Source organism: Euphorbia lathyris, chromosome 8, assembly GCF_963576675.1.
Source record: "Euphorbia lathyris chromosome 8, ddEupLath1.1, whole genome shotgun sequence".
Lineage (NCBI taxonomy): Eukaryota > Viridiplantae > Streptophyta > Magnoliopsida > Malpighiales > Euphorbiaceae > Euphorbia > Euphorbia lathyris.
In genome coordinates this window covers 78889262-79033440 of record NC_088917.1, presented here as the reverse complement: position 1 = coordinate 79033440, position 144179 = coordinate 78889262, and the positions used below count along the sequence as shown (strand labels likewise).

Below are 144179 nucleotides of genomic sequence, written 5' to 3'. Positions count from 1 at the left end.
TGCCTTTAACAAATCCATTAATTCTAATTCCATGCTGTATCTGCACAAATTCCTCTGTCACAGCCTTTTTGGTCGAGTCAGTAGCAATATTGTGAAAGATACTGATCTTTATGTGTTGGGCGACATTTTCCAACACAACTCAGTTAACTCCTCAAAGATTTTGATGGAGGGGTTAGTTGCTGCTTCCCGTTCGAAGAAACAGAAGATTGGGTTCGCCAATATCATATGTGGAATAATTTTAGGTGCCAAGGGAACCATTTCTGTTCCTTGGACTGATACAGAACCATACCCGATTTTAGACTACGAGTTCTTGGAGAACGAGGGACTTGTCAAACGAGTTTTCCGTTCTGGTCCAACATTCCTTTCTGCACCAGAGAGGCAAGTCTTCGTTCAAACGAAGATTAAAAGGGCCAATGCACGTCGTCTGTCATTTAGTTAGGGATGTATATATTTTATGTGTTTCTGTTTGTTGTTTTTAATATATATATGAGTGCTTGATTGTAACTTATGTTTTTATAATGTTTCTATGTAGATGTATATTATGGTATTGTTTACAAATGATAGATAAAAGTGCATTAATTCTTTAGTTTATTTCTTTTTTCTTAAGGAACAACCTTTGGTTTTCCTTTAATTTAATGTTTTAGTTTTGTTTATCTCAGTTTTAGGGATTAATATTTACATTAATGTCACTTACTTCACGGAGGAATTGGTTTTGAAGTGTTAAAATCATCAAAAACAGTCCCACTTTTACCCAGATTTTTCAAAATCTCAGTTGAGATTTCGAATTCTCAGTTGAGACAGCAGAGGAAAATTTTTTCAGCAAAATTTCGCCCCTTCCCTACTTGCTGTCGCGACTGAGATTTTGAAAATCTCAGTCGCGACCTGCGACATGTAGGTGCGGGATTGGGCGAAATTTTCACCATCTTTTCCTATTCCTACTCTATTTACTACCCTATTCAACTATCCTAATCAATACCTATTACTTACACCTATATATATCACCTATTTTTACACCAATCAATCATCTTTTCTCTTCCCAATAACAAGATTCACTCATCTTCCCCATAAATTTTTACCCTATTCATCTTCTTCCTCAATTCACCACCATTCTCTTTCATTCTAACTTTCATCCTTTCATATTATTTTCACCTATTTTACCCAAATTTCATCTATTTTCACCCAAATTTCACAAACCAAAACAATATGCCTAGACAAAAGACCGTTGCAAACAAAGCCAAAGCCTTTTGATTCACACACGGTTTGGAATTCTTTAACCGGTTTAGATGTTTTTCGTCAAAGAATACATCTAGTAAGCTAATTAAGGATGATTGTATATTCTTCTTTCACAAGTTTTTATCATTCTCCTTATTTGGTCGGGTTGAAAGTTCAAAAGTGCAAGTTCGTGATTTGGTTGTGTTTGATGCTATTTTTAAGGGTTGACAATTGATAGTATTGAGATAATACTTACTAATTTAGTTCGAGCTTCCAAGTCCCGCAATAAGCAAGTGCCTATGGGTAATTTAATTACCGGCATTGTTTTGGGCGCTCGAGGTGAATTAGCGGATTATCAAAATATGCCTCATGTTGGTTTACCATCATTGGATCTCACGGCACTTCAAAGGGCCAATTTATTAAAGAAAATGGGACCGCCTGCCTTTATCTCTTATGCGGATCGCACGAGACGTGTTTTTGCTACGATGAGTAGTGAAGCCTCGGGTTCTCAAGGTTTAGGTGCCCAAGATGATAATGAGGAGGATGAAGAGGAATTTGATGAAGAAAAAGAAGAAGAAGAGGAGAATGTTGATGTTAATGCCACCGAGCAAGCAAATATGGAACCAAATGAAGAAGAACAAGTTGGATGGCAACGTGTTTTGACACAAATGAACGAGCATAACCGTCACATGAATTTGCGGTTAGATGAAGTCGTTGCCAATAATGCCGAAATGAGTTCAAGGATCACTACGTTGAGTCGTGAGCACAAGTCTACTCATCGCCGGATGCTCTTTTTCTTCCGACGCCAAGGAGTTGAGACTACGCCTTCTCCACCACCATCACCTTGATAGGTTTTATCGTTTCTCTCTTTAACTCATTTTCGTTATTATTATTATGTTTTATTCGGTTTGGTACAATATTTTTACTTATGTTTGGTACAATTTTCTTTATTATTAATGTTTGAATGTTATGGTATTCTATATTTTTCATTTCTAATTCGTATGATTTATTTCGTACTATTTTTCGTGTTTTATTGCTTTTTGCACCAATGAGGACATGGTCCAAATTAAGTGTGGGAGGAGGTATTTCATATCCATTTTATTTTTAAGTACGAATGAATGCAACGAATGAGAATGAATGCTATTTATTTTTAAATGCATTCAATTTTAAGTAAAGTATAATATGCAACAATTTTTCAAAAACAAATGCAACATTTTTGCAACACTTTTTCCCATGCAACACTTTTTCACAAATAATAGCAATTTTTCATAAAGGATAAATTTTTGTTAAAAAAAAAAATATATTTCATATGTTTTCAAACACTTTAACTTTCAAAATAATGTTAAGCATATTTTAAGGTTATCATTATTGATAGAAATAATATTTCTATACGGGCTATATTTTTACAAATATTTTTACAAATCTCCGATACGATTTTATCAAAAACGTCTCGAGTAAATGTATATAAGTAAAATTTCTTTAGTTTCAAATCTCTACTTTATATCATGAATTCATGATAGATATAAATCTTATTTTCAATTTTCAATTAGGTTTATAGGCATAAATCGAACTAACAACTTTAGCTTTTTAGCTCGATATTATTTTTCGTCTTACATTAAAAACCAATTGAAGTTTTTAAGGAAACTTTAGCCATAATACATGTTGAATTTCAAGTCAATATAGGATGAATGTGCTATTTTTCTTTCCCAATTTTATTTTCATATTAAATCAAGTAGTCGTATTCTTAACTTTTGGCCACGATTGAGACCAACCTTATCACAATCGAGGTATGAAAGGGAAGAAAATTAAGTATCGTTTACTTTTGGCCACGATTGCGACCACCCTTATCACGGTCGAGGTATGAAAGGAACGTTAAAAAATTAAAGCAAAAATTAAACGTGTTTAAAGTTTTAAGTAACGATTGCGTCCACCCATGGCATGGTCGGTACCTCTTAAACGAACACGAAAGAAAATAAAATGCGTATAAAGTTACGATCGAGACCACCCTTATCTTGGGCGTAACTAAGCAAATATATTAAACCTAAGTCCTTAAATCCATATTTGTAATAGTTTAGGTTTGGGAAAGGAAATTTTGTGCTTAGAAATGCCTTGAGACGAAAGATTCAAAAACATGCGTGCTTACACCGTCCCGAATACTTCAATATAAAAATTGAAATACAAGACGAGTAATATATCTCTTTTACACTAGCTAGTTTGATGCTTTGCGTATAAATATACCGTGAAAAGTTTATCTTTCGGTTTAACTAATTCAAAGAGGAATATATGGGTATATATTCTATTTATAAAGAGATTGATTAAAGAATAAATTCAATGAAATTTTGCTCGGGACTAGCAAAAGCTTAAGTGTGGGAGTTTGTTAAGCCCAAAATATACCTAAAATATCATATATAAATACGTTAAATTTACATTAAAATCATGCTAATTATATTCATTTGGAATACTTTTACGTCTTTTTTTACTTCTTTGATGCAAGGTACCTAAATATTTGGTAAAATCCAAATAGGAGCAAAAACGGAGCTAAAATGGACGAAAAACCTTAAAAACGTACCAAGAATGCATATCAGTCAGAAGAACGCTCGAGGAGGATGAAAAACAGTCGAACGCCAGGGAGAACATCTCTCTGTCGCGACTGAGATTCTCAAAATCTCAGTCGCGACTTACGGAGGCCAGACCGGGGGAAAACAACGTATTCAAGCTCACCCCCTATACCCCCTGTCGCGACTGAGATTTTCAGAATCTCAGTTGCGACAGCAAGTCTTCCTGCACATAAAACACATGTTTAATTCGTAAAAACGTGTCTGTTCATTCAGATAAAAGCAACCCTTCACCAGCAGACACGACCCGTCATTTACAACCCTTCACCAACTATAAATAAGTGATCCATTTCAGAAATCAAGGTTGGTTAAGTTGGAAAAGTTAGAGAAATTAGAGAAGAAAGTTGTTATGTTGAGTTTCTGATTCAGAAAAGAATCAGAAAGTTAGATTTCATTTCTGTAAGCAATCGTGTTGTACACGAATTGTATTTAGATTAGTTATAAACACAGTATTAGTTTAGTTTTCATTCTGATAGTGGACGGGACCAGTCTCTATTCCAAAGATCCAGCGAGAAGAATTGACGGCTGAAGCGCATATGGTTTGACGAGCCTACGAAGTTTGAGAGAAAGATTGACGACCCGGATCTCAAAGTCTTCGTTACAATGCTATCCAAGTTTCTACTTCTCTGTTAACTTCTGAAAATTCACATTTCAATTAATGATATACTTATTTATTCAATATATTCTTACTGATGTTATTTTGATATTGTTCTGACAAAATGATTTTCAAAATGATATATTGGTGTTTTTATTAAAACGTTCTATTCCATCTTATTCTTATAAGAACTTTGTTGAACACTTAACAAATTTAGTTTTTTATGGATGACATGATCGCTGATCGCGGCTTATCAGAAGTAAAACACTAGTTTGATTAAGGTAGGAATTGTCTCTACGCTAGAGGGATTTCTATGGTTCGAAGCCATTTAATTGAGTAAATTATTATATTGTTACATGTCCATAATCTCACAAAGTTAAAGTTGTTTACTTTGCTTTATGAAAATAAGATCTATTTCATTCCGATTACGGAAGTATCTGTTTTGTAATCAAAATTCCAAACGGAATAGTTCTCTAAACTCGATATAATCTTTCTATCTAATCCTAATTTACCAAAACCTATTCCATCAACTAAACGTATTTCTTTTATTAAACCTAAACACGTGATTAAACCGAATTAAATAAAGTTTTAGTTAAAAAGCGTTCCCTGTGGGTTCGATATCTTTTATTACTACAAGCGTATACCGTGCACTTGCGGAAATCGCTCAACATTATCCCGTGTTGAAAGACAAATGATCCCACCGACATTGCTGTGCTCTTCTTCCATGAGGTGGTGAGATTACATGGGGTTCCAAAGAGCATAGTGTCGGATCGGGACACGAAGTTCGTTAGCGACTTTTGGCGAACTCTTTGGGCTATTCTTGGGACCACTTTGAAGTTTAGTACCACGGCTCACCCACAAATGGATGGGCAAATCGAAGTGGTTAACCGGACGTTAGGAAACCTATTGAGGAGCAAGTGCCAGGACAAGTCGAAGATGTGGGATTATGTGATCGCCCAAGCCGAGTTTGCTTACAACTCCACCGTGAGTTCTACTACCAGAAAGGCCCCATTCGAAGTCGTGTACACCAAGGCACCTAACCATTCACTTGAGTTGGGAGAGGTTCCAAAGGGAGAGAAGAGAAGTGCAGTGGCCCAAAACTTAGCAAGTGACTATCATCAGATGCACCAAGAGGTTCGGAATAACATTGGGGAGAAAAATAACAAAATCAAGGCCAAGGTTGATGAGCACCGGAGATATGTTCAGTTTAAAGTTGGGGATGAGGTGATGGTGTACTTGGGCAAGGAGCGGCTCGTGCATGCAACAAGTAGCAAGTTGAGGCCGAGGAAGTATGGCCCCTATAGAGTGGCCAAGAAAATTAGTGCCAATGCTTACCAACTAACCCTTCCTAATTGGCTTGGGAAGATGTCACCTTCTTTTAATGTGCATGATTTGAGCTTGTGGAAACCGGAGGGCATATTGCCAACCAAAACATCTGAGATGGAGTCCAACTCTTTCAAAGAAGAGGAGAATGATGAGGGCATCCCTTCATCTCAACCAACCCCGAAGCCAAGGGACAAGGAGCTCGGTTTCAAAGTGAGCAAGGACCATGGGGACCCGTCCAAGGAGGAAGAAAACAGCAGCAACCAGCAAGACACGCGAAGTGTGCCTACCAGTGCGTGGAGCGTGAAGAACCCAAAATCAGGGGAGAAGTCCAGAAGTTCATCCATGCGGAGCGTGTCCCCCGATGTGCGGAGCGTCAATCAGGCCTTCGGAGAGAGACATATCTAGGAGGTTATATACGCGGAGCGTACTCCTAGAGACACGGAGCGTGAAAGCCACCAGCGAGAGTCTTCAAGTCTAGGAGCGCAACCACGCGGAGCGTGAGAAGGGTTACGCGGAGCGTGAGAAGGGCTACGCGGAGCGTGCCTATCCGAAGAATGCTTCTTCCCCAAGTTCTTACTGCTGGGAATAAATCCTGCCACCCACTAATTACTGTTTTTTCATTACATTTTTATTATAGAAATGCCACTAATATTTACTACCCCTATTGTACCCCTAGTGGTTAAACTACCTATGAAATCCTAGGTTGGCCTTTTAGTCCTTTGTTAGTAAATTTAGGGAAGGTATAAATACTTCCTCTTTTGTAATGAGCCACAACTTTTGATGAATTAAAACTATAGCCTCCATTGGAGCTTTCGATTTCTATCCTTGGGTTTATTCAACCTTCTAGTTTAGCTAGAGAAGATTGTATTCTGTGTGAGTTTAAGATTAAAACTCTCAGTCGACTTTAATCTACATCAGTAGGGATATGTTGTTTGAATGATAATTTAACAGTTTTTTACATTATTAGAAATTGTTTTGTTAGAACGAGTCTTATTTAATATTTGATATTGTTAGTGAGTTCCATGTAAAGAACTCTAAAAATAAGGGAAAATTATAAAATTGGATCAAATGGGAGACCCATTTATATTTTTAACCCACTTATTCAACATACTACATATCTAGACTATGTTTGTGTGACTTTTCCAAAATACTCTCACCCTTTCATCTTCCCCCTTCTCCTTTCTTCTCCTTACGCGAATGGTTGCTCTCCCAGAGTTTTGATCTTCCTCTATTCCTTTAAATTTCGCATAATCTGCACCATTTCTCCACATCACCATGTATTTCTCTTTTTCCTCTCCTCATCTCTTGATTCTTCATCTTCCGAATCATAGAAAACGAAACAATGGTTCTTCATCTTCCTGTTCCTGCTCGTTCCTTGGTTTCTTTCTTCTTGTGACCATCGAAGAAATGGTTATTCTACGTTATTTTCATCGTTTTTCCCAGTTTATCATATTGTTATTGTCGATTTTAAGGGTGAAAGACGCAAAAAATGTAAGTATCTAATGTTTTGTCTGCGTTTTTACAGAAAATCATTTCGCGTAGTTGATGATTTCCCGAAGATCTACGTTGAAAAAGAGCCTGAAACGTGACGATCTATTTTGTGAATCGATGATTTTGCGAAGTGTGCGAGTAGAACAGATCATAGTTTTTCACTCGCAGACTTCGCGAAATCATCGATTCGCGAAGTAGATCGTCACGTTTCAGGCCTTGCAGACTTCGCGAAATCATCGATTCACGAAGTAAAATCATCATCTTCCCTGCATATTTATATTCGCATACTTCGCGAATCCTCATTTCGCGAAGCCAAATCGTCATTTTTTCTGCCTAACATGATTAAATTTTCTGAAGGTGGTTGAATACATAACATCCATTTCTTGAAGGTGGCGTACTGGGGTGCCATGAGAGATATCCATCCCAAAAGACCTGGACTTCCACTTCAAGATTGGTCACATTTACTTTAAAATGATTGGTCAGGAGTTATTGTGACAATCTTGTTGTGTACCATGTGATACGTCCCAAAAGGTCTAGAATTCTATTTATCATTCCAAAAGGTCTGGACTTCTAATACAGGGAGAAATTTCCGTCCAGATTCGTCACGTTCGCTTTAAAATGATTTCTTAAAAGTTTATTGTGGCATGTTATAAATTTTGATAATGTTATAATTTTAATATTGTTAAATCTTGTTGTAAGTTTTGATAATGTTATTATTTTAATGTTGGAATCCATTGTTGTTATGCCTTTTTGTTGTTATATACCACTTCGCAAAACTCGTTCGGACTTCGCATATTGAGAAATCTATGCATCTAATAATCCAAACATTATCTTTGCAGACTACAACGTGAATGTCATACAAACATATTAAGTAAGTAGGAAAAGTCATACAAACATAATCTACATATGTAGCATGTTGAGTAAGTAGGTTAAAAATGTAAATGTGTTTCCCATTTGACCTAATTATGTAATTTTCCTTAAAAATTATCGCTAAAAATAATCAGATAACACTGAAAAAAAATGTGTTGTATGATCAGAAGATAATGTCATACTGAATTTATCGAGAGAATTCTCGAGAGAATTCAATCAGACTCTGTAATCTGAATGCAATCAATTATTGTCATCAATTTGTACTTGTCATGCAATGCATTTTCCCAAACGTCAATTTGTCACTGCATAGTACATACAAGGCATATTTCTCAAAAGAATAAAATAATGTGATGATAAATTAATAAAATAAAATATCAATTTTAAAAGATAACCCTCGAGATTCACAATTTATTTGAATAGTATAGGTAAAAAAAAAAGGTTAAAGTGCAAAAATACCCCTAACGTTTTGGGTCATAAGCAATTTTACTTCTAACTTCTCAAATTGACCCAATTTATTAACGTTAGGGGTAAAATTGCTCTTGACTTCCAACGTTAGGGGTAAAATTACACAATTTTAGACGTTAGGGGTAAAATTGCTCCCGACCCAAAACGTTAGGGGTATTTTTGCACCTTAACCCTAAAAAAAGGTTGTAAAAAAAGTTTAATGACAGTAAGGCCGATAGAGGTTTCGAGAATTAATCTGAAATTAGTTGGGGATTAATTACAAATTAATCGAAGTTATATTTTTTATATATAATAAAAAAATCGTTATAAAGATTCAATAAAAAATATGTATTATACTACTATCTAAAAATAATAATATAAAATAATTTAATATAGAAAAATACATATATTATATTTGTAACATATATATTTAAAATATGTAAACATCAACATTTCAATAATAATGTCACTGAAATAAGTCAAGCAAATAAAATATAATATTTATAAGTAATATAATTCATGAAAAGTTATGAAACAATGTCTTTAAAGTCTTAAATCATATCCTAAAAACAAATAGAGCACATAATTGAACTAAACTATCTGAAAATAATAAACACAATCCACGAATAACTATACAACAATTTTCAACAGTGAATAATAAAGCACAAATAAAAAGTTTGTCCATCGTATCTTAAACGGTGCTTATGTGGTCTAAGTAGCCTCGACCGAGTCCAAGTGAAAATCAGATTCTCGATTTCGAGCGCCTCTATAAGACCTAAAAGGTCCAGACGGCCTTGTTCTTTGGCATTGGTTAAAAAACATAATAAGGCTCTCGATCTTTCATCTTTTTGGTTGAGTAAGTTCTTGATATTTGATTTACATATATTAAGCTTTTGAAATTTTTCATCATATTAAACCTCTGACTATTAAAAATCAGTTTTGAACATAAAACTCGATTAACAGAGTGTTTTTCATTTCACATGCGTTTGAAATTTGAACTTATCACAATCGGAAAACATTTTCTAATATGTGTAATGTGGTTATATGAAAACTGTAAAACCTTAAATTAAACTGTAAAAAATATAATTTCAAACTCATATGAAAGTAATAACGCACTAATTTGATAAGTAAGAGTTTAATGTTACTAAAAATAAAAATAAATAGATAAAAATTTAATATATCTGAATAAAAAATCTAAACTTAATAAAGCAATGCTTTATCATAATTTTTTTTTTACCAATATTATAACATAAAATTGGATATAATAAGAACATAGGGAATCAAATCCCTTAAATAATTGCAACAAAAAATCTCTTTGTCAATGAACACCTTAATAATTTCTATTTTTTGTAAGGAAAACCTAATAATTTATTGTGCAATGATTTTTTGTATGGTTGCAAAGATTCGGTAGGATACGATCTGCCACGTGGATTTTTGAAGGAAAAATTATATAATAAGGGAAACAAAATCCCATCTAGCTAGTTTTCTATTTTCTTAACAAGAAATTATATTATATAGGCTTAACATCATTTGCCGCTTGAACTTGTTCAAAAACCTTGATTGACCTTCTGAATTTTTAAAGTATCCTGATAGTTTCTGAACTTGCATAAAATGTTTAGTTAGTCCATTGAACTTGCGTAAAATATAATCAATTGATCATTCGGTTGCAAAAAAGTAAGTTAAATGCGAAAGATATATTCCACGTGTCTAAAAATGTTATTACATAATTCAAAAATAGAGTAAAAATAAAGTTAGTACTTGCTCAACTATAAACTTTGTATTCTCTAATATTACAACCGCAATGCCCCGATCTTGATTGTTCCAGCATAGCATATTATTTACATACGATGATGAAATTATATACGATCCAATCACATAAAATAGACATGTAATTATAAGGGCAAAGCACGAAAAAAATACTTGTGGTTTGCCTTATTTGCAAATAGAGGTCCGTGGTTTAAAAATTTACAAATAGAGGTATGTGGTTTGCTTTTTTTACAAAACAAAGTATTTAAAATTAAACTTTTAAGTAATTGATGACAATAAGAGCGTTTTCTAATTTTTTTTTCAATTACATTTATATATTGACAAAATATAAATCACAAAATCAAATTTCAACCATGTAAAATGACCTTAAATATCAATTCAGTTCATAAAGTGTCAGATTAGTAAAAAAACGTAAAATTCCACTATATTATTTATTGTTTCGATTTAGCAAGTTTTTTTTTCGGAGCTTGTGTTTTGCTGATAATTAAGAATAATTTTTTAAGAAAAAAATCTATTTAGTCGTAATCAGAACTTAACTGTGTAATTGTAATACTTTGTTTTGTAAATAAAACATACCATAAACTTTTATTTGTAAACTTTTAAACCACATACCTTTGTTTGCAAATTGGGCAAACCACATGCATTTTTTTCATACTTTTCCCTAATTATAATGCCTAAGCTCAGTGCAGTAGGTAGTAGATCGGTTGAAAGTACATTGACATAATTTTTTTAAATTGGGTAAATATTATTTAACACACTGTTTAATTATTGTATTTGTAAAAAAGCATTTTAAGATCCAAGCGTTTGTTAATGTATTATTGTGACTTCAGCGATTGCTTAAAAATAAAATACTTTCCGAAACATTTGTGAGTAATTTCTTTCTATATTGTGACTTGAGCGATTCCTTAAAAATAAAATACTTTCCGAAATACTTGTAAGTAATTTCTTTCTATATTGTGACTTGAGTGATTCCTTAAAAATAAAATACTTCCCAAAACACTTGTGAGTACCGATTTCGAGAGAGTGATGTTGATTTTATTCTCTCTTTCTCTTGCATAATTGGCTGATATATTATTGAGATCTTTCAAGTAGCTCAGTGAATTCTAAATTGCTTATATGTCATAATGAATAAAAATCAGAAAATGGCTTATAAGCCACATTGAATTAAAAAAATATCATCTTAACATCAATACAAACATAAATAATGAATAAAATCTGCCATCTCAATTAATATACTTTGACTTAATTAATTAACAAATATGCCATATGAAGGTTGTCATTCAAGGGTCATCGTGTTGACAGGGGTAATAAATATACCGTCATCGTAATATGCCTACGATGATAAAGACACATGTGAAATTATTTTAATTGACAAAATTCAACTGTCATCTGAAGCATTATCATATGACAGCGAGCTCCTAAATTGTTTTATTTTTGTCGGGACGACGATTTTAACTATCGTCTGAAGGGGTTATCAACGTAGTGGTATACACCACATATGATACAGATCGGTTTTATCTGAATTCGTGACGTGTTAGTTTTAATCGTAAACTAACAAAGATGTTCTTCTCTAGCTAAACTAGAAGGAGTGAATCCCAATTTCATGGGCTAAATCCATAGGAATAATAAAATCCCCATTGTTGAAGGTAGAACCTTAACAAAGCTTCTTGAAGAAGAATTATATTTGATTGATAAAAAGTTAAAGATTACAATAGAAAGAGATGTATTTAAATCATCTCAAAAACCCTAATTGCCAAATTACATAAAGGGCAAATTACATAACTAAGTAAAACATAAAGATAAGGGGTAAATGGGTTAATTATAAAGGGGTGGCATGGATGGTAAATAGGGAGTGGCATGGTTGTAATAAGGGAGTGGCAAAGGTGTAAATAAGGAGTGTCAGGATTGTAAATAAGGAGGAAGCTGGAGTAAGGAGCAAGTTCCTTAAGCTGAAGGCACGCGGGGCGTGCCTAATTATACTCGGGGCGTGCCTTGGCTGATGAGCTCTTTTCTAGATCAGTATTCACTCTACGCGGGGCGTGGGCGTGCCTTGGCTGATGAGCTCCTCTCTGGATCAGTGCTCACTCTACGCGGGGCGTGCCTTGGCTGATGAACTCTTCTCCAGATCATTTCTTCTTATACGCGGAGCGTGTTTTCCCTCTACACGGAGCGTGCCTAATCCAAGCCCTGCGTAGATGACCTCCTGAACTTCTCTTTGGATCAAACTCTCAAGTACGCGGAGCGTGTAATAAGCCACTCGGAGCGTGCCCCACATATTGTGTGGCACAGGTTGACCTCCTTGCTCGCTTGTTGCTCGTGCTAGATTCTTCCTCCGACTTCCCTCGTCTGGACCCGATCCAAGGGAAAGATGCCCCGCATCAACATACATATCTTACCATTTATTGATCAATTCAATTAGCAAATTATGGTTACCAGGTTCGAACCTACATCAAATTCAATCAAAAAGTTAATTTAATCAACAACTTAAACTCGTAGTTAAGAACCAAAAATAACATTTATCATTATCATTGACATTATAAGTGTGAAACTATTGAAATTTCAGCTATGATTTTGATGTTGTCAAAGACCAAGCAATTCGATAAATTCTTTCAAGTTCTAGAGTGTCAAATTTTTATGTTTTCAGATCTATTTGAATTGGAAACAGACCTACAGTCAAAACACATATCTACAGTATGCCCCCCACTACCTTTTCGCCAAATTAATTGGGGGCCTCAATATCGTGATTTAGTGTTATTTCTGAATTAATTTGTATTTTCCTTTTTAGTTTTTCTCGTCTAATTAGGATTCTATTTTTTATGCCTTTTCGGATTCTAATTCAACATTTTAGTTATTTAAAAGCTTGTTATGGTTGTAAGAAGAAAGTTTTATGAATTAATAAAATTGGTATTTTCGAATTACCAAAGTTTTAGAAAATTTTAGAAGTTTCTAGTAGGTATTCATGTGTCAACTCAACTATTAGATAGTAAATGTGTTTTTATTATTCCTATACCTCTGATATTCTTAGAATCAACACATTTATAACACCCTAGTTTTTTGAAATTCAACCAAATCAATAAACTACTAGCAAAACTGATTAATTTTGAGCTTATGTTTGAGACATTCATATGTTTAATTTATATATCAGCAAAACCCTTTAATATTTTAACTTTTTTAATTTGTAATTTTCCTATATCTTTATGAACACATGTTGTGCATTTTCCTATTCAACTATATCTTAATAAACTAATCTCTGTTCACCAAAAAAACAATAAACTAATCTCTCTCCATAAAAAACAATGCTTTTAAACTTTCTATTTGTTTATTTATTTATCAGCACATGGTTTCAGGTTTTTATTTTTTTTTATGCTTTGAGAAATATGCCAAATTGTCATGTAGTGGCCAATTGGTGACTTTCAATTCACATTGTGTTATTCTTTTATTTTTTATGTCTAAGTTCTCATCTATAAATTGATGACAGATGACCCAATCCCATTCTTAAAACCAGATTAATACCCTAAAAAGTAGCAGCAAAAATGGCAGTTCAGACACCAACAACCCCAGACCAAGATATTCTTCGTGGTTGTTTGAAAAACCTTCCACGCAGTTTTTGGGGTCAAACCTTTGCTTCACTTTCCCCACATGATTCGGTATATATCTAAGTTTTTCCACTCTATTTTCAATTAATTACCAGTTATATGTAGTTTCCTTCACATTTACACCTAAGCTTTTAATGATTTCTTAAACATTCCAAATGTTATTTTCAATTTGTTGAACCGCTACTGGCAGTTTCAACAAATTGAGGTAACAGAAATACGGTTTTAAGCAAGTTAAAGTAAAAATAAAAATTGGGTGAAAAAAAATTGTTTAGAAAGTTTGTGGATCATTAGATATTTAAGTACAAATTTGAGAGATTAAGTATGTATTATAACATATATCTAGTGCTTTTTGTTTATGATAATCACATTTATGACCCATAAATTATAGGGCTATTTATAGTGTAAGAATATTCTCATATATAAGTTCTTATATTATATTTTATATCGTGTGACATATGTTGATTTCACAGGAATTAGAATCACACATGAAAGAGGTGGAAATACTGAAAGTTAAAGTGAAGAATATGTTACTTCAGTCTAGAGAAGACTTAACACATAATATTCAGTTCATTAATTTATTATGTCGTCTTGGTGTATCCTATCACTTCGATGATGAAATTGATGAACAACTCAATGACATTTTCACTATGCTCCCTAAACTCTTGGAAGATAATGACTATGATCTCGGTACTTTGGCAAATTTATTTCGAGTCTTAAGGCAATACGGATACAAAATGACATGCGGTAAATACTTATTCATTATAATAACAAGTATAAATATAATAATATTTTTATACGCTTATTAGTGATACATCTATATGGACACACTGATATATATGGAAGGAATACATTTTGACTTAATTATGAACATACAAAATTAGATGTGTTTGAGAAGTTCAAAGATGGAGATGGAGAATTCAAGGAAGGAATTGCTAATGATGTTAAAGGTATTCTCTGCTTGTATGAAGCATGTTTTTTGGCGATTCCTGGGGAAGATATATTAGATGAAGCCCTTGCTTTCACAAGGAAGCATCTTGAAATTTTAGTTGAAAATTCAAGTCCCCATCTTCAGAAATTTATAAGGAATAGTTTGATGTACCCATCCCACCGCACCATGGAAAGAATTGATGCTTTACATTATATATCTTTTTATGATGAAGATGAGTCTGCTGATGAAACTCTTCTCAATTTTTCCAAGTTGGATTATAATGGACTCCAATTACTATACAGAAAAGAGTTAGCTTTAATTTCCAAGTAAGTAGTTATCCTATTTCAAATTTTTCTTTGAGTTTGTTATCAATATTGAAAATGTTATATATTATTTTTGTAGGTGGTGGAATGATTTAAATGTTGTGGAAAACATTCCCTACGCTAGAGATAGACTTGTAGAGACATATACATGGGTTGTCGGATCTGTTTTTGAGCCACAATACAGTATTGCTCGGATATTTGTATACAAGTTCATAGCATTGGTAGCAACAATGGATGATACTTATGATTCATATGGTACCATTGATGAAATTCGAATTCTCACTGATGCACTACAGAGGTAAAAGTGATCTTTGTAAATTATACTTTGATTGGGAACAATTTTCACAATTGCTCTTTATTTTAGATGTTATGAATGGAATGGAATCCGATTTGATTATGCGGAAAGAAAATTATGATCTAACTGAAAATAAAATATTTACATGATTTTGTAACAACTCTCGGATCTTTGCTTCTACATTTCTATATTGATGTTCATATATATATATATATATATATATATATATATATATATATATATATATATATATAGTTTAATATATGGATCTTAAATTTTTGAGTTTGCATCTCTAACTCGACTATCAATATATAATTTATATGTTTTCTTTTTTTAATTTCAGGTTTACTATAGATGCGGTTGATGAACTACCAGAGTATATGAAATTTCTTTACAGAGTTTTATTTGATTTTATTGAGAAGAGTGACACTCAAGAATACTCTTACAAAACTACTTTTGTCAAGGAAATGGTATATATATTATATATTTATAAGTTTAAGGGAAAAACACACAAATAAACTCTATGGTTTGAGCCATTTTTAAACATAAAATATGTGGTTTAAAAGTTTGCAAACAAGTAGTAAAGACAATATAAAAATGTTAACACCGTTAGAAAAAACAAATTTTCAAATTAAAAATAAAAACACAAAATTACCCTTTGACAATTTGACCAAAACATGTCAGGTCTACTCTATATAATGGTGTTAACATTTTTTTTTTCTTCTTTTCCTAATGGAATAAAGTTAGCTGTTTGCTAACTTTTAATAGCTCAAACAAAAAGTTCTATTTTTATACTTTTTCCTAAGTTTAATGTAACGTAAATAATATTTCAAATAATTTTCTATTTGTCACTCTTTGGTCAAGAAATTTATTAAATTAGGGTAAAGGGTGGAGAATCTGCTTAAATTTACTATTCATTTTTAATTGAACATGCTTCTCTTTAATTCACAACTCAATTTTGTTTTTCAATTTCTACATATAAATGATATCATGTATTTAAAGTCATTAATAACCCATTCCAAATAAATAACGTACATTTTGACGAAAATAAGCATTATAAAGTGATAAAAGAGTGTTTTGTTTTTTTTGAGAAATTGCTTGTAATTTCATTAGATGAAAAAAAGAAGTACAACAAGCATAATGTAAGGAATAAAACTTTACACAATTACAGACAAATACAATATCCACGAAGGGATGAAAATGACTACAAAGGGCAAAAAGAACCCATAAAAGGGTGTTAGATATATAGTAGGATCAATTTTTTCTTTTGTTTTTTTAGTGTTATTAATTTTTTTTTTAAATATAAGAACCTATATTTTACGGAATGTACAGGGAATATATATATATATATATATATATATATATATATATATATATATATATATATATATATATATATATATATATCGATTGAAGCTGAGACGATACAGTAGCAATGATCCTAGAATCCCAACTAAGTTGGCACGCCAAGAGCACGCACTGAAAACCTGATATTATTAAAAATAAAATAAAATAATGTAACACAGGGGAAACCGAAAAACAAAGTAACAAAATAAAATAACAATAAAAAGCAAAAAAACAAATAAATCAACGAAATCTAAAGTGACCAACATTACAGATATCATCAAAAAGCAGTGATATACAAGGGTACTACTATATTCTTTTATGATTTGAAGTTTTGTTTCTACCTTTCCCTTTTAATATATTTGGATTCTTGGTAGTTTAAAGTGGTTTATCTCTAATATTAACGTAGTTGGGATTAGTGCTTCACCACAGCTTTTATTACCCGTGTTTATACAAAATATATATTAATGAACTAATTACCAGATACAAGAATTGGCTACAAGCTACCAATTGGAGAGGACATGGAATACAGGTAGAAAAGCACCCTCCTTCGATGAGTATATCAAAACTGGAAAAGTCACAGGCGGTTATGACGGTACTGCAGCAGCATTCCTTTTTGGAATGGAAAATATGGGCATGAATGAAATTTCGTGGATTCGAAATAATCCAGAAATTGATGTTGGTGCCTCATTATATCTTCGTTTAATGAATGACATTGATGGAGTATTAACGGTATGTTAGATTATTATTAGTATAATTTTTAAATTGTTGTCAACAATATTATTGTTAATGATACTAAGAACTATTTTACATAAAACTTTAAATTGATATGTAAAGCACAATGTAGTCCTCTCAAACATAGACCATGAAAATATATTACCCAGTTTGTCAGGATTCGAACGCTCAACTGCTTGGTCCAAAAGACTCTGGTAACATATTATGAAACCAATTGAATTAAACATCCAAGCTAATAGTTAAGGCTGAACAATAGATCTTTCATTAATATCTGACATAAATAACCCTTTATGTCCTATGTGGAAAATAATGGGATACTTAGACAAGTTGACGAGCGTATCACTTTAAGCGAAATGTGAGAGAAAACAAGCTACTGTAAATAACTTTAGGAGGACAATAGATCACTTCAAATAAACTAATACTAATGAAGTCAATTGGTTACTCTAATCAATAATTGGTTGTTTCCAATGTTGGAGGGTGAAATTTCGGCCTTTATGGCAAACTTAAAGGACTAAGTACTAATTAAGACTAATTTTAGTTATTGTGTCACACATATGTATATGAATGAATGAATTTGTAAAATTATGCTTTAATAAAATTTGTATATTTTGATTTAATGAATATAAAATTTATATTTGAAGGATGAGACGAATAGAGGAGAATTTCCTAAAGCTATTGATTGTTATACTATACAATATGGTGTGTCACAAGATGAGGCGATTAAAGCTATTCAAATAATACTTGAATATAAATGGAAGGAAATGAATGAAGATTTGTTGAAACCAACTACGGTGCCAAAGATATTGCTCAAGTACACTTTAAACTATGCTCGCATGAGTATTCTTTTCTACCAAGGGACCGATTTATTTACTTATGGACACAACATGAAAGAACTTGTTCCATCATTGTTCATTAATTCACTTCGAATGTAATATCAACATATTTCTCTTTTAGCTTATTGTGGACAAGTTCATGAAAACAAGTGGTTTGGTTTGTAATGGAACTTTTATTTTCTTTTTTTTGAATAAAATGCTGGGACGCGGCTGAGGATCCAGACATCCCAACTAGGTCGGCACCCCCGGAAGCCTTAGCCAACCCGAATATTATTAAAAAATGAAAGAATTACAGAGGAAGAGTTAAAGAAAGCGAACATGAGCTATATTACACAGATCATCAAAAATAAAAGATTTGCAAAATTGAGGAGGAGCACTCCACCAGGTAATGTCTGCAGATGTTTTGCCGAAGTTTGCTAGGCTATCAGCCGCTTGATTTCCCTCCCTATAGATGTGAGAGATTTTACAGTTCATATTTGTGCTGCGATCAAGGCATTTTAGCCAATCCTGTCTGATTGTCCATGGAACTTGTTTCGACTTACTGGTTAGCAAGGTAGTTGCATAAGAAGAATCTGATTCAATCCATAAATTAGTCCAATCTCGTTCCCACGCAGACTCCACATCAAAAATTATTGCTTTCAGCTCTGCAATGTGAGCATACGAATCCAGAATACTGAACGCGAAGCAGCCCTTAACGAACCCTCTAGAGTTCCGAAAAACTCCCCCTGCACCAGCCAATCCAGGGGCCCCGGCTGCCGCCCCGTCCGTATTAACTTTGACCCAACCCGCGGGAGGAGGAATCCATCTGACGATTAAGAAGTTCGGTTCTGGCGGAGGCCTGTTGCGAAATCTGGTAAGCTGCTCTAACTCACGGATATGATGGAGCAGATTATTTTTTAAGATTTGGATTGAGGGGAGCTCCTCTTCAAATATTGCTCTGTTTCTTATATGCCATATGAACCATACACATGTGACCACAACCCCTTGCCAAAGATTTCTGATCTGTTTACGGATCCGCAGTTCCCGCAATTGTCTGAACAGAACGGTGAAAGTTGTTGCCGGTGCCAACGTCAAGGCGAACATGCTATAGACCAAATCCCACAGGCTCCCTGCTATGCTGCAATTAACGAACAGATGGTCTATAGTTTCAACTTCCGCTTTGCAAAGCTCACAACGGGAAGATAAAACAAAGCCACGTCGCTGGAGATGAATTTGAGTGGCGAGCTTCCGGTTAACAAGCAACCAGCACGTAAAGGATCGTCGTGGAGGTATGGCTGGATTCCAAACAAACTTGCGCCAAGGGACTATTGCAGTAGAGTGTATGGATTCGTAGAAATTACGGGCTGTTAGGGTGCCAGACACCGATTTAGTCCAAATATAGAAATCGATTAAATCCCTGCTCATGTGAACCTGTTGTATATTATGCTGAACCTCTATCGGGAGCCGATCAATGTTGACCCATTCATTACCGCGTCTAAAATTCTGCACCGCTTCATACAAGAGATGTTGATTACGCTGCGGTATATCAATCTGATTAGCAACGGACGGGGTAATCCAGCTATCCGTCCAAAAATTAAGGGTCGAATTTTCACCAAACCACTAGATAACATTTACTTTAATTTCCTTATAGATAGGCCTTGCTGAAACCTAGATAGAAGAGTTAGAAATGTACCTCCTCGAGAGCCCCGAAGGCGCCAGAAACCGCAAACAGAGCAGCTTAGGGATGAGAAGTTTTCCAATTATTAAATCCCAGCAGAACTTGCTAATTAAAGCACAATTGAAGAGCCGAAGATCTTTTATTCCCAAACCGCCACTATCCATAGACAAACAGCATGTAGACCAAGGAACAGACACGAGCTTGCGAGTTTCTCTGTCCCCAGTCCAGAGAAAATTCTGAATCGCCTTGTTAAGCTTGTCCAGCAAAGATGCATGCCACTTATATATCAAGAATGAGTGAACTAGCGCCCCTGTTAGAGCTGATTTGATTAGTGTCAAACGGCCAGCCATGATGAGGGATTGGCCTTTCCAAAGGGTGAATTTTCCAAGGAAACGGTCAGCCAGGGGTTGCAAAAATCGGGCTCGAGGAGCTCCTTGAAAGAGAGGCACCCCTAGATAGTTGAAGGGTAGGCTTGCAATACGGATACCCAACACCCCGGCCAATCTGAGTCTACGATTTGAGGGAATGGAATTACCGAAGAAGGCTTCCAATTTATCCCAATTGACATTCTGACCTGAAATAGAAGCATAGAAATCAAACAGCTCCTTTATACATCTCATGTTGCGCAATGAAGTCTGGCCAAAGAGTAACATGTCATCCGCGTAGAGCAGATGCGACGGAAAGTAGACTTGACCCGTGTAAATCATAGGTTTAAACCTTCCCTCCTAATCAAGATTAGAGAACCATATGCTGAAGAAGTCTTCCGCAATTCCAAATAGAATTGGGGAGAGGCGGTCACCCTGGCGAACGCCACGAGAACAACCAAAATAGCCCTTTGGACTACCGCCAAGCATAATTGAAATCCGAGAGGATCTTAGGATTTCCAGAATCCAATTCCTGAACTGAAGGGAGAATCCAAATGCTTCAAGCACAGCCAAAAGGAAATTCCAGCTAAGCGTGTCAAAGGCTTTCCTGATGTCAATTTTCAAGGCCATATTACCTCCAAAACAGTCTTTCTTCAACATGTTCACCCCCTCTGAAGCCGCTGCAATACAATGATGAATACTTCTGCCCTGGATGAACCCGAATTAATTGTCAAAAACAATTTTCGCAGCAATAGGCGCAAGCCGATCAGATAGTATCTTGGAGATAATCTTGTAACTAAAGTTACCCATTACAATAGGTCTAAATTGGGAAATCACATTGGCACCCTCAATTTTTGGCAATAAAGCCATGATACTGGAATTTAAACTAGGCAACATGTAACCTGAGGAGAAGAAGCTTTGAACCATTTTGCAAACATCGGATCCGATAATATCCCAGAAATCACAATAGAATGAGCCACCGAAACCATCCGGCCCTGGTGAGCTGTCACTACTGAGATTGAAGACTGCGGTTTTGATCTCATCCTTGGAAGGGGACATAGTAAGTGCTGCATTCTCCATATCAGATACGTTTCTTGGTATCACATCAGCAACAGCGTCGAGGCTAACCGGGGAGCTGTTATCAGTGAAAACTTCCGTGAAGTAGTCAATAACATGTAAAGCAATTGTGCCTTCGTCACTCGTCAGTGCGCCATTGATAGAAAGTGACTGTAGGTGGGCCTGAACCTTTTTCACTTTTGCACAACGGTGGAAAAAGGATGAATTTCTGTCCCCAGCAGCTAACCATTTCGCACGGCTTTTATCCCTGAGTAACATCTCTTGCCGGTACAGCTGCAGATCTAAGTCTCTCTGTGCTTCTTCCTCAATCACACGATTACTCTCATCCAGCCCCTGATCAGAAATTTCTTTTTGAATTCTTTCAAGATTGGCCTTGGCGTTTTCAATATTCACCTCCACACGGCCGAAAACTTCTCTATTGCAAATCCGAAGCTTTTGACGCAGCGTTTTGAGTTTGAGGCAAAATAATTGAGCCGGAGGCAGCGAAGCCTGTACGCTGTTCCAGTGATCCGCAATCACAATCCAGAGATTCTCGTGAGTGTTCCACATAGTAAGGTAGCGGAATCTGCATTTTCTTATTAAGCCTGATGTGCAAGAGAGCAGCAGCGGACTGTGGTCTGAGTGGTGGCGAGGGAGAGCCGAGCAACTGAGCACGTCCCAGGAGTCTACAAAAGCTTCATCTACTAACACCCTGTCAAGTCTACTTTCAACGTGCTCCGGATCCAATCTTCCATTAGTCCATGTGTAAAACATACCAGTGGTTTCAATATCAATTAGGCCGTTATTGCTGATAAATCCGCGGAAGTCAGAACAGGACCTATTAGATGGGCATCGGCCTGTTTTTTCATGTGCGCCAGTGATTGCGTTGAAATCACCAATTATGAGTCTCTTAGTTCCCGGAAGCGAAGACAACGATTCCCAAAGTAACCGACGCAGCCCTACAGAAGTGCTGGCATAGACAAAGGATAGCAAATATACATTTCCATTCGAACCAAATTGTATAGAGATATGTTGATCATGAATCAAGCTAATAATGCATAAATTAGAACACCCAACCCTACAGAAAAGCCAAATCGAATCTTGTACATTCCCAGCCACAAACTGCAGACCCAAAGAAGACCAAAAACCAGTTGATATCCGATTAAAAGGGACCAAAGCTTCAGAAATACATACTAGATCAGGTCAATTTACATTGCAGATGAGCTTTAAAGCTCTCTGAGTGCCAGGGTTGTTAATGCCCCTGCAATTCCAGTATAGCATTAACATGAGTATCTGGGGGGGGGGGGGGGGACTCCGCCTCTTAGGTGGGCTGGAGTAGCCATGCTGACCGCTTTGCTCTTAAGTTTCTTTTTTACAGTGGTCCATTCGGCATTCATATCTATTGCAGCAACAATTTCCATCTTTTGGTTTGGTTGCCACAGCTGATGCACCCAGTCTGCCGGCTCGTTAGACATGCTTAAAGGGCGAGGGATCGTAAAGGGTACCTTAATTTGTCCAAGCCCCTCTGTATCTGAAGCTGACCGACTCCCGTCATCGTTGTAGTCACCCAATGGTCGCAGCGTTTCTTTGGGTTTTTCAGAGCTTGGTTCTGGAATGGCGGAGTGGTGCAAGATCATTTGTAAGGTGTTTTCCTCGCTCGACGCCCCATTTTCTGCTGATTCAATTTCATCTGAGACATTATAAGTGTCTGTGTTGGTCATCGGTTCCTTTTGAACTTGGTTCCCTTGCCCGCCCTTACCTATCTTCTCTTTCAGAACTGGTTGCTTGACATCTCTACTTTTGTTCCTTCTACACTGCGCGGAGGTTTGACCAATAGAACAGCACGTTGCGCAAAGGGGCGGGAGATGCTCATATTCTAAATAGACCCATTGTTTATGGTTATCTGTATCCACTCTCAATTGTGTTTGAATTTCCCGAGCTAAATCCACGTCGATTAGGACCCTTGCATAATGGACAAATTCCCCATTAACTGTATTATTATCAAATCGGATTAGTACACCCACCACGCGGGCTATACTGACAATAATCCGGGAGTCCCAAAACTCCTAAGGTAAGTTATAGAAACGAACCTAAACTTGAGCGGATGTGGATTTATGTGCATCAGGGTTGAAACCTGGAGTCCAGGGGATGAATCTCATAATACCAGGTTTGAGCTGAAGTGCGCCCAGGCCCCAGATAGTTTGCAGAGCTTCAGAATCAGGCATAATTATCTGATAAAAACCCTTTCCCAATGAGATTAAATTCCAGTCCATAGATCTTTTCCATACCTGATTTAAACGTTGTTTGAGCTCGGAGTGCTTCCACGGTTTGTCGCCTTTGTTGAGGGCGATGCGACCAATAACAGAGTGTTGGAAGGATTTGACCATCTCCTCATAGATAGATTGTTGTATTTTGATAGATTTGAAACCGCCTTCCTCCAAAACAATTGGCTGTGACGGCGAAGGAATTGTGGTTGGCGCAATTGATTTTCTCAACACCGATGCAAAGGAGAGCGGAGTTTTGGGCGTAGATTTAGGTGGGTCGGATTTCCGATTATGGAAACGGGTGAAGGCGGCTCTGTCAAACAGATGGGCAATCGAATAGGGCGCATCGGAGGCATCTGGAGGTGATGTCGCCATGGCAGGGAGGATGACGGCGGCGTAGGTTAGGTCGTCATTGAAAAACTTAAAACGAGATGGATTTTTTTGAAAATGAACTCTAAATTATATTGCAATCTCTGTAATTATTACAAAACAATTTTATTAAAGATTTAATTGTTAAATTCGAAAATTCATTATTAATTATTCAATAATTAAATCTTAACTCATTGTTTTGTAACTAATAATTGAGATGTAACATATAATTAAAAATCCTATGTGATTTAGGATACCTATGTGCATGAGAAATCTTTCTTGAATTAAAAATCCTATTTGTTTATGCTCCTTCTGGTAAAACCAATGTTTTGAATTTTCTTGCTTGTCCATTTTTTTGCTGTGAGTGAGTACAGACAATCTCTCGAGTTCCAAAACTTAAGTGAAGAGAATAGAAACATACATATGGAGGTTCACTTCTAGTGCCTCGTTCTTGCCTTGGATTTTACTTATTTGTTACATAACATGTCTTGAGAAACTTTTGTGCAGGTTATCACGGGTGGTAAAAGAGTTGATGTTTCAGTATATGATATTGTTGTTGCAAATGATATTCCTCTAAACATCAGTGACCAGATAGCTATTCTTATTTATGATACGATTTTTACAATTTCTACACGTGCTGATAGTCTAAATATATCTTTAAATTATTGCTGAAGAAATTTTAGTTATTGGTCACTATCTTGCCATTGATGAATGTAGCATGACTGGGAAAGCAAGATTGTAAGGGTCCTTTGCATATTCAATTTCGATGCCATAGGGCTACTCATTTTATATGTGCTATTTCTGCAAGTTTACAAGAATTATAGGGAACCATTTCTAACGCCTGGTTCTAAAGTGGCAGATGGTAGTGGTATTGTGGTGGTATAGTTCTTTTTTTTCTTGTGTATAGTACTATCTTATTCCATTCAAGAGAAACTCTTGGCATGTTTGGGTAAGCACAGAGCTACGAAACTCACTTCAATAGCAGCTAGATTTAATTAGGTGATTCCCAGAAAGTGTCGGAGCATCAAGAGTGCTATTCACGGTTGTTGAATGATTATTAGTTCTTTTGCTCTTCATTAATGGCAATATTCGCATACTCAATCACTAATCTTGCTTGTTACTGTGAACTACAAACACCATGTGCACTTTGCTCACAGCTTGATCAGATTTTGTGGAAATGCAATTCACAACTCCCTTCCATCCAAAATTTTATTTATTTAATTATTTACAATTTTAATTCAAATAATATCATTAATGAGGAGAAATATCATTATAAAAACTTGAACACTTTAATGAGAAGATTTTTAATCATTTTAAACATTTCTTGAGATGATTTTTTTTATCATTATAAACATTTTAATGAGAAGATTTTAAATCATTATAAATACTTTGATGAGAATATTTGATTAGTATTAAAAAATATTTTAATAAGGATAAAATTATTATCATTGTATGTTTATAACAAGTATACCACTTTATCCTCGTTAATACTTTTAGTAAGGGATCCCAGTAATGAGAAGTTCCATTAGAGTAATTATTCTCGTTAAAAACGTTTTAGTGAGGATATTTAGACTTTTAATGAGAATATTTTCCTTTGTAAAAAGCCTTTTTTTGTAGTGACCTTCAACTTAGGCTTGTTTCATAACTCACATAATCACTTAAATTAAAATATTAAGTACTAATTTAATTTAAGTGTGATTTATAACGGTTATTTTTCTACCACTTAAATTAGTTAATTAACTTAAAAATCACTTATTTTGATAAGTCAAAATATTTAACTTAAACATTATCAACTAATATTTTTATAGCACTTATATCATTTAATATTTTTAGCACTTGTAATATTCAACACTTAATATTGAGTACTTATTTTTTTCAGCACTTAATTTTCAGTTTTATCAAACAACACGTAAATGTAAATAGACTACGATGCTTTAGTACATGTTACAAATTTTGTATGTATACGTGGTTGATAATTAATGAAAAATATAACATAAATTATTATCTTGACATAATATTAGAGGTTTAAAAAGATTAAACACCAAAAGAAAGAAAGATGTCAACTCAAGGATTCAAAAGTGACTCATCACCACATTGTGTGAATACAGATATTTCATTTTTCATGTGAAAAACCTTGGAAGATGGAAAATATTTTGTGAAACAGGTTTTGAGAATTAGATCCCAAGTTGCGATAGATTGGGATTGCAAAAAATTGAGCCAACTCTTTGTTTTGTCCCTCAAAGAGAATGAGAACGGCTTCAACCTGATCACATCATCAAAAAAAACTCTTTTTAGTTTTCAAAGTACTACTAATTGTCATATGAATTGGCTTCTTAACTATTATATTAAGATTTTATAACAATAGTTGAAAATTTATCTTTGGCGGTGCCTTATTGGCAGTATTTGTTTAAAAAATCGATGCCAATGGTCTTTAAGGTCTATTGTTTGAAAACCGATGACGACCATATTTTAAGCTGTGGGGTCTTCGACATGGGTTTAAAAACTTCGTTGCTATTAGTATTATCATTGAGGTCAATTTTATGAAACAACGATTTTATGAAACAACCAATCCCTCTGATTTATCACTTTATTAGTGTATATATATAATTGTAACTGATATCATTTAATTGATATCAAGGGTAGTATTGACCTTTTACTCTTTTGTATTTCTACTGCTATATAAAGCAGAGTTTTCCTCTTTTCATAAATAAGAGATTCTATTTTCTCCATTGTTCTTTACATCATAATATGGTATCAAAACTTGATGGTTAAGATCATCATGCTTCATCAATGGTAAAAACCAGTTATCTGAGTGCTTTGCAAAGAGGAATTGAAGAACAATTAAAGATTGAAGAATCTACCGAATAAACTGATTCATCGAACGAATCGAACGATTCATCTTCAAAATCATCGATTAATTCAATTAATTCATAAAAAATGAACATGAATCGCAACAATGAAAACAAAGATAGTGAAAAGGATGGATCGGCATCTTCAAGGCTCGACAGGTATGGATCTGCTCACCATACTGATAATCCAAGCCTGGTGTTAGTTCCCGTTCTTCTCACTAGAGAAAATTACATTTCATGGTGTAATATCATAACGAGAGCATTACGAGCCAAGCAGAAGCTCGATTACATACTCAAAGGTAATTTTGAGCCTGAGAAGGACACACAAGAGCATGATCGTTGGGAGGAGGTAGATAGTTTGGTCTATTCTTGGATTATTAACAGCATTTCGAAGGAATATGCCGAAGGATTTCTATATGCAACAACTACTCGTGGTTTATGGATCCAGATCAAACAACGGTTCGGCGAGAATGACGGAATCATGTTCTTCCACTTGAAGCAAGAAGTCAATTCAACTGTTCAAGGTAATCTCTCTGTTACTGCTTATTATACAAAACAGAGAAATATCCGGGATGAGATGTCAACACTTAGGCCTTTGCCTTCGTGTACCTGTGGAGAAGCTAGAACTGTGATTCAATAATTTTGTGATGAAGATCAATTGCTACTTTTCTTAGCTGGTTTGAGCGAAGAATACGAACATGTTAGGAACTAGATTTTGTTGATTGATCCATATCCACCGCTTAATAAAGATTTTTCTATGATTTTGCGAGTGGAAAAGCAAAAATCGAATTTGCTTATAGATCCTGCACAGGATTTAATCCATTCTGTTGTGAATGCTATTTTTACTCATCCTAATGCTCGTGGTGATATGAAGAAAAAGTCAGTAATGGCAAAAGAGGATAAATATTGTGTACACTGTAGACGCAGTGGTCACATAAAGGAGGAATGCTTTAAGATAGTAGGTTATCCGGATTGGCTTAAAGGAAAGAAGAAGAAGAAACAAGTTGCTGGTGCTGCTCTTGAGATAGATTCTCCTTATGATTCTACTGATTCACTAGAGAAAGGAGTTCAGGAAATGGTGCAGAAGGAAATGTAGAAGTACCTAGCAAGGGGCAAAGCTATTGGAGAAGACTTTACTGCTTTTGCACATGAAGATAGCAGTGGTAATTCTTATGCTCTTTCTTCTCTTGTTTCTGTTAATGCTTTGTGGATAGTGGATTCTGGAGCTAGTACACATATGTGTAAGGATGTTCATCTATTCAGTAAAATGGAGAAGCTGAAGATACCTAGAAGTGTCCATTTACCAGATGGTTCTGTTCAAACTGTATATCATACAGGCACAGTTAACATATGTGCTACATATTCCTGCATTTCAGTTTAATCTCTTATCAGCGGGGAGGTTACTTGATACAAGAAGATTTGGTGTTCAGTTTTTAGCTGAGACTTGTATCTTGCAGGACTTGGTTTTTAGAAGAAAAATTGCAGAAGGAAAGTTGGTAGCAGGCTTATATCAACTGTAGCAAGATATGGTGCATAATAATACTAGTAAAAAGTCTATACTCAATAATGAAGTTGTTGTTTTAAATGCTGTTGTTGACAATTCTGTTATAGCTATGTGGCATCATAGATTAGGTCACATTTCTGACCATAAAGTTGCGCATATAAAGAATCTGCCATGTAATCTTTTGAATCACCATTGTGCAACATGTCACAAGGCAAAGCAGCATAGGTTGCCATTTGGTAATAGCGAAATTAGAACTGTAAAATCGTTTGAGTTGCTTCATATGGATGTGTGGGATCCATATAAGCAAACTTCCCTTACAGGTTCTAAATATATGTTAACTGTTGTTGATGATTACACAAGGCTCACATGGACTTTCTTATTCAAATCTAAGGACAGAGTTCCTATCCTACTTCAGCATTTCTTCCAAACACTCAAAACGCAGTTTGATGCTGTTATACTGAAAGTTAGGACTGACAATGGTACTGAGTTCATGGGAAGTCAAACTCAGGCACTATTTCAAAAATATGGTGTTATTCACCAAAGATCTTGCATCCACACACCACAGCATAATGGTGTAGTGGAAAGAAAACATCGTTTTCTAGCTGAAACTGCAAGAGCACTACTCTTTCAATCTGGTCTCTCAAATAAATTTTGGGGTGAAGCTATGCTCTATGCTACTCATCTAATCAATCTATTGCCAACAAAAACCCTTGATTGGCAGAGTCCATATTTTAGGTTCTACAAGCAGGAAGCTAATTACAAAGAGTTAAAGAGCTTTGGCTGTCTATGTTATGCAACAGATACACAGGCTCATAAAGATAAATTTAAGCCTCGAGCCCATCAAGGAATCTATTTAGGCTTATCTCCTGGCCAAAAGGGATACAAAGTGTATCTTCTTGAGAAACAACAGTTGGTTGTTTCAAGAGATGTTAGATTCTATGAAACACAATTTCCTGGTGATCTAATGCCTGAAAACAATATATCAGATTGTCCATTGCCATATTTCTCTGTCATGCCTATACCAAATATAACTGACATTCCTTCTACCTCACAAACCACAAATCTTCATACTTCCGCAACTACTTTACCACCCAAATCACCAACTACCTCAGTGTCCCAAACACCAATTCCCTCACTATCTCATACTTCGATTGCTATTCCTGCATCCACAGGTTCAAACACTTCTTCTCAAACTTCTATTATACCTCAACACCTTACTTTCACACCTACTGTTACTTCCCAAACCTCTTCAAATTCGTCCCACTCCAATGCCTCACAACCTGAACCTATACCACCCAAAAGAGTTATCAAACCACCTCAGTGGCTCAATGACTTTGTGGTCAATTATGCTGACAGTTCTCTTACCTGTACAACAACACATGATACTTATCTGGCCCATATTGGGAAGGTAAAAGAGCCAAACACTTACAATGAGGCATGTACCCAACTTGAATGGCAAGAAGCCATGGTCAAAGAACTTCAAGCCTTGGAGGAGAATGAGACATGGATTCTAGTTGAATTGCCAGCAGGGAAGAAACTGATTTCATCTAAGTGGGTGTATAGGATAAAATATAATGTTGATGAAAGTGTGGACATATATAAAGCTAGATTGGTAGCTAGGGGGTATGATCAGAAATATGGTGTGAATTATACAAAGAGTTTTTCTCCTGTCACCAAAACTGTCACAGTAAGGCTATTTTTGACAGTTGCAGTAACCAAAGCTTGGCCTATTCATCAAGTGGATGTGAATAATGCTTATTTGCATGGGTATGTAGATGAGGAGATATACATGTGGCCACCAGCAGGTTATACAAAGTCAAAAAAGGGTCAGGTATGTAAACTGACTAAGTCCTTATATGGACTTAAACATGCAGGGCGTCAGCGGTATAAAGAATTCACTTCTACCTTGCAACAACTTGGTTTTCACAAATCTATGCATGATTATTGTTTACTGACTAGACAGTTAAATGGGCATTTTACTGCAATTGTGATCTATGTCGATGACATGCTCATTACTGGTTCTTCTGAAGAGCAAATTGCAGAGATCAAAAGTGAATTACATAAGACCTTTACTATAAAGGATCTTGGTTATGCTAAATATTTTCTTGGGGTTGAATTACATAGATCATCTGCTGGAATTATTTTGTCACAAGGGAAATATATTGCTGATTTCACTACAAGAAATTCGCAAATTACCAGCGGAAATTACCAGCGGACTAATTTCCATTGCTGATCACCGATGGAATAGCAGCGGAAATTACCAGCTGCAAATTACCGGCGGAACAGTAGCAGAATTGAATTTTCATCGGTGAATTCTAATCTCACCAGCGCAACCACTGGTAAAAATTTCCGCCAGTGAACTCACCAGCGAAAAGTTTATCATATTGAGGGAATTCCGCGCTATGATAGGTTTTATTTTTGGAAGAAGCGGGGAAACAAATTTTGGCTCCCCCTCTTTTATTCTACTTTCATTTCTATTCTCCCGCCTTTGTCCATCATCTAGCAGCTCTTGAACCACTTTAGCTAGAAATCTTTCTCGCACCTCTTCTCTTTGGTCATCCCTCTCTCTCATCTTTCTCTCTCATACCAATTTCTCAGTACTAGAATCCCTCTCCTCTTTTTCTCTAAAACTCAAAGCCATCAAGTGGGTATGCTTTATGTTGGTGAGTTCGATTTACTCAGCAGCTGAAATCGAACTTCTCTCTGCCATCAAGATGGATTTTGCGAACTTTCCTTCAATTTAGGTTAGTTAAGTTCTTAATTTTGAATGGATTTGGTTTATTTTGAATGGGTTTGCTTAAATTTTGAATTGATTTAGAGATTTTCCCCTTAATCTGGGATTTAGGGTTTATTTTAATACTGCTTCAATGGATTTTCTCCTCTCTTAAAAAGCTCAAGACCTCCGCCGTTCACTGTAACTCTTTATTCTCTATTTGGATTTCAATTTTAATTTTGCATTTTCTTGTTTATTTTCCCAGTATTAGCATTGCATGGTGTTATTTTCCTCTTACCAACATCAGACAATTCCATACGTGTCTAAAATTCCATTCACTCGCCACTACAAACAGAAATTTCTCATTTAATGAACTTGTTTTTATTGTTATTCTGATTCATGCTTCTCAATTAACTATGAAATTGCATAAAAATGTATTTAGTGGTACTGGTGTCTGGTACTGGTACTTGTTTTTATTGTTATTCTGATTCATGCTTCTCATACAGTGAAGGAGGTCGTGAAAACTGAAATGTCAAGAATTTTGTGTTCTGGCCAAGTATAGTTAAAACTGAAACCCTCTTCTTACTTCACCTCATATCCACGTCAACATTTGCTCACACATCCAATTAGATGATCTGTTCTTATCTATGTTGCAGGGGAAGTTTGAATTTAAAGTGCTTCGAGTTTAGGAAACCAAATTCTATTGTGAACCTCAAATTTTTATAAAATAGTTGTAAATTCTACAATTAATTTGGATTTCCTTAAGGTGTGTGTTTTCCATTTTTAGGTTATTTTTTGGAGGGGCATCTTATTGTGGATCGTGAGCCACCACAGCCTCAATGGCTTGTGCAGTCAAATCTCATGAATTCTATAGCTTCTAGTTTGACTGATGAACCTTCTATAGTTCCAGCAGAGGATGGTAATAACAGAATGGAAAATGCTTCTGATATTCTTCAATAGCTAATAGCTACAACCTTGAGGTATAATTTAGAAGCTTAAGCTCATTATGGTCAATTAACTTGAATTGCTTTTACTTGTTTACCGAACCCAAGTTTATAATTAGTTTTGCTCTTTAAGGTAGAGTCTGAAGTAGGAAATGGAAAAGTAGAAAGAAAAGGCTTTCTTACAATTTAGTTTTTGATTGTCTAAGGTTTATAAATTCAACCTAGTTTTTGATTCTTAGAAAATTCAACTCCCTAAATTTTTTGACAATTTGGCCTGTTTTTGTTCTTATGACGTATGATGTTGATAGGCAATTCTGAAGCCATTTTGTGTTTCCTGATAGTGAAAAGAGAATAGATGAATTTGAAGAACATAAGCTGCCAAATGCTAACTGGTTATTCTATAAATTATGTACGGAAGGAGCCAAGATAGAAATCAAAAGCAATTTCCAATGCATGAACTTGTTCTCTTTCACTTAATGATAATGTAGCAGATGTATGTTTTTTTATTTATTTCATAGACTTGTCACTCTGACTTCTCTCAAATTAATGGTCACTTAGTTTTCTATTTTACTTCAGAATTGGGAGGACCCTGCATTCTCAAATATATTTCCTTTTGAATTTTTATATTTATTTGTTGTTTTTATATTAGATAGTTAGTTTACAGAAAATGTATCCCTTGATAATTTTCAATTATTCTTATTCCTCTTCCTAGTTCCTTTATATGGCTTCTTCGTATTAAGAACATGTGAATAGATGAACAAGTTCTTGTTGCATGTCATACTATATTTCTTATGAGTTCTTGTGTGTTTTTAGAGTGTGGCTGTTTGGTTGTTGCGGAAGAAAGCAGCCCCATTGTGGATCGATGATGCTACACGACTACAATTGTAAAATGCTCAGTCTTTGTGGAAGCTAACCTACTATGCTACTGTTGAAACATGTATTCTAAACATTATCTACAACGAATCATGGTTTAGAAATACAAGAGAATACTTCAAAGGCTTGCCAGATCACCCTCTTCTTCATACTTGTTTGGGGCTCTTTTTATATTTTGTTTTCCTTTTTAATCATATTCAAAATGATCTGCATTCATAGTAACATATGTTTGTGTTTTTTACTTAATTCTGCATTCAAATTTCAACACTTTGAATGTTTGGTTTTTTAACTGTAGGAAATAATTGTTCCAAAAGCTAGGCACTTGAATCTCGTGCAGAGTGCTTTGCAGCCTGAGACTGTAAGTAACAGTTAGCAGTATGACATTCAATTATCACTCAACTTTTCATGATAAATTCTTGATATACTAATGTTATATTTACTAAGTATGTTATTTAATTAACTAAAATCAAAGCAGTATGGTATATATGTTGTTGGGCATGTTATATATGTTATTGGGTGATGTTGCTTGTAGGTACTTTGGGTCAGCTACATCTCAGTGTTCATCTACACCAAACACACCAGGCGCATCCACTTCATCATCATCTTCTGACCCGCATTCTCATTTGCAGTCACAGGTAGATATGTTGCATAAGATAGTGCAAACTCTTGCTGATAGTCAACAACGACATGGTGAGGGAATGCAAGAAGAGGGTCACGGTTCTCGTCAGCTTCATATTGGTTCACTCCTCAAATGATTGAGAATGTTATGAAGAAGCAAAATGACATGGAGGTGCAAATGAGAGAGCAATTAGGATCTTTGCAGAATGTTATAGTGCGGTTTGAGTTGGAGATGGCCGAGATACGTGAGAGCCAAGCACAACATTCATCATACAATCCGGGTAGATCTATAGATAGAGATCAGCTAGATGAGAATGATTTAACATAGGATGAATGGTTTTATCTAGATATATTGTTTTATCTAAGTCGGGCATATATAGTTTTTCCGTATGGTTTATCTTGATCGAAGAGTTTTATGCTAATTAGAACCGAATGTTATTTAATTATATATATAAATATTTGGTTTGGCAAGTTTATTGTTCACTTTTATAATTTATTCCAATATTTTCTAGTTAGATAAAAAATATAATTGAAAAATAAATAAAATAGTATAATTTTAATTTAATTTAAAATAATTTAGAATTATGATATTTCGACGGAATCCGCTGGCAAATATCCTAGGTAATTATTTTTCACGGATGGAAATCCGCTGGAATAAATTGGTCGTGTCCAAAAATACCGACGGATTTCTCCGACCGAATATGGGACGGAATATATTTCCAGCCGACAGAAATCGTGGTCGTTGTGCGGAGCAGCGGCCCTTTTTCCAGCGGATTGAGTCCGCTGGAAATCCGTCGGAAATACGAATTTTCGACGGAATTTGATACTTTACCGACGGAATTTTCCGCTGGTAATTCGCGATTTCCTTGTAGTGTTTGTTAGTTGATGCAGGACTATCTAATGCTACTATTGCTACAAGTCCCTGCCCTAGTGGAGTGCAACTAGATCAACCAAATTCTTCTCCTTTATACCTCGATGCGGAAAAATATAGAAGGATCATTGGTAGATTTCTGTACTTAGGATTTACCAGGCCTGACATAGCATTCATCACTCAACAATTAAGCCAATACATGAATTCACCAACTCAGCAACATTAGAATGTAGCCTCACATGTTCTTCGATACTTGAAGGGAACAAGGCAATTGGGATTATTTTTCTCACCAGACAATGATGGTTTACTAACTGCTTTTTGTGATTCAAACTGGGTGAGATGTAGAGTTACAAGGAAATCTGTCACAGGTTACTGCATTTTCTTGGGAAGCAGTTTGATTTCATGGAAAGCCAAGAAACAGTCAACAGTCAGTAAATCATCAGCTGAGGCTGAATATAGGTCCATGGCAACCACAGTCTGTGAGTTAAAATGGCTAAGCTATTTGTTACCTGAATTTCAACTTAAGGTTCAGCTTCCTATTCCTCTTATGTGTGACAATCAAGCTGCCATTTGTATAGCTGCAAACCCAGTCTTCCATGAGAAGGTCAAGCATATTGATATAGATTGTCATGTGGTTCGTGAATATCTGCAACAAGGTTTCATAGTAACTCCTTTTGTTCCTTCACAAAACCAGTTGGCAGACATACTTACCAAGAATTTATCTGGTTCACAAATGCAGCCTTTGCTTGTGAAGTTAGGATTGTTAACCATAACTCTCCCAACTTGAGGGGCGGGTATTAGTGTATATATATAATTGTAACTGATATCATTTAATTGATATCAATGGTAGTATTGACCTTTTACTCTTTTGTATTTCTACTGCTATATAAATAAGAGATTCTATTTTCTCCATTGTTCTTTACATCACAATACACTTGCAACCATTATTTACTGACAGACTCCAAAGACCCTTAGTTTTTAATTAGAGATCATTACTGTCGGTTTAAAAAATGGTTGCTAATATATTGTCATTAGTGTACATTTTGTTGAAAAAACAGATCCTAACAATTTACCATTGGCATCAGACTATTTTAAACCGGCCCCAATGCTTTTGTAAATAAGACCTAAAAGTTGTTTTCTCTTCGACGTGTCCTTCTGTTTTCGCTGGAACTCTTATTCTTGTCCTGTGTACACTTATCTTGATTTGGGATCGAATGGAAATTCGTAATGAGTTCAAGTTGTTCAAGTCGGTGTTAAAAGTTTACAAAGGATAAGGGTAACTGATTGGGCTTGTGGATCGTCATCCTCAACAAACTCGTCATCCCTGGAACAAGCTCATTATCTGTAGAAAAATTTCAAAAATGAGATGGAAAAGTCCATTTTTCCCCTCAAATCCATATTATGTAGTTTAAGTGGGGTAATATAGTAAAATGTATTATTTTTTATCTCTATCTCTATCCCACAAAACAAACATGGAATAATAATTCCAACTATCCCATTTTAATAATTCCAGCCATCCCATTTTTATCTTATCTCAATCTTTATCCTTATCCCTATCCCCATGACATACCAAAAGCCCCCTTATATGATGGGATTAGGATCATTATTACTGTTATTAATGATCCAGAGTTCTTATATCATGCACCGGATCTTGACGACCTCCAATTTACATTTGGACACGCGTATTATGACTACACTTAATATTTAAAACAGTAAGACTTCCTATAATATGCATGAGTCTCATATTACATTACAAAATATGCATAGAAGGTTCTCCATTTGACATGTAGAACCAACCTAGTACTCCTAATAATTTCCCAATGATCAAACATAAAGTATTATCAAGATGATAGAGACAAGTTAACTTAAAATGTAAATTAGGGATTGAAAGAGACATCAAATTGTTGTACATTTTATTACTGGGGAATACCTGCCAATTTTAACTTTATCATTACCAAAACTGGTACCCAACTATGTGTTTCTCTTTCTGATTTTAGGTTAATGGTTTTCTTTCAGAGAAATTGCTTTATTTGATCGAATTGTTTCATTTATTTTAGGCCTTTACAGGCAGGATGTTCATATGATGAAATCTGGGTCCAATTAAAAAATCGCAAAGCTAATCAATTGTTATGATTGGAACATGGAGCTCATATAATTATGATTAGAACAAGTGTGGACAGTAGGACCATAGCTTTACAATAATTTTAGGGGCAGTTAACTTTACTTGTATGTGTTGAAATAATAAACTTATAATTAATAAGCTTTAATTTGGTTGACTGTATTGTCTAAGAGTCATTTCTGTATTTATGAAGAGTTATTGTTTCACAAAGAGTAATCTGTATTTATAGAGAGTTATATTGTTAACTAATTGTCATATCTGTAATCTATAAATGGTGTGTTTGGGAACGAGCCCTTTTTTACCTATTCCATGGATTAGTATAGCAGCACATCTTGATACCCAAGTTTCCTTCAACTGTCACTCTCAGTCTCAACTAACCTGGGGCATATCTGCCAATTTTAACTTTATCATTACCAAAACTAGTACCCCAACTATGTCTTTCTCTTTCCCATTTTTGGTTAATGGTTTTCTTTTAGGGAAATTGCTTTTATTTGGTCGAATTGTTTCATTTTTTTTTTTTTTTTTGATCTTACGTTTCATTTATTTTAGGCCTTTGCAGGCAGGATGTTTAGATGATCAAATATGGGTCCAATTAAAAAAGCACAAAGCTAATCAATTGTTATGATTGGAAAATGGAGCTCATATAACATTGATTTACACTGCCTGATATAACATTCAACACCCAAAAACGTAGTCAGAACATGAATTTCCTAGCCTAGGTTCAAATGGAAGTTCCAATGCATGTTGTCAGATATTTGAAAAGAATAATGAATGTTGGATTGTTTTATAATGCTCAGACTGACCTTCATATTATGTAAGGATTCTGTGATCCGAATTGGGGCAAATACAGATGAACTAAACGATTGATTATTGGCAGGGTCGTCTTAATCATTTTTAGGACATGTGCTAAATGAAAAAATAATTGGGCTATATATTACAAAATTGATACTTTCATATGATAATAATGTTACTACAAAATGAAATACCAAAATACTTTTAACTTTGATTTTTAATATAATAAATATAATAAAAATAATTAAATTAGATATTATATAATAATAATAATAAAAATAAAAATTGGGCCCCTTTGAACTCTTAGAGCCTTAGTTTTTTTTTTTTGATAAGTTAACATTAACTTAATTTTTGATATAATAATTAATAACAATAATTTATTTAGATTTGTATAATAAAAAAAAAATTAGCCCCTTTAAAGTTGGAACCCTATACGCAAGAGCTTCTTGTACACCCTTCTCCTACTTCCTTGATTATTGGTTACAATGTATTCACTGAAGCATGTCTAGCTTCGAGAAATTCTACTATAGTCCCGGTCCATTGGACCTTACCAATAGAAACATGACAATTATGCATTTTCTTTCCTTACACCAATCGTCTCCCAATAAGGTAACATGATTCTCTTTTTTCATTGGTTGAGTCCACTACGCAGTTCCCAATATGGAGCGATGACCACATCATCATGCGAATTAAAATAATTATGGTATATGTTAGAGGAGTTCAAGTTACAAGTATAAAACACGTGGAAATAGATTACCGTATTGTGAGAGAAAATCTAGAGAAGGGGTGGATAAGTATAACATATGTGTCCTCTTCAAATCAAGTTGGTAGTCTGTCATCTTCCAATGATTAAGTTATATAATATGCCTACCCAATAATTCAACCTCAAGGGTGCTCCCCCTCCAATTGATAAAGGCATTTTCTGTAACACCCTGGTCCAATACCATATAGATATTATCCGCTCTGGTCCAATTCCAACATATTGGGCCTCATGGCTTTAAAACGCGTCTGAATGTATTGGATTCACATCTTACTAATAAGCCCCAATCACTTCCTCTCCATTTCCGATGTGTGGGATGGCGATGGGCAAGGAATGAACTGAATCCCACATGGAAAATGGAGAGGAAGTGATTGGGGCTTATTAGTAAGATGTAAATCCAATATATACAGATGCGTTTTAAAGCCGTGGGGACCAATGTTTTAAAATTAGGCCAGAGCGGATAATATCTACATGGTATTGGACCAGGGTGTTACATTTTCTCTTTCAGGCTGCCTACTTACTTGCAAAGCCATTGACAAGTGTGTAGATAGAGCTTTCCTATTGCGACATTCACATGTCTAAATTCATATATCAGTAAGTGCATCGATAATGAAACTTTTATTCACATGTTATTTATTTTGATTTTTAATTTATAGCATTAATAATGGAACTTTGTTTTCTTGTTATTTATTTGCAAGTACATCAATTTTAACACTATTCAAAAACTATATCTTAAATAACCTAATCTCTCTCAATAAATAATAATGCTTTTAAAATGTCTTGCTCTGAGGTTGTTGGTCTCTGAACTGCCATTGTTGCTACCTGTGGTTTTAAGGGTATTATTCTGCGAAGGATTAATGGCAATTAATCCATTTGAGATATACGGGTTCGGGCGTACTTTATTGAATAGAAAAACTTGTAGACCTTTCAGAGTAGCGGAAGCAGTAGCCTAAGGGGATCTTAGCACCACGATCTTATACCACCGGTAACAGGCAACCACACAGTGTTAGCCGGACAAGGCTGAATAATACATATACTAAAGTGAAGAAGAAGAGAGAGAAGAGGCGCATGAGGCTGAAGGAGGGGGCAACCTTTTTCCTCTTTGTGTTGTGATTAGGATTAAGCCATAGGAAGCTAAAACATTAGGGGTCAATTACATGAATATCATAATGAAGTATAAAATTACAACTATGTCATTCACCAAACTTAATTCTTAATATGTCATTATTCTCTATATATATTATGATTTTACACCATAATTTAAAAATTCTAGATTCCAATTCATAAATTATAAACCCTATAAAATATATTATACACTTCTAGTTTATAAATTCTAATCCTTAAAATATATTAAAAGTACTGATTTTACTAATTTGACATAATCTAAAATTATGACTTGACATAGTTGTAAATAGTTCTAAAAGATGAATTTCTGTGTAATTTTCTCAAACCTTAATCCTCCATCTCTTAAGATGGGCTTGACCCGTTCCATTTCGGGCGAGTAGGATTAATTAGATCCATATCCAATTAATCCTAACATTCTGGATTTCAGAATGGTACGAAAGATATAGATAGGATCATCAGTAATTCAATTTATAGAGAGAACTTAAACATAACAAAAAAAATAAAAATTAACACCATGTGAATGCAAAGTCCCAATTGGCCACGAGGAACATGATATTTTTGCAATTTCTCAAAGCATAAATAAAAATAAAATAAGCGTTTAATGCTAAATTTAATCCAAACATTTCAAAGAAGTGTTGATTTAGCTTAACTTATGAAATTATGCAAATTTAATCCTAATGTTTTCAAATAAGATCAATTTTAGCTTTGTGTTATCGAAAATTAGAAAACTGCCCTTCCAAATATCAACTATGTTTAAGATATTTAGTGTATTACTAATACAATTACAAAATTCTGTTAAAATGCTAAAAACTAAATCAGCTACCTATAAGCTAATTATAATTTTTTTTTATCGTACTATGTTATTAATATAGTTAAAAAAAACAAACAAAATTCTACTACATATAAGCAGGGGTGGCTCAAGTATTTTGGAAGCCCTAGGGAGCCCTTATACCTTTTTTTAATGAAATAAAATATAAGATAATGTTTAATAAATATTAAATATTAAATAGTTTTTTTTGAAGAATAAATACCAAATAGTGAAATTTGTATATTATTAACTATAATTTATAATTATATATTAGTCTTGATACAACAAAAAAAAAAATTACATAATAATTACCTAAATCTAAAAATTATTAATCTTTTCATTTTTGTATATGGAAACTCTCTAATTAATTATTGTATTCCAATATAGGTAGATTTTTTTTTCTCAATAGACCATATAGTTAATCAAATATAATCTTTTATTAACTTCAGTTTGAAAAAAATTTCTGTCACGACCCGAACCTGGCCATGACCGGCGCATAAATTAAGATAACCTCAACCTATGCTAGCCTCGAATTTAAATTCAAAATAATACTTATCTAACTAATAAAGCCTTCAAGCCTGATAATACAGTTTAAATTGTAAAGAAATATATACCACAAAATATCCAAAAATCTCCAATCTATACAATAACAAAATCTGACTAATAATATCCTCCTCCAATATTGAACCCAAATGTCTGCGCAGCTATAGAGATTTTAATCTGAAAAATATAAAATCAACGTGGTATGAGATTTCCGTTTATACGAGCGAAAATCTCAGTCAGTGATAATCATAGCACAACAGACGGGGAACAGCCAAATATAAAGATAAGTTTCAAATTTGTTTTCAGAATTTATCAAACATGATGGTGCAGAGAAATTAAATAATATTGCGATATTTACTAAAATCAAGTAAATCGAATAATAATAATAAATTACAGAAATTCTCAAAACCACGGTACAGTAACATCTGAGTGATGATATTCCACATCACCAAAGGCCAGATAACAGATAACAGACACAGATGGTAGCGCTACCAAATTCAGATACAGAATGTCTTCACCGACCTTATGCATGATTCTAAAACAACCGACATAGAGACAAACATGTACACAGATAAAACAATAACAAATAATACAAGCCTAATGTGAAGGTCAGTGGGACATGAAAACAGATACAGATAATACTGAGCACATGTACCGGTTTCAAAGTGTATAATTTATATCTCATAATATTTTTCAAATAACTTAAATATCCGGACGGCAGAATTCGAATAAAATTTCTTAAATATCCAGATGGCAGAATTCGAATAAAATTTTAAATTTTCAATACAAACAGTAACAGATAAAATCAATCGATTAATAGAATTAAGTATAATCTCAAAGAATTTTTACTTCCAAATAAGATAAATAATATCAGATAAACTAATGTACCAAGAGCTTGTTCCCAGAATCATATGCTCTAATGCAGAGAATATTTGACAAATAAATTTAAGTTAAAAAAAAAGTGGTTTATCATCTAACTAAGCACTATTTTGAACAAATAACATTTTTAGAAAAGTTCATCAAAACTGTCTTAAAGGAACGAAAATAGGAGATAAATTAAAAATCGGATCGAACTATTTTTATCAAACTTTTTAATATTAATTACCAAAGGACCGAAATATATTTTAAACAAAATAAATTTATCAAACGAATTTCATGCTAGAGATTTCAAAATCAAACAAATAGTGTCATGAACCATAATTACCACTCACCTCGAACTCCAAATAATGGCCAAATCCAAATCTTAGCTATCAATCTTCCCAATCCATCCGAACACCGTTAAATTTCCTATTCGATCAACATATCCAATTAAATTACTCCAAAATTTTCTATCATACTCAATGAAATCTATAACCGACATAAGATTGAGTCAAACTAAACTATAGAGGAATCGAAGTAAGTGAATTAATATAATAATTGGTATTAAAACGAGTTTAATATAATTTTCTAATACCATAAAAAAACAAAAACTATATATATATATATATGACTATAAATTACCTTTTGTTGTTTGAAGTGTTAGATAACTTGATCAAAAACGATGAATGCGGCTAAAATAAAATGTTTCGACGAAAACGAGAAAAACTCGAATAGAAAATTTTATCTTTTAAAAACTGATCTTATTCAATTATTTATTTGTTAAGAGGTTAAGTAGTTTAAGTAAAATAGAAAGCTTAATATAGGAGAAGAATAAGGTGTAGTGTGTATGTAAATATATTATTAAAACAAAAAAGATAATAATGTAAGTCACTATAGGTAAAATTTTCGAAAATCAAAATCTTTTCTGTAGAAAAGATATTTCCTGAAGTTTTAAATAATAAAAATTAAATAAATATCAGTATAAAGATTTATCCTGAAGTTTAAAAAGAAAACATAGATATCAACTTGTGAATTAATAAAATAGAAAGATTGTCAATCACTATTATTATTATTTTTTTTCAAGAAGATATATAAAACAAGTTCAAATATATATATATATTTTAACAAATATCCAATAGAAAAATTCGGGATATTACATTCTCTCCTCCTTGATAAAATTTCGTCCTCGAAATTTAAAGTAATGACAGTCTTCTATCGAAAGCCTGGATTAATCAACCTGAAATATTAACTGCCACGCCAGGCTTCCCTTGAATTTAATCTATGTATTATAAAATTCTTAACATCAACTATCTTCCAACATACTTCATTTTGTGGCTCTCAAATGATATACCATCCAAATTATGTGCATCTGTCTTAATCTAATAACACATCTTTAGAAGCATAGGGTACTGAATGTGAAATACTAACTTGCCATTCCGGGAAAAAAAAACTAGTTACACGTCAAACTTAATATCCTTCTATTTTCTATTTCAATCTTTGAAAGCTTTTAATATTCTCACTAATACTTAAATTTAACAATTCTAAGGACTAATGCCACATTGAAGAAATACATATTATATCCATTATGAACCCAAGCTTGCAACAAACAACTTTATGAATTAACTTAAACTTATTATAAACTTTCAATTTCATCTTTTAACTTATAAAACACTTCCAATTTGGTTCTACAAATATCTATAAGCCATTTTGATTATAAACCTTAAGCAAATGTGACCTTGATCAATCCCAATCAAAAGTAATTAAACCCTTACTAATATCTTATTACTTTATAATCAGATAATGAAGACTCTGTAAAACACTAAAAACTCCATATAAATATCAAGTCACTTTAATTTTCGAGGATCATGAAAGCAATGTACAAAAATTCCTTTATTACGATAATTGCTAACTAAAACTCTAATCACACCAACTCCAAATTATTACTAATCCACACTAAAGACTTAAAAAAATGAAAATAAAAAATCCCATAACCATCCCGATATTTCAATTGAACCTCTGCAAATAAAGGAGCTGTAACTTCACTCTTATATCCAAGGCTAATAGGCTATAAAAGCATCCTAAGCCATTAATACCAAAATCATTTATTTTCTCCAAAACCTTTAACTAATCATCAAATATATTTCAATTTCAAATCTCATGTATTCGATGTTCAACGAATTTTTTTTTTTCTTTTTTAACTCCTAATTACCTTGACCCACATTGAAAGTCTAGAAAAAAAATCAATCACTCAAATCTTAATAAGACAAACTCAATGGAATAACTCCACTCTCAAAGCTCATAAATCTATAAGTATTCAATTTTCCTATATTGAACTTATAACTACTTCTAATATACTTCCACTTAATCACCAACCCATATAATAAAGATCTCCAAAATGCCTTGATTATGATATCCACTTTAAACTTTGATAAACAAACTGGAAGTCGAAATATCCACATTAAAAACTTGTAAAATCTATAATTATACTAAGAACTTTACAATAACTAAACTTTTGATTCACTAAACTAAAAATTAATGTTACATATACAAACACCAAATATTCTAATCATTCAATGCACTCTACTGGGCCATAACTCCTAATCATCTTTTATCAAATGCACCAGACCCAACAATCCATAAAATAGCTGACCTTAAAATCATTGATAAAACTCCAAAATATAGCTTTAGCCACACCCTTGGCCTAAGAGGTAACCTAGCGCTCTGATACCACCTTGTCACGACCCGAACCTGGCCATGACCGGCGCATAAATTAAGATGACCTCAACCTATGCTAGCCTCGAATTTAAATTCAAAATAATACTTATCTAACTAATAAAGCCTTCAAGCCTGATAATACAATTTAAATTGTAAAGAAATATATACCACAAAATATCCAAAAATCTCCAATCTGTACAATAACAAAATCTGACTAATAATATCCTCCTCCAATATTGAACCCAAATGTCTGCGCGAGATCTTAATCTGAAAAATATAAAATCAACGTGGTATGAGATTTTCGTCTATACGAGCGAAAATCTCAGTAAGTGATAATCATAGCACAACAGACGGGGAACAGGCAAATATGCAGATAAGTTTCAAATTTGTTTTCAGAATTTATCAAACATGATGGTGCAGAGAAATTAAATAATATTGCGATATTTACTAAGTAAATCGAATAACAATAATAAATTACAGAAATTCTCAAAACCACGGTACAGTAACATCTGATATTCCACATCACCAAAGGTCAGATAACAGATAACAGACACAGATGGTAGCGCTACCAGATTCAGATACAGAATGTCTTCACCGACCTTATGCATGATTCTAAAACAACCGACATAGAGACAAACACGTACACAGATAAAAACAATAACAAATAATGGAAGCCTAATGTGAAGGTCAGTGAGACATGAAAACAGATACAGATAATACTGAGCACATGTACCGGTTTCAAAGTGTATAATTTATATCTCATAATATTTTTCAAATAACTTAAATATCCGGACGGCAGAATTCGAATAAAATTTCTTAAATATCCAGATGGCAGAATTCGAATAAAATTTTAAATTTTCAATACAAACAGTAACAGATAAAATCAATCGATTAATAGAATTAAGTATAATCTCAAAGAATTTTTACTTCCAAATAAGATAAATGATATCAGATAAACTAATGTACCAAGGGCCTGTTCCCAGAATCATATGCTCTAATGAAGAGAATATTTAACAAATAAATTTAAGTTAAAAAAAAAGTGGTTTATCATCTAACTAAGCACTATTTTGAACAAATAACATTTTTAGAAAAGTTCATCAAAACTGTCTTAAAGGAACGAAAATAGGAGATAAATTAAAAATCGGATCGAACTATTTTTATCAAACTTTTTAATATTAATTACCAAAGGACCGAAATATATTTTAAACAAAATAAATTTATCAAACGGATTTCATGCCAGAGATTTCAAAATCAAACAAATACTGTCATGAACCATAATTACCACTCACCTCGAACTCCAAATAATATCCAAATCCAAATTTTAGCTATCAATCTTCCCAATCCATCCGAACACCGTCAAATTTCCTATTCGATCAACATATCCAACTAAATTACTCCAAAATTTTCTATCATACTCAATGAAATCTATAACCCACATAAGATTGAGTCAAACTAAACTATAGAGGAATCGAAGTAAGTGAATTAATATAATAATTGGTATTAAAACGAGTTTAATATAATTTTCTAATACCATAAAAAAACAAAAACTATATATATATATATATATGACTATAAATTACCTTTTGTTGTTTGAAGTGTTAGATAACTTGATCAAAAACGATGAATGCGGCTAAAATAAAATGTTTCGACGAAAACGAGAAGAACTCGAATAGAAAATTTTATCTTTTAAAAACTGATCTTATTCAATTATTTATTTGTTAAGAGGTTAAGTAGTTTAAGTAAAATAGAAAGCTTAAATATAGGAGAAGAATAAGGTGTAGTGTGTATGTAAATATATTATTAAAACAAAAAAAGATAATAATGTAAGTCACTATAGGTAAAATTTTCGAAAATCAAAATCTTTTCTATAGAAAAGATATTTCCTGAAGTTTTAAATAATAAAAATTAAATAAATATCAGTATAAAGATTTATCGTGAAGTTTAAAAAGAAAACATAGATATCAACTTGTGAATTAATAAAATAGAAAGATTGTCAATCACTATTATTATTATTTTTTTTTCAAGGAGATATATAAAACAAGTTCAAATATATATATATTTTTTAACAAATATCCAATAGAAAAATTCGGGATATTACAATTCCGCAGTAGCTATTGTTTAAACAACAATTAAAGATTTAATAATTAAAAAAGATTTAAGTTTGAAATACTAAAAAAAAATTAAAACTAAATAATACATTAAAATTTTACAAACATTAAAGTGTTCGCAAAACTTCAGATTAGTAATTAAATTTGATAAGAAAAACTAATTAAAATATTAAATGCTAATAAAAAAACTAAATAAAAAATTAGATGCTAAAAATAAAAAATCATGCAAATAATCAAACTAAATACTAATCAGAAAACACCAACAAGAACAAGAACAAGGGGAAATTCAAGAAAAAGGGTACTTGTTTTTCTGGTAAATTAGAACCATGGCTGCTGAACATTGTTTTTTTAACGGTATGACCACTGAACTTCAAAACTTAACATAAAAGTCATTCAACTTTACATTTTTTAACACATGTGGCCACTCAACGCTTCAAAACGACAATCGAGCACCTCAAAATAAAAACATTCAAGAATACAAGTTGTTCAGAACGACATTTACTATGAAACGTTTTTTATTTTATAAAATCACCATTTTGGAGCTTTCTCTTTCTAAAAATTTCACCGTCTTATCTAACCAAATAACACCTAAATGACCTGAAAACGATTTTTTTTAAAAAAATTAAAATTGTTTAGACTATCATTAACTCTTGGAATTTTTCATTTGAGACCGTCAACAGTCGTTTTGAAACTTTGAGTGGCTATACGTATTAAAAAGTGTAAAGTTGAATGACTTTTATGTTACGTTTTGAAGTTGAGTAGTCATATAATTAAAAAAAAGCGAAGTTCAGTGGCCATAGGTTTAATTTACGTGTTGTTTGCCTATTTGATGTAGATATAAATTTGGGTCTAAAAAGAAAAAATGGGTTACTGATTTTTAACTTTGAATTAGTGATTATGGGTGTAATTTACCTGTTGTTTTCCCATTTGATCCTATATATATCTGATCTATGTTAATTTTGAATTGAAAGACAGAAAATTTTCTGGTCATGGCGAATATCAAACTGAAATATATATTTTATTATGTGTGTAGTATATATATATATATATATATATATATATAGTGTTACATAAATGGTATTCTCTATTATTAAAAATATGAGGCTCTCCATGTTGTGAGGCCCTAGGCAGCTTCCCTTGAGCGGACATGCATATAAATTAATTATAATTTTTTTTCATTAAACTGCATAAACCGTTTATTGTGTTATTAACATAGTTATAAAAAACAAATAAAAAATATATAAAATTTGTCTACAAAATTATTTGGAACGTCAGATGTGACAGTTAAATAGTAGATAAACAAGCCTTTTCCAATTTTCCATAACGTGGAGCTAAAATTAATTTTGTTAGAAAACGTTAACGTTAAATTTGCACTATTTCATAAGTTAAGGCTAAATCTACATTTCTTTTTTGATTAAATTTGGTATTGATCCCTTATTTTATTTTTATTTATCATCACATGGTTTAATTTTTTAATATTTTTCATGCTTTGACAAATATGAAAAAAAAAAAAAAAAAAAAAAAATCATGTTGCTCTTGGCCAATTGGGACTCTGCATTCACATGGTGTTAGTTTTTTTATTTATGTTTAAATTTTCTCTATAAATTGCATCACACATGATCCAATCTATATCATTCATACCATTCTTAAATCCAGAATAATACACTAAAAACTAGAGGTAGCAACAATGGCAGTTCAGACACCAATAACCCCGGAGCAAGACATTCTCCGCGGTTGTTTGAAAAACCTTCCACGTAGCGTTTGGGGTCAAACCTTTGCTTCACTTGCGCCACACGATTCAGTACATATCTAAGCTTTTCCTCTATGTCTTCTGTAAAATACCAGCTATGTAGTTTCCTTTAGATTTACACCTAAACATTTAATGATTCCTTAAAGATTCAAAATGTTATTTTCACTCTCTCAATTTGTTTAAACCCCTACTGCAGTTTTAACAAGTTGAGTAGGTAGAAAGATTGTTTTAAGCAAGTTAAATTTAAAGTGACAAAAAAACAATTGTTTGAAAAAATTGAGGTCACAAAAACATGGTTTACAAAGTTTGAGGATCATTAGACATTTAAGTACAAATTTTATGAGCCCTAAATTATAGTGCTATTTATAGTACAAAGTTTAAGGATCATTACAATCTATATTTAGTGCTTTTCGTTAATGATAATTACATTTATGATCCATAAATTAAAGTGTTAAGAATATACCGATATATAATAGTAATTTCTTATACTATATTTTATATCATGTGACGTATATTTCATATGTTAATTTTACAGGACTTGGAATCACACATGAAAGAGGTGGAAGTAGTGAAAGTAAAAGTGAAGAATATGTTACTTAAGTCTAGAGAAGAGTTAACTGATAATATTCAGTTCATTAACTTATTATGTCGTCTTGGTGTATCTTATCACTTCGAGGACGAAATTGATGAACAACTCAATCACATTTTCATTATACTTCCTAAACTCTTGGAAGATAATGACTATGACCTCTGTACTTTGGCAAATTTATTTCGAGTCTTAAGACAATATGGATACAAAATGACATGCGGTAAGTACTTATTCATCAAAATAACAAGTATAAATATAATAATATTTTTTATACATTATTAATGATAGATCTGTATGGACACAATAATATATATGAAAGGAATACATTTTGACTTAATTATGAACATACAAAATTAGATGTGTTTGAGAAGTTCAAAGATGGAGATGGAGAATTCAAGGAAGGAATTGCTAATGATGTTAAAGGTATTCTATGCTTGTACGAAGCATGTTTTTTGGCGATTCGTGGGGAAGATATATTAGATGAAGCCCTTACTTTCACAAGGAAGCATCTTGCGATTTTAGCTGAAAATTCAAGCCCTCATCTTCAGAAATTTATAAGGAATAGTTTGATGTACCCATCCCACCGCACCATGGAAAGACTTGATGCTTTACATTATATATCTTTTTACAAGGAAGATGAGTCTGCAGATGAAACTCTTCTCAAATTTTCCAAGTTGGATTACAATGGACTCCAATTACTATACAGAAAAGAGTTAGCTTTAATTTCCAAGTAAGTAATTATCCTATTACAAAATTTTCTTTGAGTTTGTGTCAATATTAAAAATATTTATATATTATTGGTGTAGGTGGTGGAATGATTTAAATGTTGTGGAAAACATTCCCTACACTAGAGATAGACTTGTAGAGACATATACATGGGCTCTGGGATCTGTTTTTGAGCCACAATATAGTATTGCTCGGATACTTGTATACAAGTTCATAGCATTGGTAGCAACAATGGATGATACTTACGATTCATATGGTACCATTGATGAAATTCGAATTCTCACTGATGCACTACAGAGGTAAAAATGATCTTTTGTAAATTATACTTTGATTGGGAACAATTTTCACAATTGCTCTTTATTTTAGATGTGATGAATGGAATGGAATCTGATATTGATTATGTGGAAAGAAAATTATAATCTAACTCTCTAATCTTTGCTTTTACATTTCTACGTTGATGTTCATACTATATATATATATATAGTGTTTAATATATGGATCTTAATTTTTCGAGTTTTCCTCTCTAACTCGATTATCAATATATAATTTATATGTTTTCTTTTTTTAATTTCAGGTTTACTATACATGCGGGTGATGAACTACCGGAGTATATAAAATTTCTTTACAGAGTTCTATTTGATTTTATTGAGAAGAATGACAGTCAAGTATACTCTTACAAAACTACTTTTGTCAAGGAAATGGTATATATATTTTATATTTATAAGTTTAAGGGAAAAATACATAATTAAACTCTGTGGTTAGAAACATTTTTAAACATAAAATATGTGGTTTAAAAGTTTGCAAACAAGTAACAAAGACAGTAAAAAAATGTTAACACTATTAGAAAATGTAAATTTTAAAATTAAAAATGAAAAGACAAAATTATTTTTTGAGTTAAACATTTTTTAAAAAAAATTAGAACTTTTTGAACTTTTCTAATGAAAAGACAAATTATCCTTTGACAAAACTTTTTAAACTTAGGAAAAAGTATAAGAATAAACTTTTTCTAATGGTGACTGTAGCTCAAACTAAAAAGTATATTTTTATACTTTTTCCTAAGTTTAATATAGCGTAAATAATATTTCAAATAATTTTCTATTTTTCACTTTTTGGTCAAGAAATTTATTAAATTAGGGTAAAGGGTGGAGAATCTGCTTAAATTTACTATTCAGTTTAAATTCAACATAATTCTCCTTAATTCACAACTCAATTTTGTTTTTCAATTTCTACAAATAAATGATATCATGGATTTTTTTTTTTTTATGAGCAATGATATCATGGATTTAAAGTCACTAATAACTCATTTCAAATAAATAATGTACATTTGACCAAAAGAAGCATTTATAAAGTGATAAAAGGGTGTTAGATATAGTAGGATCAATTTTTTAATTTATATTTATATATATATATATATATAAAGGGTACTAGTATATTCTTTTTATGATTTAAAGTTTTGTTTCTACTTTTCCATTTTAATATATTTGGTTTCTTGGTTGTTTACCTCTAGTATCAACGTAGTAGTGCTTCACCCTAAACCCCAACTTTTATTATCCGCGTTTATGAAAAATATATATTGATGAACTAATTACCAGATACAAGAATTGGCTAGAAGCTACCAATTGGAGAGGACATGGAATACGGATAGAAAAGCACCCTCCTTCGATGAGTATATCAAAATTGGAAAAGTCACAGGCGGTTATGACGGTACTGCAGCAGCATTCCTTCTTGGAGTGGAAAATATGGGCATGAATGAAATTTCGTGGATTCGAAATAATCCAGAAATTGCTGTTGGATCCTCATTATATCTTCGTCTACTGAATGATATTGATGGAGTATTAACGGTATGTTAGATGATTATTAGTATAATTTTTAAATTGTTGTCAACAATATTATTGTTAATGATACTAAGAACTATTTTACACAAAAGTTTAGATTGATATGTAAAGTACAAGACTGCATCACTGGAACTTAGTCCATGAAAACATATTGCCCAGGTTACCAGGAATCAAACCCTCAACTGTTTGGTCAAAGAGACTCTGATACCATGTCATAAAACCAATTAAATTAAAAATCCAAACTAATAGTTAAGACTCAACAATATATCTTATATTAATCTCTGACATCAGTAACCCTTTATATCCTATGTGGAAAAACATGGCATACTTAGACAAGTTGATGAACGTATCACTTTAAGCGAAATGAGAGAGAAAACAAGTTGTTGTAAATAACTTTAGGACGACAATGGATCACTTTAAACAAACTAATGAAGTCAATTGGTCACTCTAATCAAAATTATACAGTTAATTTGTTGTTTTGAATGTTCTAGAGTGAAATTTCGGCTTTTATGGCAAACTTAAAGGACTAAGTACATATTAAGACTAATTTTAGTTATTGTGTCACATATATGTTTATTAATGAATTTGAAAAATTATTCCTTAATAAAATTTGTATGTTTTGATTTAATGAAGATAAAATTTATATTTGAAGGATGAGACGAATAGAGGAGAATTTCCTAAAGCTGTTGATTGTTATACTATACAATATGGTGTGTCACAAGATGAGGCGATTAAAGCTATTCAAAAAATACTTGAAAATAAATGGAAGGAAATCAATGAAGATTTGTTGAAACCAAATAGGGTGCCAAGGATATTGCTCAAGTACACTTTGAACTATGATCGCATGAGTATTCTTTTCTACCAAGGAACAGATTTATTTACTTATGGACATAACATGAAAGAACACATTACATCATTGTTCATTAATCCACTTCCAATGTAATATCAACATATTTCTCTTTTAGCTTGTTATGGACAAGTTCATAAAAATAATTGGTTTGGTTTGTAATGAAACTTTTATTTTCTAGCTTTCACGTGATTGGTCTAGTTGTAATCTATATTTTGGAGTTTGAATAATGTAGTTTCATTGTTTTAAGATTGATTTCTTATTAAGTTGAGCTTCAATCTCATAAATTCTAGGTTTAATTAAAAAAAATACCATATGGTTTTAGGTTTTCGAAAATCGGTATCTGTGTTTTTTGTCTCAAAACAAGTCATGTGATTTGGATCATTAGCAAAATCAAGATAAATGACTTGATACCGTTAGATTGCTGACGTGGTATAAGGTATTTTAGCAAGAAAGAAAATTTGACTCTTCTTCTTTTGTCTATCTTCTAGAATTCTAGAAATGAAATTCTAGTTTTGGAATTCTAGAAATGGAGGAATTTTCTGGAATTCCAGAAAAAAAAAGAAGAATATGAAGAAGAAGGAGGAACGGGAGGAAGATGATGAGGAGCAAGAAGAAGAAGAGATAAAGAGAGAGAGTCAAAAAGTGAGAAAAAAAACTTCTAAAAAGATCCAACTATTTGAACAGTGCCAAGTTACTTGCTTTGATTTTGCTAACCGCACAAATCACAGGTCTATTTTAGGAAGAAAAAAAACTACAGATATCAATCTGCAAAAACGTAAAACAAGATTGATTTTTTTAAAATTAACCCTAAATTATATTGCAATCTCTGTCATTATTACAAAATAAATTATTAAAGATTTAATTATTAAATTCTAAAAATTAATTATTAATGTATTGAATAATTAAATTTTAACTCATTGTTTTGTAATTAATAATTGAGATGTAACACAATTATAATCGTATGTGATTTAGGATACCTATGTGCATGAGAAATCTTTCTTGACCTGCATCACCTTCCACTAAAGTGTAAATAGACTACAATTCCTTAGCTACGTGTTACAATAGTTTTTTTTTTCTATTTTGTATGTATACATTATTGAAAATTAATGAAGAATATAGTAGAAATTATTATATTGACATAGTATTAGAGGCTTAAAAGGATAAACACCAAAGGAAACAAATATGTCAACTTAAGGATTCGAAAATGACCACATTGTGTGAATCTGGAGATCTCATTTTCATGCGAACAACCTTGAAAGATGGAAAATATTTTGTCAAAAAGGCTCTAAGAATTTGATCCCAAGTTGTGATAGATTGCGATTGCAAAAAATTGAGCCAACTCTTTGTTGTGTCCCTCAACGAGAATGAGAATAGTTTCAAGCTGATCACATCATCAAAAACACTCTTTTTAGTTTTCAAAGTACTCCTGATTGGAAAAAGATCTTTTGACTGCGATCAGAGGCGGAGCGATGACCTAGTTTTCTCTCCCTATCGACGGCGATTCAGTGGCTTCCATGGCGGCCTCTACTGATTCTTCCTTTGATATCGCTCATTTGTTCTCACGTGAATCCTTCATCCAAAATCACCCACCCTCCTATAAGAATGAAACCATAAATCCAGATTCCATCTCTCATTTATTCAATCGCGCGACGTCCTCTGCTGCTTTGGAATCGAAATCGACGGCCACCCCAGTCAAGCGAACTTTTACGCATGCTCTATCCGGAAAGGTCGAATCCACCATCATCCAAGTCTCGGAGTCGGCCGCTATCTCGGATGAAGGGGGTTTCAAGGCGGTAAAAATCTCCCAGGCTCTGTATAAGGAACGGGTATTGGCGTGTCAACACTCTATCATTGGCCGTGTTACCCTTCTGAAAGGAGAATCTCTAATGCAATTTGGAATATGTAGCTTTATTGGAAACTCATTTCCTTGGGAAGGGGGTTCTTTCACATCATCCTACCCTCAGATGAACATGTGTGGAGGGTTTGGGGGGCAAGGAGAAATTCATCTAAAGCCTGGGATAATGCGGCTATCCTCGTGGACTTCGGGTTTTAGTCCAGATTCGTATAAGACCACTTCAGCCTAGGTTTGGGTGCATTTTTATGGACTTCCATGGGAATACTGGGACAAGCGGATTCTGGCTAGCATTGCCAATGCAGTTGGTACCACCCTCCAATTTGACAGGAACATCGCTGAAGGGGAGTTTGGGCACTATGCTAGGGTTCTGATTGATGTGGATCTTGCTCTAGAGCTGCAATACAAATTGAGGGTGGACACCGATTCAAGGATGTAATGGGTAAACCTGGTGGAGTATGAGAAACTTCCCTCCATCTTTTCGATATGTAAAATTGTTGGTCACTCGACCTCTATGTGTCGCCGGAACCCGGGGAGGAAGGAAACACACAGAAATGGCAACCAAAACTCTAAGCCTGAAGGCAGGGGCCGCTCACTATCATGCCCTGCGCAGACTCATCGCGCTACTAAGGGACTTGACATCACATCTGCAAAGGAATCAATTGGGAAATCGGGTATACAGGCATATGACGACGCGGATCTTCGTGGTCACTGGTCTGATATGATTTCTGAATCAGGTATTAGGTCGGAGGCTGAGCTTGAGCATGAAGACATGGGGCAGCCTAATACAGAAACATCTATACAAATCTACATTGGGATTTCACACTAAGAACCACAGGCAATCAGGCCTTTGGCTTATGAATTTTAGGATTGGAACTGGAATATCCCGCTGTATATCCCGCAGCCTGCACCTATACCTAAACAACCTATTGATCTCAGCAACGCCAATCTGCAATTGATATCATAGGAAGAAGCTCAACTTCCTTTGCAGGTGGTATCAGACGAAGAGTGGACCAAGGTTCAGAAGAAGAGAAGGCATAAGCAAAATATCCAGTCTAGCACACTATCTAGCGGAAATCGGGTCAAAAGGCTTAGTAGGCGACCCAAGCGCTATAAATGATAATCTTGTTTTGGAATTACAGGGGACTTCGCAACCCCAAAACACAAAGGGCTCTCAAAATGCTCTGTCAGACACAGACCAGATATATTATGCCTTGCGGAACCAATGGTGGATTTTGACAGTATCTCAACCAGCCTCTCATCTTCGCTTGGGTTTTCATTGGTGGCTCACAATGATAGACCATGTCCTTCTATTTGGGTCCTTGCCCGACCAACAATTACTGTATCTAACATGGTCATTCACGACCAACACATTACAATTACTGTATCTAACATGGTCGTTCTGGTGCCTTGGCAGATTAAGCAAAATTGGTTGAAGTGTCTCCACCAGTGTTTAGAGACGGAAATTTCAGTTTCACACATATAGGGAGGGTAATCGAGTGACTGATGCGCTCGCTTGTTTTGGCATCCTAAGTGACATCATGCGTTGGTGGAACTCGGCTCCGCCTTTCTGCCACGACCTGATCCTTGATGATATCAGATCGGCTCCACAATTTCGCTACTCTTAGGCCTTTTGTGTTTTTTTACTTTGCTTTTATTTTTTGCTCTTCATTCTTTATTCTATACGAAATTTTTTATTTATTTTTCCATTGGGCGAGTTTAATCGGTTTCCGGAGGTGCCAACATAATTGGGATGTATGGTGCTGATCTTTTCTCGTTCCATTTTCTAATAAAAAAAAGTACTCCTGATTGTCAGATATTAATATGAATTGGCCTTTTTTAACTATTATATTAAGATTTTATAACATTAATTGAAATTTTTTCTTTGGTGACGCCTTATTGGCAGTATTTGTTTAAAAAATCGATGCCAATAATCTTTAGGGTCGATTGTTTCAAACAACCGACCCTAAAAATGCCTTATTGGCCACGATCGGTGTACATAACCGATGTCGACCATATTTTAAGGTGTGAGGTCTTCGACGTCGGTTTAAAAAACCCGTTGATGTTAGTATTATCATTGGGGTCGGTTTTTTGAAACAACCAACCCCAATGATTTATCATTTGTAATCACTATTTAATGACCGAATCCAAAGATCCTTAGTTTTTAATTAGAGATCATTAGAATCGGTTTAAAAACTGTTGCTAATACATTGTCATCAGTGTCCGTTTTGTTGAAAAAACAGACCCTAACGATTTACCATTGGCACCAGTCTATTTTAAAACCGGCCCCAATGCTTTTGTAAATAAGACCTACAAGTTGTTTTCTCTTCGACGTGTCTTGTTTTCGCTAGAACTCTTACTTTTGGCCTGTGTAAACTTATCTTGATTTGAGATCGAACGAAAATTCATAATGAGTTCAAGTTGTTCAAGTCGATGTTAAAGTTTACAAAGGATAAACGTAACAGATTGGGCTTGTGGATCATCATACTCAACAAACTCGTCATCCTTGTAACAAGTCATCATCCGTAGGAAAATTTGAAAATGTATAAGAGAGTAAGATAAGCTCTTATAATTTTAATGAGATGAAAAAGCCATCTTAAATCCATATTATGTAGTTTAAGTTGGGTAATATAATAAAATCTATTATTTTATCTATATCTCTATCCTACCAAACAAACATGGAATTATAATTCCAACTCTCCTATTTTTATTTTATTCCAATCTTTATCCTTATTCATATTCCAACTTTTATCCTTATCTTTATCCCTATCCATGTGACATACCAAACAACGCCCCCTTATAGGATGAGATTAGGATCATGATTACTGTTATTAATTATCGAGAGTTCTTATATTAAGCACTGGGTCTTCCACGTCACTTGGAGGACCCCTAATTTACATTTGGACACGTGTATTGTGGCTTCACTTAATATTTAAAACAGTAAAACTTATTATTATATGCATGAGTCCATATTACACCGTAAAATATGTATGAAAGCATGGATAACCTAATGCTCCTAATAATTTCCCAATCATCAAACATAAAGTATTATCAAGATAATAGAGTCAAGTTAACTTAAAATATAAATTAGGGATCGAAAGAGACATTAAATGGTGTGTTTGGGAACGAGCCCTTTTTTACCTATTCCATGGATTAGTATAGCAGCACATCTTGATACCCAAGTTTCCTTCGACTGTCACTCTCAGTCTCAACTAACCTGGGGAATATCTACCAACTTTAACTTTATCATTACCAAAAGTAGTACCCCAACTATGTATTTCTCTTTCCCATTTTTGGTTAATGGTTTTCATTTATTTTAGGCCTTTGAAGGCAGGGTGTTCAAATGATCAAATATGGGTACAATTAAAAAAAGCTAATTATTTGTTATTATATAATTATGATTAGAATATGTGTAGGACAGTAGGACCATAGCTTTACAATAATTTTAGGGGCAGCTAACTTTACTTCCATCAACACCCAATAAGCTACGAAGAACCCATACTTCCTAGAGGTCACTGTATCTGATACTCCGAGTACGGGGAAACGACGGAATACATACGGGACACGCCTGGGAAGTATCCCCTTTTTTCTTTTTTTTAAATGAGAGGATACGCAGGGACACGTCGGGGACATTTCGCGGATACTTGAGGTGTTTTTTTAAAAAAAAAAACTTTAAAAGTATAAGGGTTTTTTTAAGAAAAAAAACTCAGAAAGTATGAATTAATGACTTATTAGTTAATATTATAGATGTTAATTGTGGTTTTATAATGACTTGTGATTATTAATGATTTTATGACTATGATTTGTGATTTATATATTTATGTAACTTTTCAATTTTCATTTATATATATTATTAATTATTGTTTTCACCAAAAATAAAGTTTTTTTTATTGCATACTCTGGTTTACTCTTTTTGATGGGATAAACTTTTCTTCTTAGGAAACTTTTTATTAAAAGAACATTTTAGGAAACTTTTTCTTAAAAGGCCTGTTTAGGAAACTTTTCATTTCGGAAAACTTTTCATATTTTCCTAGTACATCGTTCACTTAGGATTTCCTAGAGTGAACCTCAGTTTCCCTCGAGGGAAACATCTAAAATAATGTACCAACTTCCTAGACGGTGTACTTTAGGGGAAACCATGGTCTACCTTAGGGGAAACCATGTAGTGTACCTCATGGGAAATCATAGTGTACCTCATGGGAAATCAACTTCCTATAGTGGACATCAAGGGGGACTTAAAGTAAACATATGGGAAATCATGTAGTGTACCTCATGGGAAATCATAGTGTACCTCATGGGAAATCAACTTCCTATAGTGGACATCAGGGGGAACTTAAAGTAAACATAGGGGAACCAAGTGCCAGCTAATATTTTAACGTGTTTTCGCGAGCCAATTAAAAAGCAGGAACAATCAGAAAGTGTATGTATCAATCCATCATGGAAGTTAAAGTGGATGTTACTCAATGTGGTGGAGAACGTGGATTAGTGGAAGCAAGCAGGAAGTTACCTCCAACATTTATAAATGGAAGGAATCACGATGAAGTGTCCCCAACCAATCAACCAACTCAACAACTCAACACATACAAGCCAAAACTCTAGCAAATTATCTCTAGACTTCAGCAGTTTTACAATTCCTAGTTGTTCCCTTAGATTTAATTTTCAGATCTAAAGTCTATTCATTTCCCAGTACAATTTTTATTTTATTTGTTGTTCAATCATTTTCTGTAAGGTCGGTATCGTTTTGATAATCGAATCTTTTAGGAATTTTTCGGTCTCTTTATTCCATACAATCGTTTTGATAATTAGAAGTTAGAAAGCGCACTCAATTTCATTCCACAGTTCGAGAATACTATAATTCTCTGGCATGCCCGCAATTTCCCACAAAAGAGCCAAACAAAAATTGGCACGCCCAGTGGGACACGAATCACAATACCGCCAAAGGAAAATGATAAGAAAAGCAAAGATCATGTAGCAGCCAACTCTAAAGAATAAGAGATCATGGCAACATGCAATGTTCCACACACGGTGGGAAGAATTGAAGGGGAAAATAATGTTAACCCCAGAGGACACACTTGGATCTCTGGAGAGATCCAAAATTCACAATTCTTGCATAGACATTTCAATTCCATTGAAAAGAATTTGGAAGCTCTAAGGAGCGATATGAATCAGAAGATGGACAAGATACTCGAGAAGTTATCACAGAGTGGAGAAAACCATGTTCCTCAAGGCTCCTTGGAGTCCAATAAAGGATGTGGTGTGTCCATCACTGAGAAGTATCAGATTCCACCTTTGAGGGAGGAAGTTGTCTCAAATAAGGCCGCTAGTTCTGCAGGCCAAGAAAATTCTAGTAAGTCACCTGCTCCTCAATGTTTTGAAAACACTAATCCTACCTCCCATACAGCTTCATATCACGAGGAGACAGGAGGCCATCATATCATTGGAGAGATAGGGGGCAACCATAAAGGAAATGGGAGAAACACTAGAATTCGTAATGTGCCTTATGTTCACCAACAGATTGGCAACCCTCAATAGATTCCCCTAGTTACTGCAGAGATCATTCGAGAAGCTATCCAAAAACTATATGAGTATGGCCTTCGTCAAGTTGGCCACTTTGAGTTTCACAAGCCAAGAAAAAAAAAGCAGCGATGAGATGCTAAGTCAATGGAGAAGTAAGAGGTGAAGTTGAGGCTGGTGAGAATTCCTCTGATTGAGGAAATGAGATATTAGTATAAAGGTGATACAAAGGCTGACTCCACGGCCTATATATTTTGTGTCACCTAAAGGGTTATCATGCAACACTTTTAAAACCTGACACCACGGCTTTTGAAGAATCAAGCATGAAATTGACGTTCCTCAAATTTATGCTTGAGGGGGGCAATTGTTTGCACCAAAAATAAAGTTTTTTTTATTGCATACTCTGGTTTACTCTTTTTGATGGGATAAACTTTTCTTTTTAGGAAACTTTTTCTTAAAAGAACATTTTAGGAAACTTTTTCTTAAAAGGCCTGTTTAGGAAACTTTTCATTTCGGGAAACTTTTCATATTTTCCTAGTACATCGTTCACTTAGGATTTCCTAGAGTGAACCTCAGTTTCCCTCAAGGGAAACATCTAAAATACTGTACCAACTTCCTAGACGGTGTACCTTAGGGGAAACCATGGTCTACCTTAGGGGAAACCATGTAGTGTACCTCATGGGAAATCATAGTGTACCTCATGGGAAATCAACTTCCTATAGTGGACATCAGGGGGGACTTAAAGTAAACATATGGGAAATCATGTAGTGTACCTCATGGGAAATCAACTTCCTATAGTGGACATCAGGGGGAACTTAAAGTAAACATAGGGGAACCAAGTGCCAGCTAATATTTTAATGTGTTTTCGTGAGCCAATTAAAAAGCAGGAACAATCAGAAAGTGTACGTATCAATCCATCATGGAAGTTAAAGTGGAGGTTACTCAATGTGGTGGAGAACGTGAATTAGTGGAAGCAAGCAGGAAGTTACCTCCAACATTTATAAATGGAAGGAATCACGATGAAATAGACCCAACCAATCAACCAACTCAACAACTCAACACATACAAGCCAAAACTCTAGCAAATTATCTCTAGACTTCAGCAGTTTTACAATTCCTAGGTGTTCCCTTAGATTTAATTTTCAGATCTAAAGTCTATTCATTTCCCAGTACAATTTTTATTTTATTTGTTGTTCAATCATTTTCTGTAAGGTCGGTATCGTTTTGATAATCGAATCTTTTAGGAATTTTTTGGTCTCTTTATTCCATACAATCATTTTGATAATTAGAAGTTAGAAAGCGCACTCAATTTCATTCCACAGTTCGAGAATACTATAATTCTCTGGCACGCCCGCAATTTCCCACAAAAGAGCCAAACAATTATATATAAAATTTGTCGTATCCCCATCGTACCCGTACGCGTATCTATACCCATATACGTATCTGTATCGGTGCTTCATAGCCAATAAGCAATCAATGCGTAACAAGTTCATCCTCCATGTGTTTTTAATTGCAAAAATTAATAAGGTTGTTAAGATTCGAATACGTGACCATTTTAATCAAAAGGCTCTCATACCATATCATAGGACTAATTGAATAAAAAATTCGAACCGATAGTTGAGGATTAATTAGAAATTTTATATTAATCTTTGAGAGTTACAGACTTATAAATAGCTTTCTTAAAATTATAATTGAAATTTCTATATTATAAGGAGACTGCTCGTGGAGTCAGTGTTGAGCGATTTCCGCAAGTGCACGGTATACGCTTGTAGTAATAAAAGATATCGATCCCACAGGGAACGTTTTTTCAACAAAACTTATTTTGAATCGGTTAAATTTACTTTTAAGGTTTATAATATAGAAAATCGTTTAATCGGTTTTGGTTTTGAAATTGCTAGAATAAGAATTAGATTAGAGTATGAAGATGTTAGAAAATATTCTGATTTAAAAATGAATTTGCAAAACAGGAACGTTTTAGTACTTTAGAAAAGTAAACAAGTATATTTGTTTGCATTAAGCAAAGAAAACAACTTTAAACTTTGTACAAATTATAAAGATGAAATAAATGACGGAACCTCTAATTAATTGGCTTTGAACGCGACAAAACCCTTTCGGGATAGTTGCCCTTAATCAAATTAAAACTCTTTCGAGATAATAATTTGCCTAAGTGTTCAACAAAGTTTCCTTGTAAAGATTTTGGATTAAATATGTTTTAATGAAAACACCAGCAGTCACTTTAGTGGATTGCTTACCATAAGTGCTGCATAAAGATCTATCGAATAGAACGGACTTTATTAGATGAAATATAAATTGATACAAGTTTACAGAGAACATGGAGCATTGAATTCTTCGACGGCGTGCAAGTGAACGGGTTGTCAATCCTTTCCTTGGGTTTCGTTAGAGTTTGTCAGGCTCAGGGGCGAATCCTCCACTCAATCTTCTCGTTGAATCTTCGTAATAGAGACTGGGTCGGTCTACTACCAAAATGTAAACTAAACTGGAACAATGTCTAAACGTTACTGAATTTGTTATTATTTAGTAAACAATGTGTGTACAGCATATTGCTTTTGAACAGAATCGAAATCTAACTTCTGAATCACTTGATTCGGAATTTCTGCATAAATTCTACACTAATCTCTTTCTTCTACACATATAATATTATTCTTCAACTCTCCATCAACTCTTTATTTATAGATGTTGAAGAGTCTTGATTGAAGTGTCGTGTCCGTTGTGAAGGATCGTGTTCGCTGCGAAAGGACGTCTTTATCCACCCGAACGATCGCGTTTCGTCAAAAACGAAAGTGTGTAACTAGGCTTCTAAAATCTCCTGCTCGTACCGAGAATATTAAATTCTCTACCGAGAATGGGGGAGCAACAATTTGTACTTCGGACGAAGGGGCTGAGGGACGCGTGTCGCGACCGTGAATATTGGGGGCCGCGGTCGCAGCACGGAGCGTTTTTCACTTCTTTGGCTCTCGTTCGTGTCCTCGACTTGGCGTTATTAATTTTCGTCGTCTTCGACTCCTTTTGTAGGGCTTTTCTTCTATTTTTGAGCTCTTTTTACTCCTATTTGGATTTTACCAAATATTTATGTACCTTATAAGAAAGAAACATATTCGAGAGTAAAAGCTTTCTAACAGTTATAAATAGCATAAATTCGTAGCAATATTGATGTAATTATTGATGACATTTTAGGTATATTTTAGGCTTAACAAATCTCCACACTTAATCTTTTACTAGTCCCGAGCAAAATTTCACTGAATTTATTCTCTAACTAATCTCTTTATGAAAATAAAACATATATCTCTATATTACCTTTTAAATTAGTTAAGCCGAAAAGACTAGCTTCGCACGGCAAATTTATACGCAAAATATCAAACTAACTTAGTATAATATACGATATATCATTCGTCTTGTATTTTCAATTTTGAATTGAAGCATTCGGGACGATATAAGCACGCATGTTATTGAGTCTTTCGTCTCAAGGAATTTCAAAGCACAAAATTTATTTTCCCAAACCTAAACTAATATATGAGATATATTATATATTTAAATAAGTACTTGGGTTAATTATTGCTTAGTTACGCCCGAGATAAGGGTGGTCTTGATCGTAACTTTATACGTATTTTATTGCTTTGTGTTTGCTTAAGAGGTACCGACCATGCCATGGGTGGACGCAATCGTTACTTTAAACTTATACACGCTTATAATTTTTGCTTTAAACGTTCCTTCCATACCTCGATTGTGATAAGGGTGGTCGCAACCGTGGCCAAAAGTAAACGGCACTTAATTTTCTTCCCTTTCATACCTCGATTGTGATAAGGTTGGTCTCAATCGTGGCCAAAAGTTAACAATTCAACTAATTGATTAATTAATATGAAACATGAAATTTGAATTGTAACTTGGGAAAAAAAGAAAGATAGCACATTCATCCTATATTGACTTAAAATTCAACATGTATTATGGCTAAAGTTTCCTTAAAAACTTCAATTGGTGTTAATGTAAGACGAAATCAAACCGAGCTAAAATTGTTAGTTCAATTTAATGCCTATAAACCTAATTGAAAATTTAAAATAAGATTTATTGTATCATGAATTGCATGATATAAAATAGAGATTTAAAAATAAAGAATTTATTACTTAAATACATTCACTCGAGACAATTTTACTTAAAATCGTAACGGAGATTTGTGAAAAATTTGAAAAAAATTTACCCGTATAGAAATATCATTTCTAACGATAATGATAACCTAAAAATAATCATATTAACTTATGGTTAATTTATGAACATATAAAAAAATGTAAAGTTAATAAAAATAGCGTTTTAAACAAGTTTATGTTGCAAAATACGTTGCATTTGTTATTTGTTTTGCAAAATAATATCTTTGTTGTATTTATTCGTATACGTATAGAAATGGATATATGTATATCTCCTCTCATACTTAAATTGGACCATGTCCTCATTGGTGCAAAAATAATGGAGAAAACATAAAAAATAAATACGAAATAAGGCATATGAAACAAAGATTGAAATTGTAGCAAATTAAACATTCAACATAAAATGAAAAATGGAAAATTGTACCAAACATAGGAAAATTAAAATTGTACCAAATTATAACAAGATAATAAAATTAAAGTGAAAGGAAAACAACATATGCTTGAGGTGGGGAATCGGGAGGTGTAGGTGACGTCTCCACATTGCGGCGTCGGAAAAAGGAAAGCATCCGATGCCGAGTCGATCGATGTTCACGCCTCAAAAGGTTGAGGTTGTCATTCATCACCATATTGTTTTCAACCAAATCATCAATTCTCAAGTTCATTTGACGATTGTTGGAATTGATTTGGTTCAAAATCCTCCGCAAATCTACCGGATCATCCTCCGCTTGAGGTGCTTGGGGTTGTGCTTGAGCCGGTGGTTCATCCTCCTCGCCTTCCGCCTCTCCGCTGCCTTCGGTACCTATAAATTGAGAACTTGAAGCGCCACCACCCATAGTGCCATGAAGATGGGCAATTCGGGTAGCATAGGAAATAAAGACGGGAGGTCCTTGTGGAAGCAATAAATGAGCTTGCTCAAGAGCCGAGATGTCCAAAAGCGGAACATACCCACGGTAGGTGGACATGTCATAATCGGCCAACTCACCCCGTGCTCCCAACACAATAGCGGTGATAAAATTACAAAGAGGGATCTGAATGGTACTAGCCCTCGAAGCACGGAACAAATTATCAAACAAAATACCAATGCTATCAATCCGCAAGCCTTTAAGCAAACTATCCAAAACATACAAATCCCGAACCTGAATCTTGGAACTCTCAACACGACCAAACAAGGAGAAACTCAAATACTTATGAAAGAAGAACACACAATTGTCCTTAATCAACTTGCTTGAAGTGTTTTTCGAATTAAAATAATCTTGGTCCGAAAGAGTTTGCCAAACCGCATCATTATCAAAATCTTTAGGCTTATCATAAAAATTAGAAGTAGGGAAACCAAACATATTTCCCATTGCTTCATAGTCAATGGTGTACGTGATACCATTATTCCTAAAAGAGATGGAAGTTTTCTTCTTGTTTATGGTCAAAGTGACCAAAAATTCCACTACATATTCATTAATACGCGGGAAACGCATATTAACGAATTCTTGCCAACCCAACGCTTCAATAAAGGCATCAATTCGAGTAGAGAAATTTAATGCTCTTACCAAATGGAAGTCTAAGAAGTGCATATCTACAAATTGGCGGTCGGCTTGTGAAAAATGTTTGAAACGAGCGGCTTCCTCCTCTGAATAGATATCGAAATAAGCTCTGCATTGAACCCGAAGGCGATTAGCTTCCGTAACAGCGGGCTTGTTACCAACACACTTCGTCCTAACCATGGTGATGGTGTTTAGTGTTTTTAGGGTTTGAGAAGAAGAAGAAGAAGAAAAAAAGGAATTGAGAGAAAAAGTAAAGCTTGAAGATGAGTTTGGGGGTTGTGATTTGGAAGTGATTGAAAATAGAAAAGAGGATAGAAATTGGAGTGAATAAATTGGGAAGAGTAAAAGTAGATTTTTTTGGGGAAGAGTTTGGAGTAAGGGATTGGGTAAAAATAGAGGTGGTGTGAGGTTTGTGTAAGAGGTAGGTTTATATAGGGTTGTATAGGTAGGTGAATAGGTAGAATAGGAATAGGAATAGGCAAAATTTGGTGTCAAAATCGGATTGAAATGGGCATATAATACGCGTGTCGCGACCGCGAATGGCAAAGCCGCGGCCGCGGCACGCGAACTTCAGGCAATTTTCGTCCTGAAAATTGGCCGAACTTGCTGCTCATACCGAGAATTTATCAATTCTCGGTAGAGAATTGGTCAAAATGGCCAATTTGGGTGCTTAAAGACTTGGTTTGTGCATTTTTGTTGGTGGAATGGTTTCTGAACTTAATATTAAGTGTTCCTGCACTTAAAACATAAATAAATGTCATTAATTGCAAGGAAAACCAAAGGTTTAACCTTAATAAATTGAATTAAAGTGTAATAAATTGGTTATGAAGAATTAATGAAACAAAATGTGCATTTATGCATATAAGTTAAGAGAACCATATTAAATGCATAATAAGTGCATGTTAATACATATTTAATACATGAATTGAAATGATTAAATGAAAACTTAATTCATAGAAAATAAATTGAGTTACAAATAGAATTAAATGTGGATATACGTGTGGAAAAATAAAAAACCATATTAGTTCATGTGAATCCTTTTTATCTTAATTTGAGTAAGAATAATTAGAATCGACCCATATGAAATATGCTAAGTATAGATAATGGATCAAATGGATAAGTCTAATAAAATTAAGAATTGAACTAAATAAGATCTTTATTATATTAACATATGTACAAATAATGAAAACAAACCAATAATTAAGACAAAACAAAATATATACAAAAAAATAAAATGAAAAACATAAACTATTCTACATATTCATCCCTATCAAACGGGATATTTCTAGCCTTAATACGATCAATTTGAAACTGCACGAAAGTTTCACGTTCCGGTGCAGACAAAAAATGAGGACCTGCTCGAAAGACACGTTTCACAAGTCCTTCGTGCTCGAGAAACTCATAGTCAATTGTCGGGAAGAATTCATCATCACTCCAGGGAACATCAATGGTACCCTTTGAACCGAGAATTATTCCACAGATTATATTGCCGAACCCAATCTTCTTATCTTTGGATCGAGAAGCGGCGACAAGACCCGCCATCAGAATCTTTGAAGAATCTACTGCATTTCCCTGGAATATATCTCCAAGGACATAAAGATCTGTGTCACAGACCACACTACTGAATGTGCGCCCGAATAAACTGTGACACAGAAATTTGTGCAAATACAGCATGGAACTGGAGTGAAAAGATTTATTGTAGGCGAGTTTTGGATTGAATCGCCAGAATCCAGTGAGCATTCTCCAAATATCAGTGGATGTCATGTCTCTTCCAGGATGACGTTTGATTGTATCCCTTGGGGGAAAACCAAACCAAGTATGAACTCGGGATAGCCGAAAGTGAAGATTTCGCCTTCTCGACGAAAACTGAGACGTACCCATCGTTTGTTAGTGAAACGAACGGTACAGAAGAATTCGAGTATCCAGTCGCCTATTATTGGAAATCGCATTTTGGCGAATTTTGTCCACCCTAAGCGCTCCATATAGCGGCTCATGTCATCACTAATTCTAAGTTGGTTGTTAAGGAATTCATCCATATACAACATTCCGGTGAAGAATTTGTAACAGAGATTCCAATAACGCCTACCTTCATCGTGGTTGAAGATAGGAAAAGGCGCCCCATATCGCTTGGATAAGTCTGGGCGTTTGTTGATTGAGACAGCATTGTGCCTAGATGGTTTGTATTTGGTAGGCATGGTGCAAAGTTTGTGTTACTTTAGCAAGAACGGTGTTTGCGAAGAAAATCAGAATTCTGACAAAAATGAAAAGAATTGTAACAGAACTTGAATCCTCTAGGATTAATTTATAAGAGTTGAAGATGAAAAGAGGTGTTGTTTTAATTATGAAAAGGTATAAAATTACACCTTTCGGAAATGAAGAAACTTAATGTTTCATTTGCCAAGAGGTTCGTCGAAAAGTTAGTGTTTCAGACCTGATAGTGCAGGAAACACGCGTGTCGCGATCGAGAATGGCAAAGCCGCGGTCGCGACACGCTGATTTCCTTGCGGAAATCAGGCATCGAAGCTACCTCCCGATTCACGGTAGAGAATTTAAAATTCTCGGTATGAACAGAGAAATCCGAACCTGTTTGGACTATTCTTTAAAAGGGGATTCTCGGCAGAGAATTCTAAATTCTCGGCAGAGAATTGCCTGAAACTTCAAATTCATCTTAATTTCCTAAAAATTAAATCTAAAATCATGAAATAAAAATGTTTTATGCATTTAAATCATAACATAAAGTCATCTAATCATAAAAATGGAATTTTGAAAAAAATAAAATAAAATTAAACTAAAATAAAATAAATGAACAAAAATATAAAAACAATAAAACAAAATAAACTGTGTAAGATAAACTGAGTAATTTATACGTCAGATAATCTTGTTACGAACGGAATTACAATTTGTGAAATATTTTCGTAATAGATTTTACATCGATTACCATTAACTTTGAATCGAACTCCGGTAGGACCTTCCAGTTCTAAAGAACCATAATCGAATGTTTTGATGACTAAATATGGTCCTAACCATCTGGACTTAAGTTTTCCTGGAAATAAACGAAGTCGTGAATTAAATAACAGCACTTTATCCCCAACATTAAAGTGTTTGACTTTAATTTTGGCATCGTGCCATTTTTTTACTTTTTCTTTATAAATCTTTGCATTTTCGTAAGATAGATGACGTAACTCATCTAACTCATTCAAATTGAGCAAACGTTTCTTACCTGCTTGTTGTAAATCAAAGTTTAGTTCTCTAATAGCCCAATAGGCTTTATGTTCTAATTCGACTGGCAAATGACATGCCTTCCCATACACTAAGCGGTATGGAGTCATTCCTATTGGTGTTTTAAATGCAGTACGGTATGCCCATAGCGCATTATTGAGTTTAGAAGACCAATCTTTTCTAGAAGATGAAACTGTTTTCTCGAGAATCCATTTGAGTTCTCGATTTGATATCTCCGCCTGACCATTTGACTGAGGATGGTACGGCGTTGATACGCGGTGGCGTACTCCATATTTTTTCATAAGCGTTTCAAAACTCTTGTTTATAAAATGAGTACCGCCATCACTAACGATAACTCTTGGACAACCAAATCTACAAAATATATCGTCAAGAAAATTAACGACAACTTTAGAATCGTTCGTCGGGGTTGCAATTGCTTCAACCCACTTTGAAACATAATCAACGGCAACTAATATGTAAGTTTTACCATTGGAAGGGGGAAAAGGTCCCATGAAATCTATTCCCCACATATCGAAGACTTCAACTTCTAATATGGTTATGAGGGGCATCTCATCTTTTCTTCCTAGATTTCCTGTTCTTTGGCACTTATCACAACGAGTAATAAATGAACGGACGTCTTTAAACATCGTAGGCCAAAAAAAACCGCTTTCAAATATTCTAGCTGCTGTCTTGTTAACTCCATTATGTCCTCCGTAAGAGCTAGAATGGCATTCCGATATTATAGATTCGTATTCATTTTCACCAACGCATCTCCTAATTATGCCGTCACCACAAGTTTTGAACAAAAAAGGATCTTCCCAAAAATATTGTTTAATATCGAAGAAAAATTTCTTCTTTTGTTGGAAATCTAATCCTTCCGTAACAATATTGGCTGCAAGATAATTAGCAATATCTGCATACCAAGGTGACATGGAACTTTTTATTTGATAGAGGTGTTCATCAGGGAAATCATCTCGTATACCGATAGTTTCACCTATAGGACCGTTTTCATCTTCAAGTCTCGATAGATGATCGGTGACAAGGTTTTCTACTCCCTTTTTGTCTTTGATTTCTATATCAAATTCTTGTAACAATAAAACCCATCTAATTAGACGTGGTTTTGCATCTTTTTTAGCAAATAAATATCTTAATGCTGCATGATCAGTATAAATAATAACTTTTGAACCTAATAAATATGACCTAAACTTGTCACATGCAAAAACTACGGCTAACATTTCTTTTTCTGTTGTGGTGTAGTTTAATTGTGCACCAGACAGTGTGTGACTTGAAAAATAAATGACATGAAGTTTCTTATCTTTCCTTTGACCTAGAACACATCCGACAGCTAAATCACTTGCATCACACATAATTTCAAATGGTAAATCCCAATCGGGTTTAGCAATAACAGGTGCACTGACTAAAGCTGTTTTTAAGGTTTCGAAAGCTTTAACGCAATCTTCATTAAAATCAAAGGTAGAATCTTTCATGATTAAATTAGTAAGTGGTTTGGAAATTACAGAAAAATTCTTAATAAATCTTCTGTAAAAACCAGCATGTCCTAAGAATGATCTTACTGCCTTTACAGTAGTTGGAGGGGGTAATTTCTCTATTACTGAGGTTTTTGCTCTATCTACTTCTAATCATTTTTCAGATATTTTGTGACCTAAAATAATTCCTTCGTCAACCATGAAATGACATTTTTCCCAGTTTAATACCAAATTTGTTTCTTCACACCTAGACAAAACTTTATCCAAGTTTTCTAGGTACGAATCAAAAGAATCTCCATAAAATGAAAAATCGTCCATAAAAACTTCCATGATATCTTCAATGAAATCATTAAAAATCGCAGTCATACAACGTTGAAATGTTGCAGGTGCGTTACATAGACCAAAGGGCATTCTTCTATATGCAAATGTTCCGTAAGGACATGTGAAGGTTGTTTTATCTTGGTCATCCGGGTAAATGTATATTTGAAAGAATCCGGAGTAACCATCAAGAAAACAGTAGAAAGCATGACCAGCTATCCTTTCGATCATTTGATCAATGAAAGGAAGAGGAAAATGATCTTTCCTAGTTGCTTTATTTAGATTTCTATAATCTATACAAACCCTCCAACCAGTGGTGGTTCGCGTAGGTATTAATTCACCTTCTTCATTCCTTACAACTGTTATGCCTCCCTTTTTAGGTACACAATGGATTGGACTAACCCATTCACTATCCGAGATAGGGTAGATGATTCCATTGTCCAGAAGTTTAGTAATCTCATTTTTTACTACTTCGTTCATGTTCGGATTTAGGCGTCTTTGCCTATCCGCTTTAGGTGGCTTATCTTCTTCTAAGTGAATTCTATGCATTACAATACTTGGATTAATACCTTTTAAGTCTGAAATTTTCCAACCCATACTTCCTATCCTATTTCTAACAACTTCTTTCAATTTCTCTTCTTGGACTTGTGTTAATTTGCTAGAGATAATAATAGGTAGAGAATCGCCTTCGCCTAAGAAAGCGTACCTCAAATGACTTGGTAATTCTTTAAGTTCTAATTTAGGTGGAACTATAATTGACGGCGGAACTGGTCCATCTTCTCGAATCAAAGGTTCTGGGTCCTTATATTCTAATTCCTCACTCATTATAGGTTCTATTATTTCTTCTTTTTGAACAATGTCATTTACACATTATTCAATTAAATCAAGTTTCATACAAGCGAAATCCTCTATAGGATATTTCATCGCTTGATTCATATCAAACTCAATCTTATCATCGCCTATTCTTAAAACTACTTTCCCTTCCGACACATCAACTAGAGCACGTCCCGTGTTCATGAACGGTCTACCAAAGATTAGCGGACAGTTTACGTCATAAGCAAAATCTAAAATAACGAAATCGGTAGGAAAAATAAATTTGTCAACTTTAACTAAAACATCCTCAATTATACCGTATGGTCTTTTAGTGGTTTGATCCGCTAATTGCAAAACCATATTGGTACGTTTGATGTCTTCTTCTAAGCCTAACTTATTAAAAATAGATAATGGCATCAAGTTAATACTTGCTCCTAAATCACAGAGACAACTGGGAAATTCAATATCTCCCAATTTACATGGAATGGTAAAACATTCGGGATCCTTGAGTTTTGTGGGCAAATTACTTGACACAATCGAACTACAATCTTCAGTTAGTGAAATGGATGAAATTTCTTCCCAACTGATTTTCTTTGAAATTAAATCTTTGAGGAATTTACCATAATTGGGAATTTGCGTAATTGCATCCATAAACGTTAAATTAATATGCAAATTCTTAAGTTTGTCTAAAAATGTTAAAAGTTGTTTGTCATAGTCCTTATTGCGGACTTTGTGTGGAAAAGGTGGTTTGGGTACAAAAGTTTTTGTACTAGAGTCAATCGGTGCATCTTTTTGTTTTAATGTATCTTCTTTGGGCTTCGATAAATCAGTTCCAGGTAAGGTCGAATTTCCGGGCATTTCCGGACCTGAGTAATTTTTTCCTGAACGAAGAGTGATAGCCTTAACATGCTCTTTCGGATTTTCTTCCGTATGGCTTGGAAGACTTCCCTCTTTGCGGGATGGAATTGATTTAGCGAGTTGTCCAATTTGAATCTCCAAATTATGGATGCTAGATGATTGGTTTTTAATAAGCTGATCGAATTTATTCTCGATCCGTTTAAAACCATCGTCGTGATTACTTATTTTTCCGCTCATCGCATCAATGAATTTGTCGATTTTAGAAGATAAAGTGCTAATCGAATCTCTTGATTGATTTTGATAATTAGTAGTACGATTTTGATTAACATTATTATTGTCTCTCCAGTTAAAGTTAGGATGATTTCTCCATCCAGGATTATATGTGTTGGAATAAGGGTTATTATTTTGGTTTTGCCCTTGGACAAAATTTACCTGTTCAATTTCACTCATACCTTCGTAATCCACATCCGTTTGGATTGGTTGACCATTAGGATCACACGGTGCCATAAACCTATCAATTTTGTGCGACAAGGCAGAAAATTGGGCTTGCAACATCGCTACTGGATCAAGATTCATTATACCTTTAACTGATGAAGTAGTTGACGATGATGGTTTTGCTGATGGTACGTGTCCACGTTCCGCGGGCCACATACTGCTATTGATTGCCATCTCCTCCAAAAGTTCTCTTGCTTGGGCAGATGTTTTCTTCATGAATAACCCTCCAGACATAGCGTCCAATGAACCTCTAGTTGTAGGATTTAGTCCATTATAAAATGTTTGCATTAAAAGTTCAGCGGGCAATTGGTGGTGTGGGCATAAATGTTGAAGTTCTTTAAAACGTTCCCAAGCCTCATAAAGAGTTTCACTATCATTTTGAGAAAAAGATGTTAACTCTTTAATGACTCTTGCGGTTTTTGCTAAAGGAAATTTTTTTGATAAAAATGCTTAGGCTAATTGCTCCCAAGTCTCAATTGATGCGGCTGGCATAGAAGTTAACCATTCTTTGGCTCGATCCTTCAAAGTAAAAGGAAAAAGGCGAAGTTTGATTGCTTCTGCAGTTACATCAGTAATTTTAAAAGTGTCAAAAATTTCTAAGAAGTTTGTCAAATGGGTATTAGGATTTTCGTTAGGTAACCCGTAAAACGTTACATTATTTTGCAACATATTAAGCAACGCAGGCTTAATTTCAAAATGATGTGCATTAATTTGGGGTCTAACTATACTATTTGTTACACCGGCCACTCCTGGCCTGGCGTAATCCATAATTGTGGCCATAACTTCTGGCTCGGTAATTCTAGTTTTTATTGGGGTTTTGTTTTTCTTTTTCTTTTCTTTCTTGTTCTTTTTAAGGGTTCTTTCAATTTCTGGGTCAATAGGATCTGGTGACGTGCCGGAACTTCGAGAACTGCGCATGAACTTGAAATTTCACACGAACCGAAACTACCTAAAAAAACAGAGTTTGAAAAATAAATATGTTAGTAATTGAAAATAAATAAAATGTAAAAGTTTGAATAAGTATGAATAAACCTAGATTCATAATAAAACACGAAAAATTTAAAATTTTGTCAAAAATTTTGGCGTTCCCCGGCAACGGCGCCAAAAACTTGTTGAGCGATTTCCGCAAGTGCACGGTATACGCTTGTAGTAATAAAAGATATCGATCCCACGGGGAACGTTTTTTCAACAAAACTTATTTTGAATCGGTTAAATTTACTTTTAAGGTTTATAATATAGAAAATTGTTTAATCGGTTTTGGTTTTGAAATTGCTAGAATAAGAATTAGATTAGAGTATGAAGATGTTAGAAAATATTCTGATTTAAAAATGAATTTTGCAAAACAGGAACGTTTTAGTACTTTAGAAAAGTAAACAAGTATATTTGTTTGTATTAAGCAAAGAAAACAACTTTAAACTTTGTACGAATTATAAAGATGAAATAAATGACGGAACCTCTAATTAATTGGCTTTGAACGCGACAAAACCCTTTCGGGATAGTTGTCCTTAATCAAATTAAAACTCTTTCGAGATAATAATTTGCCTAAGTGTTCAACAAAGTTTCCTTGTAAAGATTTTGGATTAAATACGTTTTAATGAAAACACCAGCAGTCACTTTAGTGGATTGCTTACCATAAGTGATGCATAAAGATCTATCGAATAGAACGGACTTTATTAGATGAAATATAAATTGATACAAGTTTACAGAGAATATGGAGCATTGAATTCTTCGACGGCGTGCAAGTGAACGGGTTGTCAATCCTTTCCTTGGGTTTCGTTAGAGTTTGTCAGGCTCAGGGGCGAATCCTCTACTCAATCTTCTCGTTGAATCTTCGTAATAGAGACTGGGTCGGTCTACTACCAAAATGTAAACTAAACTGGAACAATGTCTAAACGTTACTGAATTTGTTATTATTTAGTAAACAATGTGTGTACAACATATTGCTTTTGAACAGAATCGAAATCTAACTTCTGAATCACTTGATTCGGAATTTCTACATAAATTCTACACTAATCTCTTTCTTCTACACATATAATATTATTCTTCAACTCTCCATCAACTCTTTATTTATAGATGTTGAAGAGTCTTGATTGAAGTGTCGTGTCCGTTGTGAAGGATCGTGTCCGCTGCGAAAGGACGTCTTTATCCACCCGAACGATCGCGTTTCGTCAAAAATGAAAGTGTGTAACTAGGCTTCTAAAATCTCCTGCTCGTACCGAGAATATTAAATTCTCTACCGAGAATGGGAGAGCAACAATTTGTACTTCGGACGAAGGGAAGGAGGGGCTGAGGGACGCGTGTCGCGACCGTGAATATTGGGGGTCGCGGTCGCGGCACGGAGCGTTTTTCACTTCTTTGGCTCTCGTTCGTGTCCTCGACTTGGCGTTATTAATTTTCGTCATCTTCGACTCCTTTTGTAGGGCTTTTCTTCTATTTTTGAGCTCTTTTTACTCCTATTTGGATTTTACCAAATATTTATGTACCTTGCAAGAAAGAAACATATTCGAGAGTAAAAGCTTTCTAAACAGTTATAAATAGCATAAATTCGTAGCAATATTGATGTAATTATTGATGACATTTTAGGTATATTTTGGGCTTCACAGTCAGACAATCTCGAAGCAGTCAAGATGATTTCTGATAAAAGGGCTCTGTGTTTTGCGAGCCAGAATTTAGGTAACGAAATTAGAAAGATTTGCTCCTCTTTCGATTCTATCAACTTTTGCCATGTTTTTAGGAGCAGAATCAGGTGGCAGATCGGCTTGCTGCTGAGGGCCATTAGAGGGCTTTGGGCGTCTCTATTTTCTCTTCTCCTCCTAATTTCCTATTATCTTTGCTTTCTAAAGATAATATGGGGTTAGCTTTCCTAGGCTAATCTCAAGTTAATTTGTTGTCGTGTTTGTTTTGTTTTACTTTCTTTTCCCTAAAAAAAATTTTTAGTTGACGGCGTGTAGGATTCCAACTTCTGTAATGAGTGGATGAAACGGATTTTGACTCCACTTGGATCCTTACGGTAGCTTATCATAATACTCATTATGGATAAGAACAAAACCTCTAGTTTTTCTACCAATTTTATTTTTTAAAGAAATTGGTAGACATAAAAAAAATCATTTTTTTTTAATTTGTCTAATGCTTTTCCAGACCTTAACTTGTCCAAATTGATTATTTTATCTCTCCAACTTATCGAATGTTCTGTTTACCTCATTAACTCCATAAAATTGGTATTTCTCACCCCTTAACTTATCCAAATTGGTCATTTTACCATGCCTAATTCATTGAATGCCCTATTTACCCCCTTAACTCTAGAAAAATTGTATTTCTCACTCCTTATGATCCTATTTACCCCATTAACTCCATAAAAGTGGTATTTCTTACCCCTTTATATGAAAAATTAATAGGACTTATTCAAATGAGTTTGAAAATATATTTTTTTAATATCAACTTTTTTATTTTGTTTTAATTTGATAATTATATTGATTATTCATGTGTTTATTACAATAATATCGTACTACAATAATTAGATAATCAAAATTTAACTAGCCAAAAAATTGAAAAGAGAAAGAATAAATAAAAGATACAAATAATAAGAACATTAATATAAACAAGTTAAATACATTACATGTAGGGATAAGGTACCAAAATAGGCCAATGGTTTTTGGGAAAATATCAATTTATTAGGTTTCACATACAAAATAACACCAATATAGATTTAACATTTAAAAATTGTATTTAGGTCTCGATAACAGATTGTAAGGGGTGAGAAATACCACTTTCTGGAGTTAATAGGGTAAATAGAACATTCTATGAGTTTGTGGGGAAATGGACAAGTTGAAAGGGTGGGAAATACCACTTTTTTGGAGTTAAGAGAGTAGAATATTCGATGAGTTGAGGGATAATAAAATTACTAATTTAGACAAGTTAAAGAGATTAGGAGAGCATAAAGCCTTTTAAAATTCAACTAAAATGAAACCGGTAGATACAGTTACATATATGCGGTGGACATGTATAAGCATGTTTGGGTTCTTCAAAACGTTCCGAGCTAAGCAAAGCAGTTAAGCGATCAATCTCCCTCACTCAGCCCTACCTACCTAATCCGTCGAGGTTTTTAAAAGAAAAATTTCAAAACTAGTCCCTCTACGTTTCTTAAATTTTAATTTAACTTCAATCTTTTACTATTTATTTTTGGACTCATCAATTAAAGGATAAATAATTTATTAGTGTCCACCTTTTTATGTAACATACTGTTTAGTTCCCATATTTTGAAAACCACATTATAAAGTCCATATTTTTGGTCAATATTAACCGTTTGGTCCGTTTATTTTTTTTTTAATTTTTAATCGAACATATCTTAGCTCTCAGGATAGTCATAGTACGATGCAAAATGACCATGTTACTATGTTAATTTATGTCTATCTGATTATGTCATTATTGGGGGCTAATTAAATTTTTGTCTTTTAGCATATGTTATAATTTTTACTCTATAGTTATTTTATTTTAATTAAAGAAAAGAAAAAGAAATAATAAAAATCAGGGGCAAATTTGCACCATTTTTCAGTAACCCGTCCAGCAATTTCGACAATAAAAACGGACCCCGAAACAGCCAGATGTCAGACAGTTATTATTTTTATTAGAAAGTTCAGGATGTTAGCTTTCCGGAATGTCAAAAACGGAGCAAAACGGAGCTAAAACGAAGCCGGTAGAATTTTTCAAAGACAAGCAGTGCTGAAAAACGGGTTGAATATGTCTACCTATTTGAGGAATGTATTTCACGGCATTACCTCCATTTTTCCAACTCCCAACTCAGCCATTTTCTTTCTTCAACTTATGGGAAGGTAATGAGATCATGGGTGAGAAGTTTAAGGGCCACTAACATGAGATTTGTTACTCAAAATCCTATAAATAGAGCTCAACTCTTTCATTCCAATCCCCACTCAAAAATCAATCAAAACACAGAACTCAAATTTTCTCTCAAATTCTCTGTTAAAATCGGCCTTTTTATCAATCCTTAGATTCGTAGAAATCGTTCTTTAGCATCTAATTAGTCTAAACAAGGTCTCAATTCCCAGAATTAGTTTTTTAATCTTCAGTTCCTCAGAAAAGCTTCCAATTTTCAGAACCTTCAAATCCGAAATTCTCTTAGTTTAATCAACCAATTTTCAAATCGTTTCTTGCAATCTCTTAGTTAAGTCAGTAAAATCATCACCCAATCCTCGGTTCAAGCTTTCTTAGTCTAAATCAAATTTCACCATTGTTATATTGTTCAAAGCTTCAAGCATTTTCCGTGAAACCAAGATCACCGAAACCTCATTTTCGAGTCATTCTTAGTTTACACACCTATTCCAAATCATGTTTAGAAACTTTTTATTGATCTCAATCAATTAAAAAGACCCGAAAACAAGCTTTTGAGTTTTTCATCATTGAAAAATTCATCAAACAACTTTTCTGGTGAGTCGTTTTCCAAATTTTATTTAGAGTTCGTTAGCTAATCATTTTAGCCCAAATTAGTTTTAATCTCTTTATTGACATCAATTCTAGAACTCTAAATTTTTATTTCGTAAAAAGCGACATCCTATAGCCTTCTTAATCGCCCCTAAAGTACCATACACGAAACAGAATCAAGCTTTTGGTTTTTCAACCATCAAACAATTATTCTGTCGTCCAATTTTCAATAGTTTATTCCGACTCATTTACTCGACCTTTTTCTGAAATTCCAGTTCTAAACCCTTCCTTCGCACACTAACTTTAAATACTAGCATTCATTTTGCTATAATCCGACCTCTATAGCTCCCGAAATTGAGCTCGAAAGTCCCATGAAATCACTATTTTTGTTACACAAAGTGCTGATGATTTATTAGCTTGGTGGTAAATTTCTGCTCAAGTCCCTGAACTCTCCAAATTGCTTCAAATTCGCCCAGCATTACCCGGACAACGCAACAGCCCCCGAGCCGATTTTCTGGAGGTCCAGTCCTCAATTTCACGCATCCCAACGATATCAAAGAGATCGGTTAATTTTATTTCATCCCGTACATATTTGTTTTTGTGACTTATTTACATTTCTAGCTTTAAAGTTATTGTTTTTGAAGTTGTAATTTTCATGCTTTATTATTATTTGTAATACAAAAAAATATTGAAAAACATTTACAAAATCAATAAAAATATAAAAGAAAATTAAAAAATTTATATCTTTGTGTTGTTTTATTGCCTTTATTTTTAGTACTTATCTTAAAAAATTGTTTTTCCGACCGACCTGTCAAGTAACGTCGGGGTCCAAGAACGTTGTTTTTATTTTCATTCCTTGTAACGGTCGTCAATCGTTTTTTCATTTAGAATTCAAGTAATTTAGGCGTATTTAATTTATTTAATTTATTCAATTACTATTTTACCCTTTGAGAACTAGCTTCTCTGGCACGTCCGCATTATTTTTACCATTTTTAATCCCCGCAAACGCGTATCAAGGTTGAAATTTGGGATATTTCAAAAATATCGGCAACAATTTTTGGCACGCCCAGTGGGACCTAAAAACATTTTTTTTATTTAGTACCAAAACTACGGTTTCTTAAGTTTTACCAAAATTTTAATAACTTTTTGTGAATACCGGTTTTATTTACTAAGTGCATTTTTTTGTGATATTTTTGCTTTGATATTCTGTTTTGACAATTTATTTCCAAACTTTTCTAATATCATTTGTGGTTTAAGATGCCACCAAGGAAAAATACAGGTCGAGAACTACCCATTCTAGAGTCTGATGAAAATCAGAATAGGGGTTAAGATGAAAATGTCGACGCAAATGTACCCGAGGGTTACGTTGCCGAGACCGTGAGCCACTTGGAAGATGTTCATCGGACATCAATGCCAAAACCGGACTTCAACGCATTTTTTGCGAGACAAGAGGCCCATATGCACAACCTAGAAAGACTTGTAGCCGAGATGGTGCAATCTTATAAACAACCCAATTTGGAAAACAGGATTAATAATCTCACCGATGAGATGAATAGAATCCCAGATAGGTGTGCTGAAATTTATGCTAAAAATTTGAATTCTCATAATGTTTCGGATAACACGAGGGAAGGCACTCCCCAAGGCGACCGATATAGGCCACCATCTAGTCGGGAGGAAAATATGAGATTCAATGAGCGAGGGGATCGAAGAACCTCGGAACAATTTTCAATACCCCAAATGCGCCTCATTTCAGGACAAACACCGGACCTAATACCCACTCGGAGCACTATGGTGACAATAACACCAGTGGTTCGGGGGGCACATGGAGAAATAAAGACCGTGATCATACCCGTGAATATACTCATGAAAATATTCGTGAGAATTCTCGTGATAATAATAACGTATCTCGTGTTTCAGGTGTGAGGAGCGAAATGTGTAGGAAAGCGGAGGATAGGCAACGTATTCGGAACATCGTGCAAAAAATTTATGGACCTACGGTCCGTGAAGTGTACCGTCCGGAGTTTCAGAGAGCCTACCCTAGAGAATACTGTTGGTCCCTTATAACGTGACAAGTTAGTTCCAAGTGGGGGATATGAACTATTTAAAATTTTGTCCGTTAAGACTGACTTCTTTTCTTATGAAAAGGTTTACACAGCGTGACTAAGCAGTTTGAAGACACAAGCTTAGTCAACTTGTGACTAAGTCTGTTTCTTTCCTTCAGTCAGGAAATAGCACTTAGAGTCTATTCCTAAACTCAGCTTCTTAGTATACTTAACTCAGCGTGAGTTCGTTACTTAGTCAGTTTTATAGCAAGCAATATGTAAAGGAGTTTAAGGGTTAGAAAGATATTACTCAACAGACTTATCCTGGTTCGGCCTTTCCGCCTACGTCTAGTCCTCGGAACTCGTTCCGAGCTTTTTGAATTCTCTACTGAGCTCTTTAAAGGTAGAGCATGAAACCTTTTACAATAGAAGCTGAGTATACAAGAGTACCTTCCTCTATACCTCTACTCACTCCTATATCTACCGCTGAGTACTATAACCGAGTACTCAGCCTGTCCTTTCTATTCTTCTAGAAATGATAAAGTGTTTGTCCTAAACAACAATTGCTAAGACACTTTAGATGATTGAAATCACTCTAGACTTTTACACAATAATATGGAAATTGGTGTAAGGTTTTTGCTTTTCTTTTCTCACAGAACTTCGTGTAGAAATTTGGTCAGCGTTTTGACTAGTTGAAGATCTGCATCGAATGAAGCAAATGAGGGGCCTTTATATAGTGACACTTGAGGCACCTGGTCATTTCAAATTTCGAAATAACCGTTGGAGGGAAACGGCTTCCTGTCATTGTCACTCAGTACGCGCTTAGTGTCGTTGGCCAATGAGATTCTTGCATCTTCTATCCACGGCAGTGCTCGATAGCTTTTCGTCCGGTAAATAGAATGTTTCGACATTTTAGGCAAAGTCTTCCAGACAGCTTCCTGCGCCTTCTGAACTTTACCCAAAGTAGAAATACTTTGTTTAGAAGTTAGTTCTTGTCTTCCGCTGTCCTGACTGCTTGTCGCTTAACTCAGCAGCTTCTCCTTGAAGCTTTTGCTAGAAGGCTTCTCGATCCTTCTACACGATGAGTCGTCGTTTTGCTTGAAACAGCTTCGTTTCATCTTCTTGGGCCGTGAGGTCTTGATTATGTTGACTTGGGCTTGACTTCCACTTATGGGCTTTTAGACTTTTATATCTTAATGTCTTATAGATCAATAAACTCAACATTGAACAAACACATTAGTATGAATAAATCAAAGCATATAAATTTAATGTGTTAGAATATTTTTTTATCAATTACTTAAATAATTTTGTCAAATCAAAATCATGTGGAAAGGTGTTTCAACAAACTCCCCCATTTTGATGTTGGCAAAAATATTCAGTCAAGAACTCAGTGTTGAGCTCCCCCATGATAGTTGACCTTATATTACTCAGTATACTCTTTCGTAAGGGTTGAGCGCTGACTTAGTTTTACTTTAAACATTTCAAGGTTTAATCAAGTAAGTCTAAGGTCAGTTTTTCAGAATTAGGTCAGCTCATGGAACATATTCTATTTAACTCAGTTTATGCGGAAGATTTAGACATTAGAGAGCGCTGAGTATTTCTTTGTTCAATGTGTTTAAGAAGACATATAAAAGCGGTCAACATATTGATCAACATAGCATACAGTTTTAAAGCAATGTAGACAATTGATTTAATGAAGATGCGTTAACTATTCAACACAAAACATAAGTAAGCATCACATAAGATTGGTCAATTTTAAAAGGATAGATGCATGCAAAGTTTTGTATTCAGGGTCAGCACAACAAAAAAAATACATAAGGGAAGGACTACAAGTTTTAACAAAATTGAAACTAGTCAATCCTAGTCAAGCTATTTCTTCTTGTAGTTGAGTTGGGCTTCATTCTCTTTAGCTTTACCCTTTCCCTTGAATTTTTGCTGACTACCTGAAGCTCCCTCTAAATGATGAGTCCTTTGAGTTTGTTCTTTCTCCCCCGTTTTGCCAGCATCGGGAGGAGTAGGAATGAAGGTGTCTTCAATGGCAGCTTGAGTTAGGCGTTTAGAGAATGCCTTAAGCTTTCTTGTGCTTCCATTGATGCCATCAAAAATTGGAACACCGTCATCCAGAATGGGACGTGGAATACTGATAGCTGCAGCACTCAGCATACTCCGAATATATGCTTGAGACTTTCCAACCCAGTGTATGCTGTTAGTGAGCATTGCAAAAGCTTGATGAAACATCTTTAGCAAAGACGTGTCAAAGTACTGACGCTGAGCATTGGAATGGCGCACGTGGTTGAAGGTAACTCGACAGTACTTCAAGATCTCATTTTTTTTGAGCTGGTCAGTTTCCATCTCTTCCTTGCTTAAGTTTAGCAAACGCACAGCCTCGCTAATTTGCTCAATGGAGCATTGGGAGGAGGAAGAGAGTTGGTGATTGGTTTTCTCTTGCTCAGTATAAAGCTGGTTGAATAGTTGATGAACTTCGGCAGAAGTTGCATACATTGTGTTCGCAGCTGACAATTGATGAAGTTGACCCTGTAAATAGTTCATGTGATTTACCATGGTCAGCTGGAGTTCGGCCAGCTTCGTTATAGAGTCTTGCCTGGGCTGTTGAGATTGTAATGAAGTCATGACACTCAGTAGATCCTTCAGACCTTTGATCTCAATAAGAAGATGAGTGACAGACGAAAGCTGAGTTGGCTCAACATTAATAGACCCAGCGGCATTGGCGTTTGTTTGATGAAGGTCCTGGAGAAGGGCTTGAGCTGAGTGAATAATTCTTCGACCAGACTCAGAGGCATTTAGATATGAGAAGGATCCATCATCATTTGGCCCAGATGCCGGAGGAGGAGTAGAACCGAATAGAGGCGGTGTTTGGTTCTGCTTAACATTAGAAGTGCCAGCATGATCAGCGGCTGGTCTTGAATTAAGATTTCCAGTAGAAGTTGACTGGATTAGATTTTGCACTTGGATTTGTGGAAGATGAGGATCGGCAGAATGTGTTACTTGCTCAGGGTCAGGCTGAAGCTGACTGGATGTGGAAAGCTGAGGAAGTTCAGTACTGACCTGAGCAGGCATTTCCTTAGCTTGCTCAACATGTTAAGGAGCGGAATCTTCGAGCATTTGCTCGGCATCATTTTGGCTTGGGGAAGCAGTTAAGTCGGCATGTTCCTTAGGCTGAGAAACAGAGGCTTGCTTTTCCTGTTGCTCTGGTTGAGACTCAATAGGATTAGAGAAGAACTTAAGGTGTGCTTCTGTTAGGTCAGTGATCTCATCCCTCAAAGGTGAGTCACCCATTAGATCAATGATGGGTGATTTGTATGCCTTCTTCTTAAGTCTTCTCAGTCTCTTTATCTTTGGAGGAGTAGGGTCAGCAGGAATGGACTCAATAGAGTCAGTAGGAGAAGCTTCCCTTTGAACAGCGGGATGATTTTCTGTTGGCTCAGCATCTTCTTCTTCAATCTCCTCAGTGTAAACTGTGCCAAGTTGTTCAACATCTGATGGCTCATCATGCTCATCATCCACTGTTTCCTCATCATCGAACTGACCACCCAGTACTTTTTCTTCTTCTTCTTCCTGTTCAACTTCTTCTTCTTCTTGTTCAACTTCTTCTTCTTCCTGTTGAACAAAAGGTTGCTCAGTATCAACGCCAAGACTTCTCACATAGTGTGAGTCTTCAAGAACGACGACGTTGGTAGGAGATGCATTGATGGGTCTTAACTCAAAAGAGAGTTTCTTCTTCTTCCTTAGTGGTTGCTCATCAGCGTCCACTCTCTCCTCAGGCTCAGCTTGCCTTGGTCTTTTCTCAGCTGACCTAGGTCCACCCTGACCTTGTTGAATTTGAGGCTTAGTTCCTCCGTATACAAATTTAAGCTTCTTTGGTGGAGAAACAACTTATTTAGAGGTGCTTTGAAAAGCCTTCCTCTTTCTTTCCGTCCTTCCCCATCCCCTCAGTTTCCTGGACAGCAACTGCTTTCCCTTTCTTGGGCACTATTGGTTGATCGTAGAATAGACCAAACAGTGCCGCTGCAGTGATCTCTGTTCCTATTGCGTGGATTTCCTCTACCAAGCTCACCCTGTGATCCTTAAGGATTTTGGTGATGATGGAGCCCAGCCTAAGGGTTCCAGTGCTCCTTTGAAATCCACCGATTATGAAGACAGGCATGTTTATCGGCGTATAGGTCAGCATGTGCCAGATAAAGCACTCCTCGAAGTTTGTCGCTGAGTTGGTGCAGTTGATCTTAGGGAAGATGAAATTGGTCAGTATGTAGTGGGCCATCTTCTGATTCCGACCCATGGAGGTACTTGAAATTTCCCCTACATGACCAGGAGGTTTGCAGAACTCAACGGTGTAGTTGGTTTTATCTTGGTCACCAGATTTACGAAGAATTGCTCCTTCGTTTTTCAGCTTGAGTAGCGAGGCCAGGTAAATAGGGTTGATGAAGATGTCCTTCCCTTTAACTTTGGTAACCATGCAGTCCCGGTCATCATCCGCGACTTTTAGGTTAGCGTAAAATTCCTTTACTAACTCTGGGTAGGTTTCTTCGCGAACTGAGAACAGCTCGATCTAGCCGTTGTTCTTTATCCAGTCACAAAAGGGTTGCTCAGCTTCCACAAAACCCCTTGAGAACCATCTGGAATGGTCTACCTTATACCCCCTCACACTCTCGTAAACTTGACTGTAGGTGCGTTCCATAGGCTTCTTTCCCTTATCCTTCTGTTGTTTTCCTTTTGAGGAGGCAGCTTGGTCAGCTTTGGTTTGCTTGCTCGGCGTAGTGACCTTGGAGTGGTCATGCTGGGCAGGGGATGAAGGATTTTCATCGGAGCGATTAACGGCACCGGAGACATTATGAGAATCTTTCGTCATGATTCTTAGAGCGAGGTTTGAGAAGTTTGGGAGATTTTAGAGAGAATATGAGAATACCAGAAATTTCTAAGCGTAAAGAGATAAAAGTGGGAAATCATCCACTATTTATAGAGGTGTCAAATTGATCCTAAGCATTGAGGTGGCCGTTTGACCTCGAGATACTCAATCGACAAAGATTCTGGCATTTATGACACATTCGGTGTATGTGTTTTCTAATCATCGCGCTTACGTCATCCTAGGTGGCTATTTAATTCGCGTGTTATGCATTAAAGTTTGCAACGGATCTTTACTCAGTGTTAAGAATCTCAAACGTTTAAAGTTCTGAGTAGTCAGTGTTACGCAAAGGAATAATTCTTATGCTTAGTTGCTCAGCTTAAGATAAACACTCAGCATGTAAATCTACTCAGCATGTGATAGTTATTGATTTAGCAAAAATCATTCAGCATGGTAATTCACTCAGCATGCATACTGTACTTGGAATTTATTGAAGAGGAATAAACATACCAATGGCTTCTCTAAGTATGTTGAATTGCTCACGAGCCAGTGGCTTTGTGAAGATATCAGCAAGTTGCTCATCCGTTGGGACATAGGTCACTTGATCTATCCCTTGAGTACATGATCTCTGATGAAGTGATGTCTTATGCTGACATGCTTTATCCTGCTGTGCTGGATTGGGTTCTTTAATAGGTCAATGGCACTCTTGTTGTCACATTTAACTTCAATTGTTTTAGTCTGAACGCCATAATCTTCAAGTTGTTGCTTAATCCATAGGACTTGAGCAACACAGCTTCCAGCAATAATGTACTCAGCTTCAGTGGTTGACAGGGCTACTGACGCTTGCTTCTTGCTGAACCAGGACATAAGATAGCTCCCAAGGAAGTGGCATCCTCCTGAGGTGATTTTTCGTTCAAGCTTGTCTCGTCCGTAGTCAGCGTCAGTGTATCCAATGAGTGTGAAATCATTAGTATTGGGATACCACAAACCTGCATTCACTGAGCCTTGCAAATATCTAAGGATCCTTTTTACAGCTATGTAATGAGATTCCTTAGGGTTAGATTGATATCTAGCACAATAACATATCGAGAACTGAATGTCCGGCCTACTAGCAGTTAAGTAGAGTAGAGAACCAATCATACCTCGGTACAATCTGCTGTCTACTGACTTACCATTTTCATCAGCGCAGAGGACAGTGTCAGTGCCCATTGGGGTAGATATTGACTTACAATTCTCAAGTTCATACTTCTTCAATATCTCCTTAGCATACTTAGTTTGACTGATGAAGATGCCATTTTTCCCTTGTTTGATTTGAAGTCCAATGAAGAAGTTGAGTTCTCCCATCATTGACATTTCAAACTCAGTCTGCATCTGCTTACTAAATTCCTTGCACATTGACTCGTTAGTGGCACCAAAAATAATGTCATCAACATATATTTGAGCCAGCAGGGTATCTTTACCCTTCCTCTTAATGCATAAGGTTGTATCAGCTTTACCTCTGACATAATTTCTAGTCAGCAGGAAACTGGTCAGCCTCTCATACCAAGCACGTGGTGCTTGCTTGAGACCATACAGAGCCTTTTTGAGCTTATAAACATGGTTTGGGAATTTAGGATCCTCAAACCCTGGAGGCTGATTAACATAGACTTCCTCGTTTATAACTCCATTAAGGAATGCACTCTTAACATCCATTTGAAACAATTTAAAGTTCATATAACTTGCATATGCACATAAGACTCTAATAGCCTCTAGCCTTGCCACTGGGGCGAAGGTCTCAGTATAGTCAATACCTTCTTGCTGACTGTAGCCTTGAGCTACAAGTCTTGCTTTGTTTCTGACCATGTTCCCTTGTTCATCCAGCTTGTTGCGGAAGACCCATCTTGTTCCTATGGTCTTCTGGCTTCTTGGTTTTGGCACTAAGTCCCATACTTCATTTCTTCTGAACTGATCAAGTTCTTCTTGCATTGAATTCATCCAGAATTCATCGTACTCAGCTTCAGCGAAATTCTTTGGTTCCTAGAGTGAGACGAATGCTACGTTGCTGAGGTATCTCCTGAGTTGATTTCTCGTCATCAGGGTATTCTCAGCGGCATCAAGAATGACACTCTCTAAGTGTCCTCTTAGTATTTTGATCTCTTTTGGTAGATTGACGTCTTGTGCTGGTTGTGTTTCAACAATCTCTGCATGTGTAGATTGGTCAGTGAAAACAATTTGAGTTTCGCTTTTACCTTTGGTCAGCCCTTAAGGCAATGACTCAGCGGCTGTTTCTTGGTCAGCAGGAGCTGAGTGGGGATCATCCTCAGTCAGCTGCATGTCTCTTCCTACAGGGTTAGTTTCATCGAACTCAACGTGTACTGACTCTTCTAAGACCTGAGTTCGTTTATCGAAAACTCTTTATGCTTTGCTGTTTGTTGAGTAGCCTAAAAAGATAGCTTCATCAGCTTTTGAGTCAAACTTAGCTAGGCTGTCTTTGGTATTTAGAATAAAACATTTACAAGCAAAGGCACGAAAGTATCCAATGTTGGGCTTTCATCCTTTCCAAAATTCGCAGGGGGTCTTCTTTAATATAGGTCTAACTAGAGCCCTATTAAGTGTTAAGCCCAAAATATACCTAAAATATCATCAATAATTACATCAATATTGCTACGAATTTATGCTATTTATAACTGTTTAGAAAGCTTTTACTCTCGAATATGTTTCTTTCTTGCAAGGTACCTAAATAATTGGTAAAATCCAAATAGGAACGAAAAGAGCTTAAAAACAGAAGAAAAACCTTACAAAAGGAGTCAAAAACGACAAAGATCAATTACACCAAAACGAGGACAAAGACGAAGTCAGAAACAGAGAAAAATGCAAATTCTCGGTAGAGAATTTGGGGCCGCGACCGAGAATCCCAAATTCTCGGTCGCGACACGCCTTTGCCAGACATTTTCTTCTTCCGTTCGAAGACCAAATATATGCTCCCCCATTCTCGGTAAGTGCAGAAATCCTTGCAGCACAACAAACACATGTTTAAATTCCAAGAAACGCGTTCGTTCGGGTGGATAGAAATGTCTCTTCACAACGGATACGTCTCTTCACAACGGACACGACACTTCATTCACGACTCTTCAACATCTATAAATAAAGAGTTGATTGAGAGTTGAGAGATAGGATGAGAGATGTAGAAAAAAGAGATTAGTATAGAATTTATGCAGAAATTCCGAGTCAAGTGATTCAGAAGTTAGATTTCGATTCTGTAAAAAACAATATGATGTACACACATTGTTTATTCAATAATAACAAGTTTAGTAGCGTTTAGACATTGTTCCAGTTTAGTTTTCATTTTGGTAGTAGACCGACCCAGTCTCTATTACGAAGATTCAATGAGAAGATTGAGTAGAGGATCCGCCCCGGAGCCTGACAAACTCTAACGAAACCCAAGGAAAGGATTGACAACCCGTTCACTTGAAAGCCGTCGAATGTTTCCATGCTCCATGTTCTCTGTAAACTTGTATCAATTTATATTTCATCTAATAAAGTCTGTTCTATTCGATAGATTTTTATGCAGCACTTATGGTAACCAATCCACTAAATTGACTGCTGGTGTTTTCATTAAAACGTATTCAATTCAAAATCTTTACAAGGAAACTTTGTTGAACACTTAGGCAAATTATTATCTCGAAAGAGTTTTAATTTGATTAAGGGCAATTATCCCGGATAGGGTTTTGTCATGTTCAAAGCCAATTAATTTGAGGTTCCGTCATTTATTTCATCTTTATAATTCGTACAAAGTTTAAAGTTGTTTTCTTTGCTTAATGCAAACAAATACATTTGTTTACTTTTCTAAAAAGTACTAAAAGTTCCTATCTTGCAAATTCATTCTTAAATCAGAGTATTTTCTAACGTTTTCATACTCTAGTCTAATTCTCATTCTAGCAATTTCAAAACCAAAACCGATTAAACGATTTTCCATATTATAAACCTAAAAGTAAATTTAACCGATTATAAATAAGTTTTGTTCAAAAAACGTTCCCTGTGGGATCGATATCTTTTATTACTGCAAGCGTATATCGTGCACTTGCGGAAATCGCTCAACATTAAGTATGTAGCACGCTGTGTTAACAACTTCACCCCAAAAGTACTTTGGAAGCCTATGCTCACTCAGTATTGTCCTGTCTATTTCAAAATTATGGTCAATGTCGTTGGCTTCACAGAATTCAACAAACTGTTGGTTCTTGAATTCTCCACCATTATCACTACGAATGTGAGCTAACTTAAGGTCTTTATCATTTTCAAGTTTTCTAACTAAATTTGAAAACGTCTCAAAGGTTTCATCCTTGCTACTCAGCAAGATGATCCAAGTGTACCGAGAAAAGTCATCTACAATGACCAAGGAAAATCTTCTTCCACCCAAGCTCAGCGACTGGACTGGACCGAAGAGATCCAAGTGTAGAAACTCTAATGGACGCTTAGTTGAGACAATGTTTTTACTATGAAAAGATTGTTTGGTTTGTTTTCCAGCTTGACAAGTGTGGCATAATTGATCTTTTTCAAACTTAAGTTCTGGCAGTCCCTCAACCAATTGCTTTCTTGCTAATTTGGCTAGGAGGTCCATGCTTACATGACCAAGTCTCATGTGCCATAGCAAGGAATTTTCTTCCTTTGACACTAAGCATACAGTTTTTGAAAACTTCTTTTCTAAGTTTAGCATAAAGACATTATCAATACGAGGGGCAGTTAAAATCAACTCATTTGTTTTACCCTCGAATATTTTACATCCAGTGTCATCAAATATAACTTTTCTCCCATTGTCACATGGCTGAGCTACGCTGAGTAAGTTATATTTGAGTCCGTTGACTAGGGAGACAGACTCAATAGTAGGATTACCACCAACGGTTCCTGACCCTACTATCTTACCCTTTTTGTTGTCTCCATAACTTACACTTCCTCCTCGTTTACGCACAAATGTGATGAACTGAGTTTCATCACCAGTCATATGTCTCGAGCATGCGCTGTCAATGTACCACATCTTTGACTTCTCAGCACACCTCAGGCTTACCTGCAATATAGCTAGTTGCTTTTAGGTACCCAATTCTTTTTGCGTCCTTGTTTGTTAGGTTCAACAGGTAAAGCATCATATTTCATTTTATGACGACATACTTGGACAGTGTGTCCATTCTTTCCACAGAAGTCACAGCTGACCTTCCGTTTAGGATGTCTCACTGATTGGTCAGCACCCCAGTGCTGAGCGTGCTAGCACAACTTTGTGGTGTGTCCTTTCTTCCCACAGAAGTCACACTGGACATTCCGTTGAGTATTCCATCTCTGCTGACTAGTACTTCGGTACTGAGAGTTCAGAGGAACATTTCTTTTATTCGAAACCTTAAGTTGGTTCTGAATAGATGTGACATCCTTTTTCAGTTTCTTAGAATCTGATTGGACCTCAGAGACAAACTTTTACATAATTTCTACATTACTATGCAAAGTTGAGTTGTCCTGGATAAGATATCGAAGGTCACTCAGTTTGACCTCCTCAATCTCGTCACATCGCCTGCTGAGTGCTCTAACCTTTTTATTACACTTTTTGACAAGTGTGTAGAGGTCACTCAGGGCATTAACCATTTCATTTCTGAGCAAGGGTAGTGATATTACCTCAGTTGAGTGTTCCTCATCGTCAGATGCAATGGAGAGGTCAGCATGCTCAGAAACACAAGGCTCAGCAAGCTCATCTGCCATGAAGCAGATCTTTGCTGACTCAGTGGCATCAGCTTCTGATGATGATGATTCATCACTATCACTCCAGGTTGCCACCATTGCCTTCTTTCCGTTCTTCCTTTCCTTCCTCAAGGTAGGATAGCTTGACTTGATATGGCCAGTTTGATGACATTCAAAGCATGTAATGGGCTTTGAGCTGTCCTTCTTGTACTTGCTGTCGCTTGACTCAGCTTTGTACTTATCAAACTTCTTGTAAGGCTTCTTGGAATATTTATCATTCTTTCTGAACATCCTTTTCATCTTTCTAGTGAACATTGCCATCTCTTCATCGTCTGTTGAGCTCCCATCAGTGGAGTCAGCTTTCATGACAAGAGACTTTTACTTCTTGTCTTCAGACTTCTCCTTCACCTCGAAATTCTTCATTGAGATCTCATGGGTCAGCAATGAGCCAATGAGTTCATCATACTTGTAGGTGGTTAAGTCTTGAGCTTCCTCAACAACAGTTTTCTTGGCTTGCCAGCTTTTAGGAAGACTCCTCAGTATCTTCTTGACTTGCTCTTCCTCAGTGAATCTTGAGTTCATGTCAGAGATTCCTTCATCATCATCCATTTCAAACAGCTCGTACAACCTTATATGCTGGTTAACCTTGGATTCCTTCACCTTGTTGGTTCTTTCATAGGTGATCTCGAGCTTCTTCCAGATCTCCTGCGTTGACTCACAACCTGAAATCTTGTTGTATTCTGCAGCATCTAACGCACAGTGAAGCATGTTTATAGCCGAAGCATGATTTTGTAGCTTATTGAGATCATCTTCTGTCCATCTAGTCTCAGCTTTAACAAGCGTTTGGCCGTCAATAGTTTCAATAGGAATAAAAGGGCCTTAGACTATAGATAGCCATGCACTTATATTTGTTGCCTGAATGAAATTTTTCATTCTATTCTTCCAAAAGGTATAGTTAGACCCGAAGAATAGAGGAGGCCGAGTAATGGACAGCCCCTCAGGTAAAATCTAAGTTGTCTGATTTCCTGGGAGGAACCGAGTTCTGTTCTCAGCCATAGTGGGGATCAGTTCAAGGTAGTTAAACCTTGCTCAGTGAGCTTTTAAGCTCTGATACCCACTAGTACAGAAATGACCTATAACTACGGTTTATTAGCTACGGTTGTTAATAAGGACCATAGCGAAAGGTTATTAAAGTCGGTTATTCAAATAACCGACTCCAATAAAGTTTTATTAGCCTCGGTCATTTGTTAAAACCAACCCTAAATGTCAAAAAAATTGGGAGGGCGCATTTTTAGTCATTGGCGTTGGTTTTGTTAAGTCGGTTTTTTAAGAACCGACACCAATGATCCAAACAATAGAGTCGGTTTTGAATTAACTGACACCGTTGAAGGGTCATTGGTCTCGGTTTCTTGTTTAACCGACACCAATGACCCTTTAATGGCCTGATAATAAGAAAGAAATATAGTCGTTCTCTTTTCTTCTCCTTTGCGCAAACACACATCTCCTTTCTTCTAGACCTATTTCCATGCTTTGAGTTCGAGTTTGAAGTTCGTCTCTGTGCCGAGGGTATGTTTGGTTCGTGTTACCAGTGTTGGAAATTAGGCTAAGGTATGGCAGCGGAAATATAAAAATTTTAACCTATTTCCATTTAACCACAAGATCCGTTAACCGTTATTTCATATAAAGAAGGATAAGAAGAAATACCTTTTAGAAGTTCTATCTACCGTTGCAAACGAAGTGCCAACAACTTCAAAAGAGATAGAAACTGTCTACCAATCTGCCCCTATCCGAAACAGACCTTCCAGACCTCCGAACGACAATCCCTTCGGTGGAAACGTGGAAGAATATGTCTAGAACCTCCTGTCCAAAAATCGCGACGATCCGACGGTTCAATCTCCGGGAATCCGCGAAATCGTGAACTGACCTGATGTATGAGTAGTAAAACGAATTTCTCCCTTTTGTTTGTTTTTCTTCTTCTAGTTCCCAAACACGAAATAAAACACGGGAAGATTAATTTAGTATCAACCGTTGAATAGCAACCAAAGTAGATTGCCTCTAATTAATCAACACAAGATCAAGGATAAAAGAAATAGATGAAAATCAATTGATCAAACGAAGCCGTAGAGAAATCTCGTCCTCGAACTAGGGGTCGAATTTTCTCTCTCTTGTACTAGGTGAATTTCGAAAATCACAAGTAGGGTATAGCTTGCTTGGATTTCGAAAATCTCAAGGGAAGGGGTATTTATAATCTCTTGTATCTAATCCCTAGTTAGATAGAATTAGGTTACTGAATAGGAATTCCATTCGGAATAGAATTCCTAATTATTATCTCACTATATATCTAATATATTAAGGATAATAATAATAACCTTATTGGATAATAATAGGAGTATATTAATCTAATTAAAACTCCTAACTTAATTATCTCTTAATTAATTTAATTCATATTCCCAATCTAATTAGGATTAACAAAATCAAATTAATTATTCATGTATATCACTACATGAATTTTGACCCCCTTATGTCCATGGGCCTTATTGGGCTCAATTGGGCTTCTATCAATTAATTAACATCTATCTCTCTTTTAGGTTCCAAGTCTTATGTGTGATCCATTAGGTTCTTATTGCTTCTAGCCGTATGCAACGTTATTAAATTAATTTTCAAAGAATTATATTTAATCTTTGCATAACGGAATGATGTACAGAGTATGTGATTAGCAAGTCCATAATCATTCCCCCAGAGCTATAAGAAGACAGGTTGATTCTGTCGTTAACCTTTCCGTATTAGTTACAGTATAATTTGATCCTTTATCAACTACATCCTTGAACTGAATCTTATGACTATGGGTGATGTCAAGTCACATATAGCGAGACGTTCGTTTTACTTGTACAGGCCGAGTCAACTCAAAAAGATAGGTTAAGTGAAATCTGTATTTCTTACTCTTAAGCTATCACCTTGCAAGGATTTAGAGTCGAGTCTTCCACAAGCGATCCATTGATGTATCTCCCATTTATCGGGAGTGATAAATGCTCAATCCAATATATAACGACTCCGCAATTATGTCCTGTGATACCCAACGTCTACTGTTCACACCCCAGAGTCATCTCTGTTAAGGATCGTGTTACACCAGAGTCAAAGCATCACATTCCGTAATCCAGAATACCAATTAATATTCCTTTGAGTCTGAGGATTAGTTATACCTATTAATACCAATGAGATGAACAGGTGACAAGGATGAATCTACCCATCCTGTTATCTCAAATCGGATCCCCAATCCTAATGAACAACGTTTCATCGGATCTATGTAACTGTCCAGATATCTGTATATATGAAGCTTGTGAGATCAGCTTTCTATCGGACAGAAGACATTGTTACATACAAGTCTCAACAGTGATATGTCAATCCCAAACATATCACTTGACTTAGGGTGGTTTTAAGTTTATGAGTTTACTATAAAGTTTTGTCTCACTTCATGCTTGTATGAACACTTTATAATCACTTTAAATAAACTTACGGATTTCCTTTTATTAGACTTTATTTAGTACTTAAAAAGGGATTGCCTTTATATAGTTATAAAACATATATCTCATTAAACAAATGATATAAAGAACAATTCATTTACATTAAGTTTGTATCCTAGAACAATTGTCTATAGGACACTAAACCCCAACATACTCCCACTTGGACTAAAGCCAATTGTTTCTAAAACTTATCCCAGTAGAAATTAAATGACGATCATGTATTCTCTGGGTTAAAGGCTTTGTCAACAGATCTGCAACGTTGTCCTCTGTAGGTACTCTTTCTATTCTCAGATCTCCTCTAGCCACAATCTCTTTAATGATGTGGTATCGCTTAAGGTAATGCTTGGATGCATTATGAGACCGTGGTTGCTTTGCTTGCGCAATGGCTCCATTGTTATCACAGTACAGTGTAATGGGATTGACAATGTCAGGCACCACACCTAGTTCTGTAATGAACTTTCTAATCCAAACCGCTTCCTTTGCTGCTTCTGCAGCTGCGATATACTCTGACTCAGTCGTGGAGAAAGCTACGCTTCCCTGCTTGGAACTCTTCCAACTGACTGCGCCCCCATTCAAGATAAACAGGTATCCTGATTGGGATTTATAATCATTCTCATCTGTGAGATGACTTGCGTCTGAAAATCCTTCTATTTTCAGATCACTTTCTCCGTACACTAGGAACATATCTTTAGTTGTTCTCAAGTACTTAAGAATGTTCTTGACGGAAATCCAATGCTCGTCTCCCGGATTCCCTTGGTAACGACTCGTTACAGATAATGCGAACGCTACGTCAGGTCTAGTGTATAGCATAGCATACATAATCGAACCGATTGCGCTGGCGTACGGGACTACTGCCATGCGTCGTTTATCATCATCGGTTTTAGGACATTGATGATTGTTTAACTTTACTCTATGTAACATGGGTAAGTTACCTCGTTTCGATTCAAGCATGCTAAACCGATTTAGCACCTTTTCAATGTATGTAGCCTGTGAAAGACCAAGCAATCTTCTCGATCTATCTCTATAGATCTTTATACCAAGTATATAAGCTGCTTCACCAATGTCTTTCATTGAGAAGTTATCAGATAACCATACTTTCACTGACTGTAAGAGAGCAACGTCATTTCCCATTAATAATATATCGTCCACATATAGTATGAGAAATGCTATACAGCTCCCACTTGCTTTCTTGTAAATGCAAGCTTCTTCGCAATTTTGTTCAAAACCAAATTGTTTTATGGTTTCGTCAAAACGCTTATTCCAGCTTCTAGATGCTTGAGTCCATAAATGGATCTTTGAAGTTTGCAAACTTTATTTGCATCCTTCGATATGAAACCTTCAGGCTGCATCATATATACATCCTCAAGCAGGTTTCCGTTTAGGAAAGCTGTTTTCACATCCATTTTCCAAATCTCATAATCGTAGTGAGCGGAAATTGCAAGCATGATTCTGATTGATTTGGACATAGGCACATGAGAGAAAGTTTCATCATAATCAATTCCTTGCTTCTGACGATATCCTTTCGCTACTAACCTAGCTTTGTAGGTGCTAACCTTTCCATCCATGTCCGTCTTCTTTTTGAAGATCCACCTGCACCCAATGGGTATTATCCCTTCGGGTGGATCAACCAAAGTCCACACTTGGTTAGTATACATGGAATCCATTTTAGAATCCATGGCCTCAAGACATGCTTTAGAATCTGGACTAGTAAGAGCCTCTTCATAGTTTTCGGGTTCGTCGTCTAACACGGGAACCTCATTATCATCTCCCACTAGAAAACCATATCTAACTGGGAGTTCACGAACTCTTTGTGATCTACGAATAGGTGGCACTGGAGTCTCATCTAATGGGACTCCTTTGGGTACCTCAACCACCTCTGTTATTTCAGTCGGTGTTTCTTCTTCTTGAACTTCGTCAAGTTCAATCATGCTTCCCTTTTGTGTTTCTTCGAGAAACTCTTTCTCTAAGAAGGTTGCGTTCTTGGATACGATTACTTTCTGATCATCTGGATGATAGAAGTAATATCCCATATTTTCCTTAGGGTATCCAATGAAGAAACATTTATCAGATTTCGAATCTAGTTTGTCGGACGCAATGCGTTTGACAAAGGCTGAACAACCCCATACTCTCATAAATGAAAACACAGGTTTCCTACCAACGAACAATTCATATGGTGTGGAACTAGCGGATTTAGTTGGTACTCGATTTAGGGTGAAGAGGGCAGTTTCTAAGGCATAGCCCCAGAACGTCTTTGGAAGTAAGGCCATGCTCATCATGGATCGTACCATATCTAATAGGGTACGGTTTCTCCTCTCGGACACCCCATTGTGTTGTGGTGTATAGGGAGGTGTCCATTGTGAGTATATCCCACATTCAGTTAGATAATTCAGAAAATCATCTGAAAGATATTCGCCACCTCGATCAGATCGAAGCGTCTTTATTTTCTTTCCTAATTGATTTTCTACTTCATTCTTGAAGCATTTGAATTTCTCAAAAGCTTCTGATTTGTGCTTCATCAAGTAGATGTAACCATATCGGGTATGGTCATCTATGAAGCTTATGAAGAATCTGAATCCTCCTCTTGCTTGGACTGACATAGGACCGCATACATCTTAATGAATGAGTCCTAAAGTGTCTGATACACGCTCACCTTTATTGCTAAAGGGTGTCTTTGTCATTTTACCTTTTAAACATGATTCACATGTTTCCAATGATTCGGGATCGATTGGATCTATAAGCCCATCTGAATGTAGCGTTAGCATGCGTCTCTTGTTTATATGGCCTAACCGACAACGCCACAAGTAAGTTGAATTATCTAGCTTATGTCTTTTGATATCAATTGCGAAAACAGAAATTTTGTCACATAAATCCCATTTTGTGATATTCCTGAAAAATAGAAGATCGAATCTCTATAAAAATCGCAACGTTTGTCTTTTATTGAAATATGAAAAGACGTCGTCAACAAGGCGGCTAATAGAAATAATATTTCTAGATATTCCTGGAATATCCTCAGGCTGCATCCGATATCAAGTACCAAAAGATTCAGACTATGAAATTTTAATATAAAACATACCAGATGTTGAAGTCCCAGCTTCTTCCCCTTTTGAGGAAGGCTAGGTACACCAACTGTTTCTTTTCCAATGCCCGTCTTTACCACAGAAGTGGCACTCTCCTTTGGGCTTCTTCACTTCCTTTCCCTTAGCTTTGTAGGGTACGGCTTTCTTACCTTTCTTGGGATAATTAGGATTGGGATAGCTCCCTTTCCTTTTCTTTGATCCCTCAATGACAAGAGCCGGTATGGCTTTGTCTTTCTTCATATTGGGCTCAACTGACTTGAGCATATTTGCAAGCTCTTCAAGAGAGGTTTGCAAGTCATTCATCTGATAGTTCATAATGAACTGTGAATAACTTTCTGGGAGGGATTGAAGAATTAAGTCTATACTTAGTTCGTTATCCATCGCAAATCCAATACTAGAAAGTTTGGTAATGTAGCCAATCATCTTGACACAATGTGTCATGACAGATGTGCCCTCTTGCATCCTACTACGATATAGCAACTTGGATATCTCATAGCGTTCGCACCTGGTTTGTTTCCCAAACAATTCCTTTAGGTGCATGATGATGGAATAGACATCCATTTCCTCATGTTGCCTTTGTAATTCCGGTGTCATCGATGCAAGTATGATGCATCCGGCATGATCATCATCAGCCTTATGCTTATGGTAAGCATCAATTTCCTCAATGGGAGAATCATCAGCAGGGAGAGGGGTTATCGATGTATCAAGTACATACCCTATTTTATCGAACTTCAAAACAATTTTGAGGTTACGAAACCAGTCGGTGAAGTTTGAACCATTCAATTTGTTATCGGTAAGAATGTTTTGCAGATTGGTTTTAGTCATGATTATAAGAGTGGGTTTAATTAAACCTGAGAGTGAGAAAGAGTAAACGTATGTCATTCATTTGCTTAAAGTATATCAATCTAAAATTATAGGCCTTTTAGTTTATTTTAGATTGCTCCCACTATTTTGCCAAATTAATAGCCCTCCATATTAATTCGAAGAATTTCACAAATCCTTTAGTGAGCTAGGATCCCAACTTCTGAGATTTCGCCTTGAGTTTACTCAACAAGCTAGTCTCATTCATTAGGTAGATTCATGTAATCAATCACATCTTTAATATGATTCCTAGGTTATTGGGTTACTAACCACATTAGTAACTAATATGCTATTCATAGTAATCCCAACCGTCTTGCCCATTAGTTTATGACAACATGAGTTTACTCATCCAATTATCATAATCTAATTTAAGTATTACCCCATATTCATGAAAATGATTTTCGATAATTCAGGTGTTACGGAAAGGACCCCGAGCTTGAGTTTACTCAACAACCCAAAGGCCCTCAGCACTGCCGGCTGAATTATAATATTAGGGAGGGGCAACCGATTTTAATAACTGGTTTATTTACTTAACTTTTTAATGAGGGATTTTATTTTAGGTCTCATAATCTAACTTAGTCTTGATTTGCTTTAGCATACATCAAACACATACATTCACATACATTGGCGTTATGGACATATCATCTAAATTATTCCGTCGAGCCAGAGACGGAATAAAAGGACAAACCTAAGGAAATACTAACTATTACATATTTCTCTTTAGGTCCTCCGTCTTCTCCATGGCGCCTTGAAATTACATATTAATTTCTATACTACTAAAGAAAACTTCAATTGAATTGAAGGGAATCAGATGAGAGGAGAAATTACAATAGATAGTAGAAAGGCAGGACTCGCATGCCCTATTTCAAAAATACCAAAAGACTAAAGAGGGTCCAAATATGTCCATAACTCCAAACATGCATAGACTCAATTAAATAAATTTAATTGGTTGATTACATAACTATCTTATGTAATATTTATGTTAATCACATTAACATATCAAATTAACTTTCATCCAATTTTACTTCTAATAGTTTCGTATCTTTTATATTAATCTTTAGATTAATATAACTATACAAAACTTTAATTATGCACGTTCCAATTATTTTGATTTTAATTCATTTAACATTTTGATTTACAAATTGGTAAAACAAACTTTTAAACAAATTTTCATTCGATAATCAAAACAGAAAACTATCACTTTCTGAAACATATATATTTAAATATAAAAACGATTTTAAATATATATATATCAGTTCTAAAACGGTTTTAAAACGATTTTCAGAAAATAGGAAAAACTACTATAGATTTCCGTTTTATCTTTAGAATTAATAAAACTGATTTTATCAATCTAACTATAAAACTAATAGATTTCGTTATAATGATTATCAACCAAAATAATTAGGAACATACGCATAATCTATTTTAATTAACAATTAATTAAAACTTATTTATCTTTAGAATCAATTAATCAAAACAATTTGTTAATTAATCCTAACTATAAATATTTATTCAATCCTATTGAAAAACTTCTAAATTTTCATATATGAAATAACGGATTTAACGATGGCTCTGATACCACTGTTGGAAATTAGGCTAAGGTATGACAGCGTAAATATAAAATTTTTAACCTATTTCCATTTAACCACAAGATCCGTTAACCGTTATTTCATATAAAGAAGGATAAGAAGAAATACATTTTAGAAGTTCTATCTACCGTTGCAAACGAAGTGCCCACAACTTCAAAAGAGATTGAAACTGTCTACCAATCTGCCCCTATCCGAAACAGACATTTCAGACCTCCGAATGACAATCCCTTCGGTGGCAACGTGGAAGAATATGTCTAGAACCTACTGTCCAAAAACCGCGACGATCCGACGGTTCAATCTCTGGGAATCCGCGAAATCGTCAACTGACCTGATGTATGAGTAGTAAAACGAATTTCTCCCTTTTGTTTGTTTTTCTTCTTCCAGTTCCCAAACACGAAATAAAACACGGGAAGATTAATTTAGTATCAACCGTTGAATAGCAACCAAAGTAGATTGCCTCTAATTAATCAACACAAGATCAAGGATAAAAGAAATAGATGAAAATCAATTGATCAAACGAAGCCGTAGAGAAATCTCGTCCTCGAACTAGGGGTGTCGAATTTTCTCTCTCTTGGACTAGGTGAATTTTGAAAATCACAAGTAGGGTATAGCTTGCTTGGATTTCGAAAATCTCAAGGGAAGGGGTATTTATAATCTCTTGTATCTAATCCCTAGTTAGATAGAATTAGGTTACTGAATAGGAATTCCATTCGGAATAGAATTCCTAATTATTATCTCACTATATATCTAATATATTAAGGATAATAATAATAACCTTATTGGATAATAATAGGAGTATATTAATCTAATTAAAACTCCTAACTTAATTATCTCTTAATTAATTTAATTCATATTCCCAATCTAATTAGGATTAACAAAATCAAATTAATTATTCATGTATATGACTACATGAATTTCGACCCCCTTATGTCCATGGGCCTTATTGGGCTCAATTGGGCTTCTATTAATTAATTAACATCTATCTCTCTTTTAGGTTCCAAGTCTTATGTGTGATCCATTAGGTTCTTATTGCTTCTAGCCGTATGCAACGTTATTAAATTAATTTTCAAAGAATTATATTTAATCTTTGCATAACGGAATGATGTACAGAGTATGTGGTTAGCAAGTCCGTAATCATTCCCCTAGAGCTATAAGAAGACAGGTTGGTTCTGTCGTTAACCTTTCCGTATTAGTTACAGTATAATTTGATCCTTTATCAACTACATCCTTGAACTGAATCTTATGACTATGGGTGATGTCAAGTCACATATAGCGAGACGTTCGTTTTACTTATACAGGCCGAGTCAACTCAAAAAGATAGGTTAAGTGAAATCTGTATTTCTTACTCTTAAGCTATCACCTTGCAAGGATTTAGAGTCGAGTCTTCCACAAGCGATCCATGGATGTATCTCCCATTTATCGGGAGTGATAAATGCTCAATCCAATATATAACGACTCCGCAATTATTTCCTGTGATACCCAACGTCTACTGTTCACACCCCAGAGTCATCTCTGTTAAGGATCGTGTTACACCAGAGTCAAAGCATCACATTCCGTAATCCAGAATACCAATTAATATTCCTTTGAGTCTGAGGATTAGTTATACCTATTAATACCAATGAGATGAACATGTGACAAGGATGAATCTACCCATCCTGTTATCTCAAATCGGATCCCCAATCCTAATGAACAACGTTTCATCGGATCTATGTAACTGTCCAGATATCTGTATATATGAAGCTTGTGAGATCAGCTTTCTGTCGGACAGAAGACATTGTTACATACAAGTCTCAACAGTGATATGTCAATCCCAAACATATCACTTGACTTGGGGTGATTTTAAGTTTATCAGTTTACTATAAAGTTTTGTCTCACTTCATGCTTGTATGAACACTTTATAATCACTTTAAATAAAGTTACAGATTTCCTTTTATTAGACTTTATTTAGTGCTTAAAAACGGATTTCCTTTTATTAGACTTTATTTAGTGCTTAAAAAGGGATTGCCTTTATATAGTTATAAAACATATATCTCATTAAACAAATGATATAAAGAACAATTCATTTACATTAAGTTTGTATCCTAGAACAATTGTCTATAGGACACTAAACCCCAACATACAGTCTAACAGAGGCATCCGAAAAGAGGTAAGTGATTAACATGAGTTTTCTGCATTTGTAAAATCGTTTGAGTTTAGGTTTCATTTGCAAAATCGCTTCTGCGATGCGATGCTCTGTTTGTTGGTTTTGTTTGAAAGATTGTGTTGGATTTTTTTGTTCGTATTTTGAGTTTCATTTGAAAGATTGTGGGTTTTGTTTCACTAGTAGAAAAATGTTCATTTGCATCGCCGCATTTGCATCGGCCCCTTTAAACACGCGATGCAAATAATACATTTGCATCGGCCCTTTATTAGGGGCCGATACAATTGTCATGAAATAAGTATTTGCATCGGCCCTTTATTAAGGACCGACGCAAATACTTTCGTTATTTGCATCGGCCCTTAATAAAGGGCCGATGCAAAATTCTGTTCATGTGTTTGCATCGGCCCTTTAAACAAGACCGATGCAAATACTTCTGTTATTTGCATCGGTCCCTTGTTAAGGGCCGATGCAAAAGCCCTTTCATATATTTGCAGCGGTCCTATATGGTTATCATTTGCATCGGCCTTTGATAGGGCTGATGCAAATGAGCAATCTCTTTTTCCCGAATTTCCTTTTGGCGAAAAATAGAGTAAACCTAATACTAAAGAAAGAAGTTTACTGAAGAAATCCCCAACCCTAAATCTCTCTTCGTCACCATCTCTATTCTCCTCTGCATCTTCATCCTCCATTTCATCATCTCGCTTTAACGGCATTTCATGTTGCCGATGTTTCATCTGTTTTCCTCGTTTGAATACTCTTGTCAGAACTGGAGCGGTACCATTTGAAACAAGGTTTGCTCTGTTTATGGTTTGGAATTTCGGCGGAAAATTATCCTTCTCTCTCTCCCTATGCGTTTTTCGGATTTCTCAAAATCCTAGGGAAACACCACTCAAGCCTCGACGAAGTAAATCTATACCTCCTCCCTTATCCACGATCTGTTTAGTTTTTGCGCTATTGATATCAATGGTTATCGCTACTTCTACATCCCCGACCTCATTCCTGAGGGCTTCATTAACGTTAACGCCTTTGAGGTTTGATTTTATTTCTAGATTTGAATATATTTTAAATTTATCTCGTTCTATGCTTGCACTTCCTATTTGGTTATGATTTGCTTGGTTTTCTGTTTAAATTATGGGAAATTAGAATGCACTTGAAAGATTGATGCATTAATTTCTCGATTTATATGAATGTGAACAAATCTATAGTTGCATTGTTGATTTTGATTCATTTGATGTGCCTTAGTGTCTTACTAATGTGGTGATACCAGAAATTTCTGTATCAAACTTCATAAATTTCTGTATCAGATTTCAGAAATTTTTGACACTTTCTTTTATTAAATATACTTGCTCGCTTGGCTGTTTGTGCTTTTCTGAAACATTGCTTTGCTATATATGGTTTATGAAATGGTTTTGAACTTGTACAACATGATGCTTTTAAAACAATAATCTCAATTACTCATGTAGCATCTTTGGTACTCATAAGCTGTTTGGGTGAAAGGATTAGTAACATTTGATTCTTCAATGAAATATACTTATGATTGGCTGTGCAGTTCTTTTGAAATAATGGCATATGCAGAGAGTCCAGGATTAACTAGATTAATGGATAGCTAGAAACCAAATTTACCATCAAAATTGTACACCTTGGTTTTTTTTATTGAAGCTAGTGTTTCACCATTTTATGAATAATTTTTTGGTTAGCTCATTGTCCTTGAAACTAATTGGATTGTTTGTACGGTTGTTATGACTGAATTTATGATATCCACTGATCTACATGATAATATCCAAATCACAATAAATAAATCTATTCAGGAAACAATATCTCACAAAGACCGAATTGCTTTTCTATTTAAATCTGATATGATTGCTTATCTATTTAATATGTGCATATCCCAGAATGCGAGTTTGGCATTTACATTTAATAAACCAATTTGGTGCTTTACCTTTTATATCACAAAGTTACTTCTTTCTTACATGGTTATTTTCTATTCAATCTGGGGTCTCACTGATCTTTATGGTGTTTAAGGAAGCATATGAGGAATTCAAGCATGTTCTTCTTGCCTTTATTTATGACAAAGACGACCAGAGTTCTCCAGTGGCTAATAAGGTGGGCATTATCTCCATGTTTTGATTTGTTTATTCATTACATGATATATTTCTGCTTTTCTGTTATGGGAATATGTATAATCCATGCTTTCCCTTCATTTTTTTTTAAAATATTTATCTTGTACTTTCAGGTTGGTGATAACTATTACAGGCATGATTTGAAGAGCGCAACTCTTGCAAGGTTGAGTGTTGTGCACAGAAGCCTGAAGGTTTCCAAATCTGGTGTCAAGAAGAGGAATAGACAACAAATTCAGAGAAAGTGAGTAACATTTTGAAGGGGGGAAAGATATTTGCTTGTCTTTTGTCATAGGGTACCAAAAATTCTCTTTTTATTTCTCGGAGTTCACTTGGACTACAATTTGTGTTTGTTTGTTTAGATACTAAATTTTAGAGATTTTGATTTATCTTGGATAATTTGGCATTTTACATTTGTATTGAGTTTTGTGGCATTAGTTTGTGCTGTTAAGCTTTTACGGTTATTTTATTACTGGTTGGGCAGTACGTGGAACAAAATTACAAAGGATAAAGAAATAGTTGTGGTATAACAAAGATGAACCAGAAGACGGCGGCCCATGAATAGCTAATGTTAGAGAGTCGAGTATTTATTTTTGGTTCCACTAAGTGATTTAATTATAAGCTAATATTTTTCGTTGCTGCTTTTATGTAGGCGCATAACAAAAGGCAATTACTGAAGGGCTTAGCTCTAACCAGAAAGTAGATGTTGAGATTCAAGAAGTATATATGTCCACGGTGTTGTCCTTTGGCAATGGTGACTCCGGTGAGAAATAACTATTTGAGTTTGAGTTTGCATATCTATAAAAATTTTGACACCAGATTATGTTATTGTCACCGAGTAGTGGACTACTACATTCTATTGCAGATGAAAGCTTTGTATGCTAAACTGTACAACAAGTAGGAGATTGTAAAGGTTTCTCCTTAATTTTTTAGTTAGAGCAGCTTCTATAATAATATTGTTTTGAGCTAGTTTTCATTTTTGATTTTAAGCGAGGTTTTCAAGTCATCAGTGTCAGTTAATTTAAATCTTCTTTTTCTTCATCTTCTTCTGCTACACCCTGCATGTAATGTTGACTGTGCCAATCTTAAGTCTGCTTTCTTACATTGTTTTTATGTTAATTACTGCATTTATAAGCATTACGGTAGCCTAAGAAGTGCCTTTAGGTTTGTCCAATAGATCTCCACTCATTGCTGATAAAGCATTAGGACAGACAAGTCATCAAGTGCAAACCAGTTGGCAGCTACTAAGGCCTTGCAGCTTCGTATGAAAGGGAGACATGAAAAAGCTGACAAACTTATGGTAAAACTAGTCACAATTTTACATTTCTTCTCTTATTTTTTGGACTGCTAACTATAACTATGAAAGCCACACATTGATGAACACTCTCTTTACTGTTGATGTTGGTTGTCTCTTAATATATCCGAGTTTTTTTAAAAGAGAGATGTACAATCTTTAACTTTGAACTATGGATGTATAAAACTGAATGTGAAAACTTCATTTTTTTTGTGCTATTGATTCTATAACATTTAAAATCATAAGTTTTCCCTTAGGTTAACAATTGTTTCTTGGTTGATTTGTGCACTATGATGTATTATTGAGGTAGGAAGAAATCTGTTGTTTCTTGTTAAAATCAATAATATCATAGATTTGGTACTGTTTTTTCTGTATCTTACTCAATATTGAATTACAGAGAACTGCAAATATATGTATGGACCAATGAATAGTTTAGCTAGTGACTTAAGCCTTAGGACTCGTGAGCTTTGTTACTGAAAATATTTTAAAAGTTGAATAACATAATTGCATTACTGCTGTAGGGAAGTGGTCATTATCTTAACAGACTTTGCAACTACTATTTCAACTCATGCAGGAGCCTTTGACTTGAAAAATTGTACCATTTCCAATTTCTTAGTGCAACTCCTAGAATATTCACTTTTTTTCTTTTCACATGGCTCACTGCCTTAAAAAATTGTACCATTTCCAATTTCTAATGTTTTCCCTCACTCTGGCTATTTGCAATTCTTGTACTGTGGTGCCATAATTTTTTTTCCTTAATTCGTTTTAGGAATGTTGCTTATAACCTTATATGCGGCATACCATATATTGGCTATATAGGTCATGATCCACCACCAACTGGCATTCTAATTGCAGCAGTAGTGATATTTCTCGTTCTTGGTGTCCCATTGGCTGTAAGTTGCTTACTTTGCCCCATTTCAGCATATGTGGTCTTCTAATGATTTTTCTAGTCACATTTAAGTCTATATTCAAGAAACAGAAAAGAACAAAAACAAAGAAAGGTACAAGACGTGAAATCATCACGGATCCTCTGTTAACCTAGACCACAAGATAGTCCATAATTTGGGCCTTCTTGAAAGAGGATTAACCATATTGAAACCAAAACCATGATCCTCTGTTATTAAATATAATGCACTCTAAGTATCACATTTTTTAATGGTTTTTGTTTCAATATTGTTAATCCCCTTTCAAGAAGGCCCAAATTATGGACTATCTTATGGTCTAGGTTAAATATGCCTAGGAAGTCCTTGAAATTAGGGGTTGAAAAGTTAGAATATACTGTTTGGCCTTAAAATTCATCTAATAGAATAACTGCTTATTCTTGAGTCTTCTGAGCATGCTCTGTCCAGGGGATTATTTGTTGTATTCTTGTCCAAGTATATCATTTGAGAGTCTTACATGACGAAAGCTGATTTCATGCATTATTTTCTGTAGATTAATTATGTGTTGCATGAATGTGCTATCTACCAAATTGTTTCATCATCAATACACAATGGATAGAATGAGTATTTTTTAAAAGTTAAGGTAATGTGCAGATTTAAAGTTAAGGCTTGGATTGATGAACAACCCCCTGCTCCAACTAGGCCTGGACATTGCTTACATGTTGCTGTTAAAAAACATAAAGTTGATTCTTTACAAGGTCATAAGGAGTGGTTGGTACGTTACTTAATTACCTTTTCTTTTTATTGTTCAAATATTCATTTGGATTGGAAACTTAGCTAATTGTTGTTAATTCAATTGTATATAGTCAGAAGTAAATCATCTGGGTCAGCTTGATCATCACAACCTTGTTGAACTCATAGGATATTACTTGGATGGATATAGTCGACTTTTGGTCTACGAGTTTATGCCTAAAGGAAGCCTGGAGAATCATCTTTTCAAAAGTAGGAAGCATATATATATATATGTATATCCAAATGAAATTAGTAGAGGTAGATAGGATCCCATTTCGGATAAGTTGTGTTTGGTAAATGTGTTTAATCATTATCTTATGGTTATTAAAATTTGGGATTTGTTTCTTAGTCATATAATGTATTTCCGAGCTCCATTCAATCCAAATTTTCTTTTAATTTGTTACAGGATACTGAAATGCAAGATATTGAAATTAAATTATGGAAAAATAAATAAATTTATTTGCTCAAATAAATTCATTATTTGCATCGGCCCTTAAATATGGCCGATGCAAATAATGTAATCATTTGCATCGGCCCTTAAATATGGCCGATGCAAATAAAGAATCATTTGCATCGGCCATTGTAAGGGGCCGATGCAAATGATTATAACATTTGTGTGCAAATATACATCATTTGCATCGGCCCCTTATAAAGGGCCGATGCAAAAGAGGTGATCATTTGCGTCGGCCTCTATAAGGGGCCGACGCAAATGATCACCTCATTTGCATCGGCCAGCGGCCGATGCAATTGCATTTGCATCGAGGGCTTTTGCATCGCGCTGCGGCCGATGCAAAAGGCCCTAAACGGCCGATGCAAATGACCATTTTTCCACTAGTGTTTGTTTCCTTTGTATTATGGCTTTCGATCGATCTTCGTATTATGGGTTTTGATTGATCGTTCGTTCTGGGTTTGTTCATTTTGGGTTTCGTTCCTTTGTTTATGTTCTTTTCGTTCATTCTGGCTTTTGTTCTGGGTTCGTTTAGGGTTTCGTATGTTTCTGGGTTTAGTTTGGTTTATGGGTTCGTTCTCGGTTTCGTTTGTTTTCTGCTATGAGGTTTGATCTTATACCTGATTCAATAAATTGTGTTCTTTGTAGAGATGAGAATCTAAGCTTTGGTTAGGCAAAAACTCATAAACAAGTAACAATTCCTTTCGTTCATGACACCAGCCAAGGAGTTGGACCAAGTTCCCATGCCTCAGACGGCTAATGATCTTCACTTCTGGCCCATATTCCTTAACCCCTTGATTAGACCCCTTGGATACTCTCTTAACTGCTACATGAGAATCCATTCTTCGCAAAAATCCCTTATAAACCCTTCTGAATCCTCCTTGGCCTAACTTGTTTTCATCCTTAAAGTTGTTGGTAGTTTGAGCTAGTTCATGATATGAAAATCTTTTTGCTCCTATACCACTTTCAAATTCATCATCTAGGATATGAGCAACTTCTTCATCCTCTCTAGATTTCTTCAGATACACAATGATAAGACAAGTATACAAATAACACCAACAAAACCAACACCAACACCCAAACCAACTGCTAGTCCTGTCTTGCTTTTTGGTTTCGAAACGACAACATTCTCACCTAAGTTTGAACTGGAATCCCAAGATAAAACACCGTGTAGTATCATTTCCTGTTGCTCCTGTAAATCCGAAAATAACCCTTTCGGGCATGTACTCTCTCAGATGAAGTATATGATTGAGGTACTGCAGTTCTTGAGCACCATTTCTGAATCTGGTGAAGACAAGACTCAGATTATGTGTTCTAGAATCATAAACTGTCCAAACATCAATCACTCCCCCTCATTCGATCCATGTCATCCAACTAATATTTACCACAGATTGCAGAGAACTAACATGTATACCTACATGTTCCTTATAATCCTGAGGATCAAAAGCGTTATCAAAGATATCTAATTCCACTGCTACAAAATGATTTGCTGCAGTGTTTGTTTCCTGCCAATCACTTGTAAGACCAAGAGTGCTGCCTCTGACCATATTGGATGGAGGTTTTGAGCCTTCAGGTGCAAGAAAGAAGGTCAACCCGTCTCCATAATTCGAATCACCCTACGAATCGATGACAAAAGAGAAATGAGTTTGGAAGTCTGTGAGATTTCCTGAACTATTGTTCGAAAGATACAAAGATTGATTTTATGTAGCTCGTCTGATACTCAAAGTAGACTGCCGGCCTTAGCTTTATTTTATTTTATCTTTTAAAAGAAAATTTTAGATCATCTTTTTGACAGATGGTGAGACCTCAATTTCTTGATTAGGTGGTATATAGTATATTAATTGTTTTTATTTGAAAATTTTCTCTATTTAAATTGTTATTAGATAACGTAAATACATGGTAGTTTTAGTTTTAGGTATCTAAATATAGAAACATTGATTGACTTCATTGATATAATAATCAACACAAATCAATAATTTAAGATAAATGATCAACACAAATCATTTTAATAACTGATATGTCATCAAGTGAATCAACACAAATTAAGCCTTTAATCTTTGTTTCTGTTCCTTTCGTTCATTTTAATAATCTTTCGTTCCTTTGTTTCGTTCAACACAAGTAGTTATTTCTTTGATGTAAGTCTTGATTTCTTTGCTTTTTATTTACACCTGTTTCTAATTCACAATCATATATTCTGATCAGGTATAACAATATTACTTGCACAGGAAGTTGTCAACAATACAATTCTTGACTTAGTTGCTGGTTGTGATGATACATCTTTTAGTGCAAATCCCAAGCCCTCTTCTGAAGCATTGCTGCCGCCTTCCCACAGGAAAAGGAAACTTGGGGCAAGTGTCCCTCATGAGCAAAACAATGACCAAATTAATTTTGGAGTGGAAGGACCAGGGACTTGTTCAACAACTATGATTTCTGTGAAAATAGCTTCCCTTGAGGCATTGGAAGCTTTTCTAAATGTGGTATGCATATCTCTTTGATTTTTATGAAGCTTTATGCATATAAATGCTGACTCAATAATGAAACTTGTTCTGGTCCAGCCCTCTAAGGTCTTCAACCACAGAGGTGTTGTAATAGAATGGAAAAAGTGAAAAAATATGTTTCCTTGGCTACTATTGTGTCTATTCAGAAGAGAAATGCAATTGCTTTTAGATTTACATGATAAATATGGCCTATCTTGTATATGCTTCAAATCCAAGGAGCATTTGTATGCAGGGGTGTGCCAGAAACTATCCTTGAATTTTATCTATCAGCTTAAACTTTTTGGTTAAATGGTTCTTGGCAATACAAATATACTTTCAACTTTTTTCTCTTCCCTTATCCATTTCCTTTTAAATTTAAGTTTCATTTCTGGAAACTTAATTGTACTTGTAAAATAAGTTTTAAACATATTCGTAGAAGTGCTGCTACAAATACTCTGTTAAGACTATTAATATCGGTTGTCATTACTGTTCTTGATATAGTTAATAGAGGAAAAAGATAGTAAACTCTTTAAGTACATAACCATAGCTTAACACCATGCCAACTTATCTGAAGCTACATTTAGCATTTTTAAGCTATGTATCTACATTTTTAGTACAACACAGTTTCTTTTGACAAATTATTGGTATTTAAACTTTTTTTTATGTCTTTTTTACCATTCTTGTTTAGCCTTTTGAAGTTACATCAGATCACATTGCTGTTTGAATTCTATATCCTATCAATGGTTTAAAGAGTTGAAAGTTTCTGTATTAGGAGATTTCATTGACTCAATTTCGCACATGTTGAAAAAATATAGGAAATTGTCCAGGTGCCTCCTCAGGTCAAAATCAAAGGTTGGTGATTTTACTTGCTAATCTGCAGGACTTCATATTTGTACCTACTTAATCTCCTTGAAAGTATAATTTACAGTTGTTTTCATAGTATTTGTTTATGAGTTATTTCCAAATTCAATTTGACAGGGCGATGCTTCGGGATCTGATTTCTAGCGTCCAAAAGTTGATAATCTTTTAATAACGATAGCGATAGATTCTTGTAAATGTGGATGGGCTAATGAGCAAAGGAACTCTTTCTTTCCTAGTGGGTCCACTTCAACATATGCAGATTTGCAGCTTGCAGATTTTCGTGCACTAGTTGGAAGAATGAAAATGAAAATGAAAAGCAAGCATTTCATTGCTCTGCACTTGAGGTAGGATCCTCTATATCAATATTCTTCTTCTATGGTCATTTAATTGTCAAGTGAGTTATCAAATCATCATGTCCTTGTCATATTGTTCTCGAAGTAGTATGGTTCTCTGTTCACATGATAAGGTTAGGATATTCATAAGCGGTGATGCGAGCAAGATTAGGCATTCACAACATGTAAACTAGAAACAAAGATTGTATTTTTCCAATATGGGATATTGTGCTTCTTGTTCCATGCAGATACCTACAATCGATCAAGATACTGACATACAGAGATTCGAGCTGAATAAAACTGTAAATGAAAATCCGATCTGATAAAGTATTGCTTCCAAACAAGAAACAACAAGGCAAGGTGAGTGGTACCCTAGAGTCTAGACCATGTTATTCTATTGGTACAAAAATAGTCATGTGAATTGTGAAATGCTATTGCAGATCTACTTTGGGGCAGAATCTAGTTTGGAAGGATGATAATAGTGAAGGAGGGAAGAAACGAAACATAGTTAATGTGGGAGATCCTGTTTTTATTCTGAAGCTGCAGCTGATGTTGTTGTTTGAACCTGGTGAGTCTGTGAAATATATAATATATCATGTTCTAAGTTTGAATCTGATATGCTTACATTCTCTGGATTCTATTAGGGTGGAGAAGAAAAGGAAGGGATAGATGTAGCTTGAGATCTACTCAACTCTGATTGGTTAATTTGTAAGGGTGTTGAGCTATCCATAGATAATGTGATTGCAGAATATTTCTTTGACAGGTACTTTATAATTAGCACTTAGTTTGATGATTACATATATAAGATTAATTAAGACATATAAATAACAAGGTGTTCATAAAATGAATGTGCAGGTTTAACATGAAGCTAGCAGCAGCATTTGGAATTGCAAACCTTCTAGCTCGGCCGTTCGGAGGATATTCATCTGATTTAGCAGCAAGATACTTTGGAATCAGAGGAAGACTTTGGGTTCTATGGACTCTTCAAATAATGGGAGGAGTATTTTGCATATGGTTAGGACTTGCTAATTCACTTCGACTAGCTATGATGATTTTCTCAATAGGAATGCTCTTTTTCTCAAGACTAGCGATCATGAAAATGGCTCGTGTCCCTTATCATCTTCATAAGGTGTTTTGGTAGGATTTTGATTAGACCTAATTATGTTTGACATCCTGTTGTAGATAGTAGTATAATAGAGTAGTAATGGGTATATACTTGACAATAGTGTGAATTCGTGAATATTGAATCAAAGATTGTAGAAATATAGCAGCTTAATTAATTACTCTATATTTGTGTACATTTTTTATTGATTTTGCATTTAATTTCAGTAATACATCAAGATCAATTTCTATCACCGAGGGTAACGAATATTGTTTACCGTTAATTATAATAATACAATAATATAGAGTAGGTTTAATTTGAACCTGATGTAAAATAATTGACATTAGCCACGGTTGCGGAACAACAGACTCTAATGATTAGAGTATTGGAGTCCGTCTTTACAACAACTGACTCCAATGCTCTTACCATTAGCCACGGTTCTTGTACAACCGACTCTAATGATCAGAGCATTAGGGTCGGTTGTTCTGAAAGACCATGGTTAAAGACCCTTTTAGCCACGGTTTTTCGTAACAACCATGGCCAAAACATAGGGCATTAGAGTCAGTTATACGTAAAAACCGACTCTAATGCCCTTTTGGCCACGGTCGAACAACCTTGGCTAAAGACGCCAAGTATTTGCCACGCCTCCTTTGGTCACGGTCGTACAAACGTGGCTAATGACAATAAACGACCGTGACCATAGGTCATTTCTGTACTAGTGACCACTTGTTGGTCCCTTCTAACGTGACAAGTTAGTTCCAAAGGGGGGATAGGAACTATTTAAAATTTTATCCGTTAAGGCTGACTTCTTTTCTTATGAAAAGGTTTACACAGCGTGACTAAGCAGTTTGAAGACACAAGCTTAGTCAACTTGTGACTAAGTCTGTTTCTTTCCTTGAGTCAGGAAATAGCACTTAGAGTCTATTCCTGAACTCAGCTTCTTAGTATACTTTACTTAGCGTGAGTTCGTTACTTAGTCAGTTTACTCAGCGTGAGTTCGTTACTTAGTCAGTTTTATAGCAAGCAATATGTAAAGGAGTTTAAGGGTTAGAAAGATATTACTCAGCAGACTTATCCTGGTTCGGCCTCTCCGCCCACGTCCAGTCCCCGGAACTCATTCTGAGATTTTTGAATTCTCTACTGAGCTCTTTAAAGGTAGAGCACGAAACCTTTTACAATAGAAGCTGAGTATACAAGAGTACCTTCCTCTATACCTCTACTCACTCCTATATCTACCGCTGAGTACTATAACCGAGTACTCAACCTCTCATTTCTATTCTTCTAGAAATGATAAAGTGTTTGTCCTAAACAACAATTGCTAAGACACTTTAGATGATTGAAATCACTCTAGACTTTTACACAATAATATGGAAATTGGTGTAAGGTTTTTGCTTTGCTTTTCTCACAAAACTTCGTGTAGAAATTTGGTCAGCGTTTTGACTAGTTGAAGATCTGCATCGAATGAAGCAAATGAGGGGCCTTTATATAGTGACACTTGAGGCACCTGGTCATTTCGAATTTCGAAATAACCGTTGGAGGGAAACGGCTTCCTGTCATTGTCACTCAGTACGCGCTCAGTGTCGTTGGCCAATAAGATTCTTGCATCTTCTGTCCACGGCAGTGCTCGACAGCTTTTCGTCCGGTAAACAGAATGTTTCGACATTTTAGGCAAAGTCTTCCAGACAGCTTCCCGCGCCTTCTGAACTTTACCCAAAGTAGAAATACTTTGTCTAGAAGTTGGTTCTTGTCTGCCGCTGTCCTGACTGTTTGTCGCTTAACTCAGCAGCTTCTCCTTGAAGCTTTTGCTAGAAGGCTTCTCGATCCTTCTACACGCTGAGTCGTTGTTTTGCTTGAAACGACTTCGTTTCATCTTCTTGGGCCGTGAGGTCTTGATTATGTTGACTTGGGCTTGACTTCCACTTATGGGCTTTTAGACTTTTATATCTTAATGTCTTATAGATCAATAAACTCAATATTGAACAAACACATTAGTATGAATAAATCAAAGCATATAAATTTAATGTGTTAGAATATTTTTTTATCAATTACTTAAATAATTTTGTCAAATCAAAATCATGTGGAAAGGTGTTTCAACAAATACGACCAGCGATACCCATACGTTCCCAAGCAGTTGAGTAAGTACCTTTGATCTTATTAACGAGACCATTCCACTAAGTAGCGAGGGAAAACGAGGGACTTCTTGGTTGAATGGAGCTCTCTAGTATTGACATTTAAAGCCAAATCCTGATCACTTGCAAGCGAAAACGGAGGAGGCAGCAGTGTATCGGACTCAGCCGTAGGTCCATACGACATGAGCATGTCCTGCAAATTGAAGAAAGAAATTTCAATAGAGTATCAAAAGGAAAAAAACTTCCATCACATAATTTGTGAAATTGCAACATCAATGTTCATACAAATCTTACCTCGGTGAGTTTCATCTTCTTTCCGAGCCATGAGCCGGGAGAAACCATACAAGCACGTGACGAGGAAGCTATCAGAAATATAATGAAATTCGTCAAAATACAGCTTGTATCATCATTCATTTGCGTTCGTTTTCACCAAAGATTGATCAATGAATCATAAAAAATGATTACAAGAGAAGATTGAGGTAAGCAAGGAAAAAAAGAAAAAAAAGAAAAACAGGGGAACGTTAGTCGAGCTCCTGCCGTCAATGGAAGAAATCGACAAAATCAGTTTTATCAAATCATTTGGTTCCAAATCAGTTCCTAAATCTCATACACATAATCTAAACACCACGAGCACCTTCAATTTCGGATTTTACGAGCCGAAAATACCCATAACCGAACCTCCATTTTTCACAGACATTGAAATAAAAAAAACCATCAAACACACATTCAAAACCAAATTCTAGCTTCCCACTATGATCCTAGAAGCCTAATCACATATTTCCACAAGAAATTCACAAGAAAAAGCAAAGAGTTTATCAAAAACCGAAATGGGTATCCATAGCCATTTTTCTTCAAAAGTGCAAGCTTCTAAAACTATGGAATTTCATGGAAAATGAGTAAATAAAGAGACAAAAGAAGAAGAACTCACCCATTTGTGATTGATTCTTGGTCTTGAAGCTTGGAATGGTGTTGCCTTGATGCTAGATGAGTTTTTCGGTTTTCACTGTTTTGAGAGAAGGAGAAACGTATTTGAGTTACAAGAGAAGAAGATGAAGTGTTTAGGTGGGAGAGTTCTATTAGGAGAAGGAAAGAGTAAGTGAAAATGTGAAAGAAATTAGGGCCAAATGTTTGATATTAGAAAGTTTGGGGGGTTATTTTTCAAAGACTTATTTTATATGCAAAGTTTTTTCCAAATCCTTTACATATAAAATAGGGGGCAATTGTTGGGGGCTAATTAAATTTTTGTGTTTTAGCATAGGCAATTGTCGGGGCCCATTGCCATTGTTTTTATTTACAGTCCTTGTAACAGTCGTCAATCGTTTTTTCGTTTAGAATTCAAGTAATTTAGGCGCATTTTATTTATTTAATTTATTCAATTACTATTTTACCCTTTGAGAACAAGCTTCTCTGGCACGCCCGCATTATTTTTACCATTTTTAATCCCCGCAAACGCGTATCAAGGTTGAAAATTGGGATATTTCAAAAATATCGCCAACAGTCATATATAACAGTTAAAAATCTAAAAAAATAAACAGAATTACCAAATGGTTAACAGTGACAAATGATAGACACCTTATAATGTGTTAGGTAAAATGATGAGACTAATAAATTATTTATCCTTAGTTAAACCTTACCTTGCAAAATTAGTTAGTAGTAAACATCTAATTCGGTTTAAAATTTTTTATTTTTTTAAATATGAGTTTGAAATTATATTTTTTATATTTGAAATTAGGGTTTGTACATTTTCTTGATACTCACATTACAGTTTGAATTGTGGTTTTTACGGTTTAAAATTATATATTTAATTATAACGTTTCCAAGCAAAATCAATTTTAACCTTATGTTTCTGAAAATTTAAAAAACCATTTTGACTATTATTTATTTGTCACATTGAAACCTTCCAAACGAGTTTATAGATAAATTGAAATAGTTTCATACATTTTGAGTTAATTATTGGTAACTATATTAGTAACACTATATATATTTTAAGCATTTTGACAACATTTTTTTATGATTAACTTATACATTGACAAACTTAGTTATTAGATTTTAGGATGTTTTTTTTGTACTTGTATTAGTAACACATTAATTAGGAATATATGAATACATGTTAGATATCATTGAAGTTTGAAAGGTCAAAAGTGACGGTTAAATAACTGACAAAACAGTCTTTTTAAATTTTTGGTGACGTTAGGCTAATTGATTTGTTTTAGAAATATTAGGTTTAAATTTATACTATTTTATATGTTAGGTCCAAATAACTATTTTATAAAATTAAATAATGAAGTTTAAAGTTTAAAGTTAAATTAAAATTATTAAAAAAATATACCAATTTAGAGTTTTTACTTATAAAATTTCAAAAGCTTACCGTTTGCACAAAGTTTGAAATATTATAGTTGAAATCCGTACATTACTCACCGTTGTCAAGTTAAAAAATATTTTGAAACCGGTAGCTAATCTATTAGTTTCTTTATAAAATGAAGGTGGTAAAAAAAACTATCGGTTTCGTCCTTGGTTAGCAGAGAAACACAGTGTAAGCAATATGTTAAATTAGGATTTTTACGAGGATTAAATGCTCTTAAAGACTCTAGATAGGGGTAAAATCCGAATAAAATAGTTCTGTTATTATCAGATGATGAGGAGAAAATGGAAGATTATCCTGTGATGGGTCTTTTGCCAGAAACTGATCTAGTAAGTAAGAAGAAAGAAGTTCCAAGTAAGAGCAGCATTAGCAAGGCCATGATGAAAAGAGCTTCCTATATTAAAGCCAATTATGAGGAAGTTACAATGGTATGTCTTTGTCGAATTTTAGAGGAAGATGAGGCTGACGAAGATGAAGTAAAACCAAAGAATAAAACTAGTGCAAAGCAAAATATACAAAATTCGGAAGTATCAAAAAAGAGGAAGAGGTTTGAAAAAGAAATCAAAGCATTAGGTAAGAAGCAAAGCAAGCTTATGGAAGAAGCAACGAAGGAAAATTGCAATGCAGAACGCACCGAGAATGGCTCCAATGATAGTTGTTCTCAATTATCTACTAAAAAACATGCAAGGAAAAGGAAGTTAACACCAGGGTATGGTAAAAATGTTGAGATCAAAATTGAGACCGAGCTAATGAAGGAGCTGAATGAGATATTTTCAAAAGAAATCAAGGAAGTTGAAAAGAGAAAGGAAATAGTGAAAGAAGTGGAGGGCATTGACATGAGTAATATTGTGTCAATTTCACGTAGAAAGTGCACTAGTTATGTGCCTCATCTAAAACCCAAAATACGAGTTGACATTGATAATAGTGATGATGATGGTACAGAGAATGATGATGAGGAAGACGATGAGGAAGAAGAAAATGATGGAGATGCTAATGGGTATGATTGCGGCTAGAGTGAAAAGGTCGTGGGTATAGTGAAAATGTCAATAACAATGAAGTTCGAAGATTTAGGAGATTAAAAACTGTTATTGGTGTTACTAAGGGATAAAAAATTATAAGTTTAAGGGGATGTGTTGAAATAATAAACTTATAATTAATAGTCTTTAATTTGGTTCAGTGTATTGTCCAAGAGTCATTTCTGTATTTAGTGTATTTATAGAGAGTTATTGTTGTTTACTAAGAGTCATGTCTGTAATCTACAAATAGCTATCAATACAAGTAGTAAGGCAATAGAATTTTCTTCCAGCAATTATACTCTTCCTCTGTTATCTGTGAAAGTTTATTTATTTGATCCAACAAATTGTCCCTGCAAAAAGATTGGGAAACATGGAATCATTGTTCTACAATTTAATTGATGATCTTGTTTAGTTCTCTATCTCATTTATAACTCCCATTTAGTCATTCTTTTTTATATATGTTAACATTTGTGTATATAACAACGTAAAAGATGGTTGGTTGAAGAGGTGGGTTATGGCGAAAGGTGCATCAGGAGATCCTTCCATGGTGGAGGAAGGCGGAGGAAGAAGAGGGTGGCGGCTGCCGAAGGCGGCAGATAGGTCAATTTTCCAGGTTGACCTAGTGCTCCGAATAATTTCCCAATCATCAAACATAAGTATTACCAACATAATAGACACATGTTAACTTCTCTAGTAATTGGTCTAATTATATAAATGGACCTACTATTTGACCAATTTTATAATTTTCCCAAATTTTTATTATTATTAAGGAGAACTCGACTTAAGAAATGAAGACTAATTTTTGAGTTAAGAGCTCCACTTGGAGTTCCTTCTGCACAATAGAATTTATAGCTTTTCTTTTCCCTTTAGGTACGATTTTGATTTCTTTCCTAGAGAAATTAGATTTTGTGCAAAAACCAATTAAAGTCGAAGGTTCTTGAGGTGGTAGCAAAAGTTACCAAAGCAATTTTTTATGACACTATTGTTTTGCCAACAATAATATGGACTAATGATGAGAATTATATGGACTTTAGGATTTATAGTAAACTGTGAATGTCTTTGGTATCTGCTTTAGTTTAATTTCTTCTTGCATCACTTTCAGGAGACTTGGTCGAAATTGTGACTGAATGGACAGATCTCTTATGCAGATGTCACTGAGGCATTTGAGATATGGTGTCATATAAAGCTAACTGTTTATTTTAAATTTATTTCTTAACTTCATTTAACGTTGAGGTAATTCCCTTTGGAGTCCATTATCCAATATGAGATGATTATGTCCAGTGGCAGAATCAGGACCCCGGATGACCCGGGGCTCAAACATATCAGTAAAAAAAATTTAAAACGTCAAAAAAAAAAATCGAAATTAACTGTGCAGTTGACGGTAAATTTTCAAAATCCAGCCCATTAGGGCTGGGCAAATTTTTTTTAGCCTCCAACGCATTAAAACGGTAAAAATGTTATCATTTTTTTAGAAATTAACATTGAACTAATAGAAAATTAAACATGTTTACTTCTTTTTTTAATGGTAAATATATAATAAAAATGAATATTAAATAAGTCTACTTTTTTTTTAATGGTAAAGACATATTAAAAATGAATTCAAAAGTGTTATCAAAATAAAAATAAAGAGTCCATTTAAAATAATTAATAATGGTAACATGTTTTTCCACAAGCTCATAGTAATCATGAAAATCAATGCCTTACAAATTTTTGCGATTTTCACAAACTCAATTTCTGGTATATTTATTCTACAATGATGCCTCAGTCCTAGGTGGATCAACGGGTTGCGGAGGCATTTTTAGAGATAATCAGGGGCTGTTTGTGATGGCATTTGCTCTCCCTATGGCGTCATGTTACACTTTCTTGGCTGAATTGAGAGCCGCCATCTTCACTGTCAAAGCAGCGTTTGAACGGGGCTGGTTCAAGATTTGGCTCGAGAGTGATTCCTCTTACGTGGTTGGGCTTTTCCGTTCTCACTCGCTTTCAGTTCCTTGGCAGGTCCGTCAAGACTGGCTGGAATGCTTATCTTATTTGGAGCAAATGATCTTTGTAATCTCTCACATCTATAGGAAAGGCAATCAAGTAGCTGATGAATTAGCAAACTATGGCAGAACGGCTTCTGATTTAGTTTGGTGGGATGCGATCCCTTCCTTTTGCTTAGATTCTTATTTTTGTAACTTGGGTGGTCGGAGTGTCTTCCATTTCACCTGAGTACCCAATTTATTTTATTCCTTCATTTGTAATTTTGTTATTCAATTTATTCAATATACGGGATCGGGGTTCACTTGTCTGGGGTGCCGACCTAGTTGAGATTTCTTGCTTCAAGCTGCTCTGTAGTCTAATTTACTCAAAAAAAATCTACAACGATGCCTCATCTTTTTAAATCTACTAATGAAACTTTCCACATGCTCACCTTGACGTTGTACCATTCGTGATAATTCGACCACACATACCTCAGGTTCGGTTCGGTAAAATTGAGCGTGGAAGAATCTTTCCATTGCCCCCCAATCATCGATTGATTCCGATGATAGTGTAATGTACCATGAAAAGGTCCTGTAAGTGAACCAGGAAATAAACGTAAGCGTAACATGTCAAAATTCAGTTCAGCACCCAGTCCGTTACATTACAAAGTAAAACGTGCAATATGTTCCACGGTAGATTGTCCCCTTTCTCCTGAAAAGAGAGTAAAATCTGGAATCCTGAAATTATGAGGGAAAGGAAACATTATATCATAACATCTTGGATATGGTTTTTGAAATTCCGGACGGTATACTTCCCTAATGGCTGACCCATAGATTTCTTGCACAATATTTCTGATCTGTTGCCTATCATTCATGTCGTGCGTTACCTCACCACGTGCATTTGACACTTAGGAACCATTATACTCACGACCTCTTCCATTGCTGCCACATTACGAGTATTATTTTCCTCACCACGTGCATTTGAAATGCGATCTCTACGTTCCTTAAACCTCAAATTTTCCTCACGGGCTCGAGGAGGTATGTATCTTTCACTTGAGGTTACCTTCTCTCCCGTTCTCTATTGGGTTTATGTTTGTGAAAAAATCTAAACATATTTCTCCAGTATTTTATTTATCTCATCGGTTAGATCAACAATGCGGTTCTCTATGGTTGGCACCCTATGCGCGTTTTGCATAGCCTCTGTGTTAGTCTTTATGACTTGGGCCATTTCAGCTAGACACTTCTCCAAATTATGCATAAATGCATTGTTTTGTCGTATTGCTTCTCCAAATTATGCATAAATGCGTTTTACATAGAAATTCATCTTTTAAGAACTATTTATAACTATGTCAAGTCATAATTTTGGATTATGTCAAACTAGTAAAATCAGTACTTTTAATATATTTTAAGAATTAGAATTTATAAATTAGAAGTCTAGAATATATTTTCTAGGGTTTATGATTTATGAATTGAAGTCTAATTTTTTTAAATTATAGTATAAAATCATAGTGGGCGAGCCTTGGCGCAACGGTAAACGTTGTTGTCGTGTGACCAAGAGATCACGGATTCGAGTCTTAGGAGCGGTCTCTTGCCAAATAAATTGGCAGGGAAAGGTTTAGTTGTAATTTTTTAATTAATTATAATATTAATGTATTTTACCCTAATTTCTAATTGTCATCTACTTAATAACCAATACACAGCAATTCAACGAAAGACAGCGCTAGCCTTTAACTTTAAAAAATTTAAATTTTGCAGGTGTAGAATTAACAAACATATTTGAAGGGTAGTATTTTCTGATTTCACCTATACATATTATTTAACAATTTCGTATCGCTAGGGCTAGCTTTTAAAATTTATATTTATTTTTCTGATTTTATGATTTGAGCCTTTCCATTTTGAGCTGTACCCATCACCTAGGAGAGGTTTGATTAATACACTTAGGAGAGGTTTGATTAATACATATTCATAGGGAATAAAAACTAGTAAATGGTTTATAAGCCATATTGAATTAATTTTTTTTTATCTTAACATCAATATAAAAAAAATAATGAATAAAATTGTCATTTTAATAAATATATTTTAACATAATTGATTAACAACTGTATGTCATAAGAAACACGTTAAAAAAACAGATTTAAATTTGCAAACTGCCATCACAATAAATTAAGAAGCTAATTTTCAATAAATTTTTTGACATATTTATTAAATAGGTCGTCATTCAAATGTGATCGACTTGACGGGAGATAATAAATATACCATCATCCTAACGTGCCTAAGATGACAAAGAATAAATAGGCTGAAGTCATATAACATTATTTCAAATGGCAAAACTCAACCGTCATTTGATGCATCATCGGACGGCAGCGACCCTCATAATAGTTTTATTTTCATCGGCACCACGGTTTTTAACCTTCGTCTGAAGGGGTTATCGATGTAGTGGTATAAAACACATACATATCTTACCATTTGTTGATCAATTCAATTAATAAATATGGTTACCAGGATTCGAATCTACGTCCAATTCAATCAAAAAGTTAATTTAATCAACAGCTTAAACTAGTACTTAAGATCCAAAAATAACATTTATCATTGTCACTGATTATACCCGTGAAACTATTGAAAATCGAGCTATGATTTTGATGCTGTCAAAGGCCAAGCAATTCGATCAATTCTTTCAAGTTTTAAAGTGTCAGAGTTTTTCATTTTCGGACCATATTTTGATTGGAAACAGACAAACAGTTCAAACACCTATATAAAGTAGGAAAAATTACAAAACTGGATCTAATGGGAGGCTCATTTATATATTTAACCCATTTACTCAACCTACTATATATATCTAGACTGTTTTTATGTGACTTTCCCATAATACCCTCAATATTTACGGCGCGGATGTCTCCCTCCCATCTGACTTCGCAGATTCTAGCATATGCGAAGCTTGCGAAGCAAATGTTTGGTTTAGTTGATGATTTTAATTAACATATACGAAGTCTGGATGTGTTTTTAACAAAATTCGCTAAGTGGTATATAACAAAAAATGCCAAACAACAATTGATTCTAACATTAAAATCATAAAATTATAAAAATTTACAACAAGATTGCCCCAATAACAACACTAAAATCATAACATTATCAAAATTTACAACAAGATTGCCACAATAAACTCCTAACAAATCACTTCAAAGTGAACCTGACTAATTTGGATGGAAATTTCTCTCTGGACTGGAAGTCCAGACTTCTTGGGATGGTAAATGGAAGTACACACTTTTTGGGATGGACGTGTACTATGGTGCACACTAAGATTAGCACAATCTCCTAACCAATCACTTTAAAGTGAATGTGCCAATCTTAAGGGAAGTTAATCCCTATACAGGGAGGAAAGTCATCTCCCCTGCGGCCTAGTACGCCGCCTTCCAGAAAGGGATGTTATGTATTCAACCATCTTCAGAAAAAATTAATCGTGTTAGGCAGAAAAAAGGACGATTTGGCTTCGCAAAATGAGGATAAGCGAAGCATGCGAATGTTAATGTGCATAGAAGATAATGATTTTACTTAGCGAATCGATGCTTTCACGAAGTCTGCGAGATCTGAAACGTGACGATCTACGTCGCATATCATGCTTTCGCGAAGTCTGCGAGTGTAAATTATGAACTTTTCTACTCGCAGACTTCGCGAAATAATCGATTCGCTAAGTAGATCGTCACGTTTTAGGCTCTTTCTCACCGCAGACTTCGCGAAATCGACTACGCAGAAGTGATTTTCTAGAAAAACGCAGAGAAAACAGTAGATACTTACATTTTTTGTGCCTTTCACCCTTAAAAGCGACAATAACAATATGATAAACTGAGAAAAACAATGGAAATAACGTAGAATAATCATTTCTTTGATGGTAACAAGAAGAAAGAAACCAAGTAACGAGGAGGAACATGAAGATGAAGAACCATGACTTTGTTTTCTAGGATTAGGAAGATGAAGAATCAAGAGATGAAGAAAGGAAGAAGAGAAATACATAGTGATTTGGAGAAATGGTGCAGATTTCGTGCAATTTAAAGGAAGATAGGAAGATCAAAAGTCTGGGAATCATTAATGGAAGAGCTGCCAACCGTTTCACGTAACCAATGAGAAGGGGGGCGTGACCGTTCGCGTATGGGGAAAGGGGAAAGGTTTGGGGTATTATGAGAAAGTCACACAAAAACAGTCAAGATATGTAGTAGGTTGAGTAAATGGGTTAGATATATAAATGGGCCTCCATTTAACCAGTTTTGTAATTTTCCCTCTAAAATATGACCCTACCATCTTTGGGCCAAATTCATTATTTGGGGCTTCAAAATCGCGATTTAGTAGTACTTTTTAATTATTTTGCATTTAAGTGTTTAGTTTTCGTTGTCTAGTTTTGGAACACATGTTGCGCATTTTCGTTTTCCACTATATCTTAATAAACTAATCTCTAGCGATAAAAAAACAATGCTTTTAAAATTGCTATTTGTTTATTTATTTATCATCACATGGTTTCATGTTTTAATTTTTTATGTTTAAGTTCTCTCTATAAATTGCATGACAGATGACCCAACCAATATCTTTCATACCATTCTTAAAACCAGATTAATACCCTAAAAAGTAGCAGCAAAAATGGCAGTTCAGACACCAACAACCCCAGAGCAAGACATTCTTCGTGGTTGTTTGAAAAACCTTCCACGCAGCGTTTGGGGTCAAACTTTTGCTTCACTTGCTCCACACGATTCAGTATATATCTAAGCTTATCCAGTCTATGTAGTTTCCTTTACATTTGCACCTAAAATTTTAATGATTTCTTAAACATTTAAAATGTTATTTTCACCCCTCAATTTGATTGAACAGCTACTGCCAGTATCAACAAATTGACATAGCAGAAAGATTGTTTCAAGCAAGTTAAGGTGAAAAAAGAAATTTGTTTAAATAAATTGGGTGAAAAAAACATCTCTTAGAAAGTTTGAGGATCATTAGATATTTAAGTACAAATTTGAGAGATTAAGTATGTATTACAACATATATCTAATGCTTTTCGTTTATGATAATTACATTTATGACCCATAAATTATAGAGCTATTAATAGTGTAAGAATATACTCATATATAATAGTAAGTTCTTATATTATATTTTATATAGTGTGACATATATTACATATGTTAATTTCGCAGGAATTGGAATCACACATGAAAGAGGTGGAAGTAATGAAAGTTAAAGTGAAGAATATGTTATTTAAATCTAGAGAAGAGTTAACTACTAATATTCAGTTCATTAACTTATTATGTCGTCTTGGTGTATCCTATCACTTTGAGGATGAAATTGATGAACAACTCAATGGCATTTTCACTATGCTTCCTAAACTCTTGGAAGATAATGACTATGATCTCGGTACTTTGGCAAATTTATTTCGAGTCTTAAGGCAATATGGATACAAAATGACATGCGGTAAGTACTTCTTCATCAAAATACCAAGTATAAATATAATAATATTTTTTTATACGTTATTAATGATAGATCTGTAAGGACACACTAATATATATGAAAGGAATACATTTTGACTTAATTATGAACATACAAAATTAGATGTGTTTGAAAAGTTCAAAGATGGAGATGGAGAATTCAAGGAAGGAATTGCTAATGATGTTAAAGGTATTCTATGCTTGTATGAAGCATGTTTTTTGGCGATTCGTGGGGAAGATATATTGGATGAAGCCCTTGCTTTCACAAGGAAGCATCTTGCGATTTTAGTTGAAAATTCAAGCCCCCATCTTCAGAAATTTATAAGGAATAGTTTGATGTACCCATCCCACCGCACCATGGAAAGACTTGATGCTTTACATTATATATCTTTTTACGAGGAAGATGAGCCTGCAGATGAAACTCTTCTCAAATTTTCGAAGTTGGATTACAATGGACTCCAATTACTATACAGAAAAGAGTTAGCTTTAATTTCCAAGTAAGTAAATATCCTATTGCAAATTTTTCTTTAGGTCTGTGATCAAAATAAAAAATATTTATATATTATTTTTGTAGGTGGTGGAATGATTTAAATATTGCTGAAAACATTCCCTATGCAAGAGATAGACTTGTGGAGACATATATGTGGGCTCTCGGATCTGTTTTTGAGCCGCAATACAGTATTGCTCGGATTCTTGTATACAAGTTCGTAGCATTGATGACAACAATGGATGATACTTATGATTCTTATGGTACTATTGATGAAATTCGAATTCTCACTGATGCACTGCAAAGGTAAAAGTAATCTTCGTAACTTATACTTTGATGGGGAAGAATTTTCAGAGTTGCTCTTTATTTTAGGTGTTATGAATGGAATCGAATCCGATATTGATTATACGGAAAGAAAATTATAATCTAACTCAAAATAAAATATTATTTTGTAACAACTCTCTAATCTTTGCTTTTACATTTGTACCTTTTCATATATATATATATATTATAAGTGTTTAATATATGGATCTTAAATTTTTGAGTTTGCCTCTCTAACTCGATTATCAAAATATAATTTATATGTTTTCTTTTTTTAATTTCAGGTTTACTATAGATGCGGTTGATGAACTACCAGAGTATATGAAATTTCTTTACAGAGTTTTATTTGATTTTATTGAGAAGAAGGACACTCAAGAATACTCTTACAAAGCTACTTTTGTCAAGGAAATGGTATATACATTATATATTTATAAGTTTACGGGAAAAAATACATACATCCAGTAAAAAGAAAAAGGAAAAATACATAAATAAACTCTGTGGTTAGAGCCATTTTCAAACATAAAATATGTGATTTAAAAGTTTGCAAACAAGTAACCAAGATAGTAAAAAAATGTTAACACCATTAGAAAAAGCAAATTTTCAAAATAAAAATGAAAAGACAAAATTATCCTTTGACAATTTGACCAAAACACGCCAGACCTACTTTATCTAATGGTGACTGTAGCTCAAACTAAAAAATTTATTTTTATACTTTTTCCTAAGTTTAATATAGCGTAAATAATATTTCAAATAATTTTCTATTTTTCACTCTTTGGTCAAGAAATTTATTAAATTAGGATAAGGGTGGACAATCTACTTAAATTTACTATTCAGTTTAAATTGAACATACTTCTCCTTAATTCACAACTCAATTTTGTTTTTCAATTTCTACAAGTAAATGATATCATGTACTTAAAGTCATTAATAACTCATTTCAAATAAATAATGTACATTTGACGGAAATAAGCATAAGCATTTATAAAGTGATAAAAGGGTGTTAGATATAGTAGGATCAATTTTTTAATTTTCTTTTTTAATGTTATTAAAATTATTTTTAAAAATATAAGAACCTATATTTCATGGAATCTACATGATATATATACATAAAAATAACATAAAAATAAAGGTAGTAGTATATTCTTTTTATGATTTAAAGTTTTTTTTTTTTTTGAATCATTATGATTTAAAGTTTTGTTTCTACTTTTCCATTTTAATGTATTTGGTTTTTTTGGTTGTTTATCTCTAGTATCGACGTAGTTGAGATTAGTGCTTCACCCCAGCTTTTATTACCCGCACTTATGAAAAATATATATATATATTAATGAACTAATTACCAGATACAAGAATTAGCTACAAGCTACCAATTGGAGAGGATATGGAATACATATAGAAAAGCACCCTCCTTCGATGAGTATATCAAAATTGGAAAAGTCACAGGCGGTTATGACGGTACTGCAGCAGCATTCGTTCTTGGAGTGAAAAATATGGGCATGAATGAAATTTCGTGGATTCGAAATAATCCAGAAATTGCTGTTGGTTCCTCATTATCTCTTCGTCTACTGAATGACATTGATGGAGTATTAACGGTATGTTAGATTATTAGTATAATTTTTAAATTGTTGTCAACAATATTATCGTTAACGATACTAAGAACTATTTTACATAAAACTTTAAATTGATATGTAAAGTACAAGACTACATCAGTAGTCCTCTCAAACTTAGTCTATGAAAATATATTGTCCAATTTGGCAAGACTCAAACTCTCAGCCGTTTGGTCAAGAGATTCTGATAATATGTCACGAAACCTATTGAATTAAAATTTCAAACTAATAGTTAAGGCTCAACAATAGATCTTGTATTAATATCTAACATAAATAACCCTTTATGTCCTATGCAGAAAATAATGGGAGACTTAGATAAGTTGATGAGCGTATCACTTTAAGCGAAATGAGAGAGAAAACAAGTTATTGTAAATAACTTTAAGAGGACAATAGATCACTTTAAACAAACTAATTAAGTCAATTGGTCACTCTAATCAAAATTATAGAGTTAATTTTCAATGTTCGAGGGTGAAATTTTGGCCTTTATGGCAAACTTAAAGCACTAAATACATATTAAGACTATATTTAGTTATTGTGTCACACATATGTATGTGAAGGAATGAATTTGAAATATATGCTTTAATAAAATTTGTATATTTTGATTGAATGAAGATAAAATTTATATTTGAAGGATGAGACGAATAGAGGAGAATTTCCTAAAGCTGTTGATTGTTATACTATACAATATGGTGTGTCACAAGATGAGGCAATTAAAGCTATTAAAAAAATACTTGAAAATAAATGGAAGGAAATGAATGAAGATTTGTTGAAGCCAACTATGGTGCCAAGGATATTGCTCAAGTACACTTTGAACTATGGTCGCATGAGTATTCTTTTCTACCAAGGGACTGATTTATTTACTTATGGACACAACATGAAAGAACACATTACGTCATTGTTCATTAATCCACTTCCAATGTAATATCAGAATCTTTCTCTTTTAGGTTGATATGGACTAGTTTATAAAAATAATTGGTTTGGTTTGTAATGGAACTTTTATTTTCTATCTTTCACGTGATTGGTCTAGTTGTAATCCATATTTTGGAGTTTGAATAATGTATTTTAATGGTTTTAAGATTGATATCTTATCAAGTTGAGCTTCAATCTCATAAATTATAGGTTTAATTAAAAAAAATATGTGGTTTTACGTTTTCGCAGATCAGTATCTGTGTATTTTTTTCCCAAAACAACCCATGTGATTTGAATCATTAGCGAAATCAAGTTAAAAACTCGACACCGTTAGATTACTGACGTGGTATAGGGTATTTTAGGAAGAAAGAAAATTTGACTCTCCTTTTTCTTTTGTCCATTTTCTAGAATTTCAGAAATTTGTAAATCTAGAAATGGAATTCTAGTTTTGGAATTCTAGAAATGAAGGAATTTTATGGAACTCCATAAAAAAGAAGAAGAAGGACGAGGAGGAGGAGAAAGAAAGTCAAAAACTAAAAAAGTGATACAAAAAAATCCTTAAAATCCTATTTTTTTTAACACTGTCAGGTCGTTTGTCTGTTTTAGGGAAAAAAAATACAAGTATCAATATGTAAAAACTTAAAACGGGATGAATTTTTTCAAAATTAACCCTAAATTATATTGCAATTTCTGTCATTGTTACAAAAAAATTATTAAAGATTTAATCGTTAAATTCTAAAAATTAATTATTAATTTATTGAACAATTAAATATTAACTCATTGTTTTGTACTTAACAATTGAGATGTAACACATAATTATAAACCTATGTGATTTTGGATATCTATGTGCATGAGAAATATTTCTTGACGTGCATCACCTTCAACTTATGCCTTGTTTCATAACTCACTTAATCACTTTTTTTTTTGAAATAATGCCAAGTTTTATTAACTTAAATCAGATAAAATAATATTGCTAAGAAATGGTGATGGACATGCCCATTTAGGGCCGTCTCCAGCATTTTGAAGGCCATAGGCACATTATGTACTTTTTTTTCATATCTAGATTTAATACTATTTTAGAAATAATAAATATTAAATAGTAAAACCAATATATTATTAACTACAATTCAAGTCATATAATAATAACTAAAGCTAAGAAATTATTATTCTTCTTTTGTATATGTAAAATTGAGTTTTGTTTTACGTATGTAAAATCAAGTTTCTTCTCACCAGTCGTGAGAGAAGCAAGCATACGACAAAGTATTAATTCCTGGAAATTAATCTTGGATGACTGAACTCGAACCTAATCCTAAGATTCTATGGAAAGAAAAAGAAGAATTTATCTTGGTGATTAAAGATTGGTTGAGTCGCGTCTTTATGATGAAATACATGCTTAAATTACTATTTGGATATCGATTGATCCAAGGAATCTTTTCATTTGACGTTTGATCTATCCAAAATTTTATCATTTAGCCACTAAACTACCCCAATTGGTGAAATTTCATCCAATTTGGATGGAAACATAATAGAATTATTGATATATAATGATATTTTGACAATTGGACTGGACAAATTTTAGTTTAGAGATTTGTTTTCTTGTTTTAATCTCATTAATTATTTGGGTAAATAAACTTTAAAACTTACGGCACTTCAAATCCATATGTCAAAATATCACCACATATCATAAGGAAACGATTTTATTAAGACTTCATCAAAATTAAATGGAATTTCATCAATTTGAATAGTTTATGGTCCAAATGTGACCAAATAATAAATTAGTGGCCAAATATTAAAATTTTAAATAAATCAGAGTCTAAATAACATTTTACACCAAATTATAAATTTTAATTCATAAGTGCATTTCGTCTTGTAATTTATAACAAATAAAAAAATTTAAAATCATTACAATAACAAAATAATAGTTTATATATTGTTTCCAAATATGAAAAAAGTTCAGGAAAAATCAGTATAGGTGTTGTCAAAAGAATGAAAGAGAAAATGTGAACCAAAAAATGTTGATCTAAGGAATCATCAAAATTGAGTGAAATTTCATCAATTTAAATAGTTTATGATGTAAATGTGACCAAATAATAAATTAGTGGTCAAATATTAAATTTTAAATAAATCAGTGTCTAAATAACATTTTGCACCAAATTACAAATTTTTATTCATAAGTGAATTTCGACTTGTAATTTATAAAAAATTAAAAATTTAAAAATCACTACAATAACAAAATAATAGTTTATACATTGTTTACAAATATAAAAAAAAGTTCAAAAAAATATGAACAAAAAATGCTAATATAGGGAATCAAACTCTCATCCTTACAAACACCTCTATTATGCCTTACCATTCAATCTAGCACTATTTTTTGTTACAAATTTAAGTCTATATAGTTTTTAACCACATAAATTTTTGTAATTATCAAATATGAAACAAATTCTGATCGGAGCCCCCCGTAAATCGGAGGCCCTAGGCGGCCGCCTATGCGGCCTCCCCCTAGAACCGGCCCGCCCATTCACCCCGAACAGACATAGAATTGGCCGCTTTTGCTAGAGCATGGGCAGCCGAATTCGCTGAACGCTTAATAAAGGAGATAGAGCACAACTCTAAATCTCTTAATAAATGAGAAATAATGTCAACTAAATACGAAGGGCCTTTTAAACCCATTTGAATTGTCTTGACTATGACAAAACAATCCGACTGAATTTGAATTTTCTCACTGGGGCGATGCATCTGAATCCAACTTAATGCTTCTTTGATAGCCATGACCTTTGTTAGCTGACTGCGATTTCCTTAAAAAGCTCTCATCTAAGCTAGAATGCATTTTTCCAGCGTGATTACTTGATGATGCTATAGATGGAAAAAGAACTTTTGATGCAAGAATTGAAAAGAAAAGAAGAAACTTGTCAAAGGACAAGACAAAACCAAACTTGTCGGATAACAAGACCCATATCCGTTGAACAGCAACGGAGATGAAAGAACATCAAATTCCCCTATTAATCAACATTGTTTAACTCATCTTCTTCTCTATTGGGCATTCCGCTATTTTCCTCTCACGTTGCTTCTTCCATACCTCAAGTTTTAGTTTTTATTTATTTATTTTGTGGTGGATTTATCTTAATATCCACATACTGAGTAGATCCCGCTCCAAAGTGCATATTAGATGACTCGTATTTCGAGTTGTGTTTCGGGGTTAAATTAAAATATTAAGACTTATTTAATTTAAGTGTGTTTGGTAACAGTTATTTCTCTACGACTTAAAGTAGTCAATTATGTTAAAAATCATTTATTCTGATAAGTAAAAAATTTGAACTTAACATTTTAAGTTAAACATTATCAACTAATATTTTTATAACAATTACATCATTTAATATTTTTAGCATGTATAATGTTCAATACTTAAAATCCAGTACTTATTTTTTTCTGCACTTAATTTTCAGTTTTATCAAACAACATCTAAATGTAAATAGACTACGATTCTTTAGTACATGTTTCAATAGTTTTTTTTCTGTTTTGTATATATACATGATTGATAATTAATGAAGAATATAACAGAAATTATTATCTTGACATAGTATTAGAGGCTTAAAAGATTAAACACCAAAAGAAAGAAAGATGTCAACTCAAGGATTCAGAAGTGACTCATGACCACGTTATTGTTAAAAATAAACTAAACTTAATTTTAATTAAAAAAAACAAAAACAAAAAAAAAAATAATAAATGCAATCACATGCTTGTGAGTATGGGAAGTCAAAAATGGACAAAGAAATAATTAAAGGATGGGGTTCTTCTTTTCACATTTCTAGTATGGAAAAATGAAAAAAATCAACATTTGTGTGATGGAGTCTATGGACAAAGCATGTAGGTTTGGTGTATTGTTTTTTCAATTCCGTAAAAACTAGTAGCCTATAAATAAGGCTTTGTATTGTAAGATGTTGTGAGGGAAGTTGACAAAAAAAAAAGAAAAATATTGTGTAAGAGGTGTAAGAAAGAGTAAGAGTTTAATAAATGAAAAGTTCTTGTGTTTTGTGTCATTTTGTTATTTTATTCCGAAAACAATTGTAGTCCTCCTAAAATTACAACTCAAGTCCTTGCCAAATATCATTTTTTTGTCTCTTTATTTTAACAAAGTGGTATCAGAGCCACGTTACGAGAGTCAGTCTTCCGCAAAACAGACCCTATAAAAAATGTCAGATGGTCTCAAACTTCCTTATCAATACCCTCAGCTCACCAAAACCAATTATTCAAGTTGGTGTATTCGAATGAAGGCGTTACTCGGATGTCAAGATGTCTGGGACATTGTTGAAAAAGGCTACGTAGTCCCAGCCAATGAGACAGCATTGACACAGGCAATAAAAGATACTCTGCAGAAAAATCGCAAAAGCGATCAAAAGGCGCGTACTCTCATCCATCAAGGTTTGGATGAATTAATGTTCAAGAAAGTAGATGAAGCTACCACCGCCAAACAAGCGTGGGAAATCCTACGAGTTTCTCTTCAAGGGGAGGAGAAAGTTAAAAAAATTCGTTTGCAGATGCTGAGAGGAGAATTTGAGACAATGAGGATGAAAGAGACAGAGGCTATTAATGATTACTCATCCCGAGTAAAATCTGTCGTGAATCAGATGCGGCAGTACGGAGAAAAAATTGAAGAGTCCAGAATTGTTGAAAAAATTATGCGATCACTACTACCAAAATTTGATTACGTAGTGGTGGCTATGGAGGAGTCTAGGGACATCAGCGAAATGTCCGTTGATGAAGTTGTAGGGTCATTACAAGCACGAGAGGAGCGGTTTAAGAAACGAAGAGAAGATTCCGCAGAACAAGTCTTAGCAACGAAGACTGTGTTTAAAAATGGCGAAAGTAGTCAGTCCGGCAGAGGACGTGGAAGAGGTGGAGGAGGAAATGGTAGAGGACGAGGACGTGGCAGAAGTCAAGGAAGAAATGAAAACGGCAACAACAACAATGACAGAAGCACTCAATTCACCAGAGCTAGAGGAAGAGGCTGAGGACGCGGCCAAGGAAGAGGAAACTGGAGGCCGAATAAAGGACGCGACAAGTCCAATATTCAGTGTTATAATTGCTCCAAGTATGGTCACTGCGCGGTAGAATGTTGGAGTCCTGCTAAGGAGGTAGAGGAGACAGCCAATAATATTCAAGATGAGGAAGTAACTGGCACAGTGTTACTTACCTACGAAGGTGAAGAAAATCGCGAAAATAATATATGGTAGCTTGACAATGTGGTAAGTAACCATATGTGTGGTTACAAGAAGATGTTCGTGGAACTTTATGAATCCATTCGCGGTAGTGTTGTATTTAGAGATTCCTCTAAGGTTCCTATTACAAGCAAAGGAACCATTCTTATTCGGCTCAAAAATGGCGCTCACCAGTTCATTGGTAATGTTTATTATGTTCCTAGCATGAAAAGCAATATTTTGAGTTTGGGACAGCTACTAGAGAAAAATTATGAAGTTCACATGGTGGACCGGAAACTACTCCTGTTGAATGAGAAAAATGAGTTGATTGCACGAGTACCCATGGCGAAAAACAGAATGTTCACAATTAACATTCAGACGGACGTGGCCAAATGTTTGAAAGCTTATGTGCAAAGTCCCCCCTGGCTTTGGCATTTATGGTACAGACATCTCAATTTTGGAGGACTGAAGCTGTTGGGACAGAAGCAGATGGTAAACGGATTGCCTCATATTGACCAGCCTCATCAATTGTGTGAAGGATGTCTTGTTGGAAAACAATTCAGAACCAGTTTTCCAAAGGAGTCCATTTCAAGAGCAAAGGCGCCGCTTGAGCTAGTTCACACAGATGTGTGTGGACCGATCACTCCATAGTCTCTAGGTAAAAATAAATATTTTCTACTTTTCATTGATGATTTTAGTAGAAAAACTTGGGTGTATTTTTTGAAGCAAAAAACAGAAGTTTTTGAGACATTTAAAAAATTCAAAGTCCAAGTGGAGAAAGAAAGTGGTCATTTGATTAAGGCACTCAGATCAGACAGAGGCGGTGAATACATGTCCATCTCTTTCAAGCAATTTTGTGAAGATCATGGAATCCGTCATTTCCTTTCAGTCCCCAGATCATCTAAGCAAAATGGCGTAGTCGAAAGAAAGAACAGAACAGTGCTCAACATGGTGAGGAGCATGTTAAAAAGCAAAAATTTACCGAAGGAGTTATGGGCCGAAGCAGTGGACTGTGCTGTCCACCTGTTGAATAGATCGCCAACTGTCAGTGTTTGGGATCAAACTCCACAAGAAGCATGGAGCGGAATAAAACCCAGTATTTCTTATTTGCGTGTTTTTGGCAGTGTTGCTTTATGTCCATGTACCGGATGAAGAACGTAAGAAGCTAGATGATAAAAGCAAGAAATATTTGTTTGTGGGCTATTCAGAACATTCCAAAGGGTACAAAATGTTCGATCCTCAGACTCAGAAAATCATCATCAGTAGAGATGTCACCATTGATGAAGAAGCAGTTTGGGACTGGACCGGTGAAAAAGAAAACAGCTATAGTTTTTATCCTTTCATGGATGAAGACAATGATCAGGAGGAACCAGCCACAGTCGCAGCCACAACACCAGCAACCAGTTCGACATCAGCAAGCTCATCCAGTTTGAGTTCATCCTCGAGTGATGGAGACAGTTCAGATGAACATCCGCCCGGAAAGCCAAAAAAATTCATACCTATTAAAGATCTCTATGATGTAACAAGAAATCTCGATGATGAATTAACTCTTTATTGTCATTTTGTTAATGATGAACCAACAGATCCAGAAGAAGCAATAAAAGATGAAAAATGGAGAAAAGCCATTGAAGAGGAGATTCATTCGATCGAGAAAAATAAAACATGGGAGCTGACATCACTTCCTGTCGGTCAAAAACCCATTGGAGTTAAATAGGTGTTCAAAGCAAAGAAAGATGCAAACGGTGAAATTGTCCGACATAAAGCAAGATTACTGGCGAAAGGGTTCAGTCAATGACCCAGAATTGACTACAATGAAGTCTTTGCTCCTGTTGCCAGAATGGAGAGTATCAGACTGGTAATTTCTGTAGCTTCTCAACACGGGTGGAGAATCCATCAAATGGACGTGAAATCTGCATTTCTCAATGGATATTTGGAAGAGGAAATTTATATCCAGCAACCACCTGGGTATATTATGAAAGGTCAAGAAAATAAAGTGCTAAAATTGAAAAAGGCACTTTATGGTCTCAAGCAAGCACCACGAGCCTGGAACAGTCGCATTGACAAATATTTTCAAGAAAATGGTTTTGTCAAATGTCCACATGAATATACCCTGTATGCAAAGGTGAAAAATGGAGATATGTTACTTGTTTGTTTGTATGTGGATGATCTCATTTTTACAGGGAACAATCCTAAGATGTTTGAAGAGTTCAAGAAGACAATGGCTCGTGAGTTCGAGATGACTGACATTGGTCTAATGTCATATTATCTTGTTATTGAAGTGAAGCAGAATGACGACAAAATTTTTATCTCTCAAAGTGGTTTTGTAAAGGAGATCTTAAAAAAGTTCAAGATGGAAAATTGTAATTCCGTCAGCACGCCAGTCGAATGTGGAATCAAGTTGACAAAAGATGAAGGTGGAGACGGAGTCAACCCGACATTATTCTGAAGCTTGGTCGGAAGTCTCAGATACTTGACATGTACGAGACCGGATATTCTATATGTAGTCGGCTTAGTAAGTCGATACATGGAAGCCCCAACGGTGTCACATTGGAATGCAGCAAAAAGAATTCTCTGTTATGTGAAAGGTACAACTAATTTGGGATTACATTATTCAAAAACTGACGATTTCAAATTAGTTGGATATTGTGATAGTGATTGGGCCGGTGACAAGGATGACCGAAAAAGTACAATTGGTTTTGTATTTTTTTCTGGGTGATACTGCATTTACATGGAGTTCGAAGAAGCAGGCAATTGTGACGTTGTCAACCTGTGAAGCTGAATATGTTGCTGCAACCTCTTGTGTCTGTCATGCAATTTGGCTCCGAAAATTGCTAAAAGAATTTCAAATGAGTCAAAATGATCCAACATAGATTTTTATTGATAACAAGTCTGCACTGACGTTAGCAGAAAATCCAGTGTTTCATGATCGGAGTAAACACATTGACACGAGGTACCATTTTATTCGGGGATGCATTGAACAAAAGGAGGTGACACTGAAGTACGTGAAGACACAAGATCAGATTGCAGATATTTTCACGAAGCCGCTGAAGTATGATGTGTTCAGTCAATTGAGAGATCAATTGGGAGTCACGAAAAATTAAGTTTAAGGGGCATGTTAAAAATAAACTAAACTTAATTTTAATTAAAAAAAAACAAAAACAAAAAACAAAATAATAAATGCAATCACATGTTTGTGAGTATGGGAAGTCAAAAATGGACAAAGAAATAATTAAAGGATGGGTTCTTCTTTTCACATTTCTAGTATGGAAAAATGAAAAAAATCAACATTTGTGTGATGGAGTCTATGGACAAAGCATGTAGGTTTGGTGTATTGTTTTTTCAATTCCGTAAAAACTAGTAGCCTATAAATAAGGCTTTGTATTGTAAGATGTTGTGAGGGAAGTTGACAAAAAAAAGAGAAAAATATTGTGTAAGAGGTGTAAGAAAGAGTAAGAGTTTAATAAATGAAAAGTTCTTGTGTTTTGTATCATTTTGTTATTTTATTCCGAAAACAATTCTAGTCCTAAAACTACAACTCAAGTCCTTGCCAAATATCATTTTCTAGTCTCTTTATTTTAACAGTTATATGAATCTAGAGATCTCATTTTTCATGCGAAAAACCTTAGAAGATGGAAAATATTTTGTCAAAAAGGCTTTGAGAATTTGATCTCAGGTTGTGATAGATCGCAATTGAAAAGAATTGAGCCAGCTCTTTGTTTTGTCCCTCAAAGAGAATGAGAATAGCTTCAACCTGATCACATCATCAAAAACACTCTTTTTAGTTTTCAAAGTACTGCTAATTGTCAGATATTCATATGAATTGGCCTCTTAACTATTATATTAAGATTTTATAACACTAGTTGAAAATTTATCTTTGGCGACGCCATATTGGCAGTATTTGTTTAAAAATCGACGCCAATGGTCTTTAGGGTGGATTGTTTGAAACAACTGACCCCAAAAATGCCTTATTAGCCATAGTCATTGTACATAACCGATGTCGACCATATTTTAAGGTGTGGGGTCTTCGACATCGGTTTAAAAACCTTGTTGCTATTAGTATTGTCATTGTGGTCAGTTTTATAAAACAACCAACCCCAATGATTTATCATTTGCAACCATTATTTAATGACAGACTCCAAAGACCCTTAGTTTTTAATTAGAGATCATTAGAGTCGGTTTAAAAAACCGTTGCTAATATATTGTTATTAGTGTCCGTTTTGTTGAAAAAAGTGAGCCTAACGATTTACGATTGGCATCAATCTATTTCAAGCCGGCCCCAATGCTTTTGTAAATAAGACCTGAAAGTTGTTTTCTCTTCGATGTGTCCTGTTTTCTCCTCATCATCCCTAGAACAAGCTCATCATCCGTGGAAAATTTTGAAAATGTATAAGAGAGTGAAATAAGCTGTTACAATTTTAAAGAGATAGAAAAGTCCATCTTATCCCTCAAATCCATATTATGTACTTTAAGTGGGGTAATATAGTCAAATATATTATTTTTATCTCTATCTCTATCCAACAAAACAAACATGGAATAATAATTCCAACTACCCCATTTTTATCTTATTCCAATCTTTATCCTTATTTGTATTCCAACATTTATCCTTGTCTCTATCCCGGTAACATAACAAACACCCCCTTATAGGATGGGATTAGGATTATGATTACTGTTATTAATGATCGAGAGTTCTTATATTAAGCACTGGGTCTTCCACGTCACTTGAAGGACCCCTAATTTATATTTGAACACATGTATTATAGATACACTTAATATTTAAAATAGTAAGACCTCTTATAATATGAATCCATATCAAATGGAAAAATATGCACAGAAGGTTCTCTATTTAACATGGAGAACCTATTGCTCCTACTAATTTCCCAATCATCAAAGATAAAGTATTATCAAGATAATAGAGACAAGTTAACTTAAAATGTAAATTAGAGATTGAAAGAGACATTAAATGGTGTGTTTGGAAACGAGTACTTTTGTTCCTATTCCATGGATTAGTATAGCACCACATCTTTATACCAAAGTTTCCTTCAACTGTCACTCTCAGTCTCAACTAACCTGGGGAATATCTGCCAATTTTAACTTTATCATTACCAAAACTAGTACCCCAACTATGTCTATCTCTTTCCCATTTTTGGTTAATGGTTTTCTTTCAGAAAAATTGCTTTATTTGATCGAATTGTTTCATTTATTTTAGGCCTTTGCAGGCAGGATGTTCATATGCTAATCAATTGTTATGATTGGAACATGGAGCTCATATAATTATGATTAGAACAAGTGTGGACACTAGGACCATAGCTTTACAATAATTTTAGAGGCAGCTAACTTGTATCTATTAAAATAATAAACTTATAATTAATAACCTTTAATTTGGTTCAGTGTATTGTTTAAGAGTCATTTCTGTATTTATCAAGAGTTGTATTGTTTCACAAAGAGTAATCTCTGGAAAAATTGAAAAAACCCTAGCCGTACCTCTGTTTCGGCGCCGCCATGGCAGAATCCTCTCAAGGAACCCACTCCACACCGGACGATCACGTGGGAATCGGAGTTCTCTTCAATCCAAAGTTAAGATTCAACACTGCGGTGTCGTCCAACCCTGTGACACAACCTATGCGTCGCACCTACGCGGACACCCTGGGCAATACTACTGATGTCGCTCCGCCCTCAACAGCGGTTGTTTCAACTGTCGAGGGAATCAAAACAATCAAGATTACGTAGGAGGCTTATGATCAGAGACTTGGCGTCTGCGCTAATTCACTCATTGGGCGTCTGGTCCTGAACAAAGGTGACTCTCCTTGGAAGGTAGCTGATTTGAAACAACATCTGGGCAAGATTTGGGGGATACAGGGGGTCTAGAGATTAATCTCAATCGGAAAAGGATATTATCATGTAAACTTGAGCTCACAGCAGGAAAAGGCACACGTCTTAAGTCACGGAATTGTAAACACAAAGCCTGGTACCTTCCGTTTACAGCCATGGGTGCCAGATTTTGACCCACTTATAGAAAAAGCTACGAATGCTCAGGTCTGGGTTCGATTGTACTCATTACCATGGGAATACTGGGATGCTCAGATCCTGTCTGATATCGCTAAAAGAATTGGAGGATTACTGAGATTTGATAACTCAACCCTTGACGGTGATTTTGGACACTATGCGCGTCTTCTCCTTGATGTTGATCTCGCAACAGAATTACCGGTTAAATTGGGCATTGAACGTCAGGGCAAGCAACTATGGATAGATGTTGTCTATGAGCGTCTTCCCAGCTTCTTCCGTGTCTGCTCGTGCATCGGACACATGGCATACGATTGTAAACGTAACAAGAAACCCCTGGAAAAAAAAGTTCAGGCAGCTGCTGTTGTGAAGGATAAGCGAGTGCCGAAATTGCAACTGGGAAACGATCATGATCAAGTTGCTAAGGCACGGGATACAAATGCTGAGGTACCGGTACTGGATATCACTGCCCATATTATCTCTGATTTACAGGACCCTGCCCCAACGGAACCTATTGCTGCGACCAGCGTTATGGCAGCTAGCCCGCAGATTGGGGGGGATAAAACCATTGCTGCGACTACTGAGCAGGTCCCTGGCGTTATGGCAGCTAGCCCACAGATTGGGGGGCTGATGACTCACCTGGCGTTATGACAGACCAGCCATCCTCACCAGGAAATACTCACCTCTCTCCCTCCCCTGCTAAGTCCTGGGCAGACCAAGTTGATGAAGAGGAGAATGATGAGGGTTAATGGCACATAGTGACCTCCAGGAAAAACAGAAGTGGTGAATCGGTGGCACACAAACCTCGTCCTAAACGGGTTAGCAAGCTTCCCCTCCGTTTTAAATGAATTTGTTGTTTTGGAATTGCAGGGGTATCTCGAATTCGGATACTCAATGATACTTGTTTAATTTGTGTTCTCTTTATAAACCTGATCTATTATGTTTGGCTGAACCAATGGTGGCCTTCAACTCTATTCCGCCTTCCTTTTGGAGGAAATTGGGTTTTACTCTTGTTGGCTCTAACTTAAAGGACCAACCCTCGTTTGGGTTTTCACCTCAACCCGTTTTGTAAACTCTATTTCTGCTTGCTACTGTTATGATCAATATGTGTTATTACAAGTTCAGGAACTTAGGACTTCTCATTCGGTTTGCTTTGTTTATGGAAGCATTTGGGCAAATCGTAGGGTTTCTCTGTACCAATATATTCTGGACAATCTTGGCAATTTTCCGGGCAGCTGGATTTTGTTGGGAGATTTCAATGCAATTCTTGGATCTCACGAAAAGTCTAGGAGAGCTTCGGCAAGCCGACCGTGTAGGGAATTCTGTGGTTTTATTGATAATGGCAATCTTATTGACGGCTCGATAAATGGTCAACGGTACACTTGGTGCAACGGCAGAAGAGGACCTGCAAGGGTTGAGAGCCGATTAGATAGAGCACTTGTCTCACCAGCCTTTATTGATACCTATGACACGTTCAATACCACAGTGCTCACGCGACATCACTCTGATCATTGCCCGTTGCTCTTTCGTAGTCTGAGGGCTCCTTCCCGTATGGTTACGTTCATATTTCAAGAAATGTGGACAACTCATCCTGGTCTCCATGAGGTTGTAGCTCAATTTTGGCATGGAACACACCCTCGTCTTCCCCCTATGCAGCTTCTTAGCTACAAACACAGATTGCTGCGTTCTATCCTGCGCAAATGGAATCGAGAGGCTTTCGGTTTGCTAGATGATAATATTAAATCGGCTGAGGCTTCTCTAACACAGGTTCAGGCTGAAATTTCAGAACATGGGCTAACGCCCTCCTTACACCAGCAAGAAATCGCAGCACATGTTAGGCTAGACGCTGAACTGCATAGGAAAGAGATTTACTTTCGTGAGAAAAGTCGTGTAAAGTGGCTTGGTGAGGGGGACCGAAACACTACATTCTTTCATCGGATCACTTTTGCGTGGAAGGCTACAACTGGTATCACGGCTCTGAAGATAAACGGAGAGTTGGTCACTGATAGTGACGCCATCAATTCTCATATATCGGATTTCTATGATAATCTGTTTAAGAGTGAGGAAACTGCTCCCCACAATTTTGATCCAATTTTTCAGGTAATTCCCAGAACAGTTACTGTTGAGGATAATGAACGTCTCACTGTCATTCCGGATATATCTGAGGTGAGGGCTGCGGTTTTCGCCATGGATAAGAACAGCGCACCTGGTCTGGATGGATTTACGGGCTGTTTTTTTCAAAGATTTTGGGGTATCGTCGGGATGGATGTTTGGAGCATGGTTAAAGGCTTTTTCACCTCTGGAGTTATGCTCCCTGGGACCAACTCTAGTAACATGGCACTAATTCCAAAGGTTGAGGGAGCGGTTTCTATCGACCAATTCCGGCCAATCGCTATGAGTAACTTTTGTTACAAAATTATTGCCAAGATTTTGGCAGATCGGCTGAGTCTAATTGCTGCTCGGATTGTTTCAGCTAATCAATTCGGATTCATCTCGGGTCGGAATATTCACCAGTGTATAGCAATGGAATCTGAAGGCACGAATATGTTAAAAAAGAAATGTTTCGGGGGTAATATGGCTATGAAAATAGACATCCGGAAAGCTTTTGACACTCTTGCATGGGATTTCCTATTAACGGTTATGAATGCTTTTGGCTTCTCTCTTCAATTTCGGAATTGGATCCACAATCTCCTTACATCCGCCCGAATCTCCATCTTGACGGGTACTCCTAATAATTCCTATCTCAAGTGCTCGAGAGGTGTCCGTTAAGGAGACCCCTTGTCACCGATCCTATTTTGCATTGCTGAGGATTTCCTAAGCCGGTGGCTTCTCCACCTTGTTGATACTGGTTTGCTAAGGCCGATGCTTTACACCCGTGAAAATGTGTTTCCTACACATTTTTTATATGCAGATGATGTCCTATTATTTGGAGCGGCCTCAGTATCTAATATTCGAATAATTCGGGATGCCTTCGCCCTATATAGCTCGATCTCAGGGCAGCAGATAAACTGGCAAAAATCGGAGATCTTCTTCGGGTCTACAGTCACTGCCCGCCGCTCCTCCATGTTGGCGGATGGAATTGGGATTGGAATTGGAGAAATCCCCTTCAGATACTTAGGCATTCCTCTGTTCTGGGGAAGTCCGAGGGCTCGCTTTATGTGTGGGATGATGGATAAGCTGCTTGCCAATTTTGCAAGATGGAAGGGAAGCTGCCTATCCATGGCAGGAAGGCTTGCTTTAATCAATTCTGTAATTACTGGTTCCTTTATCCACTCATTTATCCTCTACAAATGGCCAAGGTCGCTTCTTACACGCATCCAGCATTGCATGAGAAACTTTGTTTGGACTGGCTCCATTGACAGCCGGAAGTTGGTAACGGTGCCCTAGCATCTATGTTGCCGCCCGTTTAAGGAGGGAGGGCTTGGAATCAAAAATTTGGAAATCCTAAACACGGCACTTCTTGGGAAAACCGCTTGGGGGCTGATTTAGGGGAACTCTTTATGCTACTGTCTGCTAAGATCGCGCTTCATTGACTCGCATGGTAGGCCAAGGCGCTGGATCATAAACTCAACGATATGGGGATCGGTCAGACAGGTGTACAACCTATTAAGACAACACTGTTTTTGGTGGATTGGCCAACGTTCAAATCTTAACTTCTGGTTTGGCAGATGGATCTCTCCGCCGTTGAGTGACTCTTTGCCAAACACAGTTTTGCCTAACAGCGATGCTACGGTTGAAGATTACATGGATGGAGATACTTGGCGTAATCTCCCGGATTTTCCAGATGATGTGATCTGTCAAATTAAAGTAGTAAGTCGAGGGAAAGACGAGCATGATCTCTGTGTCTGGAAGCCGTCGTCAAGCGGAAACTTTACCGTTAAACAGTTCTACTGCTGGCACTTCCAGGCTCCGGCGGCACCTGCCTGGTGTCGCTTCGTTTGGACTAGCTATGTTCTTCCATCACACTCTTTCGTTTGTTGGAGGGCTTTCCTTGGGTGTTTACCTACTCAGGAAAGAATTCAGCGCAAGGGCTTCCATCTTGCTTCGCGATGCTGTCTTTGCAGTAGGGAGGCTGAATCTTCTGATCACCTATTTTTACAGTGCTCTTTCACAAAGCAACTCTGGGTAGGGGTTGGATCTTTCTTTGGTAGAGCCGTCGTGTTAGACTCGATACAAAGTTTGGTTCAGGCGGCTGCAGGTCAGCGGTTCAGCTCACAGGTACGCACGCTGTGGGCGGCGGCCATCGTGAATACATTCTGGATCGTTTGGACGATCAGAAATGATGCGTTTTTTAATGGAATTCGACCCTGTTTCTCCGCGGCGCTTCGTCGAGTTTGGCTTACGGTAAAGGACGCAACTCAGTTTGGTATTGGCACTGTGTGGAATTCCTCTGTTGAATGCCATTTACTTGATGACTTAGGAATTGTGAGACGCCTGTCCCGTGCCCCCCGTATCATTCCTGTCCGATGGAAGCCGCCTCCTGTCACCTGGTGGAAGGCTAATACCGATGCATCAGTCACTGGAAGCCCTGGTGAAGCCGGATGTGGAGGAATTTTCAGGAACTGTAAAAGGGAATTTGTGAACGCGTTTGCTTTTCCTATCCCTACGAGTTTTTCCTTTGTGGCTGAATTGCAAGCAGCCATCTTCGCAATCCAGACCGCATTTGAAAATGGCTGGACACGTTTATGGCTTGAGAGTGACTCCACCTACGTGGTCCAGCTGCTCCGCTCTCGTTCTACAGTCGTACCTTGGACAGTACGTCAGGATTGGATACAGTGCTTGGGCTATCTGAACTCTATGTCATTTGTAGTCTCCCATATTTACAGAGAGGGAAATCAGGTGGCAGATATTCTCTCAAATTATGGCAGGACGGCGACTTCGTTAACATGGTGGACTTCCGTCCCTGATTTCTGTTTAGATGCTTTT

The 144179-nt window shown here is 35.1% G+C and overlaps 3 protein-coding genes, 2 long non-coding RNA genes and 1 other non-coding gene across 20 annotated transcripts; all 6 read left to right on the top strand.

The window, feature by feature from the left end:
- Positions 1-13853: 13853 nt before the first annotated feature.
- Positions 13854-18473, top strand: LOC136204013 (terpene synthase 5-like). Its single transcript, XM_065995216.1, has 7 exons — positions 13854-13967; positions 14387-14660; positions 14798-15170; positions 15247-15465; positions 15806-15932; positions 17290-17538; positions 18183-18473. Exons 1-7 carry the CDS (start codon positions 13854-13856, stop codon positions 18471-18473), a joined length of 1647 nt encoding a protein of 548 aa, XP_065851288.1.
- Positions 18474-30872: 12399 nt separating this feature from the next.
- On the top strand, positions 30873-34057 carry LOC136203034 (uncharacterized). 2 transcript variants are annotated; one of them, XR_010674696.1, is made up of 4 exons: positions 30873-31182; positions 31939-32131; positions 32909-33326; positions 33501-34057. It is a non-coding gene; the product is annotated as an uncharacterized lncRNA (long non-coding RNA). The 2 variants fall into 2 exon arrangements; XR_010674695.1 differs by lacking the exon at positions 30873-31182 and adding an exon at positions 31238-31352.
- A 13851-nt stretch (positions 34058-47908) lies between these two features.
- Positions 47909-52281, top strand: LOC136202182 (terpene synthase 5-like). The gene is made up of 7 exons (XM_065992682.1): positions 47909-48086; positions 48571-48844; positions 48982-49354; positions 49431-49649; positions 49925-50051; positions 50943-51191; positions 51838-52281. The coding sequence occupies exons 1-7, from the start codon at positions 47973-47975 to the stop codon at positions 52126-52128; spliced, it is 1647 nt and encodes a 548-aa protein (XP_065848754.1). The 5' UTR covers positions 47909-47972; the 3' UTR covers positions 52129-52281.
- A 20305-nt stretch (positions 52282-72586) lies between these two features.
- Positions 72587-72693, top strand: LOC136204948 (small nucleolar RNA R71). The gene has a single exon (XR_010675758.1). It is a non-coding gene; the product is annotated as a small nucleolar RNA R71 (small nucleolar RNA).
- Positions 72694-101913: 29220 nt separating this feature from the next.
- Positions 101914-111975, top strand: LOC136201924 (uncharacterized). Of its 14 annotated transcripts, none has more exons than XR_010674194.1 (15): positions 101914-102537; positions 103529-103609; positions 103740-103867; positions 104276-104386; positions 104489-104536; positions 104801-104923; positions 105737-105810; positions 106453-106573; positions 109241-109515; positions 110288-110367; positions 110494-110720; positions 110957-111068; positions 111149-111276; positions 111353-111471; positions 111564-111975. It is a non-coding gene; the product is annotated as an uncharacterized lncRNA (long non-coding RNA). The 14 variants fall into 14 exon arrangements; XR_010674191.1 differs by having other exon boundaries at positions 104788-104923; XR_010674193.1 differs by having other exon boundaries at positions 104466-104536.
- An 11929-nt stretch (positions 111976-123904) lies between these two features.
- On the top strand, positions 123905-128147 carry LOC136204012 (terpene synthase 5-like). Its single transcript, XM_065995214.1, has 7 exons — positions 123905-124018; positions 124453-124726; positions 124865-125237; positions 125315-125533; positions 125833-125959; positions 126886-127134; positions 127781-128147. Exons 1-7 carry the CDS (start codon positions 123905-123907, stop codon positions 128069-128071), a joined length of 1647 nt encoding a protein of 548 aa, XP_065851286.1. The 3' UTR covers positions 128072-128147.
- The last annotated feature ends 16032 nt before the right edge of the window (positions 128148-144179 follow it).

Excerpts from the sequence above, each read along its gene's own strand:
- LOC136204013 (XM_065995216.1), top strand. The coding sequence starts at position 13,854 with ATGGCAGTTCAGACACCAACAACCCCAGACCAAGATATTCTTCGTGGT. Across the intron at positions 13,968-14,386 it reads CACTTTCCCCACATGATTCG|GAATTAGAATCACACATGAA; the intron begins GTATATATCTAA and ends TTGATTTCACAG. Across the intron at positions 17,539-18,182 it reads ACATTGATGGAGTATTAACG|GATGAGACGAATAGAGGAGA; the intron begins GTATGTTAGATT and ends TTATATTTGAAG.
- LOC136202182 (XM_065992682.1), top strand. The coding sequence starts at position 47,973 with ATGGCAGTTCAGACACCAATAACCCCGGAGCAAGACATTCTCCGCGGT. Across the intron at positions 49,355-49,430 it reads GAGTTAGCTTTAATTTCCAA|GTGGTGGAATGATTTAAATG; the intron begins GTAAGTAATTAT and ends TTATTGGTGTAG. Across the intron at positions 51,192-51,837 it reads ATATTGATGGAGTATTAACG|GATGAGACGAATAGAGGAGA; the intron begins GTATGTTAGATG and ends TTATATTTGAAG.
- LOC136204012 (XM_065995214.1), top strand. The coding sequence starts at position 123,905 with ATGGCAGTTCAGACACCAACAACCCCAGAGCAAGACATTCTTCGTGGT. Across the intron at positions 124,019-124,452 it reads CACTTGCTCCACACGATTCA|GAATTGGAATCACACATGAA; the intron begins GTATATATCTAA and ends TTAATTTCGCAG. Across the intron at positions 125,238-125,314 it reads GAGTTAGCTTTAATTTCCAA|GTGGTGGAATGATTTAAATA; the intron begins GTAAGTAAATAT and ends TTATTTTTGTAG.